At 49.5% G+C, this 142,626-nt stretch overlaps 2 protein-coding genes and 1 long non-coding RNA gene across 8 annotated transcripts in view; 2 read left to right on the top strand and 1 right to left on the bottom strand.

The window, feature by feature from the left end:
* The window catches only part of LOC132353530 (uncharacterized), a 6,419-nt gene extending 3,640 nt beyond the window's left edge, over positions 1-2,779 (top strand). The window contains exons 2-3 of the long non-coding RNA XR_009499044.1: positions 2,023-2,116; positions 2,228-2,779. This is a non-coding gene — a long non-coding RNA (uncharacterized LOC132353530). The remainder of the gene's footprint in view (positions 1-2,022; positions 2,117-2,227) is intronic.
* ZNF541 (zinc finger protein 541) lies at positions 1,278-25,579 on the bottom strand. The gene is made up of 15 exons (XM_059904778.1): positions 25,273-25,579; positions 21,873-22,116; positions 18,325-20,194; positions 16,511-16,569; positions 16,145-16,304; positions 15,844-15,987; positions 14,586-14,946; positions 8,518-8,581; positions 7,769-7,911; positions 7,261-7,364; positions 5,961-6,036; positions 5,316-5,404; positions 1,926-2,066; positions 1,564-1,745; positions 1,278-1,446 (listed from the first exon to the last, which is right to left on the bottom strand). Exons 1-15 carry the CDS (start codon positions 25,577-25,579, stop codon positions 1,278-1,280), a joined length of 4,113 nt encoding a protein of 1,370 aa, XP_059760761.1.
* A 35,097-nt stretch (positions 25,580-60,676) lies between these two features.
* Positions 60,677-138,264, top strand: BICRA (BRD4 interacting chromatin remodeling complex associated protein). Of its 6 annotated transcripts, none has more exons than XM_059906062.1 (15): positions 60,677-62,109; positions 113,755-113,855; positions 115,962-116,007; positions 116,109-116,151; positions 118,152-118,217; positions 120,892-122,859; positions 123,417-123,593; positions 131,340-131,957; positions 132,117-132,297; positions 132,617-132,726; positions 133,695-133,756; positions 134,925-135,073; positions 135,281-135,375; positions 135,570-135,672; positions 136,244-138,264. In XM_059906062.1, the coding sequence occupies exons 3-15, from the start codon at positions 115,967-115,969 to the stop codon at positions 137,335-137,337; spliced, it is 4,707 nt and encodes a 1,568-aa protein (XP_059762045.1). In that variant the 5' UTR covers positions 60,677-62,109; positions 113,755-113,855; positions 115,962-115,966; the 3' UTR covers positions 137,338-138,264. The 6 variants fall into 6 exon arrangements, with proteins under 6 accessions (XP_059762045.1, XP_059762044.1, XP_059762050.1 ...); XM_059906061.1 differs by lacking the exon at positions 60,677-62,109 and adding an exon at positions 62,859-62,975; XM_059906066.1 differs by lacking the exon at positions 60,677-62,109 and adding an exon at positions 79,197-79,215.
* Positions 138,265-142,626: the final 4,362 nt, after the last annotated feature.

Here is a 142,626-nt window from a genome sequence, read left to right as displayed (position 1 = left end):
AGTGGCCATCTCTGCTTCCTCTTCTTTTCCTGGCAAATGGGATTCCAGTGTTGATCGGGTGACAACAAATCTGAGGGAACACACTGGTTCTCCCCAGTCCTGGAGACAAATCTTGAGGGTCCGGGATAACGGTGGCCACTTCCCTTGCCACTGTCAGGGATCAGTTTAGAAAGAGCACGGGCTGCAGTTCTGGCCGAGGAGACGTGAGGAGCGTTCTGTTGGGCGCTGCTACAAGCTTTCCTCACTCTTAAAAAGGGGAACAAGGAAGGGAGGGAGCTGCTCTCTGCCCTGCACCCTCCGAAGGTTTGGGTGCTCGCGTAGAAGAGGGGATTCTTGCTGCTGCTGACCTGCTGACGCTGGCCACCGCTGGCAGGTCTTGACTTCACCGTGGAGCCACTGGCACCACCACATGTCCTGAGAGCTTAAACCTACGCTGACTCCTCTGTTATTACGGCCAAAAGCATACGCACTATCGATATCTAAACTCGCCTTTTTGCTGATTTATCACTGCTACCTTCCCACTCCTAAAATGTAAGCTCTGTGAGGGGAGGGGCCTTGCCCCTCCACATCACTATGTCCCCATCACGTGTCCGGCACAACTACAGTAGGTGCTTGATAAATGTGGGCTGCATGAATGTGTGAGGCTCCTCCAGGGCAGGGACTCAGTTTACTCGTCACTGTGGCTTTTGGGAGGGGCAGGGGCTCAGAAGCCTTCGCTGGATCAACAGGCAGGGAAGCCAGAAGATAGCTGCTTAAGAACCCAATTTAATAAGATTTACAAGTCGACACGTACAAAAAAAACCTAACAACATACAAGTCATGGCAAGACTAGGGACAGAATCTGAAGGCAGAGAGACCCCCGGTAAGGGGCCCCAACACGGTGGAGATCTGAAGGTATTTTCCAATGATTCTCTACATCTTGGCCTTATCTAACGAATGTAACCAAGCCCGAAACTGAGGCTAAGATTGAAGAGCTACCCAGATGTAACCTTTCCCTCCCCAAGCCTCTCTGCTCTGGAAGGAGCGGAACTGAAAGAAGGCAAGAGACTATTAACCTAAAGAGAACAGAGCCTCTGGCACAGCTGGCAGGGCCTTCGCAGTGATCAGATGACTGTGCGTCCCCTGCCTGCTCGTGGCCTAATGCCTTTCGTGTCTGCAAGCTGGGCTGCCCGGTGGGGACACTGACGGGGCCAGGGAGGCAGAGGGGTACCTTGGAGTGGCTAAAGGAGACGTGACAGGGCTGGAGGTGCCCGTCCCAACTTGCTGCCCGCCCAGAATCACCACTGCAGAGGGCCGATGTCAGCCCCTAGCTCCTCCTCCTCCTCCTCCTCCTCCTTCAGCTGGAAGGGCTTCACGGGCCACCTTGCCCTGACAATGGGCTCCACGTGGTCCTGAAGCCGGTGCCGCTTCATGTGGGCATTTCGACTCTTGACCTTGTCAAACACCCTGAGGAGGCACCAGAGGACACAGGGGTCAGAACAGGGGGAGGCGGGTAGCCCTGAGGGGGGGACCCCAGGGGGCTGAGGGCAGGCGGTGTGGGAGCATCCAGGGAAAGGGCGGTACCTCTCACACTCCCTGCAGGGAAAGAAGCCCTGGCCCTCCCTGCTCCCCGGCAGCTCAGGGGTCCGCTTCAAGCTGGCGTTTGGGCTGGAGTTGAGGATGGACTCCCTCCTGTAACTCTTAGTCTTTATCTTTAATTCGGGGGTTGGACGGTGGCTGGGTCTCTCCCGAGGGCTACAAGTGATCTGCAGAGGGGGCAGAGATGATGAAAGGGTGCTGACCACCCCGCCGCCCTTCTAAGGGAGAAGCAGGGGTCCAGAGCACAAACGTCGCGGGGTGCACCCCCCACCCCCGCCCAGCTTGGATGGGCACCGGGCATCCAGATCGGCGCTGAACTCCAGAAGCCCTACCCCGAGACCCTCTGCCTTCGCTTCTGTCCTGTCTGCTTCATCCGGCTCTCTCTTGACCCTCTTTTCCAGCACTGGGGCTCGGCCGCAGTCAAACTTGATCATTTTTTTCCAGATGTAGTAATACTCAACACACTGGGCTACAGTTTTTGTCTGGATCTAGTGGAGGAAGACAGAAGCCGGCTAAGGACAGTGCCTCAGGAGCAGCAGTGAGTATGGCCTTGACGCCCTAAATCCCCTCCCCATGGGGCCAGCCGCCACTTTTTGAAAGCCCTCCTGAAACGTCTCTCCCTACGGCTTGGTATGCTCCTCTGCCACAGGGGACAGAGAATCCCAAAGTCCTCCTGGGGATGAAGGGGTTCAGAGAGAAGCCACCAGAGTCAACCCACCTAAGCTCTGCACGCTCTGAGCAACAAGGCTGGCCCAGGAACGCTTCTCTCCAGGAAAATGCACACAAAGGTACACACAAGGATGCTCACTGTGACATCCTGTGGAGCCACATGTCTACCGACTGGGACTAATTAAAGCAGAGTGTCCTTACGTGGCGGATACCTCATGGACTTATGCGACAGCTGGGCAGAGCCCTCCAAAAAACTGAAGAGGAAGGAACACTTCCCACCTCATTCTGTAAGTTCAACATTTCTCTGATACCAAAGCCAGACAAAGATATTACAAGGAAAGAAAGTTACAGACCAATGTCCCTCATGAACATAGATGAAAAATTTTAAACAAAACTTTTAACGAATAGAATCCAACAATATATATATATATTTATAAAGGACAATATACCATGACTAAGTGGAGCCCATCCCAGAAACGTGAGATGGGTTGAACAATCTAAAATCAATGTAGTTCATCATATTAAACTTAAAAAAGAGAAATCATATGAGCATCTTGATAGGTGCAGAAAAAGCATTTGATACAATCTGATGTCCATTGCTGATGTAAACTCTCAGCAAAATAGGAATAGAAGGAACTTCTCTTCAACCTGATAAATGATACCTACAAAATCCCTACAGCTAACGGTGGAGTGGTTTCCCCTCAAATATCATGAACAAGACAAGGATTTTCACTCTCACCACTTCTACTCAATACTGTACTGGTGATTCTAGAGTGCAACAAGGCAAGAAAAAAGTAAAGGCATCCAGGTTGGAAAGGAAGAAATAAAACTGTCTTTATTTGCAGATGATATGACTGTCTATGTAGAAAATCCAGTGGAATCCACAAAAAAGTTACCAAAACTAATAAGTTAGTTTGGCAACATTTCAGAACACAAAATCAATATAAAAATCAATTTTATTTCTATACATACTAGCAACAAACCATTGGAAACTGAAATAAAAAAGAACTCTTTATAACATCATAAAAAACAGAAGTACTTAGGAATAAATCTGACAAAAAGTATGCAACAACTGTACACTAAAAACTTCAAAACATTGCTGAAAAGTTAAAGATTTAAATAGATATACCCTGTTCACGAGTCAGAAGACTCAATATTGTTAAGAAAACAACTCTCCCCAGTTGACCTATGGAGTCAAAAACAGTACCAATCAAATTCCTAGCAGGAATTTTTATTTTGAAATTGACAAGTTATTTCTAAAATTCATAGGGAAATAAAAAGGATCTAGAATAGAAAAAATAACTTTGAAAAAGAATAACAAAGTTGAAGGACTAACATTTTCTGATTTCAAGACTTAGAATAAAGCTACAGTAATAAAGACAATATGGGAATAGCTTAATAAAAGACAAACAGATCAATGGAACAGAATACAGAGTCCAGAAGTAGATGCATATATATATGGCCAACTGATATTTAACAAAGGTACAAAAGCAACTGAGTGGAGAAAATATGGTCTTTTCAACAAAAGGTATTGGAACAATAAATATCCATATGCAAAAAATGAACTCACCTCGCACCCCATACAAAAATAAACTTAAAATGGGTCATAAATCTAGAAATAAAACCTAAAACTATAAAGCCTCCAGACGAAAACATAGGGGAAAATCTTTGTGACTTTGGGTTAGGCAAAGATTTCTTAGATACAACACGAAAAGCACAGTCTATAAAAGAGAAACTAATAAGTTATGCTTAATCAAAATTAAAAACTTTTCTTCAAAAGACACTGTTAGGAGACTGACAAATTGCATACTGGGAGAAAATATTTCCAAAGCATATATCTGGATAAAGGACTGGTGTTCAGCACAAAATAAGAACTCCTACAACTCAATAAAAACACAGACACCCCAATAAAAAGATAGGCAAAAGATATGAACAGACAGCCCACCAAAGAAGGTGCACATATAGCAAAAAAAGACAAAGATGCTCAGCATCATTAGTCATTAGGAAAATGGAGTCAGATGCTACTGTACACTCATTAGAATGGCTAAAATTAAACAGACTGAGCATACCAAGTGTTGACGAGGGTGTAGAACAACTGGACCTTTCATAACCTGCTGGTGGGAATGGGAAATGGTATAGCCACTTTGGAAAACAGTTCGGCAGTTTCTTAAAAAGTTAAACATACATCTGCTATAAGTTACCCTCATTCCCCTCCTAGGTATTTATAATCCCACCCCCATCCCCGCAAAAAAAAAAGAACCCAGTACATGTCCATACAAAGACTTGTATGTGAATGTTCAGAGCAACTTTATCTGTAGTCATCAGTAACTGGAAACGGCCAACAGGTGGATGATTAAATGAACGGTGGTCTGTCCACACAATGGTACACTCCTCAGCAATAAAGGGATGAACTATTGGTACACACGACAACATGGATGAATCTCAAAATCATTATGTTGAGTGTAAGAAGCCAGAGAAAGCAGATCACATGCTGTACGATTATTCCATTTATATAAACCTCTAGAAAATGCAAACTAATTTATAGTGACAGAAAGTAGACAAGAGTTGACTAGGGACCTGGGTGGCAGGAAGGAAGGGTTGCAAAGGGGCAGGAGGGAACTTTTGGAGGTGACATATTTTCATTATCTTGATCATGGTGATGGTCTTACAAGTGTATAAATATGTCAAAAACATTAAATCTTACACTTTGATTATGTGCAATTTTGTGTACATCAAGTTGAAAAAAAGAGCAAAATAATCAGCAGGATATTAAATATATGATCTCATCCTTTTTTGAGAAAGTGCATATAGGTGTGTAAAATCCGTATGGGCAGTAAATGCCTGTCAGGTTATCAATCAGAAGTAGGATTGTGGGGAGGGGCCTGGAGGGCTTTATTTTGAACGTGGGATTCATTTCTGTAGTGTTTGGGGTTGTTCAAAGCAATGGCTTTTTAGTTGTCAACTGTTCACAGCATGAGCAGAGTATCGCCCCTGACAGGCCCTGCAGTTCTAGTGCCTCGGCCGTGTGAGGGAGCCTTGTCTACACCAGCCTGCCACGTTCGCCTTACCGTCTTGTGTATCAAGTAGAAGTCCTTCTTGTGGGCACAGAACGCCTTCTTAAAGAGCCTCTTCTCCATGGGGTTCCAGATGTCCGAACCTATTGGAGAAACAGCCAAGAGGAGGATGTTTCTCCTTCTGGGACCACAGCCACGGCTGAAGTGCAGACTCCCCTCCTTTTTCAGGCCACCGAGCGCCAATTATATGCCAAGATTTCTGCTAAGCCCCTTACTTGCTTTATCTCACACAATCCTCACAAAAACCTTAGCAGGTAGGGGCTATTACCATCCCCACTTGACAGATGCAGCAACTTGAGGCTTCCGCTGGTTAAGAGACTTGCCAAGGGCAGGCGGGGGCCCCAGGTTGCCTGACTCCAGGGCTGGAGTGCTCAGCTGCGGAACCTGAGCCCCCCCGAACCTGGCACCCCCTTTCTGGCCAGGCAGAGCCCATGAGGGAACCAGTGGAAAGGGGAAGGTTGGATCCAACTCGAGAACAGCACCCACTGAGTCCCCCAGAGAGGACGGGCCCTTCTGGGAGGGCAGGTGCAGGCCCCAAGAGAACTCCGAGAGGCACATGCAGAGCTCGCCACGGAAACTGACTGGCTCACAGGGGCCTCAGCCAGGCCCAAACCACGCGGGCAGCCACGCTCTAGTTACCCGTGTAGCGATAGTTGGCGAGAGGGTGAGTCCATGGCTTCTGGGGTCCTCTCAGTAAGAGGGTCTCCAGGGCAACCTGGAACGAGAGGAGTGGCGGGCAACTCTCTGAGGGAGGGAAGGTGAGGCAGAGGCCCGCCTTCATTCTTTCATTCATTCAAAAAATATGTGCAGCCCTCCCTAAAGCCACCCCTACCCCAGGGCGACTCAAAGTGTGGTCGGTCTGTGGACTGGCCACCAGCTGTGAACCACTTGGGACACATTGCCTACAGCACGAAGCGTACTGTTGAGTGCAGCTGACGTTACCTTTTTCATAGCAAGATTTACTTGATGAAGGAAACAGTGTGTGGACTTATTCTGGCACAAGCTCCTTATTTCTTCCAGGAGCAGCATTTGGAGTGGCACTGCCCTTGCCCTACCCCATTTTATGGTCCTCATAGCACTAATCATTATCTATCACTTTTAAAAAATGTATTTCATGTGTTCACTCTCCTAAAATGTAAGCCCTGCAAAGAGAGAGCATTTGTCTTGCTCAACAGCATAACCCCGGTCGGCACTAGTTATGTAATTTGCAGGACCCAGCGCAAAATGGAAACACGGGGCCCTGTGTTCAAAAACTATTAAGAGTTTCAAGATGGTGGCAGCAGAGCATTAAGCCAAGAATGGGCCCCTGAGCTGGCCCCAGCCTGACACCGTGACATCACCAGGTATCAGGAGGACCCAGGAAATATGTGCTGATTACTCTGCTGAGCACCCGCCACGTGCCAGCCACTGCCTCTCAGCTTGAGAAAAAGCACCACGTAGCCCTGACTCTTGGGTCTCTAACTCGGGTGACGTGACTTCCTCTCCCACTACACAGAGTTGGACTTTATTTTCTAAATTTTAGGATTGTGAGGAGGGTCCTTGGAGGAGGCAGAGGCATTTCTGTTGCATCAGAGGTTTTCACACACCATTTTTAATCAAAAAGTTAAAGTTCAGTAAGTAAACCAGATTAATGCAGGCCCTGAGTTGGTTCCCCCTCCCCAGTGCCGCTGAGATGAGGTAATGCTGGAGGAACCCTGGTGCTCTGCTGTCACCCCAGATAAATAACTGATTGAGCCCGTATGTGTGCATTTCCCCTATGTTCACAAGGACACCACCAGTCCCAAAGCGACCAGGGAGAAGGGTGGGTGGCCAGCCTTCGGTTCTCGTGAGCTGCAAAGCCCCAAGTAGAAGGCACGTGGCATGCGCCTAGAGCCCCTGGCCCTAAGAGAGCAGGGAGCTTCCCACAGCTCCTCTGAGCCCACCCTCGCCTGCACCTCACCTGGATGTTGCCCTGGGCTTCATGCAGGCAGTGCAGAGAGAGCTCCAGGTTGGTGCCCCCGCCCGGCATCGCGCTGGAGCAGGCCACGTTGCAGAGCTTGGTCACTGTTTCCAGCAGGCAGCCCGGCAGCGGGAAGGAGAGGAGACACAGAGGGTCAGCAAGGGCCAGAGAGGAAACCTCCCCGACAGCACAGATGGGGCGGGGGGCTCCTGTCACCATCTCCCTCACCTCTCTGTTAAAAGCAGGCTGAGGGGAGGGAGGGACAAGGAGGACGGCAGAAACCCTGCTCCTGGCACCTGCTCTGGGTGGCCTGGCCAGCTACTGGGTGAGAGGAGAGGTGGGGCAAGGGGCTGCAGCACAGCAAAGCAATACTGCGCTGAAGGCCAGCTCTACCCACCCCACCCCCGCCCGGGGATCACTGCTTCTTGGTCAAGGTGAGAACTAGGAGGAGAAACTCCTTGGAGATGGAGGAGGGCCCTTGGGAACCTGGCCCCAAAGTCTCAGCCACCTCTATCCTGCGTTTCCGGGTTGGTCATCACATCTCCCCATGGCTTCCAGACCAGAGAAGCTACATGCTCGTCAGTTCCAGCCAGTGATCTGTCCTGGAGCTCAGGGATCTCAGCCTGAAACCGGCTTCCTATGTTGATGTGTCTGAAATGAGGCCACACACACGGACATACAAGACATGTGTGTGTGGCCAAGATGGGAAATAAAAGAGAGATGTGCGGTGAGCCCTGCTCTCAGGCCACAGCCCCGCTCTGTGGAACCCTTCAGCCATCTCTCAGACACAGGGAGTGCTCGTCACCCCAACAGACACGCACAGGTATTCCAGAGACCTCTTGAGGGATACTCCCTTCCTTCCTCCGATTTGCTTTATCGCCAGATTTCTGGCCTCAGGCGTTTGGGGTCTAGGACAGGGGAGGTGTGTGCTGATACCTGGCATGCTTCTACATCCAAGGTAACATCCATCGAGCCACAGTCCGTGGCCACACAAGAGTCTCTCACCAATTCTACCTAGAGCCCCAGGGTGCTGGGCGTTCTGTCCCCAGAGATCCAACTATGGTATGTCTGGACAGAAGGAATACTGGGGAAACACCTGGAAAAATCCACCACGTCTCTCCTAGAGAGGCTCTGGATCTAGACCTGATTTTCCCGTGATGAAGGCTCCCTTGGGAAAAACCAACACTGGAATGCAAGGAGGGTAAAAGCATCCCCACTTTGGAAGGACCCTCAGGTTCTAAGTCTGTTCCAACTCACGGTTCAGTGCTGATCTTGGTGTCGTCCTTCACCACACAGATGCCAAAAGAGCCATCCATGTGATCTGGAAAACACACAAAGAAGAGCCTCAAGAAGACTAGCTAGAACTGACCCACGAGGCCCTTTCTGCCTGCCTTTCCAGAGCAGCTAAAAGCAGGCTCTTTAAGATTGCATGGTATACACACACTACTATATATAAAATAGATAATCAACAAGGACCTACTGTATAGCACAGGGAACTATACTCAATGCTCTGTAATAACCTATATGGGAAAGGAATCTAAAAAAGAATAGATATGTGAATATGTATAACAAAATCACTTTGCTGTACACCTGAAACTAACACAACATTAAAAATCAACTACACTCCAATATAAAATTAAAAATTAGGAAAAAAAAGATTGCATGGTATGGAGTTTCCTCAAAAATTAAAAGTAGAACTACCATATCATGCAGCAAACCCACTTCTGGGTATTCATCCAAAAGAACTGCAGTCAAGACCTCAAAAAGATATCTGAACTCCCATGTTCACTCCAGCACTATTCACAATAGCCAAGATGTGGAAACAACCTAAATGTCCATTGACAGATGAGCACATAAAGGAAATGTGATATAAACATACAATGGAATACCATTTAGCCTTAAAAAAAGGAAATTCTGCAATATGCAACAACATGGATGAACACTGAGGACATTATGCTAAGTGAAATAAGCCAGTCACAGAAAGAGAAATACTGCATGACTCCACTTATATAAAGTATCTAAAGTAGCTGAATTCATATTGATATAATCAAAGAGTGGAATAGGGGTTATCAGGGGTTGGGGGAGTGGGAAATGGGAGGTTACTAATCAATGGGCATAAAGTTTCAGTTAAGCAAGCTCTAGAAATCTGCTGTATAACACTGTACCTATAGTCAACAATACTGTATTGCACACTTAAATATTTGTTAAAAGGGTAGATCACAGATTAACTGTTCACATCACAATAAAATAAAATAAAAAGATTGCATAGAAGGGGGATAAGACTTCTGAAAAAGTAGAGTAAGGAACTCAGCAAAACAACCAATTTACTGATAAAAAATCATTAAAAAAAAAAAAAAGAACAGTAAGCTAAAGTCTCTGCAAGTTGTCCTAAAGGCATACAGCATTTTAAGAAATACTCATTCAAGAAAATCTACTAAATCTTGGTAAGAACAGTGAGAGTCTGTGGCACTGGAGCCATGGCCCACTCCCTTACCCACCTAGCCCCCGGCTCTTTGTAACGGAAGCTCTACCCAGGTAGGTGCAGCCAAGGAGATGGGGGCTTCTTCTTCCCCCGGCTCCCATGCTTAAAGAATTAAAGTAAGATAAAATAAAAATTTCTCATCAAAGAGAAAATGCCATTAAGAGCTGGAAATTATTTTTTAAAAAGAACCAAATGTGGACTTCCCTGGTGGTCCAGTGGTTAAGACTCCACTCTTCCACTGCAGGGGGCTCGGGTTCAATCCCTAGTCGAGGAACTAAGATCCTGTATGCTGTGTGATGCAGCCAAAAAAAAAGAAAAAAGAACCAAATGGAAATAATTCTGGGGTTAAAAAAGTACAATAAGCAAAATAAGGCTCAACAGTAGATCTGAGCTGGCAGAAGAAACGATCAGCAAACCTGAAGACAGAACAATGGAGACTATGAAATCTGAAGAACAGAGAGAAAAAAATGTAGGAGAGTGAAGAGCGCCTCAGAGAAATGTGAGATGTCATTAAGTGCAACATTATACATGTAGTGGGAGTACCAGAAAGAGGGGAGCAGGGGACAGAATATTTAAAGTATTAATGGCTGAAAATTTCCCAAATTTGATGAAAAACAATATGTATATCCAACAAACTCTATAAACTCCAAGAAAGATTAAACACAAAGAGCTCTACATCCAGACATAACATAGGCAAAATGTTGAAAGCAAAAATAAAGATAAGATCTTGAAAGCAAAAAGGGAAAAACAATTTGTTACATACAAGGGCACTACAGTAAGATTAACAGCTAACTTCTTAACAGAAACGATGTAGGTCAGAAGGCAATGGGATAATATATTCAAATTACTGAAAGTAAAGTGTCAACCAAGTATCTTATATTCAGCAAATTATCTTTCAAAAATGAAGGTAAAATAAAGAAACTCCCAGATAAGTAAAAACTGAGAAAATCTGTTGCTGGCAGACCTGTCTTACAAGAAATATTAAAGGTGAAATATTATTCAGCCACAAAAAGGAACAAAGTACTGATACATACTGCAACGTGGATGAAACCTAAAAACATCATGCTAACTAAAAGAAGGCACTCATAAAGGACCACATACTGTATGATTCCACTCATATGAAATATACAGAATAGTCAAATCGATAGAGACAAAGTAGATTAGTCGTTACCCATGGCTGGGGGTGGGGAGGATGGAAAGGAGGGACTGCTAATAAGTACAGGGCTTCTTTTGGGGATGATGAAAATTTCTGAAAACTGATGGTAGTGATGGTTGCACAGCTCTGTGAATATACTAAAAACCATTGAATTATATACTTTAAAGGGATGAATTGTATGGTATGTGAATTATATATCCCTAATAAAAATAAATACTAAAGAAAGTTCTTCAGATTGAAAGCAAATGACATCAGATGGCAACTTGAATCCAAACCAAAAAAAAAAAAAAAAGCGAAGCACTAGTAAATATGGGTAACTATAAAAATCAGTATGATTACATATTTCTTTTCTTAAGTGCCTTAAAAAACAACTGCATAAAACAGTATGTATTGTGGGCCTATAACATAGAAATATATTTGAAGAGATCAGAAATGGTAAATAAGAAGGTTAATATAACAATCTCTATACATCATGCTTGCTTTCCTTTATTCTCTGTTTTTTTACACGAAATAAAATTATATAAAGCAATAAACATGACCAGTAAGGTATTACTGGGTCTCTCACATATAATAGCAAAAGAGTTAGAAGGAATAGAGCTAGGTAGGAGCAGTATTTCTATATTTCATTGTTAATGAGTTATTACACATCCGAACAGATTCTGATAAGACATATATTTTAAGTCCTAGAGCAACCACTAAGAAATGACTAAGAAAAAGTGAAAAATTAAAAGAATTAAAATGTTACACTAGAAAATACTTAATACAAAAGAAAGGAGGAACAGAGGGAGAAAAAGACATGTAACATATAGAAAATAAAAAGCAAAATGGCAGATGTAAATCCAACCATATCAATATAACATTAAACAAGAATGGATTAAACAAACCAATCAAAAGGCAGAGTTTGTAAGACTGGATAAAAAAACACATGATCCAACTAATGCTGTCTATAGGTAACATGCTTTATTTTCAAAGACACAAATAGGCTGAAAGTAAAAGAAGAGAAAAATATATACCAAGCAAACAACAACCATAAAAGAGATGGAATGGCTATACTAATGTCAGGCACATTAGACTTTAAAACAAAAAATATTACTAGAGATAATGATAAAATTATTGTAATAATGACAAATGATATCACAATCACATCATAATGATAAAAGGTCAAGCCATGAGGAAGATATGACAATTACAAACATATACACACCTAAAAACAGAGCCCCAAAATACACGAAGCAACAAATGACAGAACTGAAGGATGAAATAAACCATTAAAAAATAATAGTTGGAGATTTCAATACTTTCAACAGTAGATAGGGCAACTAGGCAGAAGATCAACAAGGAAATTGAAACTAACTAGACAAAACAGACAAAATACAGCATTCCACCAAACATCAGTAGAATACATTCTTCTCAAATTCACATGGAACATTCTTCAAGACAGACCATATTCTAGCCCATATAACATGCCTCAATAAATTTTAAATGTTAAAATAAATTTAAGGGAATTCCCTGGCGGTCCAGTTGTTAGGATTCCACGCTTCCACTGCAGGGGGCATGGGTTCGATCCCTGGTCAGGGAACTAAGATCCTGCAAACTGCACAGCACGGCCAAAAAAATAAAAATAAATAAATTAAATTTAAAAAGAAACAAAGTATGTTCTCTGACCACAAGAGAATTAGATTACAAATCAATAAAAGGCGGCAATTTGGAAAATTCACAAATATGTGAAAATTAAGCAACACACTCCTTAATAATCAGTGTATTAAACAAGAAGTGGAATGATAAATTAGAAAATACTTTAGCTGAATGAATATAAAAACACAACATACTAAAACTTACAAAATGTAGCTAAAGCAATGCTCAGGAGGAAATCTATAGCTGTAAAATGTCTGTATTAAAAAAGAAGAAAAATCTCAAATCATTTATGGTCAACTGATTTTCCACAAAGGTACCAAGACAATTCAATGAGAAAAGAACAGTATTTTCAAGTGCTGGAAGAACTGATACGTACATGCAAAAGAATGAATTTGGACTCCTACCTCATACAATATATAAAAGTTAACTAAAGATTGATCGAAGACCTAAAAATAAGTTGGACTTCATCAAAATTAAAAACTTGTGTACTGCAAACCATACCATAAATAAAATGAAAAGACAACCCACAAAATGGGAGAGAATTTGCAAATCATATATCTGATAAGGGGCTTGCGTCCAGAATATATAAGGAACTGATACAACTCAATAATAAAAAGATAAGAATTCAATTTAAAAAATGGGCAAAGGATCTGAATAGACATTTCTCCCGAGAAGATATACAAACGGATAATAAGCACATGGAAAGATGCTCAACATCATTAGCCATCAGGGAAATATAAATCAAAACCACAATGAGCTACCACTTTACACTCACTAGGATGGTTATAATAAAAAAGACAGATAAGAAGTGTTAGCAAGGATGTGGAGAAACTGGAACTTTCATACAATGCTGGTGGAAATTTAAAATGACTCGGCCATTTTGGAAAACAGTCTGGCAGCTCCTTAAACGGTTAAACATAGTTACCCTTTGACCCAGCAATTCCACTCTGAGGTATATACCCAAGAGAAATGAGGACTTATGTCCAACAAAAACTTATACATAAATGTTCTTAACAGCACATTTGCAATAACAGCACATTTTCGTCCCTTGCAATAGCCAAGGGACGAAAACAACCCAAATGCTCATCAGCTGATGAATGGATAAATAAAACGTCGTCTATCCAGAGAATGGAATATCACTCATCCATAAGAAGAAATGAAGCACTGATGCATACTACAACATGGATGAACCTTGGAAACATTGTTCTAAGTGAACAAACTAGACACAGAACGTCACATATTGTATGATTCCAATTATATGAAATGTCCAGAATAGGGAGATCCAGAGAAAAAGTAGGTTGGTAGACTGGTGGTTGCCCAGGGCTGAGGAGTTGGGGGCTACAGGGCCTGTGTGTAACCGCTCATGGAAATAATCTTCTGAGGTGATGAAAATGCTCTAGAATTAGATTGTGTGATGGGTGTACAATTCTAAGGATACACTGAAAAAACACTGTACACTTTAAATGGGTGATTCATATGGCATGTGAATTATATCTCAATAAAGCTGTTTAAAAAATTACTCGAGGGCTTCTCTGGTGGCGCAGTGGTTGAGAATCTGCCTGCTAATGCAGGGGACACGGGTTCGAGCCCTGGTCTGGGAAGATCCCACATGCCGCGGAGCAACTGGGCCCGTGAGCCACAACTACTGAGCCTGCGCGTCTGGAGCCTGTGCTCCCAACAAGAGAGGCCACGATGGTGAGAGGCCCGCGCACCGCGATGAAGAGTGGCCCCTGCTTGCCACAACTAGAGAAAGCCCTCGCACAGAAACGAAGACCCAACATAGCCAAAAATAAAAAAATTAAAAAAAAAAATTACTCGAAAGGGCAGGCAGAAGGGTGGTTAGGCTAAATGGCGTCTATTTTCTTTCTGGCTACAAAATTATAAGCACCTAGAAGGCTGCTGGTCCCAGATGGTCCTGGGATAGTTCTGAACAGCAACGGGACCCCCAGACCAGACCCAGGCGTAGGCCAGAGAGAATGGCTGGACCAGATTCTACAGGGGGTGGGGTCTGGCCCCCCGCAGGCCCGTCGTGGGGTGATCAACCTCACTCACCAAGCATGGCGCTGACGAGCCTGTCGGGACGGGCCTGAGCAGACGTGGGACAGAGGGTGTTGAAATACAGCCCAGAGCCTTCCCGGATGGGGCTGAGCATCGGGGGCGGCGTGTAGGGAGGGCACCAGGACAGTCCCTTCAGGAGGCGGTCCACCAGGAGCATGGGCGAGCGCAGCCAGCTCTGGCGGCATCCCCCTGGGCCCGGCTCCCCGGACGTGGAGGGCGGAGGAGGGACGAGCGGTGCCTTGGGCCGGGTCAGCTTCCTCCGCTTCCTGTGTTGGCTGCTCTCCTTGCTGTCTCTCTCTTCCCCGTCCTTCCCCTGTCCCTGGAGAAGAAGAGATTTCAGAACCATGGGGGTCACCTGAGGCCACCGGCCCCACAGCTCAGTCCTCAAGATGGCATGAGAGTGGGAAAGGGTACTGACCAGCCAGACGCACACCCAGCATGGCTGTGCCCAGAGTCCTCCGCGCGGGAAGCCGAGCAGGGCCACCACGCCTGAGCCAGACTCCAGACCCTAAGCCGGGCGACACTTGACACTGGAGCCTTCTCAGGCACCCACACCCCCCAAGGAGAGGCCCTCACTCAGACCATTTTGGAAACTCATGTCCGTTGTTAAAATGACTGGCACTTAAAGTGTGGGGGCCAGATGGATGCAACAGCATGGCAAAAGGAAAAACTGTTCCCCTCAAAGTGACAGCAGCTCCTGCGAGACAAACAGTGGGCTCCGTGCACCCCGTCCCCGAGTCCGGCACGAACTTCTCCAGGTGGGGTCTTCCAGCACAGGCTGAAGAGACGATGGCTTGGACTTGCTACACTCTCCCTTACCTCCATGCAATCTCCCCTCCTCTCTGCCCGTCTCACGCCTCCTCCTCCTCCAGATCTCAGCTCCGATACCCCCTCCTCAGGCAGGGTCTCTGGTGCCCCCTCGGGGCTCCCACAGCTCCCTCTCCCAGCCCGGCCCATTCTGGGTCGTCAGTGTCCGGGGATGGGTCTATCTACTCCGCTGGGCTGGGAGCCCCAGGGGACAGGGGCAGGCCTGCTGTGGTCGCTGCAGTGTCCCCAGCCCTGCCCAGCACAGGGCCAGACACAAAGGAAGTTCACTGGAGGTTGAACGGATGAATGAACACGCAAACCAAGCTCTTCTGGAGCCAGGATTTGGGGGCTTTTCTCACAGCTCCCACTGGCAGGGGGAAAGCAGCTGGAAGGAAGTGTACCTACTTCCTTCAGCACCCACCTTGCTCCTCGGGGGATGGTTCGCTGGAGCCACAGGCACCGACACAGGGACCACCAAAGGGGCTGCGGTCATGTTGTCCAAGGGCTTCCTGGCTCCCGGGGGACTCTGCCCGTCCCCCTCCGGCCTCAGCACCTGTCTTGGTGGCTTGCAAAACTCCATGCCAAACACCTACACCCAGAGAAGAGCCAGCCCTTTAAGAGACACAGTAGGTAGGGAGCAAGGGGCCCCTCCAGAGCAGCACAGCCCTGACTCCCGGCCCCCAGCCAGGCTCCCCGCAGGAGGACGGCTCCATCCTGAGATGAATGGCAGCTTCGCGCCCCTTCACCTGCGGCTCCTGCTTCCCTCGAGGTGACGGCCACTGGTCGCTGTGAAAACACATGTGGCTGCTCAGCCCTTTCTCTGTATAAAACATCTGGCTGCAATTCTTGCAGACGTAAGTGCTCCTTGGCTCTGCCCAGTCTGTGGGACCACCACTGTGCTGGTGACTGTGGGGAAGAAAGGGAGAATGGGACTCTGTCCCCAAACACTGATCCCCTGACAGCTCTGGACGAACCCTAAGAAATGGAGACGATGCCCCCGATTCTCCGTGGCCTGGTGCTCGCCCCTTCAGGAGTGAAGCATCCAGAGCTCGCTCACCCAGGGCCAGCACATCAAAGCCACCAGAGGATTCCCGAGGGGCTTCTGAACTTACCAGCCACCTGCCATGTTCTCCTCCTTCATCGGGTGGGGGAGCCGGTAGATACTTCCACCCTGAAGATGAAAATACATCTGAGCCAACATATCAGAAATGAGATGCAAGAGTGAAAACTATAAGACTTGGAAGAAAACACAGGTGTAATTCTTGGTGACCCTGGAGTAGGCAGTGGTTTCTTGGATGACTCCAAAACCAAACAAAAGACAGAACGTATTGGACTTCATCAAAACTTACAACTTCTGTGCTTCAAAGGACATCATCAAGAAGTGAAAAGACAGAATAAGAGAAAAGAGTTGCAAATCATGTATCTGATAAGGGACTACGTATCTTTATGTATCTATAATACATAATGAACTCTCACAGCTCAATAATAAAAACACAACCCAATTTAAAAATGGGCAAAGACTCTGAAAAGACACTTATCCAAAGAGGATATACAAATGGCCAATAAACACATTAAAAGATGCTCAAGAGTATTAGCCATCGGGGAAATGCAAATTAAACCATAATAAGATTATCATTTCCCACCCACTAAGGTGGCCGTAATGAAAAGAAACCACTGGACGATAAGTGTTGGCGAGGGTGCAGAGCAACTGGAGGCCTCGTGCACTCTGGGTAGGAATATAAAGCAGCACAGCTTTTGGAAAAGTCTGGCACTTCCTCAAATAGAATTACCCTATAGCCCAGCAATTCCCCTCCTAGGTATTTCCCAAGAGAAATGAAAACATATGTCTAAACAATAATCTGTACACAAATGTTCATAGCAGCGTTATCACAATGGCCAAGAAGTGAAAACAACCCAAATATCTATCAACTGATGAATGGATAAATAAAATATGGTGTATCCATACAATGGACAGATTACTCAGCAATAAAAAGGAATGAAGTTCTGATCCATGCTACGACACAGATGAACTTTGAGAACATCATGTTAAGTGAAAGAAGCAAAAGACACAAAAGGCCATGTAGCGTATGATTCCAATCACATGAAGTGTCCAGAAAAGGCAAATCCACGGAGACAGAAGGTAGATTCATGGTTGCCAGGGGCTAGGAGGGATGGAGAGATTGCGGGTGACAACCAAGGGTGTGGGGTTCCTTTCTGTGGTGATGAAAGTGTTTTGGCAAAGAATGGCGATGGGTGCATGACCTTGTAAACATACTAAAAACCACTGGATGGTACACTTCAAAACGGTGAATTAGATGGTACGTGCATATTAAAGCTGTTAAAAAAAAAAAGAGGAGGAGGCAGCTGTGGTGTGACAGGAAGGACGCTGGCCCTCAGAGCATCACGAAGACACGGGGCCGAGCTCTCTGCGCCCAGGACCTCATGGGCACGACGTGGGAGGACCCAAGCTGCTCCACAAGGGCGGACCGGCACCAGGCTGCAGCAGGGGCCAAGTCGGACTTGTGGACCTGTGATTCACAACCAGAAAAGACAGCATTTCACATACGAATATCAAAGGCAAAGGAGCTCTGCCTTTACATTCTCTGAAGAAGTGAAGGAGGCAAATCCAAAAGGAAGCGAAAGGCAGAAAGAAAGCAAATAGAAAAAGTTTAGTGAAGAAACATGACACAAAGTGTCTCTAACAACTCTAAAGCCCTGTTTTGTTTTGTGTGTGTGTGTTGCGAGGCAGAGGGTGTTGGGAGGAACCGTCACTTCTCTGGACCTTCATTCCCCCCTCTGTAAACAAGCTGCATCTGAGGATTTGCTGAGGTTAAATACGGTGCCTGGACAAGTTAGAAACACGGAAACAGGTAAGGACAAGACTCTGCCTCCCGCATGGTCAGGTCCCGTGAGAGGGCCCTGGTACCTGGATCCTGTTGAATATCGTCAGCTTGGACTTGGAGTCCCAGGGGGGATCCGCTGGAGGCCCGGCCGACGACGAGAAGGAGGCCATGGCTACCTGGCTTGGAGAAGCCACACAGCGCATATCCATTTTCACCTTCTCCTTCCGGAAGCCTGAAAAGCGCTGGGCCCTGGAGTTGCCAGAGAAGAGCCTGTAGCCTCCGCCCCGGGAGCAGGCCGGGCCCTTTTCACCTTTTGTGGCCCCAGAAGCCGTGCCATTCTCAGCCTGGGCCTGCTTCCCTGGGAGGTGGGCTCTGGATGGCTCCTCCCCTCCTAACTGGGTCTGACGCAGGCCCCCAGGGGAGAAGATGTCCCCCAGGTCCAAGGTCCCTTTCGAGGATCTCAACTGCTTGGGCAGAGAGGAGATGTCTGGGTTCCTGGGAGGGTCCAGGGACGACGCTGTGAGGGCAGGTGGAGTGGCAGCCACTTTTGCTCTTCCCTTTGTGTCCTGGCTCACGCTGCTGGGGGAGGCCTCTGTGGGGAAAGCGGGTGTGGATTTTCTCCTGTGGGCTAGGGATCCCTCTGGCTCAGGGTTCACAGGGCCAGCATGGAGAGAGTCAACAGTGGGCGCCATAGGCGGGGGCTGCTGCGGCCACAGCCCCTGCAGTGACTTCAGGGCAACTTGCTTGCTGTCGGGCGTGGGAAGCTGGGAGGAGGCGGCGGCCACCTGGGTGTGGGAGAAGATCCGCTGGGACTTGGTGATCATCTGGAACACCTGCATCTGCTCGTGGCTCACCAGAGACTCCTGAGACTTCAGGAACAGCTGCCGCAAGAGCGGCGTGGCATCCGACGGGAGGCCGCTGGACTTCGGGCCGTCCTGGGGGCCAGGCTCACCAGGGTTCTGCCACGAGAAGGAGTCGCAGTCAAACTTGCTCTTCTTGGAAGCCCAGGAGTCATCTTCCCCGCTGGTACTGGCATAGCTGGGGTCACCCGAGTCCTCCCCCGGTGCCTTCAGGAGCGTGGGAGGGAAGGGCGGCGTGTCCTCCAGACCGGTGCCCCGGCTGGGTGAGGGCTCCCCCGCAGGGGGGTCGCTGCTGAGCCCGGGGCCAGGCTCGGAGCCCTCCCGGGACGGCACCGCAGAGGGCTTGTGGACGACAAACATACTGTTTCCTTTGCTCTTAGGGCAGCCCGACAGGTTCCGGAGCCACTGGAAACTGTGGCTTGATGGCTGCGAACTGGCGGGGACAGTCTGGCCACGGAACAGAGGCAGGCAGGGGGGCAGGGGAGCGCCCTCGGGCCAGCCCTCCAGGGATGACGGGGGCTGGAGCAGCGGCGGCTCCGGCTCGGCTGGGTCGGGGCCGCTGTCCTCCGCTGCCCGCGAGTGGACGGCTGTGGACACGTCAGTGGCAGGCTCCTTCTGTGGGGGCCGGGGCTCCTCGGGAACCTCAGTGCCCAGGGCTCCTGGGGCCGCCGGGGTGCTGGCTGGGCCGCAGGAGGACCCCGATGCGGGCAGGCAGGAGCAGGCCGTGTTCCTCCCTTCGCGGCTGTCTGAAGGCCCTCCCGGGGCTGGCCCGGGAGAAGGGACCTTCTGGTGCACGATGCTGCTCACGATACAGCGCAGGAGGTCTCGGCTGGGCAAGAGGGAGCTGGGGGACGGGGCTTCCGGGGGCGCCAGGGGCCACAGGCTCGCAGGCGCGGGCTGGCTGGCCACCTCGTGCGCGTGGGGTGAGCTCCCGCAGGCCTCCTCCTCCGGCGGGGCCTCCTTGAGGATGCACAGGCCGTGCTGGACCTCGTAGTGCCGGCGCAGGGAGCGGTAGTCGCAGTAGCTCTTGCTGCAGCCCTGCTCGATGCACACAAACGGCTTGGTCTTCTGGTGGGTGAGCATGTGCCCGGTCCTGGAATCACATGAGGAGGAGGTTAGCGGGTGTCTCGGCGTGGGTCACGCACTGCAGGACCTCAGGCGTGTCCCCAGGGGGCAGCAGCATCGCAACTCAGAAACTGTGCTCAGACCCTATGAGGAAAGACCCCTGCTACGGTCAAAGCCGTCTGGAAGGGGGAGCTCTTTCCCTCACCCTTAAGCAAACCCCTAATCTGAGATTAAAAAAAATCAGTGGGAGCCAAGTCAGAGTTCCCCAAAGTGGGTTCCTAAGGAACACCAGTCTCCGGAGTTGCTCCCTGAGGACTTTGGCTCAGCTGGCAAATAAGTTTTGAAAAAACAGTTTACTTCTTGGAGGTTCATAGTAGCAAACTGAAAAGCCACAGAATAGATAAAGAAATATCTGTTTAACTTTCCATGTCTCTCAAACTTGTTTGCCCACAAAACCATTTTTTTAAATAGCCCCTTTTAGCATCCCCGAGAACCAGAGTTCTGAGAATGCACTTGAGAAAATGCTAACTTGGGGATGATCCTTCCTTGAACAAAGGAGTCTTCACCTTCCCATAGGATTCCTCTAGACAGCTACCTGGGAGCCCCACAGCAAAAAAAAAAAAAAAGCCAGATTTGCCTATAATTTCTGCAAATATAAAAGAATGCAAGTATGTATTATATTTACATCATTCTTATATCTACATTAATATATTACAAATATAAACAAATGGGTAAATCACCCTTTGGGTTCCCAACAATCCTACTCTGGATGGTTCTAATCAATGTGGCCCAATAAATAATAAAACCCTTTTCCAAATGTGGACCCTTGGCCTCCATCTGAGGGAAGCAGCAGAGAGGGGGTCCGGAGACCCACTTTCCAGCCCTAACTGTTACCAGCTTGTGACAGGAGTAAATCATTTCCCATCCTTCACGGGGAGAGGGGAGAGGATAAAATGAAAGCGGGATTCATCGAAGCCCTCAGTAAAGGCTGGGCGAGCTGTAAAAATGCAAGGGATCGTCCTCGCCCACTTACAAGTCTCTCGGTTTGAAAGTCTGTCTCTCCTCCCTCAGCAGCAAGAAAAGCTTATCATTTCTAAGACATGAAGAACAAACGGAATTCTGCTCCTCACTCTTATACTGAGCTTGCTTTTTTTTTGTTTTTGTTTTTGTTTTTTTGTTTTTTTTGCTTTTTAAAGTCAAGTTAAAAAAAATGAATTAAAGAAAGGGGGAATTAAAAAAGGAAAAAAAAAGAGTGAACACTCCATTGCCATGTTCTAGAAACAGGCATTTCAGAACCCCTCACGCCCTGGTGTTATCCCAACACATATTCATCATGAAGTGCATATCTGTTTTGCTCAGACACCTACCAGGGACTCTGAAAATTTCTCTACAGAGTTAGCCCAACTCCCTCCATGACAAAATTGCCTCCGGAGTGTGTTTTTAAAGCACAAGGGTCCTGTCTGCAAATCGCAGCGGCGCTCTCCTCACCGGAGTGAATTTGGAGGCTGGGGAGGGCGGCCTGTCCTGGGCAGTGTAAGCCCTGCCCCCCAAAACACTGGCCATGGGAGGAGCACAGGTCGCACACACCTGGGACACCCGGCGGTGGGGGGCGGTGCAGGTGGATGGGAGGGGATGCAAAAGAACCAGGAACACGCCCAGCCCCCAGCAGCCCCCTGAACAGACGTCCTGACCAGACTCCTACATACAGGTGGTCCTGGCGCTTAAAGGCCTTGCTGCAGGTTTTGCACACGTGTCTCCTCTCCTGGCTGTGCGTCAGGTAGTGCTTGCTGAGAGAACTGGCGCTGCTGAACACCTTCCCACACAGGCTGCAGTCCAGGAGTGGGTTCTGAGGGGAGTTGTGCTGCCGCTTCCCTTTCCTTGTGCTCCTGGACGTGGCCCTGCCTCCTTCGTCAGCCTCTTTGGGCACCTTGAGCACGCCTAGCCCCAGGTCTAGACAGAGGGAGAAAGCACAGGTTATGACATCCGGGGACATCGGAGCCCGGGCGGAAGCACTCTAGCACCCTCGGACCACAGCGGACTCAGGGAGTTGGCCAAGAACCCTTACCCCAACTTCAGCAGCTTCACTCGCAGAGAAGGCCAGGTTTAGCACCAGGTGAAGGGGAGAAGGGACCCTGGTCAGGCCACCCCTCCAGGGCAGCACCCAATCTTGAGGCCTCACTTGGGGGGTAAGGGAGGGGACAGCAACAGTCTGAGCGCTTCCAGGACAGAGTGACACGACGGGCGGGGCTTCATGACCGTAACATCAACAGCACACTTGCAAGTGCAAGCCAGAAATGCACAATGCAAAATCTTAAAAAGTTTAAGTCCTTTCTCCCAGCCAATTCCACTCTGGGTTTTTTAATTAAGGAAATTAACGTAGATCTGTACAAATTAACGGAGATCTTGCAGTTAACTGCAAGCGAGTTAACTGCAGCATTGTTTTTCCTGGTGAAATGTGAGAAACCACCTAATAACTGACACGAGGGCAGGTGGGTGACTGCATTCTGGTCTCAATGGTCTATGGCGCAGGCATTTAAGATAAAACTGCAGGAAAATATCTGATGATGTGAAAGGATGTTCATGCTGTACCACTAAGTGCTGTGCCACTAACAAGCAGACTGCTGAAAAACAGAATGATCTAGTCTTTAAAAGGGAAAAATAAATTTGAATAGAAAACAAACAGAATGGGATTGATTGGTAGGATCATGGATCAACTTAATTTTCCTCTTCCTGTATATCTGAATTTTCCATGTTTCTGTACTCCTTGGGTAAATGATAAAAGGTATTTCCATGAATCACGTCATCAGAGGAACAGGTGAAGGGGCTGGGAATGTCCATGTGGGAGAGGGAGATGTCTTCAAGTAGCTGAAGGGCCAGGATGTGGAGGAGGGAGCAGATTGCTTCTGTCTTGCTACAAGGGGCAGAGCTAGATTTGATGAATAAAAGGTAAAGGGAGAGACTTCCCTGGTGGCGCAGTGATTAAGAATCCGCCTGCCAATGCAAGGGACACGGGTTTGAGCCCTGGTCCAGGAAGATCCCAACGTGTCGTGGAGCAACTAAGCCCGTGAGCCACAACTACTGAGCCCGCGTGCCGCAACTACTGAAGCCCACGTGCCCAGAGCCCGTGCTCCGCAACAAGAGAAGCCACCGCAATGAGAAGCCCGTGCACCGCAACGAAGAGTAGCCCCCGCTCGCCACAAATAGAGAAAGCCCGCGTGCAGCAACGAAGACCCAACGCAGCCTAAATAAACAGAAGTTTTTCTCTAAAAATAAATAAATAAAATGCTCATTAAAGCAACTGTTAAACTAGAAAACAAAATGTGGTTTCAAAAAAATTGGCAGGGACACTGAAAAACAGGCACACTGAGTCACTGGCCCGGGAAGCCACTTGCTCTTCCCAGAAAGCGTGTGCACGAGCTCTACAACTGTGTGTGTTCTCCGACCAGCAAGCCTACAGGGAGGAATATGTGCGAAGAACTCATCCACGAGAAAACTCAATGTCAAAGTTATTCACAGATCCACTGTAACAGTCTATCAGGCAAGAATAGGGTCTGACAATACAATGGGATAACCATTACAGTGACAATCGAATAGTCTACCTTCATATAAGAAAGCAGACACACTAAGTTTTAGAAACGTCAAATGAATTAGACACTTAATACATCTCTGCAAAACCACGTGTATCCTAGTGGCTTCACCTATGTTTTTTAAAAATCCACATGTGGGAGCCATGGTGGGGATTTTTCTTGTTATTACTTTTATTTTCTAAGTTTTCTATATAAATATGTATTACTTTTCTAATTGAAACATATAAGCATATCCATTTGTATGAATCTGAATTTAAGTTAGAGAAGTGTAAAGAGTTAAAATTTAACGTTCAGTGGATTTTTTTTAATAAGGTAACCAAAAAAAAAAAAATCCTCAAGTTTAAAACAAATTAGGAAAAACTGAACTAGATTAATGTTTTGTAACATTCGCTGGGGGGCACAGACCCATATGAAAATCTGGTGAAAATCAGTTTCTCTGCCCAGCAAAACGCACACGTACTCACCGTAGCAGCATTTCTAGGTAATTTCTGTGGTCCAGGTTGAGAACCTTAATTACTGTAGCCAGGCCTGGCCCAGCACCTGCAATACCAAGGATGTCCTTGGTTTCTAGGATTTCACATTTAGCCATGGTTCCAACATGGGGACAAGGCTAATGGCTTGTCTACATCGTGTGGAGGGCGGGCCTCAGTAGTTTTTCATTCTAGCGAGTATGCAGGACATTTCTTGAGTGGCTGATCCCAATTAACATTGACATTTGTTCTGCAGGGCTGTTCCGGATGTGGCCTTCCATGCGTGTGGTATGATTATAAATATCAAAGAGCTCTTAGTCAACTCGCCTAAGCAACTTACCCAAGAACCCATGAAGTGGGTTAAAAACAAAAATCAAATTTATCCTATGGCGGAAGTCTGAAGGTAAACCAAAAGGTGATTTAACCAAGGTCTCTGACTATTCCATTAGTTCTCCCTTTGCTCCTCCGCTGCGGAAGAGAAAGACTTAGAACTGCATCAATGGGCTGTCGGAAGGTATTCTAACAGTATTGGTAAAAATCACTACCATCTGTCCAGTGCTTCACAGCCTGCAAAGTGCTCTTACTTTCATTTCTTCTTTTGCTTCTTACTGCTGTCACTCTGGGGGGGAAGCAGAGTGGGTATTACTGTCCCCCACTTTACAGATGGAGACAATGAGGCTTAGGAAGGTTAGACAACCAAGGAGCAGGTGGACAGGATACTGGGTCATTCTGGACACGCGGAAGGAGCCTCTGAGCTGTGGTGATGGATGGGAAAGTGTCCCATCAACTCAAAGGTCTGCCCACACCACACACAAGATTAGGATACCCCCAAACATCCAAGTTTCTCAACGTTATTCCCCAGGATCAGTGTTCAGTTTCCTTGACTAGGAAGTTGGGAACAATTTCCAAGTAGGAAGAAAGTGACTGTTCCCTATTCGCCCGTGGAAGAGAAAAATGTTCTTAACCGTTCCGGGTACACTCAACCCCTCACCAGCCACAGGAGCGCCGAAACAGCCCGCCAGGCGGGGGACCCGGCTGGACAGCCTCACCTCGTAAGGAAGTCTGGGATTCTGGATCTGCGCGCTCCTCCAGCAGCTTCACGGAGTCGCCGTCCTTCCCTGAATACAGGGACAGGGCATCCAAGTTGTCCTCCAGCATCTCGCTGGGCGCGTCGGGCATCGGGAGGCTGGGGTCCAGGTCCAAGCGGCTCAGGCCGTCGTACAGCAGGTCTCGTGAGCCGGGCCCCAGATCCCGGTTGAGGGTGTCGCTGCACTTGAGCGCCTGGCTCTCGGGAAACGAAGGGAGGTGCATCTCGGATGGAAGGGTGCCCTTGTCCCCCAGGCTGCACTGGTCCATGGCTCTCCACTACCAGGTCTCGGCCAAGAGCTACTCTCTAGACAAGCAAGGCTGTGTAAGGAGTCAGGGAGGAGAGAGCTCTTGGTGGTGTCTAATTCCTGAGAATGAACGAGGAGGAATCACAATTATGAGATGGCAACACGCATGGTGGATAGAGCGTGGACTTGGAATTCAAACAGACCTGTATGGGGGTTTGTTCTCGGCCACTTAACAGCCACATGACCTTGGGCAAGTCACTTAAGCTCCATGAGCCCTAGCTTCCTCATCTGTAAATTGAGCGTAAGAGTACCTCCATCATAAGATTGTTGTAAGGAAAAAGCAACCTAAATGTCCATCAACAGAGGAATGGATAAAGAAGATGTGGTACATATATACAATGGAATATTACTCAGCAATAAAAAAGAACAAAATAATGCCATTTGTAGCAACATGGATGGACCTAGAGATTGTCAAAATGAGTGAAGTAAGTCAGACACAGAAAGACAAATATCATATGATATCACTTATATATGGAATCTAAAAAAAAGGGGGGGTACAAATGAACTTATTTATAAAATGGAAGTAGAGTCATGGATATAGAAAACAAATTTATGGTTACCAGGGGATGGTGGGGGAGGGAGGGATAAATTGTGAGATTGGGATTGACATACACACTGCTATATATAAAATAGATAACTAATAAGAACCTACTGTATAGCACAGGGAACTCTCCTATATGGGAAAAGAATCTCAAAAAAGAGTTGATATATGTATATGTATAACTGATTCACTTTGCTGTACACCTGAAACTAACACAACATTGTAAATCAACTATACTCCAATAAAAATTTTTTAAAAAAAAGAAGAAAAAAAAAGATTGTTGTAAGGAATAAATGAAAGGATTTTGGCAACATGGTGGACTAAACTGACCTCTTTCTCCAACTCTAAACACATAGAGATATGAGAAAAGACCATTTTTAATACAGAGTCAAGCTCAAGAGACAGGTAAGACCCCAAGTGCCAGCAACAATGAGGAAACTCAAAGCCACAGGTGCGAGCACAAGTTGGCCCAAGGGGAAAGTCAGACTCCAATACAGGGCCTGGAACTGTCATCCAATATGGCGGCCACCAGTCACATGTGGTGATGACACACTTGAAATGTGGCCCCGAACTGAGACCTGCTGTGAGTGTCAAATACACTGGATTTGGAAGACTTAGTACCAAAAATAGTTCATTTTCATACTGATTACATGTTGCAATGATAATATTTTGGATCTACTGGCTTAAATGTAATATGTTATTAAAATTAATTTCATCTACCTCTTTATTTTTTAATGTGGCTATTTGCAAATTTTAAATTATATACATGGGTCATATTATATTTCTCTTAAAGAGCACTGCCCTGGAGGCTGGGACCTGAGGTTGTAACAGACACATGGAAAAGGAAACAGGGACTTGAGTTCACAGGAAAGGGAGACCTGGGACCCTGGAAGAACCAAGCCATCCACAGGAAAACTAAATAAATGAAAGAAAAACACTGCACACAAGCCTTGAAAAGCATCATAAGAACTAGTTAAAAATAGGATGAGAGACAACAAAACCTAGCAGAGAAAAGAAGAGGACACAAGGAGCAAGGACATTTTTTAAAAGAAACAAATGAGGGCTTCGCTGGTGGTGCAGTGGTTGAGAGTCTGCCTGACAGTGTGGGGGACATGGGTTCGAGCCCTGGTCTGGGGGGATCCCACATGCCGCGGAGCGGCTGAGCCCGTGAGCCACGATTGCTGAGCCTGTGCTTCTGGAGCCTGTGCTCCGCAATAAGAGAGGCCATGATGGTGAGAGGCCTGCGCACCGCGATGAGGAGTGGCCCCTGCTTGCCACAACTAGAGAAAGCCCTCGCACAGAAACGAAGACCCAACACAGCCATAAAAAAACAAACAAACAAAAAACAAAAAGAAAATTGTATTTAAAAAAAAAAAAAAGAAACAAATGAAACTTCTAGAAATGAAAGACTTTTAAATTAAAAACTCACTGGGAGGATTAAACAGCAGATTAAACAGTGCTGAAGAGACAAATAATGAACGGGCAGAGCAATCTGAAGATAATCCCCCCCCCAGAATTCAGTGCACAGAGAGAAACAAATGGAAAATACAAATGAAGAAGCAAATGCAAAAGTCCAACATATGCCTAAAAGGGGTCCTGAAAGGGAAGAGGAGAGGATGGAGGAGACATGGTATCTTAGAGAGAATGGTGGAGGGATTTCCAGAACTGCGGAAACACAGGACTCCAGACTTAAAGATATGATTCTTGAAGGTATATGGTTACTCATGACCAAGCACTGCAAGGCCAGAGCAGGACAAACAAAAATGAATTCACTCCTCGACACACAAGCAGAACTGCAGAACCCTAAAGACCAAGAGAAAACCCTAAAAACTACCAGGAAGACGAGGCAGATCATTTACAACTTCTCAACAGACACGAGGCTAAAAGACAAGGACTACCCCCACCTGCAGACTGAGGAAAGGCAGGAGTCAGCGCAGAACTCAACGCACAGGAAAACCAGCATTCAAGAGTCTACACAGACTTTCCCAGACAAGGCATAAGACTGTACCTTGTAGACTTTGGCTCAAAGACTACAACAGGTTTTGAATCATTTAGTAAAAAAAAAAAAAAAGAAAGACGAAGATTAACTTCATACTTAAAGTATTCACACTAAAAGAATCTAAGCGTAACCGCAAGAGAAAAGGAATAAACTATGTAACATGTAAACTAGTAGAATTTATCCTAAAAAGAAAAAGAGAGAGAAAAGATTCAAAATATTAAAATCAGAAATTAAAGAAGGGACATCGCTCATGATCTTACAAAATTAAAAGGATTGTAAAGGAATACTATAAACAACTGCATGCCAACAAATTAGGCAACTCAGAGAACAACGGACAGATTTCTAGAAAGATATAAATTACCAAAACTGACTCAAGAGGAAACAGACTATCTGAAAAGACCTATAAGGGTAAAAAGATTGAATTAATAATTTAAAAACTTCCCACCCATGCCAGCATAGAAACAGTGAAAAAAAATCTACCTTGTCTGAACTGTGGAAAATAGTCAAGGTTTACAGCAACCAAGTAAACACTTATCAAGAGAAAGGTGAATGAACCCCCCCCCCGCCCCGCTTCCCCACTCTCCAGCTCAGCAGTGATTCTGAAGACAGCACCCACCTTCTCTTGTGGGTTCCCGGTGTGGGAGGGAGCAGACAGGACCTTGTTCTCAGAGAACTGAGGCTGTCTGTCCTGACCTGTCAAATAGCTCCTGAAGGTCTAATGAAAAGGTGTTGCCTTTGTGAGTTGCCTTCTGAGTTGTGTGTAACTCAGAACTTGCTCAGAGCAGAGAGTGGCCATGGGGAGGGCATTTGTCAAAAACATTCAAGGCAGTTAACCAGTCACTGCAGCCTGGGGCAAAGGATATTAATTGAGGCCGACAACGGACAGCACTGAAAGCCAGGGAGGAAAGCTGGAGAGTGAGATGCTTTGGGGAACAAGGGCTCTGAAAGGGTTCCACACTGGCAGTTTCTTACAAAGCTAAACATAAACAGGGCCTTACCATACCATCCAGCCATCGCACTTCTAGGTTTCCACCCCAATGAGCTGAAAACTTATGTCCACACAAATGTTTATAGCAGCTTTATTCATAACTGCCAAAAACTGGAAGCAACCAAGATGTCTCTCAACAGAAGAATGGATAAACAAACTGCGGTACATCATACAATGGGATATTATCCAGCAATAAGAAGCAAAGAGCTATTGGACTTCCCTGGTGGCGCAGTGGTTAGTAGTCCGCCTGCCAATGCAGGGGACACGGGTTCCATCCCTGGTCCGGGAAGATCTCACATGTTGCAGAGCAACTAAGCCCGTGCGCCACAACTACCGAGCCCGCATGCCACAACTACTGAAGCCCGCGTGCCTAGAGCCCACGCTCCGCAACAAGAGAAGCCACCGCAATGAGAAGCCCGCGCACTGCAACGAAGAGTAACCCCCGCTCGCCGCAACTAGAGAAAACCCACGCACAGCAACGAAGACCCAACGTAAGCTGTAAGCTGCCTGCTGAATGCTGAAGGCCTGTCCCAACACTCACCCAGATCTCAACGGCAGAGACTGTGAGTTGTTTGATGTGGGGTTTGTTTGTTTTGCTTTGGACTTTTAAGGAAATCTCTGTCAAATGTCTCTTTGGACACTTAAGGAAATCTCGGTCAAATCTCAGAAGAGAGTCTTCACTGACCACGCATAACAAAAAATACAGTCTTTATAAAAATAGCCTAGAGAAGTCACTAAACGAACAAACAATTACAACCCACAGTGGACAACAGCAAAGCCTGGGGTGGAGGTGCGGGGGAGAATCTGATTCCCAGAGTCACCATATTATAATATTCAAAATGTCCAGTTTTTCAACAAAAAATTATGACGTATGCAAAGTAAGGAGAGGGCCATCCATTTCATATAAATGGCATCAAACAATATGCAGCCTTTTCTGTCTGGCTGCTTTCACTAAGCATAGCATTTTCGAGTTTGAGCCCCCCCTTGGGGCACATATCATCACTTTATTCCCTTTTATGGATGAACACTATTCCACCGTGTGGAAAGAACACATTTTCTTCATCCATTCATCTGTTGATGAGTATTTGGGTTGTTTCCATTCGGGGCTATCACGCGTAATTCTGTCCATAGCTAGACATTTAATAAACGCTTGACGACCCACTGATAAATCGAGTGGATCCTAGAATAACTGGAGTTTGGGCTAGTTTCCTAGGCCATAGGTTTCGATTGTTTTTAAACCTTTCATGTTGCAATGTAATAGAATAGCTGCAAGCGCAACGTCTGAGTGTCACATTATGTGTCCACCCGTGTGTCTGTGTAAGTAGCCTACCGAGGGCGCTCAAATTAAAGTTCAGTGCACGTCTGAAATCCTGTACCAGAACTCCGGGACCCAAGTGAGTTTCAGAATTCAGAATCTGAGGGATTCAGAAAGGTAAATCAATGCATACGCCACACTGTAAGTAACCCCCAGTGGGTCCAGGGCAGCACCTGGTGACCAAATCATTCTTTCTGCCTCGAAACCCTGACAACTCAGAGTAAACAGAATAAATAAAGACAGTAGAGAGCAGTATGTGAGTTCAGGTGTGGCCACAAAGAGGTCTGAGCCACCTCAGCATGCTCAGAGCTTCTGGGGATTCTAAATTGCAGACACGGGAATGTGGACGACAGAAGTTTATATTTTAAGGCAAAGTGAATTTCTCTGCCAATTCCAAAGTTTCTTCTACAGTGCTGCTATAAAGTGCTCCCAGCACTCCAAGGGGAAAAGAACCCATCTCCTTCACCTCCCAACTATAAAAACAAGCAAATAATATAAAACATAAAGCATTATTTAAAAGTAACATAAAGCAACATCTTATAAAGTAAAACTGTAAGCATTTTCTCCTTGTCAGGTATCACACCAAGTGCTCTTCGTGCCTTAATTCACTCACCCCTCACAACGACCCCAAGGTCGGTTCTATCATTACTCTCACTTTGCAGAGAAGAAAAGGGACTCTGAGAGGGTAAGTCATTTGTCCACAGTCACACACCTAACAGGTAGTTGAACCAGATCTTAAACCCAGGTATTTTGACTTTAGAGCTTGTGTTCTCACCCGCTGCACAATACTGATTCCCTATAAATTAATCTGTAGACTGCACTGCACCAATTATACTAGAAAACACAAAAGGTGCCGATGGGGGCGGGGTGGGAGACAGGATTATGTCTCGGGATTTCCCCAATGCCGAATCGCCTTCCTTACAGCATATTCCTACAGTCCAGAGAACAAACTGGTCCGGTTACAACCTCAGGCAGGCACGCCAAAAGTCCAAAGGCTGGGCTTTGATATTTACATCCTTTTCCAGATAGTAAAGCAACCCCCCGCTCAACCAATATTGAACTTGCTCTTGTTCTGTCAACAGATAAATTCAATTTGACAAGTTTTAGCACCTTCTATGCACAGAGCTCCCCGCCAGTCCCTGTAGGGCAGGGTTTCTGGTCCCCTGGAGACATTCCCAAGCTTCCAACTACTCTTTCCAAGAATTTTATAATGTTGTGCTTTTGTTTTGAGAACAATCTAAAACAAGAAAATCTGTATATCTGGATTATTGGATTACCACTTTATAACCCAGTAATACTACCATTTGGTTTCAATGCCCGGGGTATGTTTATAATTGCACTAATGCCACTAACGCTGACTAGGACTGCTTTAATTGCTGCAGGCTAATGAGAAGAGGACAGAGGTGGATTTAGCTCATGATAATGCTTTTGGGCTCAACTAAAGCCAGCAGACATCATGGTACAAGTGGAGGTTTTGCTGCAGTTCAAACTGAAAAAAGGGACGGGAGATCTGAGATACCACAGGGCCTGCTAAACTCAAAAGGGCCCGGTGTGGCAGTCTGCAAAGTATTTGTTTCAAGGAAGCAGTTAAATTCCAGCAAAATAGCATCCCACTCATTAAATTAATGCTTGTAATTTGAGTTACATTAGTTTGGTTACTTTGTTTCTATTTGATTTGCAAATTGACTTTGGCTTTATGGTGGCACGAGAGCTGTAAGCTTTAGGAACTTGTGCCTCATTTTATCATCATTTAGGCCTTGTTTAATAGTTTAAAAAACAATTTAAGTCAACACTGGGGATCCAAAGCAATTTTAAATTTTTTCTTTTAAAAAAGGCCTATCATTCCACTACTGGTGGGGTAGGAGGAGAAACAGATTCTCCTGTGAAATGCTACAACCTCTTGGGAAAGTAACCCACCATACGATTCTAGACCGCAGCCATAAATCCACAATTAGGTAAATAATATTTACTGAGGCCTTGTTTGGAGGGAAGTGAGAGAACAATTTCAATATCTACCTGTTCTATAAAAATGTTTTACTCAGCCTGCAGTAAATTTCAATATTTTTCAATTAGTTATCAAGTTGAAAAATCTGTCAGAGTTTTTTTGGACAGAGTATCACTGTCCAAAAGAACTTTCTGCCCTGCTGGAAATGTTCTAAATCTGCATTGTCCAATGATAGCCACTCAGCACATGCAGCTAATGAGAAGCTAGAATTGCAGCTGGTGCAACTGACAGACTAAGTTCTTTATTTTATTTAGTTTAAATTAAGTTAGCTACAAGTGGCTTGTGGCTACCACCTGGGACACTGCATTGAAAATAAGGTTGTCCAACTTCTATTTAAAAACCTGGGGGAAAATATCTGATGCTCTGTCAACACTGAGTCCACAAACCAACAACTGGCTGGAGCTGAGAAGCCACAGCTGCCTTTAGACACAGCATGCACTCTCCAGTTTGCCACAGTCCTCACCACTCCCTAACCTCTCACACCTGCCCATCCCACTCATCTATATGCCCTGCCCAGCCCCTCGAGACATCTGAATTTATGACGCTGATTTGTGCCGTTTCCCTTGACCACCTTCTCTTTACTCGGCTTTAGCAAATGAAACGCTTCCAAATCAGACCGAAACGCCCCCTCTACTGCAGAGAATACTTCCAACATAACTAAGTCTGAGATTATTTCTCCCTCCTCTGAACTCTGATAAGCACTTGTCTGACAATCCACATAACACTCATCCTGAATGGCTTCAAAATTTAATTATCTTTCAGGTTCTTCTATTTTCCCCCGGACTGTAAGCTCTAGGATGACTTTGACTCTGCCTTATGTGTCTATACTTCTTATAGCATCTTGCTGGTCACAGAACTCTGATCAAAGAAGGCTCTCAGCATCCCTTTCCTTATAAGTGACAGGATTCCATTGGGCCACCTCTCTTCCTCTTTGAGAAGCCCTAACCTGTTGGTGTGTCAGCTTTGCCACCTCCCCCTCCCCACCAAGAGCCACCTTCTCTTCCTCTCTCTGCATCAGTGTTACCAGGGAGACAGTGATCATGTCTCAGTAACATCAGGTTGTTGGGAGCTGGGAGGTAGGAGAGACTTGCAGCTTTTACCCCACCGACGCCAATTCTTTCCTTATTTTCCCACTCCAAACGTTGTAAACTACAGGCTTGTTTTGTTTAACCTACACAGTGTTTTTAAAAATTGGATCAAAAAAAAAAAGAAAAGAAAAAAAAATGGGATCAGATTGTCTGAATACCCAAAAAATAAATAAAAATTGGATCAGTCACCAACATTTTTTTTAATGGGGAGATTACACCTAGAGGTATGAATTTCTGGCTTTTCTTGAAAATGATTAGATTTGATATTCCCAGATAGGTAATAATAGGATAGAGTGAGGGACAACGGCCATCTCTGGATGGGGCAATGGCCTCCAGGTCCCACAGTCCCCACTTACCTTCCGGCCTGGCCCCCATAATAACCACCATCATAATACTAAGAATAGCAGCAAACATTTACCAAAGCTTTATCATGTTCCAAGCATTACTGCAATCACTTATATATCACTTCATTTAATTCCCACAACATCCCTTTGAGGCATAAACTATATTATTAACCCTATTTTATGGATGAGATGAATCAAGTCCACAGAAGTTAAGTAACTTGTCCCAAATCAAGGTTAGCATTCAACCCTGGGAAGTGTGACTTCAAAGCCCTCACCCTTAACCATTCACTGTGCAGTGATTCCACGCTTGACGCTGGGATTCCTGCCCTATACTCTGCACTTACATTCTTCAGTTGAACAACCAAGGAAAACTCCTCCTCTAGCCATGTAACCAATATATAATTTTAACCATAAGTTTAACTCATTTCCTCTGATCGCTCATTTAAAAAGCAGGTGTAAAGATTATGCTGGAAAACAGAATGACATAGAGGAATCAGAAGGCTATGATTGCACTTGCCAGAGAGACTTCTTACACAGAATTAACTAAACGAGGAAAAGAGACATCAAAGTTTCTCACTCCACAAGCTCTTCCTACCAGAAAATGCAGATAATCGTTAAAAATCTAGAATAGACATTTTCATAATGAGGACAATGAGAGGACCCCTGGGGTCCTCGAGAGTCTTTCAGGGAGTCTGTGAGGTCAAAACTATTTTCATAACAATATTTAGATGTTATCTGCCCTTCCTATTCAGTGAAACTTTCCAGGGGCTACAGGACTTATCTCAAAAGGCTGAATGCAGAAGCAGATATAAGACTCCAGATGACTCTAAAAATGTAAAACGGGGACTTCCCTGGTGGCACAGTGGTTAAGAATCCGCCTGCCAATGCAGGGAACACGGGTTCGAGCCCTGGTCTGGGAAGATCCCACATGCCGCAGAGCAACTAAACCCGTGCGCCACAACTACAGAAGCCCATGCGCCTAGAGCCCGTGCTCTGCAACAAGAGAAGCCACCACAATGAGAAGCCTGTTCACTGCAATGAAGAGTAGCCCCCGCTCGCCGTAACTACAGAAAGCCCGCGTGCAGCAACAAAGACCCAACGCAGCCCCCCCCAAAAAGTAAAACGATGCCACTATTCTCGCTAAATTTATCTTCTGAAATATAGTTTTTTAATAAAAATGTCAATTGTTAATATATAATGGGTTTACTATTGCTATTTTTAAATGAATTAATTTAAAAAAATTTATGTTTAAACTTTTAATACAGCAAATATCAGCAGATAAAGTTCACATGCACAAAAATACCCTGAGGTCTTCAATAATTTTTAAGCGTAAAGAGGTCCTAAGATAAAAAAGTCTGAGAACTGCTGCTCTGAAGAGAAAAAGTCCAGCATGTACGCATGGGCCCAAATAGGTGTGTGTATGTGTCTAACCTAAACCCAAAATTCCAAACTGATGGCCAGTAACATGTTTTGCAAGGTCCCACACCTTGGTGTGGTCTTTAATAAGGGCTTTAAATACTTATATTTAAATACTTTTAATAATTTAAATAATTTGATTTAATAATTTAATATTTAATAATTTAAAAATCAAATATTTAAATATTTAATTAAATATTTAAAAATTTAATAATTTAAATAAATATATTAAATACTTATATTTAAATAAAGGTCTTTAAATACTTATTAAATTGGTTGTCAACATTTAAAGATCAAAAAGCTTCACATAAAGACAGTGTTCTGGTTTCTTCTGGAAAAAAAAAAAAAGAAAGTAAAAGTTCTGGCAACACTGCCCTGACATTTCCACTTGGCCATTTCCACTGGCTGGCATCGCTTAGATGGGGAACACAATCTTAGGTTCGCCACAGTCTGGGCCTTTACCTGCCCATCCCCTGTAGGTATCTAAGTTGCTGAGCTAGAGAAAAAAAAAAAAGGGTTTCTTTGCAATAAATGATAAAACATACACCAATCTAATAAATGTCTGCATTCCTACAGAGCAGTCAACGTGTACAATAAATAACCCTTTTCCTCATCTGACCTCCCAAAGCAGCAACTTCTAATGGTTTCACCATTGGTACAGAGACCCTTGGATTGACGGGAAACCCTTCTGAGAAAGAAAGGAATCCAGCTGACAAAGTGGATGTCCTCGGACAAGCGCAAAGGGAGGAAACTCACCAGGAGAAGTGCGAGTGAGTGAAAGAATCTCGAGGGAACAGGAGGGCCCAGTTTAGGTCCCGCAGGGAAGGGGGTTCAGGTGACATTAGATATTTCCTCCTGGAATGCTGGATAATAAATTCGGGACACTCATCCAACTTCTTTTGCCCTGAAAGCAGGTGGTGGAAAGGCAGGGGCAGTCAGAACTTGGGTCCCCAAAGAAGCAAGGGCACAGGTGTGAAATTGGGGGAGACTGGCAATTTTTGGAAGAAAGAAGAAAGCAATACAGAACTGGGGAGATCTAGGTAGGAAAAGGGATTTTGTTGTTAAAGGAGTTATTTTTTTCTTTCTTTCCTTATTTTTCCTCCCTTGGGAAGGAACCTGGAGAGCTTTGCTGGGAGAAGCCTAATTGGGATGGAACTGGTGATGAAAAGGGGTTTTCGATGGAGAGTTGGGGAAGAGGGTTGGAAAAATAAATATTAGACGAGAGAGAAAACGGAAGGACTGAGTTGGTTTGTTATCAGTGGAAAGATTTTCCAAACAGGGGGACTCTTGGTGGGAAGAAAGAATTTTTGCTGGAAAGTGATCCTTAATGGAGGAGAAATCTGGGAAAGAAAAAATAATTTTTTTGCTAGAGGAAGCTCCTAAAAGGAGGGGGAGGGGCGTAATCAAGGAGTCGGGGAGGGCTTTTTGGTTTTGCTGGAAGATCCTAAAAGGAAACAAATCTGGGTCCCCTAAAGGGGGGGGGGGTTCTTCAGGAGGAAAGGAGATTTTAGCACCAGGGGCCTAGCAAGCGGAGGGCGAATGCAAGGCCGAGATGCAGAAAGTGCGGAGGTCGGGTAGGGCCCGCGGCGCGAGCTGGGGAGCTGCGAGGGGGCAGTTGGGGCCCGGGGAGAGCGGGGTAGGAAAGAAAAGTGGGCCAGGGGCCTCTGAGGAGAGTCTTCTCCAAGGGGGAAGGGGCTGTGGGGATGCAGAAGGTGCGTGCGTGACGCGGTGCGAGGGGCACCCGCCGCGCCTGCTGCGCCCCTCGAAAGGGAGATTGGGCCCCCCCTAAAGAAGAAATATAAACTAATTAGATTTTAAAAGGGGGGAGGGGTTGAAGAATGAGGAAGGGGCGGGAAAGGGCGGGATAGGGAGGAAGGGGAGGGGGGCAGGGGCATCAGCAACCGGGTTTTACCCGACCCCGGGGGCTCGCACGCCGGGCCTCGCGCCTTGCGGGCCTCCCAGCGGCCCCCGCCTCCCCGGCGCTGCCCGCCGGCCAGCCAGGCGCGCACGCGCAGCCGGGCCCGCTCCCGGGGCGCCCCGCTCACCCGCAGCGCGGGCGCGCGGGCGTGGCCACGGGTCGCTCGCACCGCCCAGAGAGTCCTCGCGCGCGCGCCTCGCGCCGCCCGGGCTCCCGGCGCGTGCCGCCCGGCCGCGCATTCTCTGAGGCTATTCGGCCGCCGCTGAGGGGCGGGGGCCACGCGAGGGGCGTGGCTTGGCGTGGTCAGGTGACCAGTGGCGGGCGGGAAAGGAGGCGGTTGGTCGCCATTTTGGGAGGAGGGCGGTTGAAGGCGGGAGAGTGTGAAGGCGCAGCGGGAAAGGAGCTGCGGGGGGGGAGGGGCAGGCCCCGGAGGGGCCGGCCCCCCCCACGACCCACACACCGAGGCCAAGAGTCGGGCAGCTCCGGCCATTGTTCCTGGAGAGCGTCGTTCGGACGCAGCATGGGGAACTCCGGCTCCGCGCGGGCCACGCTGAGCTGCAGCCTCCCGCGATGGAGGGGGGGCGGTGAGAGCAGGGACCGCCCTCGCAGCGTCGTGGGGCCCAGCGAGGCAGTCCCCCGTGCTCCCGAGGGGCCACCGAGACCTGCCTGGCAGTGGGTTGGGAAGATGTGGGGCTGCAGAAGCACAAAGCGGGACGCGATCTGCTCCGCCTTTCTTTAAGCAAACCCTGAACCATCTGTGGATCGGGCTATGTCCTGAGCTGTGCTGCCGGACAGAAGGAAACCGGGAGGAGCAATGGCCCGGGGTGAGAGGTGGGGGCGTGCTGATCGGCCAAGAAGTCTGAACCGTGGAACGACTTAGACGGGGAATTCATTCCTTAGAAATTGCGCACTGAAAACCTACGGAGACAGCAGATTCGTGGTTGCCTGGGGGCGGGAATGGGTATCGACTAGTAAACAAACTCGAGGGGATCTGATTGGGGTGATGGAAATATTCTGAAAGTGAGTTGTAGCAATGGCTGCACAACGTGGTGACTTTACTAAAAATCCTTGTATTTTACGCTTAAAAATGGGTGACTTTCATGTAAATTATATCCCAATAAAGTTTTGGTGTTTTAAAAAATTGATCCCTGGGGTTGGTAGAGCAGAGAGGAGAGGAAAAGGACTGGCATTCCACTTTTGGATTCCTTCATTCAACAAATATTGTTTATTGAGTTTCCATTCTGTTCTGAAATACCACAGTATATGAGTCAAACACCCCTGCTCTGGTTTATGTTCTAGAGAAACACTGTCTGGTAGAAATATAATACAAGCCCCAAGTGCCAGTCACATAATTTTACATTTCCTAGTAGCCAGATTTTTTTAAAGGTTAAAAAAAAAAAAGGTGAAATTAACTTTAATAATACAATTTAACCCTAAATGTTATTTCAACAGGTAACCAATACAAAATTTTTTAATAAGATAATTTACTTTGGGGGAGACTTTAAAATCTGGTGTATATTTTACATTTACAGGACATCTCAGTTCAGACCAGCCACATTTCAAGGGCTCCATAGCCCAGTGTAGCTAACGGCTTTGGTACTGAACAGCGAGCATACCTTTAGTGGGGGACAGGCAAATACATTTAGAATGCAATGTGGTTATCCTTTTTGAAAAATGTAAGGAAAGAAGGTAGAGAGTGTCAGAGGATGCTATTTTATATAGGTCAGTAAAAGCCTCTCTGGCAAAGTTACTCTGAGCAGAGACTGGAAGGCCATGAGGAAGGGAGCTATAAAAATATCTGGGGGAGGAGCAAGTGCAAAGGCCCTGAGGCAGGAAGATGTGGGGTCCATTTGAACAGCAGTGACCAGTGTGGTTAGAATGACATGAGTAAAGGAAAGCGTAAACTAGGGGCAGATTATGTAGGGCCTTGTAGGTTATGCAAAGACAGGGATTAAAAACCTGCCTTCGTTTTAAGAGGGATTCTTGATTTATATAGCAAACACTAAAAAATACTGAGTTTCAGCAGTGTGTTCTCCTGGTGGAAGAAATGAGGACCCTGGCCAATGGGTAGATGAGAGTTTAAAGAACAGGACTTAAGCTCCTGAAGGAAAGTGACATTTTCCTGTCCTTTGACAAACATTGATCACTTTATGGACAGAGACAATATCCTTGCAACACATAACACAAAGAAGTAGCATTCAGAAATTATTTTAGAAGACTACAAGTCAATGCAACAGCCCAATAAACAAACAAATAAAAAATATGAAGAGGCACTTCATACAAGAGGAAACATAGGAAAAGGGGCCTAATTATAGCAAGATTTTAATGCAAATTAAAACCACAGATATTAGGTCACGCCCACCAGTTTTGGCAAATTTTTACATTTTTTCTATCACGCAGAGCAAGGGGAACTCACAGTACTGGTCATGGGTAAACTTGGTACAATCACAGTGGGGTACAAATTGAAGATATTGAATAAAATTAAAGATGTGATGTGTCCCATGCCCCAGCAATCCAGGGATTGACGGTAGAGAAACTTGCTCATATGCACTAGGAGATGTGCACAAGAATAGTCATAAGCAGCAATGTTTGTAATAAACAAATAAAAACAAACAAAAAACCAACTTGGATTGGATGATTCTGGAACAGAAAAAGGACATTAGTGGAAAAACTAGTGAAATCTTAAAGACTGAAATTCAATGCAGGGGACACGGGTTTGAGCCCTGGTCCGGGAGGATCCCACATGCTGCGGAGCAACTAAGCCTGTGCGCCACAACTACTGAGCCTGCGCGCTAGAGCCCGCGAGCCACAACTACTGAGCCCGTGCGCCACAACTACTGAAGCCCACTCACCTAGAGACTGTGCTCCGCAACAAGAGAAGCCACCGCAATGAGAAGCCTGTGTGCCGCAACCAAGAGTAGCCCCTGCTTGCTACAACTAGAGAAAAGTCCACATGCAACAACGAAGACTCAACGCAGCCAAAAAAAAAAAATTAAATTATTGATGAAAGTTAAATTAAAATTCGGTAGTCACATTAAACTTAAATGTTAGTGATTAGATTATACTTTTTTACTAAATTTTGATTAAAATGTAGTAAATAAAAGTAAGCAGTGAATTAAAATTAAATTTTAAATTATTAAATTACATTTTCTACAGATGATGTTCTACAATTTTAATTCTACAATGAAAGGAATTCATGCAACATATGTGTGAAGGTACCAAACGCAGGGCCTGGTGCATGGGAGATGCTCCGATGGGAGAGTTTCGAGGTAGGACGTGAGCTCAGGCTTAGAAGCTGGGGACGCTAACCTCTTGCCAGAGACCACATGCCGTGGTGGAAGGAGCATGAGCTCTGGAATCAAATATTTATCAGCAGCAGCAGCACCCCTGCCATGTGCCAGGCACTGTTTGAAGCCCTTTACATATATTAACTCACTTGAATCCTTATAAGCACCCTATGAGGTAGATACTATTCTTATCCCCATTTTCCAGATGAGTAAACTGAGGCACAGAGACACTCACCGAATCAAGGAGGAGTCAGGATCCAAAGACCTGGATATGAACCCAGCCTAACCCACAAGCTATATGGCCTCAGTCGAACCTCAGTTTCTGCCCCACAGATTAAGGACAGCGACCCACTGCATGGGAGGTCACAAAGAGTAAATGGGAATACTTGGAAGAAAGCCCTCATTGAATCATAACATATGCTGAACATATGTGAATGATTAAACAGCCAGGAGGGAGGCCGGCAGTCCTGGCAGGGAAAAAGGCAGGAGCAAAGGTAATGAGGCCTCACCTTGGAGGCTGGGCCAGTATGGCTGTGCTGGAAGTTGCTATAGGAGATGGGGAGTGAGGTGTGTTTGTACCTGAATCCTGGATGCCTCCTGGAGCAGACTTTTTCCTTCTGGTGCTTAGTGAATGTGCCACTTGGTGGCCACAGGGCAAGGCACTCTTCTGGTAATGCTGGTTCCCATGGGTGGGGGCAGTGTGACTCTGAGGAGGTCAGCTCCTTGGGTCAGGGCCTCCCACCCTGAAGACATGTCCCATTATCTCCGGTGGAGTCTCAGAATTCCCCCCAAACCCCCAGAGAAAACTCACCTCAATTTAGGAAAGTGAAATAGGTTGTAGAACTGGAAAGGACCAGAGATGTCATCTGGTCCAACCCTTTCAATATACACAGATCAGGAGATTGAGACCCAGAGAGGGCAAGGGACTTGCCTAAAGTTACACAGCAAGTCAGTGGCAGAAACAGGGCCAGATGCAGCTATCTTGACTCCTGGACCTGTGCTTTTTCCTCTCCCCCAGGTTTGTGTATGGGAGTATCTGGGTATTCACATGAATTGAACAGATGGGAGCAGAGGAGGGGAGCTGCCAGCCATATTGCACTAAAGGAGAATTGGGTGGTGCTTGCCTTGACAATGAACAACCACCACCATGCTATTAAATTTTTTTTAAGTTTGACATTCAGCCATTTTACTGAATAAATGATTCAACCAAGTATTTCCTAAGTCTCTACTATATCTCCAGTAAGCTAAGCACCAAAGGAGATTATAGACAAAGACCCAAGAAATTGTCCCACCTTGTTAGGCCTTAATGTTTGTGTCCCCCCTAAATTCATATGCTGAAACCTAACCCCCAATGTGATGGTATTAGGAGGTGGGCCTTTGAGATGTGATTAGATCATGGGGGTAGAGCCCTCATGAATGGGATTAGTGCCCTTTTAATTTATTTTTTATTAAAAAATTTTTTTATTGAAGTATAGTTGATTTACAATGTTGTGTTAGTTTCAGGTGTACAACAAGATGATTCAGATATATATACAGATATATATATGTTCTTCTTCAGATTCTTTTCCCTTGTAGGTTATTACAAAATATTGAGTATAGCTCCCTGTGCTATACAGTAGGTCCTTGTTCATTATCTATTTTATATATGGTAGTGTGTATATGTTAATCCCAAACTCCTGATTTACCCCTCCCTCTCCTTTCCCCTTTGGTAACCATAAGTTTGTTTCCTATGTCTGTGGGTCTCTTTCTGTTTTGTATATAAGTTCATTTGTATCTTTTTTTTTTTTGATTCCACATATAAGCAGTATCGTATGATATTTGTCTTTCTCTGTCTAGCTTACTTCACTTAGTATGATAATCTCTAGGCTCATCCATTTTTGGACATGATTACATCATGGGAGTGGAGCCCTCATGAATGGGATTAGTGCCCTTTTAAAAGAGACCCTAGAGAGCTCCCTCACCCCTTCCACCATGTGATGTTATAGCAAAAAAAAAAACCCAGCTGTCTATGAGGAAGCAATATCACCAGGCATTGAATCTGCCAGCACCATGATCTTGGACTTTCCAGCCTCTAGAACTATGAGAAATACATGTTTATTGATTATAAGCCACCAGTTTATAGTATATTTGCTATAGCAGCCTGAATGGACTAAGACACACCCTTACCAACTTCACAATTGTCATCAGATTAGGTTGGAGAAGTAAAAAGAGACACATAAAATAATAAAGAACAATTATCAAGGTTAGGATTGGCCATGATTAAAAATAACACTAGGCAAGGCTTTGCTGTACTCTGCCACACCTCCATCATCTTATAAGTGCATTTGCCCTTCAGTATCTTCTAGATGGACACCATCTCTTTTTATCTTTGAGTCTCCTGCAGTCAAACATTTAACAAATATTGAACACCTGCTCTGTGCCAGAACACTTCAGTAAACAAGCAGACAATCTCCCTGGTCTCATGGAATTTACGTTCTTGTGCAGAAGACAAGCAATAAACAAGGAAAGAGATAACAAGTTAACTCCAAAATGAGATGAGAGCTATGAAAGAATTGAACATGACAGTGTGATAGAGAGGGTCTGGGTGCTTTAGAACCTGGCTATTCAAAGCACGGTACCCAGACCAGCAGCATCAACAGCTTGTTAGAAATGCAGAAGCTCAGGCCCTATCCCAGACCTCCTAAGGCAGGAGGTCTTGCAGTTTAGCAAAATTCCCGTGGGATTCATGTGTACCCTGAATTTTGAGAAGAACTGTCTTAGACAGCACGATCCACGAAGACTTTTCGGAGGAGGTGGCATTTGAATTGAGACCTGAAGGTTAAGAGTCAGGCTGTCAAGCAGAGGTCTGGAGCAAGAATTCCAGGCAAAGGGAACTTCAAGTACAAAGGTCATGATACCAATTAGAGGTCTGAGGAGCTCAAAGAGGACCCGTGTGGCTATGGCAAGCAAGTTGGGGATACTGATGAGGTTAAAGAAGTGGATGAAGGCCAACCAGAGCCTGGTGGGCCCTGGGAAGGAGTTCGGATAGCATGTGAAATCAACAGAATCCACTGAAGAGCTATATGCGAAGAGAGACACAATCTGATGGGCATTTACAAAAATGTCCCTCCGGGCCTGAGGGACTTCATACTGTGACAACTTAGCTAAGCTGGAACCACATTTCTCAGAATTCCCTTCCATATATGGTTCTGGGTTAGGCTTGGCCAGAGGAGAAATCCACACAACATTAAGATTCATTCAGTGATTTTTATCTAATGTTAATCCATATTCAGATTTCCCAATCTTCGTCCAAATATCTCACCTTAATAATATTAATATGAATAATATTCCAGGTGACGATTAGAGCTGTCCTAAGGTTGATCATACATAGTTGCAAAAAAAAAAAATCTGTTAGGGGTGGCAAACAGCATCTTCCAATAGTTTCTCCCCTTGGAGTGACCAAATTTTACACAACCAGCCCTAAACGGAATGGTGTGATGGAAAATGCACGTCTCATGCCTGGAGATTGTGAATGAATTGACAAGCCCGTGACCAGGGCACTGCTTGGTTTTAAAGCTTCCCCAGGTGATCACAGCGTGCAGCCTGCTTTGGGAATCACTGCTGTGGCCGCAGGAAAACCTGCCTGTCTCAGAAGTCAAATCCTCACCATGCTCTCCCTGGGCTGTTGGTGGATAAAGCTGCCCCTGTGGTCCTCTCCGCCTCCCACCACTGCCTGACCTGCATGCAGACCACCTGCTCTTTTCAACAGGTCATGACAGTGCTTCTGATACTGGGATCAGGAAGGTTATCTGGTCACCGAAACTTTGGAAGGCGTGAGAATGCTTAGGAAGCCCAGGCAGAAAAGGAGAGTCAAGGGGTGGGGGGGTGAGGGTGGGGTGCCCGGATTTGCACTCGGAAAAGTGCAGGCGTTTGAGGAGAAGTCAATCAGTGAGGACACTGAAAAAGAAGAACCAGAGAAGTGGAAGGAAAACCATGAAAAATTAAGCCCCGGTGAAGTGAAGGGAAAAGATGCTCTCCAGAAGGAGAGAGGGGTCCACCCTGGCCACCGGTTTCTCCTCTCCACCCCGCTTTCCTGTCCCCACAGTCATCCCTTGAATCACTTCCTTCAAGCATCCTCAAAGCCCTTGCCCCTCCCAATCTGCAGTAGGCACCTGGCCAAACTCTGCCATCTGCCTCTCCAAGCCAGCTGAACGCAGTGGGAGGAAACCACCCAGCCAGCCTGGCATGTTTTACCTGAATCACAGAAATCACAGACCTCAAGGGGGCACAGGGCACTCTCTCTGCATCTCTGGGGAGCTTGCTTTTGCTCCATCACAATAGGACTGTTTCCTTCCAGGCCTCATGCCCACCCACCCCTGCCATCCAGCTGATGGCCATGTCCCATGCTTCTCTGTGCAAACTGAAGCCGTCAGTCGGGAACCCCCTCATTGCCCAGCCCGAGAGCACAAGCCCCCTCATTTTCCCATTGGTTACCAGTCCCCCAACCCTTGGGGTCCATCCTGTTTCTCAAGGACTGTGGTTATTTCCTTTCTTCTTTCTTTTTTACCTTCTTTCCTTCCTTCCCCATTTCCTCTTCTGCTGATGCTTCTACTTTTCCTCCTTCTAATTCTCCTCCTCCTCCTCCTTCTTCTCCCCGCTTCCAGGTACAATCTGGCGCCATGCCAGCTGCTGCAATCCTTTCTAAAAGGCAGATGGGGACCCTCCGCCTCTTGGTGGGAAGAAGAGTCATAACACTGCGGACAGATTTAGCTACTACTGTCTTGTCTAAAGGTGTTTAGGTGGTGACTGTTAGCTCCCTCCGCAGTAAAGGAAACTCTTCTCCTTTGCGAACAGCAATCTGAGTTGTGATGCTTTGAGACCGTGTGAGCATCCTGCACCCCACCAACCTTTCCCCAGGGATGTTGGCATCTGATTCTGCCCTTCGCCTGGAACAACGTTTCCCAGCAGTTGACCACGTCAGAGATGATAGCAGCCTGAACTCAAGTAGTCGGGATGGAGATGGTCAAAGATGATGACTCTGGGTTTAATTGTAATGAAATCAATCCCTCACTGTGTAACTAATGACTAAGTACGCATCTCCTTTGCTCGTTCCGTGAGGATGGGGGCCATGCAGGTCTTGGTCACTGTGTCTCCAGTACCTAAGAGGACCTTCCAGTAACAATAATATAAAAGCACCAGGTAGTGTTCTAGCACTTCACATCCACTCCCTCATTGAGCAAGGAGGGTTGCTGCTATGCCCATTGTACAGATGAGGAAACTGAGGCACAGAGAGGAGACTAACTTGCTCAAGGCACAGAGCCAGTAGGTGGCAGAGCTGGGATATGAACTTGGAGGCCTCATTCCAGAGCCTGCACTCTTCAATATCATACTCTCTGGCTTCAGAATGAAGCTGCAGGGCTTCCCTGGTGGCGCAGTGGTTAAGAATCTGCCTGCCAATGCAGAGGACATGGGTTCAAGTCCTGGTCTGGGAAGATCCCACATGCCGCGGAGCAACTAAGCCCGTGCGCCACAACTGCGGGGCCTGCGCTCTAGAGCCCACGAGCCACAACTACTGAAGACCACGTGCTTAGAGCCCGTGCTCCGCAACAAGAGAAGCCACCACAGTGAGAAGCCCGTGCACCGCAACGAGAAGTAGCCCCTGCTCGCTGCAACTAGAGAAAGCCCGCGCACAGCAACAAAGACCCAACACAGCCAAAAAAATATAAATAAAATAAATAAATTAAAAAAGAAGGAAAGAAAGAAGCTTCAGTGCCACTATGGAAAACAGTATGGAGGTTTCTCAAAAAACTAAAAATAGAATTGCCATATGTTCCTGCAATCTCTTTCCTGGGCATATATTTGGAGAAAACCATAATCGAAAAGATACATGCACCCCAATGTTCATAGCAACACTATTTACAATAGCCAAGACATGGAAGCAACCTAAATGTCCATCGACAGATGAATGGATAAAGAAGAGGTGGTATCAATACATATACACGATGGAATACTACTCAGCCATAGAAAGAATGAAATAATGCCATTTGCAGCAACATGGATGGAACTAAAGATTATCATACCAAATGAAGTCAGACAGAGAAAGGCAAATACCATAAGATATCACTTATATGTGGAATCTAAAATATGACACAAATGAACCCATCAACAAAACAGAAACAGACGCACAGACATAGAGAACAGACTTGTGGTCACCAAGGGGGAGGAGGAGTGGGGGACGGGATTGGGAGTTTGGAATTAACAGATGCAAACTATTATATATGGGATGGATAAACAACAAGGCCCTACTGTAGATCACAGGGAGCTATAGTCAATATCCTGTGATAAACCATAATAGTTTATCACAAAAGAATGTGAAAAAGAATGTATATATGACTGAATCACTTTGCTGTACAGCAGAAATTAACACAACATTGTAAATCAACTATACTTCAATTAAAAAAAAGAAATCCTTTGAGACTATAATAATAAAGATATTCTCCTTAAACAAAACAAAGCAAAAAACAGAAGAAGCTGCAGTAAAAATTTACTGAATGAGTTAACACTGCAGGGTGTGGAGAGGATGGGGGGTGGGGAGTTTGGGAAATGTGTTCCAGGTCATTTCAGCTCCCTCTACTTCAAATCCTTTTAAGGCGGATTTTTGTCTTGTTTGCTGGGTTTTTTTCAATGATGGGGAAATGTCCAGCCTTCACAGAATGGGTTTTCTGAGAACGAGTAGCACTGGGCCAGCCTGGCAGATGGGTCCCTGCTCTGCCATGCCAGGTCCTTTAGGGCACAAGGCTCCAAGATTCCAAAGTGCAGCTCCTTCCATGAAGAAAAAAATTCAAGTGTGTCCTATGTCTGAAGCCACCCAGGATATTCATTTTCCTAAAAGAAAAATCCAGATTCACAGATACTGTCCCTTCCTTACCAAAGTCGTTGAAGTTTCCCTGTGTGGGGTCCAGAAAAGAAGAAAGGGTGTAACAAAGGCAATTTGGCCAAAGCCATCTTTGCGCAGGTGATGTGGGTGGCTGAGGAACCGTGCTTCTCTCCCTTCCACTAGTACCTCTCACATTATTTCCTGAGATTCAGCAAGATCATCAACTGCTCTGAAATTAAGACCATTGTTCCTTGATTTCAATGATAATAATAGCTCTCAGCTAACACATGGTCTAAGTTTCAAAGCTGTTATTCTTTGGCCGTGCCATTCTCTCTTTCTTGAAATGTTAATTCAGCATCCCTGGAAGGGACCTATTTTGTATTATTAGCAGCAAGCTACGAGCTGAATATGGGAATAAGAGTTTCAAGAGGAAGTTGTTGAGGGAAAGGTGAGAGATAATTTTGGATTTCTTTTGTCATTCAATAAATACTAAAATACTGGGTGTTGGGGATGCCCACACTTTTATCCTAGCGCTTAGCCTCTCCTTTGTATCAGTTAGCTACAGCTGTGTAAGAAACCATCTTGAAATTTAGTGGCTTAAAACAACAACTTTTTCTTTTTTTCTCACGTGTATTTGGGTTGTCTAGACAGTTCTGCTAATCTGGGCCAGGCTTGGCTGACCTTGGCTGGTTTCACTCGTGAATCTGCCATCATCCTCTGGCAGGTTAACTAGAGGCTGGCTGGTTTGGAATTACTTCAGCTGGGATGACTCAATTCTTCTTTACCTCTCCCTCACATCCCTCCAGCAAGCTAGCCCAGGCATGTTCTCATGGCAAAGGTGGAGAAGAAGAGATAGAAGAGAAATACTCTGAGCCTCTTAAGGCTTAGCCTTGGAATTTGTACACTCCTGCTGTATTCTACCGGCTAAACCAAGTTGTAAATTTCAGTTCAGGGGATGGGAAAAGAGACTCCATCTCTCTTTTTTTTAATTTTTAAAAAATATTTATTTATTTATTTTGGCCCTGCTGGGTCTTAATTGCGGCACGCAGGATCTTCACTGCAGCATGCGGGATCTTTAGTTGCGGCATGCATTTGGGTTCTAGTTCCCCCATCAGGGATCGGACCCGGACCCCCTGCATTGGGAACGAGAAGTCCTACCCACTGGACCACCAGGGAAGTCCCAAGAGACTCCATGTCTTGGTGGGAGGAGCTGCGAAAGCACACCGCAAAGCGCCCGGATAAGGGGAGGGGTGGAGAAGGGCAGCCTCAAGGCAGGGAAGAGTGGTCTTTCTTATTTCTGCTTCTCCCATGAGCCAACGAAAGTCTGATTCCCATTGTCCACAGTTGCCTCATCTGCCCCACAGTCCTGTTTTCTGACTTTAACCTTCACTTCTTTCTGTGAGTCCCTTAGGTCTCTTTTGGGGCAGCTCTATCCCATTCCTTACTCTCCAAGCCCCCAACCCCACCTCCACCCATCATTGGAGGCTGATGAATCCCCCTCCTACTTCAGGATAAGGCCGATTCCAGCTTCCTTGCCTTTTGTTTATTTCTTCCATCTCCTGTGAGGAAGTGTTTGTTCTCGAGTGCTCATGAGGGAGGGGTTCAACCTGGACTCGTCCCACTTTCTCAGACTCCCCCCACCCCCCGAGTTAGTCACCCTTCTACCTCCCTGTGGGTCAGTCCTCTTGTTTCCATCCCCACGTTTCCACCCCGGTCCAGGCCCCACCATTATCTCTTGCCCTAGACTAACAACAACCCTACACACAGGCATGGTGGGGGATGGTGTCTGGGTTTTAATCCTGGTTCGGCTGTTGATCAGCTGGGTGACCTCAGGGAACTGACTTTGCCTCTCTGTGCTTCAGTTTCCTCCTGCTGTAGACTGAATGTTTATTTCCCCCCAGCCCTCAAACTCTATATGTTGAAACCTAATCCCCAATGTGATGGTATTTGGAGATGGGGCCTTTAGGAGGTGATTAGGTCATGAGGGTGGCGTTCTCATGTATGAGATTAGTTCCCTTAGAAAAGAGACCCCAGAGAGCTCCCTCACCCTTTCTGCCATGCGAGGACGTGCAAGAAGATGGCTGTCTGTGAACCAGGAAGCACCTTGATCTTGGACTTCCCAGCCTCTAGAACAGTAAGAAATAAATTTCTGTTGTTGATAAGCCACCCAGTCTATGGTATTCTGTTCCAGCAGCCTGAACAGACTAAAATACCTCTTCTATAAGACACCTCACTTCTATAGATTAGTGATGATAATAGTATAGTGATGATAACAGTATCTGCTTATAAGGTTGTTTGCTATACGGATCCGAAAAGCAACCTCATCTGAAGATCTGAAGCACTTGGGACTGTTCTGGTCCTGGAAACTGACAGGGATAAATGGCGATGATTGGATGGGGGTGGGGGGATTGATTCCATCCGGCGTGCTAGGTCTGTGCTCAGTATGTCACTGGTCCTCCCAGTGAGCCTAGGGGTTAGTGCCATTTTCCCAATGAGACAACTGAGGCTCAGAGAGCCTCAAGGTCACGGTTGCTCAGGGTCACGGTTACTGAATAATTGGGCCACGATTTGAACTGAGATCCATCTGATTCCTAAGTTTCTCTTTCTGACTGTGAGCACCGGCTTCTCCCTTGTCTCCCCGCTTCCCCTCTGACCCCCCAGTCTCTGCTCCCCAGTCAGCCAAAGGGAGGCAAGGAAGGGGTAAAGCTAATCAAGTCTCCCCCTTCCTAAGATTTTTCAGCAACATGACTCAGTCTAATGCATGATCCAAGATTGGATCCTATACTGGCGAAAACATGGCTATAAAGGACATTATTGAAAGGAAGCGAGAGATTTGAATTTGTGGATTAAACGACAGTATTATTGTATCAGTGTTACATTTCCTGATTTTGATAACTGTCCTGGGGTTTTTGAAGAGAATGTCTTTGTTCTGTAGCTCCATGCTGAAGTATTTATAGGGATCAAGGGACAGGATGTCTGCTGCTGTCTCTCCAATGTTCAGAAAAGAGTGAGATAAAACACATGTGCTGGGCTTCCCTGGTGGCGCAGTGGTTGAGAATCTGCCTGCCAGTGCACAGGACACGGGTTCGAGCCCTGGTCTGGGAGGATCCCACATGCCGCGGAGCGACTAGGCCCGTGCGCCACAACTACTGAGCCTGCGCGTCTGGAGCCTGTGCTCCGCAACAAGAGAGGCCGCGATAGTGAGAGGCCCGCGCACCGCGATGAAGAGTGGCCCCCGCTTGCCACAACTAGAGAAAGCCCTCGCACAGAAACGAAGACCCAACACAGCCATAAATTAATTAATTAATTAATTAAAAAAAAAAAAACACATGTGGTTAAATATTATTGACTGATGAACCTAGGAGAATGGAATTCTTTTTACTGTTCTTGTTTGAGAAGAGTAAACTGTAAAAGAGTTTTCTGTAGTTTGATCTTATTTCAGGTGAAAAACAAATCGGCAAAACCACACTCTTCATTCTGCTCCTCAGTAGGTACCCGTGAGAAAGGAAAATCTATGTCCACACAGACACTTGTACACGAAGGTTCAAAGCAGCATTATTCACAGCAGCCAAAAAGCAGAAACAACCCAAATGTCTATCAACTGATGAATGGATAAACCAAATGTGGTGTATCCCAACAGTAGAAATATTTTTTTATTGAAGTATAGTTGATTTACAATGTTGTGTCAGTTCCAGGTGTACAGCAAAGTGATTCAATTATACATATATATATATATATATGTCCTTTTCCATCATAGGTTATTACAAGATATTGAATATCGTTCCCTGTGCTATACAGTAGGACCTTGTTGTTTATCTATTTTATGTTTAAAAATTTTTATTGCAGTATAGTTGATTTACAATGTTATGTTACTTTCTGCTGTACAGCAAAGTGAATCAGTTATACATATACATATATCCACTCTTTTTAAGATTCTTTTCCCATATAGGTCATTACAGAGTACTGAGTAGAGTTCCCTGTGCTATACTGTAGGTCTTTATTAGTTATCTATTTTACATATAGTAGTGTGTATATATCAATCCCAATTTCCCGATTTATCCCTCCCCCCGGTAACCATAAGATTGTTTTCTACATCTGCGACTCTATTTGTGTTTTGTGAATAAGTTCATTTGTACCATTTTTTTAGATTCCACATATAAGCAATATCATACGATATTTGTCCTTCTCTGTCTCACTTACTTCACTCAGTATGACAATCTCTAGGTCCATCCATGTTGCTGCAAATGGCATTATTTCATTCTTTTTTATGGCTGAGTAATATTCCATTGTATATATGTACCACATCTTCTTTATTCATTCCTCTGTCAATGGACATTTAGGTTGCTTCCATGTCCTAGCTATTGTAAACAGTGCTGCAATGAACATTGGGGTGTATGTATCTTTTCGAATTACAGTTTTCTCTGGATATATGCCCAGGAGTGGGATTGCTGGATCATATGGTAGCTCTATTTTTAGTTTTTTACGGAACCGCCATACTGTTCTCCATAGTGGTTGTACCAATTTACATTTCCACCAACAGTGTAGAAGGATTCCCTTTTCTCCACACCCTCTCCAACATTTATTATTTGTAGACTTTTTAATGTCGGCCATTCTGACCAGTGTGAAGTGATACCTCATTGTAGTTGTTTTTTTTTTTTTTTTTGGCTGCACCATGCGGCATGTGGGATCTTAGTTCCCCAACCAGGGATCGAACCTACGCCCCCTGCATTGGAAGTGTGGAGTCTTAACCACTGGACTGCCAGGAAAGTCCCCTACCTCATTGTAGTTTTGATTTGTATTTCACTAATAATGAGCAATGTTGAGCATTATTTCATGTGCCTATTGGCCATATGTATGTCGTATGTCTTCTTTGGAGAAATGTCTATTTAGGTCTTCTGTCCATTTTTTGATTGGGTTGTTTGTTTTTTCTGTTATCAAGTTGTATGAGCTATTTGTATATTTTGGAAATTAAGCCCTTGTCAGTTGCATCATTTACAAATATTTTCTCCCAATCCATAGGTTGTCTTTTTGTTTTGTTTATGGTTTCCTTTGCTGTGCAAAAGCTCATAAGTTTGATTAGGTTCCATTTGTTTAGTTTTGTTTTTATTTCTATTGCCTTGGGAGACCCAACAGTGGAATATTATTCAGCCTTAAAAAGGAATGAAGTTCTGATTCATGCTACAGCATGGGTGAACTTTGAAAACATTATGCTGGGAATTCCCTGGCAGTCCAATGGTTAGGACTCTGTGCTCTCACTGCCAAGGGCCTGGGATCAATCCCTGGTTGGGGAACTAAGATCCCACAAGTCATGAGGGGTGGCCAAAAAGAAAAAAAGAAAACATCATGCTAAGTGAAAGAAGCCAGACACAGAGGCCATATATTGTAGGATTCCATTTATATGAAACGTCCAGAATAGACAAATCCATAGAGATAGCAGATTTGTGGTTGCCTAGGGTTGGTGGGTAGGGGGGAAATAGGAAGGACAGCTAATGGTACAGGGTTTCTTGTTGGGGTGATGAAAATGTACTGGAACTAGATAGTGGTGATGGTTGCACAGCCTTGTGACTATACAATAAACCATGGAATGGTCCACTATACATGAATAAGTTTTATGGTATGTAGATTGCATAGCAATTAAAAGTAATAACGACAGTGACAAGAAAACCTTCAATGACGGTGTATGGCCTTTGGGATCAAACCCCAAATCCCTGGTGTAAGGTCACTCAGTCCCTAAGCCTCTCTCAGCCAAGCTCTCAAGACTCCAGCAGCCCAACCTGCCTTCTTTCCCTGCCGCTGCCACCTCTGGGGCTTTGCACCTGCCCTTCCCCTCCACCCTTGTCTGACTAACTCTATTTATCTTGCAAGTCTTATCTTACAATTGACTTCCTTCAGGAAGGTGTCCCTTAATCCCCAGAGTCTAAGTCACCGGGTTCCCAAAGTAGCATTTGGGATGATTTCCAGGTGACATTTTAATTGTTATGCATTTATTTTAAAGCACGTTGGGGAAAAAAGGAACTGGCCCTTCACACCTGTGACTTCATGACTTTTGTTCCTTGGGATGAGCCTAAGGTAGCCCCAGGGGAACCCATCAAAGGAAGAAAAAAGTTGGTTGAAAGAACAAATTTTATTTTATTTTATTGAAGTATAGTTGATTTACAATGTTGTGTTAATTTCTACTGTACAGCAAAGTGATTTGGTGATACATATATATTTTTTCATATTCTTTTCCATTATGGTTTATCACAGGATACTGAATATAGTTCCCTGTGCTATACAGGGGGACTTTGCTGTTTATGAGAGAACACATTTTTAAGGTACAGACAATAGAGGCAGTACTCGGCAAAAGTTGTGAAATAGACCTTTAGGAATAATAGAAGTGGGGAAACCCCGGGGGGCTGAGTTAACTCCACCTGACCTCCCATAGCAGCCGTCAGGCTAATATCTGTCACACTGCGAAATGATTTGTTTTATGTCTGTCTCCCGCACTGGGGTGTGAGTCCCATGAAGGCAGGGCTGGGCCTGGCTCTTCCCCGCTGTGTCCCCAGCACTGCCCGCGCAGGGCGGGGCACGGAGCAGGTGCTCAGAGAGGGTGTGCTGAATAAACTGAGGCCAAGCTGTTCCGGAGTGTGGACTACCCCCAAGGGCACTAGGGAGCCTTAGGAGGGTTTCAATCAGGGGAGTGTCAAGGTTGATCAGTGCTTTAGAAATTCCAGGCTCCCTTTCTACTTTGGACCCGGAAAATCCACATTCCTCCCCATCTGACCTTTCCTATCAGACTCCTCTTTACCCTTCTCCTCCTCCAGGAAGCCTTCCTGAACTGCAGGCTGGGTCAGGTGCCTGCTCTGGGCTTCCACAACCCACCACCTTCCCCCATCCCAGCCCTGTCTACCTTGGGGGTGGGTCTGTATCCTCCAGAGACTTGTGAGATCTCCACAAGTTCTGCCCTAGGCTCTCAGGAACCACTCCAGAGCAGGTGCGTTGACTGGACCTCTCTCCACTGCCATTTCCCCAGATCTCCCTCCATTCTTTCCCTCCACCAGCCCCTCCCTAGCTGTTTTTGGATCCTCTCCTCGTATACACTGCCATGTGTATTATTTTTTAAATCGTGTGCTTAACACCACTGCTTTCTCACCATTTAAAATTTAAAAAAAATTTTTGTATCATGAAATTGACTACTGTCACCATTTAAAATGTACAATTCAGTGGCATTAAGCACATTCACAGTGTTGTACCACCATCACCACTATCTAATTCTCGAAATTTCCCATCACCCCAAAAAGAAACCCTGTGCCCATGTAGCAGTCGCTCGCCACTCCCCCCTCCCCCCAGGCCCTGGCCACCTCTGCTTTCTGTCTCTATGGATTTGCCTCTTCTGGACGGTTCATATAATGGACTCACCCAATATGTGGCCTTTTGGATCTAGCTTCTTACACTTAGCATCCTGTTTTCAAGGTTCCATGTCGTAGCATGGATCAGTTCCTTTTTGTGGCTGAATAATATTCCATTGTGTGGATAGACCACATTTTGTTGATTCATTCATCTGCTGGTGGACATTTGGGTTGTTTCCACCTTCTGGCTATTGTGAATAATGCTGCTGGGAACATTCATGTACAAGTTATTGTTTGAACACCTGTTTTCAACTATTCTGGGTATACACAGGGTGTGGCCATGTAGTAATTCCAGGTGCAACTTATGGAGGAAACAGCAAACTGTTGTCCATATTGGTGGCCCCTTTACCCACCAGCAGTGTGTGAGGATTCTGATTTCCCCACATCCTTCCTAACACTTGATATTGTTCCTTTTTTGGATTATGGCCATTCTAGTGAGGGCGAAGTGGCCTCTCATGGTTTTGACTTGCATTTCCCTAATGACTAATAACCTTGAGCATCTTTTTATGTGCTTCTTGGTCATTTTCTCACTACCTTTTGCAAACTGACCTCAGCTCCTACCACCTTGCTAAAGCCATTTCCCCCATATTCACCAGTCCACTGGTTTCCCTTTTTAAAAATTTTTTTTAAAAATTTATTTTATTGAAGAATAGTTGATTTACAATGTTGTATTAATTTCTGCTTACAGCAAAGTGATTCAGTTTTATATATATATATATATATATACTCTTTTTCATATTTGTTTCCATTATGGTTTATTACAGACTATTGAATATAGTTCTTTCGGCTATACAGTAGGACCTTGTTGTTTATCCACTGGCTTATCTTAATTCCCATTTTTTTCCTGTCTCTCAGCAACTCTGGATGCCTTCCTCTCTCTCCCACCATGACCTACCCATTCTTGGTCTTCCTCTTCTTTTTCTGGAGAGAGATGTGGGACCTTGGGTCAGTTATTTAACTTCTCTGTGCCTCGGTTTTTTCATCTGTGAAATGAGACCACTAACTATTTCGACTTCTTGGTTGTTGTAACAATTCAATGAGCTTAGAAGTGTGCCTGATGATTACACAGTAATGATCAGGGAAGTATTTAATGGTGAGAGGAGTAGGAGGGCTGAGGGCAGAACATTTCCTCGTGAAAGGTACTTAAAAAAATTAAAAAGCTGGAGGGTGAAAAAATAAAATAAAATTTAAAAGCTTGCTCTGATACAGAATTTTAGGAAAAACCATCAGAAATTCTTTTATTAAAAAAAAAACCCCACAAGAATATTACTCAGCCATAAAAAAGAATGAAATAATGCCATTTGCAGCAACATGGATGGACCTGGAGATTATCATACTAAGTGAAGTAAGTCAGACAAAGACAAATATCATATGATATTGCTTATATGTGGAATCTAAAAAGAAGAAAAGAAATACAAATGAACTTATTTACAAAACAGAAAGAGATTCACGGACATAGAAAACAAACTTATGGTTACCAAAGGGGAAAGGGAAGGGGGGTAGGGATAAATTAGGAGTCTGGGATTAACATATACACACTACTATATATAAAATAGATAACCAACAAGGACCTACTGTATAGCACAGGGAACTATACTCAATATTTTGTAATAACCTACAAGGGAAAAGAATCTGAAAAAGAATATATATATATATTATATATATATATGGACTGAATCACTTTGCTGTACACCTGAAACTAACATGACATTGCAAATCAACTATACTTCAATTTAAAAAAGTAAAAAAAAAACAAACCACAAAACTCCTCTACGACAGAAAGCATACAAAATAGTTCACCTTCATTAAGAATCTGCATTAAGAAATAGAGACACAGATGTAGAGAACAAACGTATGGACACCAAGGGGGGAAAGAGATGCGGGGTGGGGGCGGTGATGAATTGGGAGATTGGGATTGACATATATACACTAATATGTATAAAATAGATAACTAATAAGAACCTGCTGTATAAAAAAATAAATAAAATTCAAAGATTAAAAAAAATAATCTGCATTAAGCTTCTTATAGCTTTTAAAACAATGCATCAAAAGACAAAAAGTTTTTAGAGGCAAGTGTAATACGGTGGTTAAAAGTATGAACTTTGGAGAAGGGCTGCCTGGGTCCGAATCCCTGTGACGCCTGATGTGGGCAATTCTATAACCTCTCTGTGACTCAGTTTCCACATGCGTAAAACGGGATGCTGTTAGAACCTGCTAGGATCTTTAGGGACATTCACCGAGTTTATCTATGTACCTGGGCCGGCAGCGCCAGCTCTGGTAGGCGTTAACTTAGAACTACATCATCTCGTAGCCGGTCAAGTTTTCACTCCAGGGCTTCGTGACTTTCCCAGCCATCTAAACAATGTTTCACAAACCCTGTAGCGAACTTATACAGAGGAAGTCTTGACAAGCAAGATCCATAACAGGTCAAAACTCAGCTGCAGGAAGTCGTTCTCATTCTCTGCTCCAGATCTCCCGGAACAGAGAGTAATAATAAAAGTCAAAATCCGGACAACTCTCCCTTCTGCAGGTCAGTTCCGCCAGCGTCGTTTTCCGGAGGAGGCAGGCTTCCCTTCTTAAAGGGGCCTCTCCTAGTTTTGACTTTCTCTTCTCTCTCCTAAGAGGGCCTGGCTGGTTTCTCCTCCTCATCCCCCACTTAGCATCTCTCAGGAAGTGGGCCCTCCCTCTCCGTTGGGATGTTAAATCCTGCAGTGATTACTAATAAATAAAGCCACTCTTCATTGAATCTGGATTTCTGTTGGTCCTGAGTACGTGAAGCAGCTCAATTCCCCACACACCATTGTGGGTTGTAGGGGGCGCAGGTCGGGGGTCCATGGCCTCTATAGCCAAGTCAAGAATTTTCCTAGGGGCCGTTGCTTTGAGGTACGTGGATGAAAAGGGAGAGTTCTCAGAACTTAATATTTTTGTTTACAAGTTTCTAACTTTACAAAGGTCCAAACAGATCTACCCTCCACGCACCCCGGTCTCCCTCCCCACAGACGCTGCAGTTACCAGTTTGTTTCTGCTTTCGAAGATACTCTGTGCATTTAACAAGCAGAAGCTTATTATATTTTCTCACCTCCCCCTTAAATTATTATACACTCTTCCTCCTTCATTGCCTTTTCCCCTTAATTGAATTCATAGCTTATTCCGCGTCGGTTCATGTATTACTTCCTCATTTTACGGTTATTTCATGTCCCCCTGTGGGCCGGACCACAGCTTATTTAATGAGTCCCCTATCCATGGACAGCTAGGTTGTTTTCGGGTTTGTTTATCCTTACTACTGTTTATGAAAACAAAAACAATATTCCCTACCCCCTTGGTTAGCATTTATCAAGAAACCTGCGGAAGCCTCAACCTGCCCGCCCCCGCTGCCAGCCTCCACTTAGAGTATCCCCATCTCCAGGGATCCAGTGCTTTGGCGGCGCGTCTTATGTGGGTTGCCTGGCTGAAGCTGTCAGGCGCAGGCCGGGACCCTCTGGCGCCCCGCCCCGCGGCCGGCCCGCAGTCGGGCCGATTCAAATCCAGCCAATGGCAGCGTGTAAACAAACCCAGGCCCCGCCCCACGATGAATAATTCTCCGGGCCGGCGCGAAGCCTATTTAACTAGGCGGGGGATGGGGGCGGGACGGAGATGTGGCCCCGCCCCCAGCATGGGCCAATGGGCGGCTAGACCCCGCCCCCCGCACTTGCCGCTCTGAGGACCCAAGGTCGGGGTGGGCTTGTAGCTGCCTGATTTGCCGCCGCTCGCTGTCTTGGCGCTCCAGGCGAGCCAGCGTAGCTGCGTGCTGGGGTAGCACTGTCCCGCTGTACTAGCCATATTTAAAGGGCGCGGTCAGAGGGCGCAGGTCGCTCCGGAGTCAGTGCCCTCCTAGTCCTCCTATTTTTCCCCTCCTGGCGGCTAGAATTCGGATCCTGGAGAGGTCTTTGATGAAAACTTGCCCCTGAAGTCGGATTGAACGAGAAGTGGAGGGACCGCAGGGGTGTTTTGGGCAAGGTTTTTTCTTGCTTTGTTCCTTTTTGTTATTGAAGTGTTACATGCCTCCAGAAAAGTGCACGGATCCTAAGCGTGCTGCTCAACTGAAAACGAAAAACACCCGTGGAAACATCTTGCCAGATCAAGAAACAGAACTTGGGTTGGCCAAGTTTTAGACTTTGCAGTTGCGGGTGCGAGGGAGGAGCCGCGATGGCCGTTGTTTTGACTTTCAGAGGCACAAACAACTTGTTAAAAAAAAAAAAAAAGAAAGAAAGAAAGAAAGAAAAAGGAAAACCACGCCTCTGTACAGAAACGGGAATCAGGCCAGGCTCTGGTCAGGCTCCCTCAGGGTAGGAGCTGGGCTGTTGGACGGGTAGGAGGTGTAGGACTCAGAGATAAAGGGTATTAGGATCTGGTTGGGAGAGCCGAGGGTGGGGTGGGGAAGGACTAGAAATTTGAGGGGACTAGAAATTTGAGGGGATAGAAAATGCGCTTGTACTGGGGGTGGGGGAGGGGAGGTTTCTGGGCTGGAGGGTTGGGAAGACCAGGGGGACTTGGAGCCGGTGGGCTAAAAGTGGAACAAGGCATCACAGCCCCTGGGAGAGGGCAGGTTAATTCTCCAGTGTCCTGGACTTTCTACAGCAAATGGGTTTCCTGCTGTTCCTTTTCAGCTGCACGGTTATAATTAAAACAGTCCATTAAACGTTGAGATGAGGGGCCCAGAAATCCAAGCTCATTCAGCAAATATTTGTGAGGTGTCTGTCTTCTGCCCAGACCTATGTTAGGAGAGAGGAAATATCGTGACCTATATGGGATTAAGTTCCATATTGGCAGGCAAGTACCCTGTGTCCAGAGCCCAGCTGAGCACAGGGGTGTAGCGTATTTGGTAGATGAGAAAAGGTGGGTGCATCTTCTCCCGTCCTAATTTCTCACATCTGGATGCTGCTCTGTCCCTGTCCCATAAGAGCTTCTATGTGCCTCGTCCCATTTCATCCTTTCCATAGCCTTCAAAACGTCTGGACTCTGGGGACAAACAGAGCTGGGTTTGACTCCCCGGCTGTGTGAGATTGATCCGGTTTCTTACCCTCTCCACACAAAAATGTTAGAATTGAGGTTTAAATGAGAGTCAGCGCCTGGCCCAGGGGGTTGGTATTAACAGTTGTCAGAGTGTTTATCAAAGCGAGGAGTTAGTTAGGATTACCAGCTTAATGATGTGTTCAGGGGAGATAAACAGATGTCTGCAATGCATCAAAAACTGAGATGGATATGATGGATGGATAGATGCACAGATGTGTGATTAAGCTAGTAGAGTAGGATGCTGATGGTTGAATCTAGGTGGTGGGTATTTATCCTATTTCTTCCACCTTTCCATATTTGAAAATGTTCAGAATAAAATGTTGGGGGGGGGCGATGGATTTTGGTGTCTGACTATACGGTCCCATTTTACAGATGAGAAAACGGAGGAGCTGGAGAAATGACTTGCCCCAGGTTCATCAGGTGACTCGGTAACAGAACATCTGGGATTAGTTCCTCCCCTGGCTGGGTATCCCTGGGGCAAGTTGCTGAACCTATCTGGGTCTCACTGCCAACCCGATTCTGAACCTGGAACTTACAACTTGCATCTGATTTTCAAAGGGAAGGGGTGTGTCGCCCCCTAAAGAATAGCAGGTCTCTTCCTATTTGGGCCCATATAGACCCCTCCTCTGGCCTTGGACATCTGACCTCCCAGGGCTTTGCCAGCCATGGCTAGATTGGGGGCTTCTTTCACACCCATGCCCATTCCAGCCCGCCTGGCCTCAAGACCATCTTCCTAAGAGGTCAGGTATGCCTGTGGAAGGGTGGGTATTATCTCATTGTTCAGCAGATCTTTCTTGAGCACTTATTAAGTGCCAGGCACTGTTCTGGGGTGTGTGTTGGGGGGGTGGGGGGGTAGATACCATAATGCACCTAAGAAGCCTGGAACCTGCTACAGAGGGCAGGGGAAACTGAGGCTAAGTGACTTATTTGCTTACTTGCTCATTGTCTGTGGTCCCTAATAGACTGTGAGCTGCGGAATGGGGGTGGGAGGTAGCGATGGGGCAGGAACCAGGGTGTTCTTGGTCACTGCTATATTCCTGGCACACACTAGATACCCATAAACAATACTTCCTGTATGAATGAATAAACTTGGACAGTCACCCCTCGCAATGCCTCAGGTCTGCTACCTTTGAACCCCAGTCAGTTCCCTAGTTCCGAGTCCCCCAGTGTTGGCAGCTATGACAAGAGACACCAGTGCCACCCAGCTCAGATCAGGTCCCACTACCCGGTTGTGTGACCTTGGGCAAAACGCTTCCCCTCTCTGAGCCAATTTAGTTTTCTACACTTCAAGGTGGGAATAACTAAAGGTCTCTAGGGGGGAGTTCCTGGAGGTCTCTTCTTGGTGAAGACTGGAAAAATGGCACCCAGATAAATGAATACCCAAGGTGTAGCCCAGTGGCTCAATCTTAGCAAATAGAAGGGCAAGCTGCACAAAAATAATGTCCTTGTATGTTGCTGTTCCTGGAAGGATCACATACCTCAGTGGGCCATGGATGACTACTATATGAGTTATAGATTGACCACTGTCTTATGTTTGGGGCAACACGTGTTCACTTCTGGAATTAATAAGGTTTCCTTTTTCTATAATAGTCAATAATAACAGCACTTATCTGGCACTTCCTGTCAGATGCTGCTCTCCATGAGAACATTTTCTCCTAATGACCTTATGAAATGAGGCCTATTAATTATTTCCTCTTGGAAATGGACGGAGAGGTGAAGTAATTTGTCCAAGGTCACACAGCAAAGGAAGTGGCAGGATGTGAAGCACGGGCTCACTGGTTTGAGTCAGGGCGCTTAACCTCCGTGGTCTCTTAAATAATATGCGTAGTGCCACCAAGATGCCAGGATCAATACTAAAGCTTAAAACACATAGGTCTCAATCACTCATTTATTCAACACGCATTTATTGAGCTGCTTCGGTATACACATGGCTTTTCCAGGACACCGGGGAAATAGAAGGTAAGGAGAAACCAGAATATAAGTTCCCTTGGCTTGTGCGCCCCGGCAGGGTAGCTCCGAGCTGTCTAGGTGCTCGATGGGCCCCGAGCAAGGCGCAGGGCACACAGCAGGCGCTCAGCAAGCGTTCCCTGAACGAACGCGCGAATCGAAGTGTCACGCCCGCAAGGCGTACACGGCCCCGCGGGGCGGAAACAGACCCAACACCACCGAGGCGTCCCGGGGCTTCTGGGAGTCCCATCTGCGCGGCCCGAGAGGCCTCGAGGAGGCTCTAAGACAGGTCGGACCCACGTCCCCGGCGCCCTCCCCGGGGCGTAGCAGCTTAAGAGACCGATTGAGGTGAGTGAGCGAGCCGCGTTCGGGGTCCCGGCCAGTAGCCCCAAAGCACCGCCCGCCCCCGCGCCTTCCACCCTTTTGGCTCCGACTCCCGGCTCCTTCGCGATTCCACCTGCGGGGCCTCCCCTCTCCTCCAGCCGCGACTCCCGCTACCTTTTCGAACCTTCGGCGCTCCCCCTGGTCGCGTCCTCCCGCCCGGCGACCATCCCCCGCGTCGGGGCGCGCCCAGGGCGCACCGCGCCCGCTCCCCAGCCGGGCTGGGCGCCCGGGATACGGGAGGGCGAATCCCTTTAGCCTTTCCCCCTAATCCGGAGCATCGCTCGATGCAGTCGGCAGACTCCACCGTAGCCTGGGAAGGCGCGCCCCTGAACCCCCGGGACTAGGGCTGGGGAGGGGGCGGCGCCGGTGCGGAGGTCACCCTCCCGGGGCGTTCGCAGCCTCCCATTCGTTCGCGGGCCCGCAGCTCGGCGCCCAGAGCCGAAGCTGGTTTGCGGAGTCGCGGGGCGGGGCCTCCTCCAAGCCCGTCCCTCAGCGAGGGCGGAGGGAGGAGGAGGAGGAGGAGGAAAGGGGGGGTGGAACACAAAACCTGCAAGGTTTTTTTTTTCTTTTGCATGTAATTAAAAAATAAATTTTTTTTTTTTTTTTTTTTGCAAACCCGAGGGGTCCCGCCCGGAGCGGGCGCGGGTCCGGGGCGCCCGGGCCGCGGCGCGGGGCGGCGGCAGGGGCCTGGCGGAGGCTGCCGGGCGGCCGCCATGCGATCAGGCAGTGCGCTGACCGGCCCGGCCGGTCGGCCCCTTCTGGGTCCTCCCTTTGCAGCCCGTGCGGGGCCGTCTCGGAGACCCCGCGCCGACGGCTGCTCAAACATCAGGGTGAGTTTCTCACAATGTAGCAATTTCTCTTTAAATCTCTTAACTCTCTCTACCTGCGAGTCGGGGCTGTGACAGGGCGCAAAAGCGAGGGGGGAGTGGGGGTTGGCGGCGAGGGTGTGTGTGGGGGGAGCCGGAGCCGGGGCCGAACCCACCCCCCCGACACTCACACACTTAGCCCCCCAACCGGGGCGCATCGCCCGCTGCCTCTTTTTCTGTTCGGCGCCCACCACCCCCGGCAGCCCCCCCTCACCCCCCGCGTGTCTCCATCACCGCCGCCCCGATCCTGCGGGGACCCCCCCACCCACCCCGGGCTCCCCTGCCCAAACCCGGCGCCCGGTGCCTCCCCGGCCCTCCCGCCGGCTGCCGGGGATACAATGGAGCGGCGGAAAAACGAGACCTAACGTTCCACGGGGGGAGGGGTGGGGAGACCCCCTCCCCCGGGCCGGGGGGGCCCCCCTCCCCTCGCCCTGCTCCCTGCCTTTTGGGGAAGAAGAGGGCAGTGGGGCAGCGGATGGTGGTTTCCCGGCCGGAGCTGGCGAGCCTTCATCTCCCCCTCTCGCCCGTCCCCTGCGCTCCCTCCTCAGATCCCTCCGGAGGTGCCGGGGAGAAACGGGGCCTCCGGCATGCTGGGGAGGGATGGATGCGGAAGGAAGCCACTGGGTCTCCTCCTCCCCACCGCCCCGAAACAATGAAAGGAGTTGACTTGGTCCCCCACCCCCCAGCAACGAAAGGAGTTGACCCCCGCCCCCGCTAGCTGGTTGTTCCCGGAGGGGGCCGTTACGGGGGGTGGGGAGGAGGGAGGTGAGCCTTACCCCTGTCACCTCCGAGATTTGGGGCGGCCCCCCATCTCCACCCCCTCGGCCTAGCAATGGGAGGCACCAGGCCCAGCCCGGGCACCGCGCTCGGGTGGTGACCTTTAGACAAAGGCAGCCCTTTCCCTGTGGTGAGCCCGGACGAGCCGGGCCCGAGGCCTCCCCGGGCCCCTGCGGAGGGCGGCCGGGCCGCGGGCACCCGGAGGGAGGGATGGAGGAGGAGGGAGGAGGGATGGAGCCATCTGGTTTTCCCATCCCTCGCTGCCCCTCGGCTGCTTCTCCGGCTCCTGTCACGGGCGGCCGCGGGGAGACCAGGGACCGCGGGCTGCCCAGGCCTTGGTCCGCGGCCAGCGGCGAGCGGGGCGAGCAGCCGCGGGCGGGCTCGGGAGGCAGCGGTGATTGGAAGGCACGGCGGCTCCTTCCTCTCCGCACCCCTTTGTTTTGCTTTGTGGTTCTGAGCAGCTGAACTTCCCGGGAGGTGGGGTCAGAGGCCGCTGTGTCAGCTCTCCCCGGAGGCCGGGGTGACAGGTCCCAGCCGTCTGGTGTACCCGGACCGGGGGCTCCTGCCCGTGCTCGGCCTTCTGTCCGGACAGGCAGCCCCTTTTGTTACATAGTCCTCCGATAGTATAGATCTGGGGATGTATTGAGGGTTTGCTTTTCCCTCACACCTCCTTTCCCAGGGCTCTTGTCAGGGAAACAGTTTTTAGAAACACCCCCAGACTTTAAGGCCTGAGATTTCTGAGAAGTGCTCTGTGCTTTCAACCTCTCCTCTCACTTGGGGTGGGGATGGGGGCCTCAGTCAACGCCGACCTGCTAGGGTGGTGGGAGAACAGGGGAGCTCAGGAACCACCCCCTTCCCATGTGCCAGCGTCCAGTGAGACTTAAGGGGTGTGCTTAGCTACACCCCCCTTCCCCAGAGCTCCCCCACTCCTGGAAGGCGGAAATAACATCTCCTACCCAGAGAGCATTAGGGATTGGCTACTGTTAGGTGCACTACCCACTGGCCACCACCCGAGGAGGAAGTTGGGTCAGTTATGTGATTCCCATTTTGCAGACAGGCTAATGGAGGCTCAGAGAAGCTAAGTGATTTGCCCGGGGTCACACAGCCCCAATCTGTAACCGTCTCAAGTTTTTCCAACTCAGCTCAAAACTCTTAGGTTCTCCTGTACCCCTCTTTGGCAATTTGTCCATTTGACTTCAGTTGAGTCTCAAATGTAGATAATACCAGGAAGGAGCGGCTGAATTCCGCCCCCCCCCCCCCCCCCCCCGCCAGTGCTCGTTTGGGGAAGGGGTAAGGAGCATCTGGAAACTGGGCTGAGGGCAGGATGCTTTCACCTGTGGCTGGAGCAGAGCGTTTGCCTGCAGGAGCTGAGGATTGGAGGTGTGGAGTCAGGAGAAGGGGGGGCCCCAGGCCTCGCTGGCTGGGGTTTGGGGGGCACTTGGTCGGTGGCCCCTCTGTCATCCTCTTCCTGCTCCACCTGACCTGGGACTCGGCCCCGCTGGGAGGGAATCTGAGCTGCCGGGGACCTTCGTCGTCGCTCTGCCCCGTGACCCTCCATGGCGCCGTGATGTAGCTGGCAGAGAACTCCCCTGCCTGCTCTCCCCTCGGCCTGGGCGGCAGACTCCCTGCCCCACCCTGTAACCTCAGGCGCTAGATTCAACTCACTAGTCCTCAGTTTCCTCATCTGCGGGTGGGGATCAGTAGAGCTTCCTTAACTGACCTTGCGGTGACTGAAAGTTTTATCCAAACGTGTTATTTTTATTTCTCCTTCAGCATACGGGGATATGGCAGGCCTGCAGGGGTGGGGAGGAAAGTTGGGTGCTGGGTATTTTAGGGTGAATGGCAAAAGGCATCTACCCTGGAGGAATTCCCTGTGGTGGTGGATGAGGCCCCACTGTAAGGAGTTCCACTTTGGTGACACTCCGCCTCCAGCTCTCTGGGACCCCACCCCTTCAGCACTTGCCGGTGTCGAATACACATTTGGCCAGTGGGGGGGGGGAGATGAGGGGGAAGGGCTGGGGAGGGCCCAGCTTCCCCAGTGAGGGGGGCAATACGGGCGATCTTGCCATTTTACAGATGAGGAAACTGAGTCCAGCGGATACCTGTTCTATGGCTGAGAGGGGACTCCAGTCCAGACTTCAGGGAGGGGGTGGGGTGTGATTGGAGAGGGGCTAACACTTGGAGGGACACCCTACAAATACCTTCCTGAGGTGACAGGCATCATAGGTAATCATAATTCCTGTGGGGCGGGGGCAGGAGGGGAGGGGCTGTAGGTCTCTCTAGGGTGAGTGCTTCCTGAAAGTTGGAACTGATTTTTGGGGGGCAGGGTGGGGGTGGAAAAGGGGGGAAGCGTGAGGCCCAAGAGTGACAGGCCTATGCCCTGCCCCCCTTTTCTGCCCGCTTCCTTCCCAGAGGCCTCAGGGGCCTTCCCCAACCTTCCCTGGGGATGTGGGGTCTTCCCCCTCTCCCCTCTGAGAGGTTGTGAAAGGGTCCAGGGGTCAGCGCCAAGCCCAGGGGGCCTGGCAGGAGGGTCCTGGGGGGTGTGTGGGTACCCCGGGGTCCTGGGGGGGTCACCTTTGAGCCCCAGGCCCAGCCACCATCAGAGTTCCCGCCCGCCCTCCCAGCTCTCCCCCGTGGCTGTCTTGACTCCTGGTCTCAAGAATGCAGAGGGCTGCTGGTGGGGGGAAGTTAATTGGAAACAGGAAAACATGGCATTCCTTTCTAGCCGGCCTGGGCCTGGAAAGCAGTGAGGGGCTGCCTTTCTCCCTCTCCCGCCCTGCAGGGGAGAAGGGTGGGGGGCATGGTTCTCTTGCCTCTGTCTCTCCGGGGTCTTTCCCCCACCAGGCTCCCTGACTCTTAGTGGAAACAGCAAGTTGCCTGTTTTACATCCATGATGTGAAACGCTCTCCCCCCAATCAGAATGACTTGCCCCCCTTTTTCACCGGGTCATATCCAAGTTTGTCCCCGCTCTCTGAGGGCAGAGGGCCTGTCTTAGTTGGCTCCCCAGCGTAGGATGTGTCACACTAGAGACACATGGGAAATGTTTGGTTGACTGGTCCCCAAGGATTCCCTCCTCCTTCCTTCCCTAGACTTCTCCGCTGCCTGGGGTACCACCATTAGAGTTTTATCCCCATTGACTGAAGCCTTTGTGTCTCAGTGGCATGCAAGATCCCCCAGTGGGAAAAGAGAAGGTTTTCTAAGACATTTCTAGTTTGGCGACAATTAGTTTTGTGTCCTGAGTTTGCAGGTATTCATGGTGGCGGGGGATCTGTTGGCAGGAGAAGCTGGAGAGAGGGCCTGTCTGTCTTTAATTGTTCCCGATTAAGCTTCCTGAGGGCCTACTGTGTGCCACGGCCCTGGGGCCCAGTTATGATATTGGGACCCAATCCGGGAGGAGGCTAGAGAGAAGTGTTGTCTTCAAGGCTGCTGGGGGACTTTGATGCCTTCTGTCTGGGTGGTTTGCAAAGGCTCCAAGGGGGAAGCAACTTCTTTCTCTCTTTCTCTTTTTTTCTAAGTGATACATCCACATGGGACAAATTCAAAATCCCAAACATAGTAAGTCTACCCCTTTACCCTCCGGGGCATCCCTGGTCCCCCAACTCGCCTCCCCAGAGCACCGCCTCAATCCTGATGTTCTGTGCGCACACATTTATATACATGTGTATGTCTTAAAAAATATTTATTTTGCACAGATGGTAGCACCCTCTTCCCATCGTTCTGCACGTTGCTTTTTGCACTTCATCTCCCTGGGAGATGTGCACAGTACATGGAGAGGTTTCTTTGGCTTTTTCTCAGCTGCATTGTATTCCTCAGTGTGGGCAAATCCTCCTTGACTCAGCACGGATATGGAGGTGTTTCCTAAAGTTTCAGCGTGCAGAGCCAGGGGGCATGCATCCATCTGTCTTACTGGGAAGTGGGTATGCCAGCGGGATAAACTCCTGGAGGCGGGATTGCTGGGTCAAGAGCCTGCGATTTGTCATTCGGTCACTCTTAGGAGGCACCTGTGGAGCTGTATCTTGAAGGAAATCGTTTCCCCTCCTGTTCAAGTCATCCCACCCATCCATCCATTGTCTTTGCCTCTTGTGACCTCCTTGCCCCTTCCTTCCTGCCCGTGGCCTGCACCATGTGCTTGCCACTTGGTGTGGAGGTCAAGGGTGTGGGCGCCGTTGATTGGAATCCCGTCTCTGCCGCTTGCTGGCTGAATGGATGCAGGCAGGGGGCTTGCTGGCTCTGGGCCTCAGTTGCCCCCTCTGTTAAATGGGTTCACCTCAGTACCTACTTTTGGAAAGGCTGTTGTGAGGATTAAATAATACCCATCAAGGTGCATGGGTAGCCTAGCTGAGTCATTCAGTGGAGGTGTCATCTGCCATTCTATGGCAGTTCTGTCTCCTGGGGTCAGGAACCCCTTAATTCTGGGCTGTGAGCCCCCTTACTGGCAGGCAGGGGAGGGAATGCTGGCTTTTCCACTTACCTGCAGCGTGACCTTGGGCAAGCAATCTTTTTCTGGGTCTCGATTTCCTTGTCTGTAAAATGGGCCCACGATGGCTCCCTGGCAGGTGGGCTGTGAGGGCCGAAGGAGGCACTGCCCTCCCCGGCCGGGCGTGCAGTAGCCGTTCAGGAAGCAGCATCTGATGTTGCTGTTATTTTCACTATGATTACTGTTCTCCTATGGGCCCCACGCTGACTTCGCCACTCTGAAAGCTCTCCATTGTCTTCCTGAAAGGCACATAGGGAACATTGTTGGCATTCTAAACCGCACAGCAGCGGAGGGCACAGGGCAGGCTGCTGCGGCGGCATGGCCCTGGGGACAGACAGGGCTGTCCTGCTCTGGGTCTCGCTTTCCTCATCTGGAAGAACGGCTGTGATGGGAGACCTACCTGTGTGCTCACGGATGTTCAGTGCTTAACACAGTGCCTGATATACCACAAGTGCTCAGAAAATGTCAGTGGCTGTGATGGTGGTGGTGGTGGTGATGATGGTGATGATGATGATGGTGATGATGGAGAGAAATCTCCCGTGGAATTAGATACCCGCGTCCTTGCCTCCTTCCCCTAAAACCCCGGGCAGTCAATGTTGGCATTTTAATCAGAGGGAAGGTTCCAAGGCAATCAGATACCCTTTGGGCCTCAGTTTCCTCATCTGTAACAGAGCTCATGGGGTCTTTGTGAAGCTTAAATGAGTGAAGATGTAGAAAGCTTTTAAGACAGGCCCTGGCTTGCAGGAGTGCGGTGAAAATTCACTTTGCTTGTTATTATTTTATCTTTTTATCATGGAAATTTTGAAGTACCCACCAAGAGTTGAGAGAATAAAATAATCAACCCCTGTGTACCCATCGCCAGCTTCGCCAATTTTCCGCTGATCCCTCCTCCCGCCCCCCCCCCCAATCCCCTGCGCCACCCTGCACTTTCTTTTCCCTTTTCTGCTGGAGTACGTTTAAGCAAATTCCAGATATCATGTCAGTTAAACTGTATCATTCTCGTTACTAATGGTGTTATTATTTTTGGTATCCAGAATCTGTTTCATCACCTCCGGGTTCTATCCTGTTCTGTGATGGAAGAGACATTAGGCCCATTTCATAGATTGGGGAAATCGAGGCTGCAGGCAGTAAACTTTGGTCAGGTTGTCCTTGATCTGTGTTGCCATCGTGTCTTGGCCACCCCAGGCTTTGCACCTTGGTGGGTGGCTGTTTCTGATCACACGGGCTTGGGGATTTATGCCTGGATGTGGGTTCTGATATTCTGTGCAGAAATCACAGTCAGAGAAGGTGGGCCAGTGGCAGGGGGATGGACAGATGACCCCGGCAGTGAGGGGTTACTGGGTCAGCCGCCCCGGTTCGAGTACTCTTTCTGCCCCTTCTAACCTTGTGACTTGGGGGCAAGTTACTTCCTTTCTCTAATTCCAGATTAGAGAACCAGAAGTACAGGAATCATAAATCGATGCTTCTTTCAAGAGCTTTTTCATCAGTTAAATCAGGTCCTGAGTGGAAAAGTGTTTTGCAAGTGCCTGGCTCAGAGTAAGCGCTCTGCAGAAGGTAGCAGTCACCATTGTCACTGTAGTTAGTTATCACTTCCGTGGAGGCTGTAACCAAACGCTCCTTCCAGGGGTAGGAAGGTCAGAGGAAGGGTTATATCCCTGGAGCCCCTGACCAGGCCTGGCTGCCTTAATCTCCTCCTTTTGCTCACTCCATCCTCTATAATTTTCCTTCAAAGTGTTTCTTGTCCTTCGAGGGGCTGGAGGGGGCTGTTGACTTCTAGGTAACTCCCCCCGCCCAGTCTCCTGTGTCCCCTGTGTCCCATCCTGGCAGCCTTGGGTGCGGAGTGAGGGAGGAACATCTCTATGGCTGTGGGACCCTCGTTAATGACCCCTGGGGCCCTGGAGGGAGCCCCGGTGGCCTCCGCAGCTTGGAGGTGAAGGGCGGTCCATTCCTCCAGGACACCTCCAGATCAAAGGTCCCTGGAGCCCCCTTTCCAGAGGATGGATGCCGCCCGGCCTCTCGTCCACTATGTGGTACTGGGCAGGCCGATGCTCACAGATGCTCACGGGGTGCTTGTGACAGTTGGCTAGACTGTAACCTCCCTCCTGACCTTCAAGGCACCTCACCCATCCTCGAACACCAAGCCCTCCAGGTTAGATGACGGGGGCCCCCGGAAGAGCTCTCAGCTCTTTACCCTCTCAGGCCAGGCTCCCCTCGGCCTAGCAGGCTCTGGCCACGGTGGCCTCACTTCTCTCCCCAGAACGTGCCCCGTGCCCTCCCGCTTTTGTGGACGTGTATCCCCTTTCACAGAAAGTTTTGTGTGTGTGTGTGTGTGTGTGTGTGTGTGTGTGTATGTATTTCTCCCCCATCCTCTCACTGAGTGTAATTGGCATACAGTGAAATACACAGAGATTAAGGGTGCTTCTCCATGAGTCTTGCCAAACCGTAGCAGCCTGTGCAATCCACACCCCATCGAGATCCAGAGCGTTCACATCGCAGCCAAAAAGTTCCTTTGTGCCCCTTTACAGTCAACACCCCCTCCCAGAGCAGCGGGTCACTGGTCCGCTGCTCATTTATCCTGTTGTGGACCTGCCTTGCCTCTTCTTGAATCTCGCGGACTTGTGTGGTCCTTTGGGTTGAGCACCTCAGCTCAACATCACTGTCTGGAGATTTAGCCTTTTTATCACGGAGCAGGAGTCCTTGGGAAGGCTTCACCTCCTTTCTCTCGGGAGAGAGAAATCTGCCCCCCCACCCCGTCCCCTCTTGAAGTCTCATCGTCCCATTCGCCCCTCCCCTGGGTGCTCTTCCCAGCCTCGGCCTCTGGCCTAGGGATGCTCTCCCACTTCACTGCTCCACCCCTCGTAGCCCCATTGGGATGTAGGTATCCCGTGAGCTTTTCTTCAGGCCTGGCTTTCTCACTAGATTCTATAAACTACAGAAGGAGGGAAATGATGTGCCCCGTGTTCTCAGCTCCTGGTGTGCAGTAGGAATCCTGTAGATGTTTGTTGACTGACTCACTGACTGACTGAAGGATGGACGTGTCACAGGCATGGAGAAAGGGAGCAGAGAGCCTGTGCTTGGAGTCGCTCTTCTGTTTCTTAAAAAGTGTGACCCACCTGCTTCCAAAGCACTAAAAATGCCAATCTCGGGGTGCCACGCATCTCCTGGGAGTCCTGGTGGGTGGGGCCCGAGAGGCCCCCAGCCAGCCTCAGCTGCCTTCATTGCCCCCCCCACCACTTTTATCAAGCCCGACCCCTGAGTGGTTCCTTGGCTCAGGAAGCCCAGCCCTCAAAGCTGCAGGGCTCTGCCTGCAGCAGCAAAGCTCCACCGGCAGGCCCCTCACCCAGGACAGGCAGCCATGGGTCTCCCAACTGCACTTGACACTTGGTGCATGGACATTGCCTATCCTGCCCTAGCCACCTCCCCACTGCCCAGTACTCCCTCCCTAAGTGTCTTCAGAGAGGGAGTGAATCAGGGCCCACGGGGCAGGTCAGGACTGGGGCCTGCCCGCTGCCCAGCAGGGGACTGAGGCTTGCGGGGGGGCGCTCAGGTGCTGCCCTCCTCAGTTCAGCCACGACCGGAAGCCACACGTGCTGTGTTCACACAAGCCATTGGCTGTAAGTTACGCCTCCTTTTACCGAGATGCTAAAATGGGGAAAGACTCAGGTCTCGAAGTTGATAAAAATGTCTGGGAAACTTCTGCTCCGTCTTTGCCTTCTGGTTTCTGCGGCCCTTCCGGGCTGCCCGTGCTTTGCCACCTAAAGTCTCAAAGCTGTTTCGTGAGGAGTTGTTTTTCTTTGTCGGATTTCTGTCTCCTTAGCTGGCCCAGCAGAATTCCCTGACATCTGCCCGGCCCTTACCCCTCCCCGAGCCCGTCCCCCTTCCGCAGTCCTATTTTTTCTTTGCGACCTTTAAGGGGCAGGGAGCCGTGTCTGCATTGGTCACAGGGGACGCTGAGCCAACTTCTGGGCCTGAAGAGCCCCCGGCCAGACTCTGTAGCAGAACAGGGAGATTTACTTAAGGGAGTTCCTAACAGAAGTCTGCTTTAAGCAAATGAACAGTAAAATATATATACCCACACACATACATTAATATATGTTATATATTATTATACTTTATGTAATAAGTTAGTGGTAAATTTAAACTTAGCAGTATAATAGGCATATAGTAAATGTATATATTATATACACATATATGCAAGTGCATATATATATATATATATCTGTATAAAATTCCCTTGTATTCCCATTCCCTTCCCTGGCCCAGTGCCCTGGCAAATTGTTCTGTGCCCTGGCAAATTGTTTGCTTGGTGTGGTGGATTTTGGCTTTCTACAGAGGATCCTGCTGTATTTCTCCTTCTGAGTCTTTTTCACCCAGCACCCGCTTTCAGGCCTCCTGTGTTGTTACTTGGCCATTTGTCTGTTGCTTCTCCTGGCTGTGGGACTCCGTGCGGTGCAGTTATCATGGTTTGCTTAGAAGTTTCCCCAGGGCCAGACCCCCGGGTTGCCTTCCTCTCCCTGTTACAGCAAGAGGTGAAGTGCCTTGTCCAAGGTTACACAGCTAGCTGCTGGCAGAGCAGGGATTTGAATCCAGGCGCATCGTACTGGTTAATTCAGACCCACATAGCAGGCCTCCCTTGTGCCGGGCCTCAGAGCTCTGCACTCGGGACAGGGGAGGGGGGTAAGCCCAAAACACACCCATTCTCCCTGCAAGGTGAGATCAGTTGTCTCAGGAGTGTCAGCTGGGCTGGTGGAGGCCAGGAGGAGGCATTGCTTCTGGGGTATGTTGGTGCATCAGGGCAGGCTTCCTGGAGGAGAGGGCTTCTGGGGGCAGGCTTTGGGCTCCACGCCATTTCCAGCAGAGAGAAACCTGGGATGCTTTGCACAAAGGCCAGTTGAAGCTTCACGGGGAAAGAGGGCCCAGGACACTGGGGCTGAGATCTGGGGTGCTTTGGTTTTGTTGATGGGAGGTAAGAGAAGGAGGGAGGCCAGGATGATCCAAAGTCACTGGCCTGAGCGACTGAGTGGATGCAGGTGCCCTTTCTTGAGATGCTGTAGTGGTGTCTGTAGTTTGGGGAACACAAACCCCAGAGAGTAAAGCTCCAGCACCCTCTCGGCTGGTGGTGAGGTGCAGACGGAATGAATGAATGAACTGGAGGCATCACGAGTGAGAGACGGTGACACGGAGTGATCGCTGAAGTCCCAGGGATGGGGATGATTCCCCAGGGAGAGGACAGGAGAGGGTGGAGAATCAACTTAGGCGGCCACCCACGTGTAGGGAGGGGTAGGAGCTTCTTTGGCCAAAACAGAGAAAGAGGGAGGAGGGGCAGGATTAGGCACAATGAGCATCTCAGGAACAAAGTGGGAGAGTTTTTAGAAAGGCTTAACTTCCACGGACTTGAGGACAGGCTTCCGGGGTTGGATGCGGCTGTTCTGGAAGCAAAGATTTCCTGGGTTTGATGGGTTTGTATGGGCGGAAGCCAGACTGGAATATGGTGAGGAGTCATGAGAGAAGGATGGCTTCATGGATGGATGGATGGACGGAAGGCGGGCAGGCAGATGGAGCTCTTGCAGCCAGAGATGGAAAAAAAAATCTTGCTACCCTTTATGGCTCCCTGGTGCCCTCAGGTGAAAGTCTAACCCTCACCTCCCCCCACAGAGCCCCATGAGTCTGGCCTGGGCTTATCTCCCTGACCTCATCTCCTGCCCTTTCACCTTGCTTTCTTCCCGCACCCAGCTTGTTCCTGCCTCCCCACCTTTGCCCTTGCCTCTGCTTGCCGTGATCTTCTCCCACTCCTTCCTGTCTCTGGGCTCCTCGTCCTGTCCTGCAGGCCTCTGCTTAAGTACCGCCTCCTCTGGGAAGCCTTCCTTGACGACCCTGTCCAACTTCCTCCATGTCACGCAGTTTATTTCTGTGTGAGGATTCATCCCCCGGACCTGACTGGGAATGCGTCCAGGCTCAGTATTCACTGCATGAATGAGGGACCAGGCTTAGAGATTTTTAGGATCTGAGCAGGCTTAGAGAAAAGGAAAGGAGCGAAGGAAGATTCTAGAAGAAGAGGGAGGAGGGGGTGTGCTGGGTTGGGCTCAAGAGTGAAGTTTCCTTACAGGTCAGGAGGTGAGGAAGAGAGGGGTGTGAAGGCAGAAGAAAGATGTTTGTGCAGTTGGGAAAGAGTTCAGGAGGCCAGTGCAAACCTGCTTGGAGACAGGAGGGGGTGTCAAGAGGCGGGGGGCAGGAGAGGGGGAGGCCGGTGGTATTGCCAGCTGTTGGGAGGGCGAGAGCTTTGGCCGTCCTGCCCCAGCTGGGAGAGGCAGCCGCCTTTTATCTCTTCCAGGGCAAGGTCTTAAGAGCACGAGGTGGTCCTTAGTGTGGGGGAAGGAGGGCTCAGGTCCTTTGGGGAACCTGCTCGGAGGCCTCTGACCTTTCCCCCAGAGAAACACACGCTTGACTCTACATCCCAACCTTTGGCGGAGGATTTCAGGGGTGTTGTGGATCCAGTTAGGAGCTTTCCACAGCTCATGACCATAGCAACAATAATAATAACAGCCCATGCGGCCATGGGCACCAGTCTGGGGCCCTCACAAGTCCTGACTCAGTTACTCACGTTAGGACCTTAGGAGGTAGGTGCAGTGAGCATCCCCATTTTACAGATGAGGAAACTGAGGCACTGGGCAGTTAAGTGACTTGCCCAGAGTCACACATCTGCTAAAGGGTAAACTGGGGATCCCCCACCCCACCCCGGGGGGTGCAGTCTGGCCCCAAAGCCCAGGCTTTTCGCCATAAAGCCTCACTGTTTGCTTGTTACAGGGACCAGGACTGAAAGCCCACAGTCAGGAAGCTGCCTTTGCCCCGCCCCCCTCCACTCTGCTTTTTGCCCTGGGATCCAGCTTGGGTCTCAGCTTAGCCAGTGGAGGCCCCGCCTCAGCAGGGTGCCGTCCCGTCCCACCCTCCTCTTTCCCTTTTTACCCTCTGTGGTGTCTTCATTAACATAACCGTGGTGCCCTCCGGCTTCCTCGGATGTGTTTGTGAGTTTGTGAGCGAGCCCGGGTGGGTGACTGACGGGGAGACCTGCAAGGAAGGGGTCAGGACCCCGGAGGCCGATCTGGCCTGGAGGCAGCTGCGGGACTTGGAGCAGGGGCCCACCACCTCTCGCAGCCTCAGTTTCCCCATCAGCGAGGGGGGGCCTGGTGCCTTCCTCTCGGAGGTTTCATAGATGATGTCACATGTCAACAGATGTGCTGCAAATTTACGGCAGTAACTGGCTTCCAAGGTGTGTCAACATTCAGAATATTTCAGACCGCAGCGCAGGCTGGATGAGGTGGAACAGCCCTCAGCCAGGCAGGGCAGCTCCCCTTCCCCAAATAGGCTAAAGATTTCTGCAGCAAATACTATTCCTGCTGCTAATATATCTGTGGCTGTTTTACACTAAGGAGGATACATAAGGATGGTCATTGCAGGTTAGCTTTTGCCCCACAATGAGTAAAGGGGAAAAAAAGGGGATGGTTTTTAGAGATTTTTGGAGGTTGGAATTGCAGATATGGGGTTGTAGATCGAGATGATCTGCGACATGGTGGGATGTCTGTGGAGTTTCATTGAGATAAGGTACCGCCTGGCACTTAATAAGCCCGTTGTAAGTGCTGGTTGCTGTTACTGTCACGGTGGTTGCTATTATTATCACTGACCGGCCTTTAGTCTGTACCTACTAAATCTGTGCAGACAGATTGGGCTGTGTTGCAGGTCAACAGTTTCTCAAACTTGAACGTGCACACGAATCCCTTGGGGAGCCTGTTCAAATGCGAGGTCTGATTCAGCGGGTCTGTGGCGGGCCTGAGACTCTGCATTTCTAGCAGGCTCCCAGGGGACCCTGAGGCCCCTCCTTTGAGTAGCAAGGGGTAGAGTGGTTTCCGGATGATTTCCGAGTTGCTTCAAGGGCCCTGCGCTGGATGCCAGAGGCTAAGATCAGATTCCTTAACTCTTTGAGGTTTGCCAATTTGAGGGCAGATCTGTATGAATTAATTAGACACGGAAAAAAGTCATATATAACACTATGAAACTGTCCCCTTGTCCTGCCCTCTCCAGAGGAGCCCTCTGTGAGGAGTTTGGATGCGTTCTTTCTACCCCTCTCTTCTGTGCATACATTTTTTTCTTCTTGATCACACGTACCACATGAATTATTCTACACCTTGCTTTTTAACTTGAACAAATGTCTTAGAATTATTTCCATGGCAGCAATCTAGAACTCCACTCTTTTTTTTTTTTAATTGAAGTATAGTTGATTTACAATGTTGTGTTAATTTCTGCTGTACAGCAAAGTGATTCAGTTATACGGATATATTTACATTATTTTTCATAGTCTTTTCCATTATGGTTTATTACAGAACATTGAGTACAGTTTCCTGTGCTATACAGTAGGACCTTGTTTTTTAAAAATATTTATTTAATTAATTGATTTATTTATTTTTGGCTGTGTCGGGTCTTAGTTGTGGCACACGGGATCTTCACTGCGGTGCATGGGCTTCTCTCCAGTTGTGGCACGCGTGGGCCCCAGAGCACGTGGGCTCAGTAGTTGCGGCGCGCGGGCTTAGGTGTGGTGTGCGGGCTTAGTTGCCCCAAGGCATGTGGGATCCTAGCTCCCTGACCAGGGATCGAACCCACGTCCTCTGCACTGGAAGGCAGATTCTTAACCACTGGACCACTAAGGAAGTCCCCAGGACCTTGTTTTTGTTGTTGTTGTTGTTTTTGTTTGTTTGTTTTTTAAGTTTTTTTTTTTTTTTTTGGCTGCACTGTGCAGCATGTGGGATATTAGTTCCCCGACCAGGGATCAAACCCACATCCCCTGCACTGGAAGTGCAGAGTCTTAACCACTGGACCGCCGGGGAAGTCCCAGGACCTTGTTGTTTATCCATTCTGTATATAATAGTTTGCATCTGCTAATCCCAAACTCCCAATTCGTCCGTCCCTCACCCCTCCCCCCAGAACCCATTCTTTTAGCAAACTAAAGGAGAAGTAGTATTCCATAATTTATTTAACCTCTACTCTATGGATTTTTTTTTTTTTGGTTCCAATTTTTACTGTGAGCCTATATATGTCTTTACATTTAAAGTGTGCTTACATTTAAAGTGTGTCTCTTGCAGACAGCAAATAGTCTATATCCTTTTGATGACTGGAATGTTGAGACCAGTGCCGTCCAGTAAGAAAATCCTAGCCACTTATACGTTACTTATAATTTTCTAGTAGCCACAGGAGAAAGAAATAGGGAAAATTAATGTGAATATATTTTATGCAACCTGTTCTATACAGAATACTATTATTTCAACATGTAATCAATCTAGAAGTCACTAATGAGATATTTTACAGTCTTTTTTATTGTGGTAAAATGCACGTGACATAAAAATCTCCCATTTTTACCATTTTTAAGTGCACAATTCAGTGGCATTGAGTATATTTGCAATGTTGTGTAACCATCACCGCTATCCATTTCCAGAACTTGTTCATCCTTCCAAACAGAAACTCTGTGCCCCTTAAACAATCATTCCCCATCCCCCTCTCCCACCACCTACTGATAACCTCCATTCTACTTTCTTTCTCTGTGAATTTGACCACTTCTTCCTCATATAAGTGGAATCATACAGTATTTATCCTTCTGTGTCTCTGGCTTATTTCACTTACCATAATGTCTTCAAGGATAGTCATCACATCGTAGCATCTATCAGAATTTCCTTCCTTTTTAAGGCCGAATACTATTCCATTGTCTGAATAGACCACACTGTGTTTATCCATCCAATAATAGACAGACACTTGGGTTATTTCCACCTTTTGGATATTGCGAATAGCGCTGCCATAAACATCGGCATACAAGCATCTGAGTCTGCCTTCAGTGCTTTCGGATATATACCTAGGAGTGGAGTCGCTCGGTCATCTGGTAATTCTCTTTTTAACTTTTTGAGGAATCACTGTTGTCCACGGTGGCTGCACCATTTCACATTCCCACCAGTAACGCACAAGCGTTCCGATTTCTCCACATCCTCGCCAACACGTGTTGTAGAGTGTTTCCCCCCCTTCCGCCCCTCACTGACTTTTTGAAATCCAGTGTGTATTTTCCACTCAGAACATCTTGTTGGACTAACTCTGTTCCCAGGGCTGGGCAGTCACATGAGGCCTCTCTGAGTGGACGGTGCAGGGTTAGACCGTTCGTATTTGCCCTCATTACTGATGTGGCTGCGTTGAAATCCTCTATCTTACTGTTCATTTTTGGTTTATCTCTGGTGTTCTTTGTTCCTTATTCTCTCGTTTCCTGCCTCCTTTAGATTAATTGAGTAATTTGGCCTTCCATCTTATCTCCATTAAGAGCTGATTCATGCTACCTCTTTATTACCCTAGAGTTTCCATTCTGCGTCTTTGACCGGGACCTGGGCTCTGATCCTGAGTGAGATGGGAGCCATGGCAGGCTTTTGAGCAGGGGAGTGACCTGACCTGACATTTTTGTATCCACACCTGCAGTTGCTTGTGCAAGAGCGTTTCTGCTGGCCAGATTCCTGGAAGAGGACTTGCTAAGGCAAAGGGAAGCGTGTGCTAAGGTTTGAGGAGGCCCTGGCAAATGGCATTCCAGAAAGGCCTCACTGTTCTCATCCCTTGCAAACAGCAGCCAGAATTTACTGAGTGGCTGCTTGGTGCCAGGCCAGGCCCTAGAGATGCTGGCGAGAATCAGCCCAAGTCCTGCTACTTAAATAACTCTTGGTCCTGGAAACACAGGGCAGTCTCTGGAGCGGCCTCTGAGCTCAAAGGAAGATGAAGCTTTCAGAGGAACCAAAAAAGGAGAGGCCAGAGGCTATTCTAGGTGGCAGAAGGAGGCCTGGCACAGCCCTGGTGTGAGCTCTGGCTGGACCAAGACGTGGACTGTATTGGCCTGGAGACTGCACGTGTGGGCTGCCCATCCACGTGGGACGTGCCGAGGTACAGCTAAGGAGTCAAAGAATAGTACCTCCCCCTTGGGGCTTGTTTGGGAGCGTTCAGCAGGAAGCAGACAGCACACGGGTTGTTGTTTGACTGACTTATCCCTGTTGGGAGGGGATCAGCATCCGGAACGGGTCGGCCTGACCTAGGGACAGGCGTGATCCATTCTTTGGACACGTTTAGGCCCTGTGGCAGATAGACTTGGACTCGGAGCCCCAGCTGTCTCCTTCTTCAGGCCAGCTGCGCCAGGCCTCTGTTAGAAGAGGATAAATAAGAGTAGAAGCTGCTTCTCAGGAGAGCGATGAGGGTCAGGCAGTGAGATGGTGGCCACACGGAGCTCAGGGCCCTCCTGGACCAGAGGAGGGTTCCATCAAGGTTAGCCACTATTATTATTATTGCTGCTGCTGTTGTTGTCATTGTTGTTGATTTAAGGCTTATAGGCAACAGCCAGATCCTTCCAGACCCACCCCCCCCCCCCCCAGGACTGAGACCCCCTGGAGAAATGAGGTCGGTTGCTCGGGGTCAGGAAATTGCAGAGCAGGGATTTGAAGCCAGGTTTGTCTGACCTGAGCTCAGGGGCTCCCTGCTTCCAGGCCTTGGGGGAGCCTTGGGCTTAGCACAAAGACTCTTCCCTTCTTAGATCAACCAGCGAGCAAGGCGCGCTATCACAGTAACACCACCTCCATCAGTAATGATAACGGCAGCTCGCCCGCAGTGACTCAACAGGCAGCAGGACCTGACCCGAAGCCAAGCTATTTGTAGTCTGTCTTTGCTCGTCATGGGAATATTCATACATTTGGCTGCAGAAATATTAGTGTTTGATTACTGGGTGGCGTCTCCGAGCTGGTCATGGGTGTTCCGTCGTAGACAGGTGCGTGTCCCAGCACCTGGCAGAGTCTGAAAAAGAATCTGCTTTTCGGAAAGCATCTCCCCTCAAAGGTTTTGAATAAAGGCTCTTGGACCTCTTAGAATATGTATTGTGTCTCGAGCTTGCCCACCCCGCAGGGTGCATGTTGCCTGTACTGTTTGGCGACGCTGGATGGTGTTTACTCTTCAGATTCTGCGCTCCAGACGATGCAGAATGAGCAGACACATCGAGCCCTGATGGGCTCCAAAGGGGAGGAAGCCGGGTGGGTGGTAGGAGTGGGCAGGGAGGCTTCTGGAAGCCTGTTCCCCGAAAGCTGGGAGCCTGGAGGCTGTGCTGGGCCGCGACTGGTGATGAGGGAGGAAGGGGGAACGTGATGATGGGCCAGACTGGGGCCTGCCCTGTGATAGCATGCTCCTTGCACGGCTGGACACGGTGTCAAGGGAACCAGGAGAGAAGCCAGGCCCTGGAAACGGGCAGCAGAGGAATTAAGGGCAGATTTTATTCACTTTTGTCTCCAGCCCGTCCCGCTCTGCCGAGCCCTCCACTGGGTTGTCTCAGAGGCACCTCAAACTTAACACGTCGGACCCCTCACCCCCACCCCGCAAACAAACAAACAAAAGTAAAGCCTGCCCCCTCCATTTCGTCACCATCTCGGTCCATCCTCCCAGTGGCCTGGGTCAGGTACTTTGGCATCATCCTTGACTCTTTTTAAATTTTATTTATTTATTTATTTATTTATTTATTTATTTATGGCTGCTGCTCGGCTTGCGGGATCTTAGTTCCCCAACCTGGGATCAGACCCAGGCTGCAGCAGTGAAAACGCCGAGTCCTAACCACTGGACCACCAGGGAACTCCCCATTTTAATTTTTCTTATTGTGATAAACAACGCGTGACATAAAACTTACCATCTTAGGCCCTTTTTAGTCACATTGTTGTGCGGATGCCCCTTTTCCTCCTGTCTTCTGCACCCCGTCAGTCCAGCAGCGTAGCCTGTGAGCTCTGCCTGTGGAAGATCTCCACCGTCTGGCCTGTCTCCCCACCCCCGCTGCGCCCACCCCTGTCCAGCCACCATCACCTCCCGCCTGGACCATCTCAGTCTCCTCCTCCCGGGGCTCCCTCCATCCCCTGCCCCGCACCGGCTATTTCCCTCACTCAGCCAACCGGACCCTGTTGTAACCTGAGTCAGCTCACGGCCCTTCTCCGCCCTCCCGCGCTCCCGTAGCTCAGAGTAAAAGCCCAAGAGCTCCGCTCACCAGTGCACTAACCACTGGGTAGCTGTGAGTGTCAAAAAAAAAAAAAAACCACGCTGGATTTCAAAGACTTTGAAGGAAGGGGGAAAACAGTCAGCTCCCCATTAATACTATTTTTATATTGATGACACGTTGAAATGATCATGGTTGTATATATCATATTACATAAAATGTATTCTTGAAATTAGCATATGTTAAATTCACCTCTTCTTTCCACTCGAAAATTTAGAATGACATATGTGGCTTGCATCGCCTTTCTGGGGGGCAGCACTGGTTTAGAAGGCACCTCCCCTATTGGGTTGTCGGAGGGGTGAATGAATGAACATACGCAAAGCTTTGAGGACAGTGCCTGATACATCTAATGCAACACGTTAGCTGTTATTGCTTTTTAATTGTGGAAAATGTGCATACCATAAAATTTACCATTTTCACCATTTTTAAGTGTCCAGTTCAGTGGCACTAAGTACCTCTTTGGTGTTGTGCAGCCATCACCTGTATCCATTTCCAGAACTTTTTCGTCATTCCAAACAGAAACTCAGTACCCATTAAACAATAACTCCCCATTCTCCCCTCCCACCAGCCCCTCGTAACCTCTCATCTACTTTCTGTTTCCATGAATTTGCCTATTTTATGCACCTCATTTAAAAAAATTTTATTTTATTTTATTTTTTTATCTTTTGGCTGCACCCTGCGGCATGTGGGATCTTAGCTCCCCGACCAGGGATGGAACCCGTGCCCCCTGCAGTGGAAGCGCAGAGAGTCTTATCCACTGGACCGCCAGGGAGGTCCCGTATGGTCTCATTGAAATGGAATCATACCATATTTGTCCTTTTGAGTCTGAGTTATTTCACTTAGCATAATGTTGCCAAGGTTCATCGATAATGTAGCATGTATCAGAATTTCATTCCTTTCCAAGACTGAATAATACTCCAGTGAGTGGCTCTACCGCATTTTGTTTCTACATCCCTCAGGTGATGGGCACGTGGGTTGTTTCTGCCTTTTAGCTGATATTATTTTTAGTTCATGATCTGACCCCTGGCTTTCTATCTATCTATCTAACCTCATGTCCCACTAACTACTCTCCCCCTTACTCACTCCGCTTCAGCCTCTCTGGCCTCCTTCCTTGACTCAGACACACATCCACCTCAGGGCCTTTGCGGTTGCTACTCCTTTGCTCCGTGATTCCCTCCCTCCCCCTCCTCAATCAAGCCTGCCTTTATTTCTCTAGTTAAAATTACAAATACCTTGTCCGTCTTTTTCATTGCTTTTCCTCCACAGCACTTAGCAACTTCTGACATAATATTTATTTTACATTTATATTGATTTTACATGTCATAATCTTTTATAACATTTGTATTTTAAATATTGATAAATAATTCTATACATGACATATATATTCTAATATCTATTAAATATTTATTCAATAAATAAAAGCTAAATACATGTAAATTAAATATTTGTAAATACTTAGTATAATCTGTTATATTGTTCTTTCTTTATTTCCCTCCTGACCCTCCTCAAAAATCTAAGCTCCACGTGAACAGGGATCTCTTGTTTTGTTCACAGCCATCCCTCCAGCTTCTAGAACAGAGCCTGGCACGCAGCACATATCCCAAGCCTTAATTGCTGAATGGATGAATATTTCGTGAATGAGGAACCCGGGAGGATGCGAATGAGCCAAAAGAAAGTGTGTTATTCGGGGAGAGGAGAGGAAGTTGGGAAGAGCAGAAAAAGGGCCCTGAGGCTTAAAAGCTGGTGTGATCAGGCCCTGGGTTAGTGTGAGGGACACTAGGGAACAGGCTGGCAGAAGAGACACAGTGAGTGCTTTGTGGGGGGTGGGAGTCTGAACTTTACCTGAAATGTGGTTCCCTCATTTGCTGGGTAACCTTGAGTCAGTGACTTGCCCTCTCTGGGCCTCATTGCCTCATCTGTAAAAAGGGAGAAGAGCAGCTGTTTGTTCATGAATGCAACATGAACATACACATTTCCTGCATTCCTGCCATGTGCCGGGCACTGTGGTAGATGAGGCAGGCAGCGTCCTCACCCTCATTGATCTATTCCAGGCCCCCACCTCCAGGGTCATGTAGAATTAAGCACTGTGGTGGCCTGTGGTGAACCGCAGTTCCTGTCGTCCGGTTAGCTGTAGGCTTCAGCTTTCCTCATCGGTAAGGTAAGGATAGAGGTACCCACCGTGCATGGTTGTCATGGAAGCCCGGTACCCCATTTATGGTAATGGCGATTTCTAAATGAGGGCTTTGTTATTGGTGTGGTCTTGGGCTCGAGATGCAACTTGGACCCTTCATCATGGAGCTTATGTTTCTTTTCTTTTCTTTTTTTTTTTTTTTTTTGACCACGCCACGCAGCTTGCGGGATTTTAGTTCCCCGACCAGGGATTGAACCTGGGCCCCCCAGGCAGTGAAAGTGCTGAGTCCTAACCACTGGACCGCCAGGGAATTCCCATGGAGCTTATGTTTCTTTTCAAAATATGAACTTGACGCGGCTTAGAACGCATTTTGTGGATGCGTAAATCTCTGGCCTTGAACGTGGCCCTGATGCTTCACTAGGCTTTTCTGAGTTGGGCACACCTGTTGTACTGTGAGGCGTCCAGAGACTCAGTTTCCTCTCCTCTCCTCTCTGGAACTTCAGCAAAAGATTCTTCGTTCAACAGGCTGCTGAGTTAACCAACCTTCATTTGGAGGGTGTGTAAGTTAGCACACAGGTCATGCTAGCTGCTGTAACAAATAAGCCCTTTATTCTCAGTGGCTTCAGTGTACTAAGTGGCTTCAAAGCATTTTTCTCACACATGTTATAGACCAGTGGGGGTGCTTCTGGTGGGGCAGCCTCATGTGAACTCATTGAGAGAACCAGACTCCTTCCCTAGAGTGGCTTTGCCCTCCCCTAAGTCTGTGGAGTCCACTGTAGGTGAAGAAGTGTGGAGGGATGTCTTTTGTGCCAGGCCTGGAAAGTACGAATGTCACTTCCTTCCACCTACGTTCTGTTGGCCAGAATTCAGTCGTGTGACCACACCCAGCTACAAGGGATGCTGGGAAATGTAGTCCAGGGAAAGAAAATGGTTGGGGGAAACATACAGCAGTCTTCACCATAGTGGGTGTGTATTTGTAGATGCCCGGGTGGCCAGTGGAATGAGTGGGAAGGTCTCAGATCTATGGGAGGGGGCATCTGGATTAGCTGTTTTCCTGACCTTTGGACCTGCAGTCTCTGATAAGACATATATTTCACACCATGATCCAGGAGGGATACACACACACACACACACCTGAAACAAAGTTTTGTGGAACACTTAGCTGAACCACCTTTGAGTCATTCAATATGTTTTTTCAATTTTACTCTGTTCTTTTTCCTTCATTTGTTCAGTGATGGTTGAGACTCACTATACTGATTTCATCACTGCTCAAATATTCCAACTCACAATTTGAAAAGCGCTGAAAATGAAAGTAGAAATGTGAGGAACCGTATGGGCAACTTCTACACTCCTGAGAGAGTACCACCTCAATTCCCCATGTGTCCCAAGCCCAGTTCCAGAAGCGCGTTGGAGGCATTGGGGCAATTCTGGAAGGTTAGAACACTTAGAACAAAATCTACTCGCTTCCCATGCTTACTGCCCCACCCCCCCAGCTACTTCTCTGACATCCTTTCCAGTGCCCTCCACCCACCTCACAATGATCTAGTTGTTCTTGGTGCCTATCAGGCACATTCCTGCCTTAGGGCCTTTGCACTCACTGTTCCCTCAGCCTGGGATGCTTTTCCCCCCTCTATTTGCATGGCTCCCTTCATTTCAGTCTCTGCTTCAGTGTCACATGTATTGACCACCCTGTTTTAAAACTAAAGCCTCCCCTTCCCCATCATTCCCTTATCCTGCCTTTTGAGCTCCTCCTGGCCACTTGCCACTAGCCAATATCACGTCGTAGATGACTTTGTTTACCAATTGATGGTTTGCTTCTTCCACGAGAATTTAGCTCTATGAGGGGTCTCCCAGGGCCTGGGGCATAGTAGGTGTTCACTGAATATTTGTTGAGTGAATGAATGCAAATGTTTTGGTTTTGTGTTTTTTTTCTCCCTGCCCAGTGGGAAAGCAGCTTCCTCTCATCAGCATTTTGGGAAGGTGAATTGTCCGCAGGGTGTTGTAAGAGAGGGTCTGGGTGGGGGTCGGGTGGGAGGGAGAGAACCGAGCTGGGAAAGCTGTTCCCAGGAATTCTGTGGAATCAATAGCTTGGTTGCTTGACGTGAGAACACATGTCTATAGATTATTATTTCATAAAAGAATCGCTTAGGAACTGTGGGTTTTTCTGTCCCCCCTGCTGAAATAACAGTCCTAAATCTCACCTCTTATAACCAACTTAACCTCCCAAGGCACTGCAGAGCGTGGCGGGGCAGAGGGGGGTTCCCTCAGGTCCCTCTGGCCTGATTTGCTCTGTGTGTATGTGTTTTCACTTTTTGTTGAAGTCTAAAGGTTTCTTTGTTTGCTTGGTTTTGTGTTTTGAAGTATAAAGGTATTTCTGCCTCCGAAATTAGCACTTTACACACTTAGAAAATTCTACAAACCCAGCACATTTCACATGCCTTTGTGGTTTCTGTGTTTTCTTGCCCATTTTTGGCTTTGGTGGGTTTGGGGGGCGGGGTGTGGTGGATGGAATGAGAGGCTAAAGCTTCATCTCACCTCTCACACGTGGCGCCCCCATCCCAGGGCCAGTAGTGGGTACAGAGGGAAGTGACCCAGGGACGCGCTGGGGGTGTTCCACCTGGGTCATGTAGGCCACCCAGGAAATTCAGCCAGGACTGGAGGCGGGGGTCCGGGCGCTGCCCCGTGCGTTTGGCGGGGTGGGGGGCGCCGTGCTGAGGGAACATGTTCTGGGAGGATGTGCAGCCTGGTAAGTGCAGGTTGGGAGTCACGGTCCGGGTGGGGGTGGGGGTGGGGATGGGCCATGTGACCAGTTCGTTCCTCCCTCCCTCCCGCTCTCCCTCCCTCCCTCCCTCCCTCTCTCCCTCTCTCCCTCCCTCCCTCCCTCCCTTCCTCCCTTCCTCCCTTCCTTCCCTTTTTCCTTGCTTAAAATTTTGAGCAGCTTTATTGAGATATAATTCACATACCATAAAATTCCCCCATTTAAAGCATACAGTTCAATGGTTTTCTGGTACATTCCCAGAGTTGTGCAGCCATCCCCACAATCTAGTTCTGGAACATTTTCATCCCCCCCAAATGGAAACCCCATATCTTTAACAGTTGCTCCCCATTCCCCCTTCCATCCAGCCCCTGGCAACCCCTAACCTGCTTTCTGTCTCATGAATTTGCCTATTCTGGACATTTTCTATAAATAGAACCCTACACTCTGTGGCCTTTTGGGTCTGGCTTTCATGCAGTGTGTTTTCAAGGTTCATCCATGTTGTAGCGTGTGCCAGAGCTTCATTCCTTTTTTTTTTTTTTCTTTTTAAACATTGAGATATTTGCATACCATTAATTTTTCCCCTTTAAGCGTACAATTCAGTGGGTTTTAGTACATTTACAGAGTTGTGCAACCATCCTCACAATCTAGTTCTAGAACAATTTCATCACCCAAAAGGAAACCCTGTATATTTTTCCCTAATCCCTGGCAACCATTAATCTACTTTGTCTTTGGGGATTTGCCTTTTCTGAACATTCGTACAAATGGAATCGTGCAAGATGTGGTCTTTTGTGTCTGGCTGCTTTCATTTCATGTATTGTTTCCAAGGTTCATCCACGTTGTAGCATGGGTCAGTGCTTCATTCCTTTTTTATGGCTGAATAATATTCCGTTGTACAAATGTACCACGTCTGGTTTATCCACTTGTCAGTTGGTGGACATTTGGGTTGTTTCCACTTTTTGTCAACTATGAATAAAGCTACTTGGTGGCTGTTTTTTCAGTCGAGGTGGAAGATGGCATTTCCAGCCACCCCCTGCCCAGGCCTGTTCTTCCTTTGTGTGCTTACAGGTACACAGGTTTCCCCGTCCCTCTCTCCCTCCCCCTCCTCCCCTTCCTCTTTTCCTTTCTCTTCCTAGTCTTCCTGTTCTTCCTGTGTTGTTATCTCCCCCTCCCCCAGCCTCAGCCAAGGGCTCAGGAGTCTGGAAATCATTTCCAGGGAGCCCTGGGCAGTCCCACAGGGCGGTTCTGCTCTCCCAGCAGGGAAGCCTCAGCCCTGCCTGGCCTCCCATCCCTGCGAGGGAACAGAGGAGGAACCTGATCCTTCTAATCTGGCCCCAGGGGACGTGTGTGGGGACAGGGCCACATGTAGGAAACAGCTTTCCTTTGGGGCTTAAAAAAATTTTTTTTTTCTTTTTTTAAATAGGAACAACGTGCGCAAGTAGAAAACTCAGTAGAAAACTCGAATAATATCAGAGATTTCTAGTGAAAAGTCTCCCTCCCTCTCCCAACACCCAGCTATCTGTACCCACATCCTCTTCCCAGAGGTAAATGGTTATAGTTTGGGGGCCTCTTTTCAAACAGACATTCTGTGCATGTGTAAGCATCTCTCCCTCTCTCTCTCTCTCTCTCTCTCCTTCTCCCTCCTTCCCTCCCTCCCTCTCTCGTCACGCCCCACTCCCCCATTTTTTAAGGCACTAATGACAAGTTATTCTAACACTGTTCTGCCCTTTGCCTTTAGCTTTTAATGATATATCCTGGAGGTTCTAACTTGTCAAGTTCTGTGTCTTTCTCAGCTGCACGGTATTTATTCCATTGGAGGGCCCTAACTTGCTGAACCAGTCCCCATCTGCTGGACACTTAGGTTAGTTCTAGTACCACAAACAAGACTACAGTGAGGTACCGTGTGTACAACTGTTGATTTGCACGAATGTGAGTAATGTGAGTACAGGGTAAGTTAAAAGCCCAGAGGTGGAATTGCTGGGACAAAGGGTGTGCAGAAGAAAAACAAAATTTATTAATGAAAATTTCCAACTGTATACAAAATTAGAGAGAACTGCATAATGAACCCTCCTTACTTATCCCCAGGTTCCATAGATCAAGATCTGGCCACACTTGCTTGTATCGATGTCTTTTTTGTTGCTGTTGAAGTATCAATATTTTAAAGCAAATCCCAGATCTCTTGCCATTTTAATTCTACAAACTCAAGTGTGTATTTAAAAAGCAAAACTAAGCACTTCCTTACATAGCCACAATGACATTGTCAAACCTAGTAAAAAATTACAGTCATTTGGTATCATCAAGGGATGTGCTTTTTTTAATTACTTTTTCTTTATGGAGATGTGATTCACATACCATAAAATTCACTCTTTGAAAGTATACAGTTCAGTGGTTTTTAGTATATTTACAAGGTTGTACAACCATCACCGTTACCTGATTCTGGAATGTTTTCATCACCCTCAAAAGAAATCCCATTTCCATGAGAAGTCTCCTCATTTCCCCCAGCCCTCCTTCCCCGCTACAAGCCCCTGATCACCATTAATCTACTTTCTGTTTCTATAGATTGCCTGTTCTGGACATTTCACATGAATGGAATCATACAGTACGTGTGTGGTCTTTTGTACTTGGCATCTTTCACTGAGTGTAATGTTTTCAAGGTTCGTCCATGTCGTAGCGTGGATCAGTGCTTCATTCTCTTTTCTGGCTGATTAATATTCTATTATATGAATATACCAGGTTTATTTATCCATTGATAGACATTTGGGTTGTTGCCACTTTTTTGTCTCTTGTGAATATGCTGGTATGGGCATTTGTGCACAAGTCTTTGTGTGGATGTATGTTAATTCTCTTGGGTCTATACCTAGGAGTGGAATTCCTGGGTTAAATGATAACTCTGTGTTCAGTTATTGAGGTACTGCCAGACTTTCTCCCCCAGCAGCTGCACCAGTTTACTTTCCCACCAGTAATGCATGAGGATTCCAATTTCTCTTTTCTAACATAACCATCCTACTGGGTGTGAGGTGGTATCCCATTATGTTTTGTTTTTTAAAAATTTTTTTATTTATTTTTGGCTGCATTGGGTCTTTGTCGCTGTGCATGGGCTTTCTCTAGTTGCAGTGAGCAGGGGCTACTCTTCGTTGTGGTGCACAGGCTTCTCATTGCCGTGGCTTCTCTTGTTGCAGAGCACGGGCTCTAGGTGCGTGGGCATCAGTAGTTGTGGCATGTGGGCTCTAGAGCGCAGACTCAGTAGTTGTGGCACACGGGCTCAGTAGCTCCGCGGCATGTGGGATCTTCCCGAACCAGGGCTCGAACCCGTGTCCCCTGCATTGGCAGGCAGATTCTTAACCACCGCACCGCCAGGGAAGTCCCCCATTATGGTTTTGACTTGCATTTCTCTAATGGCTAATGATGTTGAGCATCTTTAAATGAGGTGGGGGTGTGCATCTAAATTCTCATCTCTGTTTCCACTTGGCGGATGGGACCACTGTTTTTCACTGCCTTGTCTTTAATTTTCCCCCAGACACTCTCCTTCCCTCTTCCCTGCCTGTTTTCTCTGCCCCTGCTTTCTCTGTCTTGACTGAGTAGTCTTTGTGTACAGAGACCGCCAATCCTTCTTGCTGCCTCTCATTCAGGGGATAAAATCTGGGCTTCATGGTGGTCTGGGCTCATGCCCTTCCCTGGGGCAGCATGCAGCGTGCAGTGTAGGTGGTTGGTGGTGTCAGCCTGCCCAGTGGGGACCCACGCTCCACCCCTTACTTGCTGTGTGACTTGGGGCCAGTGCCTTCGCCTCTCTGAGCTTCAGATCCTTGAGGTTAGTGGTGAAGCCCATTTCTTTCCATCTTCCCTTGTGCTTTCTCCTTCTTTCCTTTACTAGATACTTATTGAGCATTTTGCAATTCACATCCCAAAATGGGAGTAACATGTATCCCTTAGCTCACTTATTCAGCAGTTATTTACTAAGTGCCTATTGTGTGCCAGGCACTATTCTAGGAGGGGGGGATATAGCATGAACAAGACAAAAATCCCCGCCGTCTGGGGACTGACTGGCTGGTGGGGGAGACCCATGATAGGACTCATCAGAAGGTACTGAATGCAGTGGAGAAAAAGGGAAAGTGAGTGGAGAGGGCTGGTGGTGCGAGCGGTCATTTTAACCTGCCCTCGCTGAAAATGTGATTTTTTTTTGTTTGTTTTTTAAAGATCCTAGGGATCTAACACTTTTTTTTTTTTAAGGAATTCCTTTATTTTTATTATTTATTTATTTATTTATTTTATTTTTGTCTGTGTTGGGTCTTCGTTTCTGTGCAAGGGTCTTCTCTAGTTGCGGCAAGCGGGGGCCACTCTTCATCGCGGTGCGCGGGGCCTCTCACTATCGCGGCCTCTCCTGCTGCGGAGCACAAGCTCCAGATGCGCAGGCTCAGTAGTTGTGGCTCACGGGCCTAGTTGCTCCGCGGCATGTGGGATCCTCCCAGACCAGGGCTCGAACCCGTGTCCCCTGCATTGGCAAGAAGATTCTCAACCACTGCGCCACCAGGGAAGCCCGGGAAAATGTGATATTTGAGCAAAGACCTAAAGAAGGTGAGGGGGAAGCCCCGTAGCTATCTGCAGGAAGGGTGTTCCTGACTGAGAACAGCAAGTGCAAAGGTCCTGAGGCAGGGAAGTGAATATACTTGCCCCACTTCACAGCTGGTAACTTGTGGAGCCACAGTTTGAACCAGGCAGTCTGGAGTTAGAGTCTGTTTTTGTTTTTGTTTTGTAATGAACTTCATTAAGGTGTAATTTATATTTAACGCGATACACCCGTTTAAAATTTTTTTTAATTTAATTTTTTAAATTGAAATGTAGTTGATTTACCATGTTTCAGGTGTACAGCAAAGTGATTCAGTTATACATATATATATTCTTTTATTTATTCATTTATTTATTTATTTATTTATTTTTGGCTGCATCGGGTCTTTGTTGCTGCGTGCGGGCTTCTCATTTTGGTGACTTCTCTTGTTGCGGAGCACAGGCTCTAGGAGCACGGGCTTCAGTAGTTGTGGCTCACTGGCTTCAGTAGTTGTGCCTCGCGGGCTCTAGACCACAGGCTCAGAAGTTGTGCCACACAGGCTTAGTTGCTCCGCGGCCTGTGGGATCTTCCCAGACCAGGTCTCGACCTGTGTGTGTCCCCTGCATTGGCAGGCGGATTCTTAACCACTGCGCCACCAGGGAAGCCCCATATATATATTCTTTTTCAGGTTCTTTTCCATTATAGATTATTACAAGATATTGAGTGTAGTTCCCTGTGCTATACAGTAGGTCCTTCTTGTGCATCTGTTTTATATATAGTAGTGTGTATCTGTTAATCCCAAATTCCTAATTTATCCCTCCCCCCAAGTGATACATCCATTTTAATGGTACTTATTGGATGCATTTTGACAAATCCGTACCATTGTGTAACCGCCTTCCCAGTCAAGGCACAGAACATTTTCTAGCGTTTGATGTAAATAGAACCACACAGCCTGTGCTCTTTGGTGTCTGGCTTCTGCCACTCAGCACAGTGATTTTGAGGTTCATCTATGTTGCGCCTCTTAGTGGTTTGTTTCTTTTTGTTGCTGTGCAGTAATTCCATTGTGCAGATACAATACATTGCGATCTGTTTATCCCTTCGGCTGTGGGTGTACCTTTGGGCTGTTTCCAGTGTTTGGCCATTACACATGAAGCTGCTGTGAACATTCGGGTACTAATCATTGTGTGACATGTGCCATCCTTTCTCTTGGGTAAATACCTAGGCGTGGAATGGCTGGGTTGGATAAGGATGTGTTTAACTTTATTAGAAACTGTCAAGCCATTTTCCAAAGTGGCCGGAACATTTAACATTACCCCCAGCCGTGCATAAGAGTTCCAGTTGCTCCACATCCGCACCACCACTTGCTGTTATCAGTCTTTTAAATTTTCAAATGGGTATGTAGTGGTGTCTCATTATGGTCTTAATTGAAATTTCCCTCATGACTAAAGATGTCGAATATCTCATTGGCTTCTGCGCCATTGTAGGTCTCCTTTCACTCGTTTTTAAATTGGGTTGTTGGTCTTCTTATTGTAGGATTTCTTTATATATTCTGAATATATGTCCTGGTCTGATATATGTGTTGTGAACATTTTCTCGCAACATGTGAGTCCATTCTCGTTATTTGCAGTAGGTGTGTTCTGTAAAGTTGACACAGTCACCACACTGGGGTCTTTTCAGAGATCCCGCTGGCTTTCCAAGTGGCGGGCAGCTAACTGAGGCCCCAGCTGATGTGCCACTGTGGTGGTTCCCCCCACCAGCCTACGTCCCAATCCAGATACCTCTCAAGAGCACCCTGTCTCTTCTGCAAGCACCCTGGCATCCCACCTTATGCCTGTTCCCACCCTACGCCTGTTTCCACCTTATGCCTCCTCTGGTACTTCTCTTTAAATGGCTTTATGGGATGTAATTCGCATACCCTCCAATTCACCAGTGGCTCTTCGTATATTCACAGAATTGTACAACCATCACCACAATCAATTTTTGAACATTTTCATTCCCCCCCCAAAAGAAACTGGGAACAGTCCCCTGCCAGGTGGCCCTGGACAGACAGGCAAGGGAGAGGAAGGTTGAGGGAGGCCCATGTCGCTGGAGCTGAGTGGAAAAAGGAGGGAGGGCAGGGAATGAGGGCAGTGGGAACAGGGCCAGTTCCTATGCGGCCTGGTGGACCTCAGTGAGGACTTTGCTTTGACTCCGAGTGAGATAAGAACCCTGCTCAGATTCAGGGCAGAGGAGGGACAGGAGGTGACTCAGGGTCAAACCAGATCCCTAGACTGGGAGTAAGGGTGGGGAGACTGTTGAGGAGGCTGCTGAAGAAATTCAGGCATAATGTGGGTTCGGGAAATATTTATTGATTTTTGAATTGAATGAAGGAATGATTTCAGCAAAGCAGTAGGAGGCATTTGCTGAAGCAAATGTGCAGGGGAGAGGGCTGGAAGGTCTGTCCCAGCCACCCTCCAAAACCAGTCTCTCCTGCTTCTGCCCCCTAGAACAAGCAGGGTATCGGGAGGACCCAGCCACTGAACAACCAAAAGCCCGGCTTCCAGGCAGACCTACTTTGTGACCTGGGGCATGCTCAGGGGGGTGTTGCCTCAATTTTCATTCTGTAAAATGGGAATAATCAAGTGCCTGGGTGTGGTCAGTACATGTTTGCTAGTTTTCTTTTTTTTAAATTTTGAAATAGAGTGTTCATACAGAAGAGTAGAAAACGTGTCTTCCGCCTAGCAATGATCAACTAACACTCTCACAGTTACTTTTGTTTAAACAGCTTTATTGAGCTTCAATTCACGTATCATACAGTTCACCCATTTAAAATGTACGACTCTGGTTTATGGTACATTCGCAGAGATGTGTAACCATCACCATTTCAATTTAAAACATTTTCATCACCCCCAAAATAAACGCTGTGCCCCTGAGCCATCACCCTCCCCCGCCACTCCCATCCATCCCAGACCTGGCAACCACTGATCTACTTTCTGTCTCTGTGGATTTGTCTGTTCTGGACATTTCATAGAAACAGAATCATATAATATGTGGTCTTCTGTGCCTGGCTTCTTTCACTTGGCCTGTTGGCTTGTCTGTTCATCCATGCTGTAGCACGCGTCAGTGCTTCATTGCTTTTCGTGGCTGAGGAATATTCCATTGTGTGGATGGACCACATTTTGTTTCTCCATCAGTTAATGGGCATTTGGATTGCTTTTACCTTTTGGCTATTATGAATAATGCTGCTGTGAACATTTGTGTACATGTTTTTCAGTGCATACATATTTTCATGTTTCCTGGGTAATGTACCCAGGAGTGGGATTGCTGGGTCATAGGGTAACTCTGTTTAACCCTTCGAGGAGCTGCCAGACTGTTTCCCACGTGATCACACCATGTTACTTTCTACCAGTAATAGATGAGGGTGACAGTTATTCTTTTGTATTCTTCTGTCTTCTCCCCCTTTGGGGGAACTTTTTGTTGAATTACAACATGGAGAAAAGAGCACACATCATAAATGTCCAGTTGGATGAATTTTTTTGCACATTGGACACACCCATGTAACTGGCTCCCAGATTTAAAAACAAAAAATAAAAAAACCCCCAGAACATGACCCCCTCCCAAAAGATGCCCCAACCCTTTCTGGCCCCTCCATCTGCCCCCCACCCCTCCGACCCCCAGGGAACCACCATCCTGATTCTAACTCCATAGTTAAAAGTGGGTGTGTACTTTTACATGAAACCGTGCAGTGGTGTTTTCTTTCACTCAACATGGTGTTTGTGAGATGATTCCATGTTGTATATACCAGTAGTTTGTTCCTTTTTCATTGCTGTGTAGTATTCTGTTATGTGCTGGACCGCAGCGTATTCATGCATTCTTCTGTTGATGGGCATCTGGGTTGTTTCCAGTTCAAGGGTGCTGTGAACATTCTAGAATGTGCTACATCTGCCCCATTATTCATAAGGACGGAACTAGAGTAGCCCCAGGCTCTGTGTGATGCCAGGTAGAAATTATCTGTAGGCTCCCCTCCCTTCTTGACGGAGGTGTACCCCCCATCGCATGTTCTAGAACGCTCCTTTCTGAGTGAGGGTTGAAAGCCATCATGGCAGTCCCTGCTGCTGGTGTTGGCTCTGTAACTCTTGCTCTGTGGACTTGAGAGATGTTCTCTTCCACAGCGCCTGTGAACGAGGTCAGTGGGGATGCGGGCGTTGTCTGGGGGTCCTGCCCCTGTGGAGGGTCCCTAACCAGCCTGACGGGGTTCATCGGGGTGGTGTCTGTACACATTCTGCACACTTGCCTGGAGTTTTTATTGTCTTCCATATTGGGGTGGCTCCTGGCGTTTTGGGCAGGAGCCACTGGTGTAGACTGATTGGATTAATTTGCCTCCTGGGTTGGTGTGCAGGGTGGGGCGGGTGGATAAGTCCTGTGGAGCATTCCCCCACTGTCCTGGGAAGATGCGCCCACCTCCTCTCTCTCTCCGTGTCTGACTGTCTCTGAGACGTTCTCTGTGGCATCGGCCCCATCAGCACCTCTGCTCAGTTCCCCCTTCTCTGAGCAGCTTTCTGTGCTGAGGCCCAATTTCACCCCTCCCCCACCTGTGACCTTTCACCTCCTCTCCCATCTGCCCCTGACAGGTTCCCTCTGGGCCCCTGGGCCTTGCTCTCATCCCAGTGGCCGGTCCCCCATTATGAGTCCTGCCCGATGGGTCCCTGGTCAGCCTGTGATGTGTCCGCCCCTGCCCACCACACCCTCCCCCAAACCTGGTCACACACCTACTCTGTTCAGCATCAGCTGTGACCACTGAGAATGGTCCCCCTCTGTCATTCAGTCCATGTTTACACAGAGGGAACAAAACAGACCGAAACCTGGGCTCACCCCCTCCTCCGCAGAGTCAGGCAATAGATAAGATAAATCAGAGTCACACGTGAGATGGTAATCAGAGCTTTGAAGTAAAGCAAAGCAGGAGAGGGAGGTGGAAGTGCTGCGTGAGGGGGTGGGGAATCTGAGGGGGTGGGGAATCGGGTTGAGCCTCACTGATCTGGTGCAAAGGTCCTGAGGCAGGTGTGTGCCTGGTGCATTGGAGGAATATGGAGCAGGCTGGTGTGGGTGGAGGGGAGCGAAGGAGGGAGAGGGTGAGAGGTGAGGACAGAGGTGGGATGGGGGCAGATGGTCACAGTAAGAACTTGGACTTTGATTCTGAGTGAGGCAGGAGCCGTGGGAGAGCGCCGAGCAGAGGAGGGACATGAGCGGACTTGCGTTCTAACATGATCCCTTTGGTCACCATGTGGGGATGAGATTGTAGGAGAACCAGGGCAGAATCAGGGGGACAGAGGGGACAGAACCTGGTTGTTATTTGTCACAGCCAAAAACCAACATCGCTATCCACCCAACTCCAGAATTGATTCAGATTTCCTTAGTTTCCCCCTAATGTCCTTTTTCTGTTCCAGTACTCCACCCAGCACACCACATTACATTGCGTCGTCATGTCTCCTTAGACCTCTCTTGGCTGTGACAGTTTCTCAGACTTTCCTTACTTTTGATGACCTCGACATTTTGGGGGCCTACTGGCCGGGGATTTTGGAGAATGTGCCTCTCTCGGGATTTGTCTGATGTCTTTCTCGTGATTAGACAAGGGGTTAGGGGTTTGGGAGGAAGACCACAAAGATAAAGTGCCCTTCCCGTCTTATCACATCAAAGGTACATAGTATCCACTTGACTTATTATGGCTGATGTTGACTTGATCGCCTGGCGGAGGCCACAATACTTTTGATTCTACACTCCTGGCAGTAAAAATGGTAAGCATGTGCCTAATGCATATCTATGTACGTGCATCCGTTCATTTTAATCCTCACAGCCCTCTGAGGTGGGCACTACTTTTAATCCCATTTTATAGAGAAAGAAACTGTAGGGAAAGGGAGGCTGAAGTGACTCGCCTGAGGTCACACATCAATTAAGTGGCATTTGAACCCAGAAGGTCTGGTTCCAAAGTCCAGGCCTTAACCGTCACCTGTTTTTTATAAACTGTATACGTACATGACTCCACTTTGGTACATTATTAAAAAAATACATCAAAATGTACATTAAAAACAGGTGAGGAAGATTTTAAAAAATCAAACATTTTAAATAGCATTATATTTATCAATAGTCATTACTAAGGATAAAACCTAAAGTCTCTCTTTTGAATGATGTTCTTGATAATTAAAGTTTCAGTCAACTTTTTGCGAGTTCTGCTGAAAACATCACTGATGTTTTTACTTTTTAATGTGGCTTAAAAAGAGCTTACAATAGGAACAGCTTACAATAGGAATAGGACCATCGTCTTTATTTTCTGCTTACATTAACTGTGTTTTCTTTTTTTGAGATAACATTCACATAGCATAAAAATTAACCATTTTGAGGGGGAATGGATAAATTAGGAGTTTGTGATTAACAGATACACACTACTATATATAAAAGAGATAAACAACAAGGACCTACTGTGTAGCACAGGGAACTATACTCAATATTTTGTAATAACCTGTAAGGGAAAAAGCAATTGAAAAATTATATATATATATATATATATCTCTGAATCACTTTGCTGTACACCTGAAACTAACACAACATTGTAAATCAACTATACTTCAATTAAAAAAAGTTAACCATTTTAAAGTGCACAGTTCAGTGGCTTTTAGTACACTAATAATGTTATGCAACCATCACCTCTATCTAGTTTCCTGCCAACCCACCTATCTAGGATAATTTCGTTTGCCCAAAAGGAAACCCTATACCCATTAAGCAGTTTCTCTTCGTTTCTCCTCCCCCCAGCCCCTGGCAACCACTAATTTGCTTTCTGTCTCTATGGATTTACCTTTTCTGGACATTTCTTAGAAATGGAATCATACAATATGTGACCTTTTGTGTCTGTAGATTATTATTTGTAATCTTTTGGTTTCTTTGTGAGTACTTTCTTATGCCCTCTGTCTCTTTTTGTGAGGATAGTTTCCTTAAAAGTTGATAACGTGATATGTAAGTCAAGTTACTCGAGAATGTATTGTCAAGCAAAGGGACATCACGGTCTCTGCTTTGGGACCTTGTACCCTTCTGAGGCACCTTGCTGCCTGGACCATCCATCACCTTCTGTCCAGCATCAGTCCGTATATTGATTACCTGTCCAGCTGAATATGTTTTATCTCCGAGATTAGGGAATAAATAGAAATTGACATTTTACCAATGGAAAAGAACAGAGAGCCCAGGATGAGAGCCAGGCAAGGTATGGACATCTGGTCTGAGGCCGAAGGGGCCAGTGGTCACATTGATGGGGAAGGGAGAGACTTAATAAACCAAGCTGGGGACCAAAAACTAGTCATTCATTTGGAAAGAGATGAAATGGGATCCCTACCTTACACCATATACCCCCAGATGGCTTAAGAATTCAAAGTCAGATGTAAACTGTCAATCTCAGTTTAGACTTTGGGGAAAGGCCAGATTCTGAAACAAGACACACAAAGAGCTGCTGGGTGAGGAAGATTTGAAGACCTTGCATATCGCAGCTACTTTTCTCTGTCTCTGAGGCTCTGAGCAGCAGCCCTCCCTGCTTTGTCCTGGGTGGGAGGCCAACCCCTCTCCTAATAAGATAATTAGTAGCTTTGGGACCATCAGAATACCTTAGCAAGAAATGGCCTTAGCTGGAGCAGGTGCTAGATCAACCAAGAGAGCTGGTGTAAGGGTGCGTGTGCACTTCACATCCTGCCTGGCTGCCCACTTTTAGCTGCTCTGCCCTGCTGTCCGTCTCAAATTCCAGCGGGCCCTTGACTCTGCTCTTTCCCCTACACCTCCTGGTCAATCCGTCTGCAGACCCTGTTGCTTTGCCATCAAATCCAGACTCCAACCACTTTTCGCCTCTTCCCCTGCCACCATTGCCTCCTCTCTGAGCTCCCTGCTCCCATCCTCACCTCCTGCAATTCGTTCTCCACTCAGCAGCCGGAGGGATCCTGTGAAAACCCAAGTCAGGTTACGTCCCTGGACTCACCCAGAATAAAAGCCCAAGTCCTCACCACGGCCCACCAGGCCCTCTGTGGCTGACCCTCATCGTGTCCTCAACCCCGCTTCACCTCCTTGCTGTTGCTCAAGCATCCCCAGCATGTTTCTGCCACAGGACCTTTGCATCTGCTGTTCCTTCTTCCTGGACCACCCTTCCCTGGGTGACTGAATCACTCCTTCCCTTACCTCCTGCACATCAGCTCAGACTCCCCTTTCTCTGTGAGGTCGCCCGAACCACTTTCGCTAAAAATGCACCCGCAGCCCTCCCCGCCTCCTCCCCACAGCACCTTTCTCCCACCTCCTTGCTTTCCTCCTCTCGGCACCATGTCTTTGTTCGTGGTCTGACTCCTGCCCTAGAACGTGACCAGGAGAGTAGGGATGTCTGTTGTCCTTGCTGCTGTCTCCCCAGCACTGTTTTGTTGAGTGGGGCAGTGGAGAGTCCTGGGAAGGGGAAACCACGTGACCTCAAATCAAATGGATCTCTTTGGCCCGAGTGGGGAGCTGAGTTTAGAAGGGACCCGAGAGGAAGCCGGAGGCCGGTTAGCGACTCCCCTGGAGCCCTCCAGGCGGTGAGCACAGACAGGGTTAGACGGACGATGCTGCTTGTAAGTAAGCCCTGGTGGAGGGTGGGGGGCATTTGTTAAGAAACAGGACGAAGTGTGGCATCTTGAAACCAGGACCACAAACCCATGGCTGGCTCAGGACCTGCCCACCCAACTCCCTGGCCCTGGTGGGGTAGACCTTAGGCTCCCACTTCTCAGGACTCCCCAGTGGTTCTGCCTCAAGCATCATGTGAGAGAAATCGGGCCATGATTAGGGAAGGCTCCTGACAAGTTCAGGAAGAAAAGAGTTTCCGCCGGGGAAGGGTAGAGGGAAGGGAGGTTGTGCCAGCAGATGCCCAGTTTTGCAGCATTTTCACGGACACTGGAAATGAGGCAGTGGGGTGTCCTGGAAGGCAGTCCAAGGATTTGGTGTCCCGAAGTCTGGGTTCAAATCCCAGTGCTTCCTTTTACCACTGAATAGCTTTTTAGTTTGTGTGCATTTGGCTGCAAGTAACAGTTTACGCTGATGAGTGATGGCGGAAACTGTCCTCTTATTTTTTTTAACACATTTTTAAAAATTTACTTTTTGGGGAATTCCCTGGTGGTCCAGTGGTTAGGACTTGGAGCCTTCACTGCTGTGGCCCGTGTTCAATCCCTGGTCAGGGAACGAAGATCCCTCAAGCCTCGGGGCATGGCCAAAAAAATTTTTTAAAAACTTTTGCTTTTTGGAATGGTTAGGACATAGGCTGAAAAACCAAAAACTATTTTTGAAAAATTTGCAGCAGAGTGTCTCCGTCCCATCTTTGTCCCATCTGCTGGGTCCCCCTTCTAGTTCATCAGTGGGTTTAGTGCTGTAGAGATCCTTCTGGAAGTTCTTTAGACCTAGAAAGGCATTTAGGATATATAGCCGTTTTTTTTTTTTAATGGATGTATAGTTGATTTACTAGAATATATATTCTTGTATCTCCTCCCCACTGTCTTTAAGCAGACGGTAACGATTTATACACACGGTTCTGCATTTTACTTTCGCACAGAGCAATAGTCGTGGCGAACTTTCTCTGTCAGTAAATGGAGAACATCCTTGTTCCTTTTTTAAAAATAACATCTTTATTAACGTATAATTCACATACCATGAAATTCACCCATCTAAAGTGTACAATTCAGCGCTTTCTAGTATATTCACAGGTTATATATTCAAGATTATATAATGTGCAACCATCAGCACTATCTAGTTTCAGAACATTTTTATCACCCCCCCCCCCCAAAAAAATTTTGTGCCCAAGAACAGCCACTTCAAATTCCTCCCTCTTCACAGCCTCTGGCAACCACTAATCTTTCTGTCTCTGTGCATTTGTCTATTCTGGACAGTTCATAAAATGGGATCATACAATATATGGTCCTTTGTGTCTGGCTTCTTTCACTCAGCATGATGCTTTCAAGGATCATCCATGTTGTACTGTGGTATATCAGTACCTCATTCCTTTTGATGTCTGAGTAATATCCCACCATACTGAGAGACCACGTTTTGTGGATCTATGCATCCATTGGTGGACATTTGGGTTATTTCAACCTTTTGGCCATTATGAATAATGCTGCTATGGACATTTGTATACAAGTTTTTGTGTGAATGCATGTATTCGTTTCTCTTGGGTATATATGTAGGAGTGAAATTGCTGGGTCACATGGTAACAGTGTTTAACTGTTTGGGGAGTTTCCCAGACTACCTTCCACTGAGGCTCTGCCATTTTCCATTCCCGCCAGCAGTGTACGAGGGTTCTGATTTCTACACATCCTCACCAGCACTCATTATTGTCTGTCTTTTTGATTGTAGCCATCCTACTGGGTGAAGCAGTCTCCACTTGTGGTTTTGATTTGCATTTCCCTGGTGGCTAATGATGTTGAGCATCTCTTCATGGGCTTGTTGGCCATTTGTATTCTTTCTAAAAAAATTTTTTTTAAATTTTACGTTGGAGTATAGTTGATTTACAATGTTGTGTTAATTTCAGGTATATAGCAAAGTGATTCAGTTATATATATATACATATATCTATTCTTTTTCAGATTCTTTTCCCATATAGGTGGCCATTTGTATTCTTCATTCTTTTTTACAGCTGCATAGTATTCCCATTTAGATGGACCCAGTTTATTTAACCTGTTTTCCACTGATGGCCAGTGGATTACTTCCAATATCTCGCTGGTAGACACACACCTTGCCCTAAAAACCTCCTAATTGTATAATTTTGGATATGTCAGGTTGTACCTGTAGGATCAGGCCCATGGGTAAAATCTCCGGGTAAAGGGTAAATAAATGTGCTATAATCTTGACCAATATTTCCCTGTACAGTTGATTCTCGTTCCCACATGCCATATTTGTGTATTCATCTACCTGCTAAAATTTCTTTGTAACCCCCAGATCAGCACACCGGGTGCTTTCCCAGTCATTTACAGACATGTGCAGAGCAAGTGCAAAATTTGAGTTGTCCTGTGTGCCTGTTCCCAGCTGAGATCGACCAGGGTGACCCTCTGTCTTCTTGTTTCAACTCTTACACTGTAGCCAAGTGGCTTTTTCTTGGTCTGTTTAGTGCCACGTTTTTCACATTTTGGGGGCTTTTGTTGCTGATTTAGCTGTTTAAAATGCCCCCCAAACATTGTGCTGAAGTGTTGGCTAGTGTTCCTAAGTTCCAGAAGGCTGTGATGTGTCTCAGATGAGCTTCGTTCAGGTGTGAGTTACAGCGCCGTTGGTTATGGGTTCACTGCGAATGAATCAGCAGTATATATTAAATCAGGTGTCTTTAAACAGAAACACACGTGAAAACAAGGTTATGTATTGATCGGTTGATGAAAATGTTGGGACCAGAGGCTCATAAGAACCTGCATTTCCCCCAGGAGCAATAGTTCCTTATTCTGTAATTCAGTGTTTGTGGCAACTTTGTAGAACATAACTACCACGAATAACAAGAATCGATTGTGTAGGTTTTTTTGTTTTTTGTTTTTTTAAGCTATGCTTTACTGGGATACAAATTAAGTGTAATAAAAGGCACAAACCTTAGGTGCACTGCTTGATGAATTTTGGCAAATATTACCTATGTAACCATCACCTGGATCTAGCTACAGACCATTTCCATCATCCCAGAAGATTTCCTCGTGGACCTTCCTGGTCAGTACTTAGCCCTCTCCCCCTCCTGCTGCCCCCTTAAGGCAATCACACCTCTGATTTTTTTCCCCATCAGTTTCACTAGAACTTTACTTCAAGGGGATCACACAGTGAATGGTCTTTTGTGTCTGGCTTCCTTTCCTCAGCATGGTGGATTTGAGATTCATCCATGACCTTGCCTGTATCAGTAGTTTATTCCCTTTCATTATTAAGCTGTATTCAAGTGCATGGATATAACATAGTTTGTTTCTCCATCTACCAGTCGATGGACACTCTGCTGTTTCCAATTTGGGGCTTTTGTGAATAATGCTGCTATGAAAATTTCTGTACAAATGTTTTTGTAGACATACTTTTCACATCCGTTAAGTCAATACCTTGGAGTGGAATTTCTGGGTCATAGAGTAGGTATATGTTTAACCTTAGTTAATTCAGGCTTTTAGTTCTCTTCTGGAACAAAACATCTAGTTGAAGGCCATTCCAGGGATATTTGGCAGCTCAATATTGCCAGGCTGCTGGGTCTGTCTCTGATTCACTGGGCCTTCCCCCCTCAGGAGTGCAAAATGGCTGCTGTAGCACTGGCCGTTGTCACCATGCTTCATATCATTCTCTCAAGCACGAGAGAGTAGGGGCAAATAATCTTCCCAATGTAAGGCTCTGTCTTTTTTATCCAAATGTAAAAATCTTCCCAGGTCCACACTTGGCTGCAAAGGAGGCTGAGAAAGGAAGTTTCTGGCAAAGGGGCAAAAGGCCTATACTCACTGTGAGTCATCCTCTTAGGAGGGTACACTGCTGAATGGAACCAAATCCAAGTTCTGTTTAAAAGGATATCAGACTGAGACTGGCTGTTGGACCCTCCTGAGCCTCGGAGAGGACCCTGCGAGGCCACATTGTCAGGGGCCTGGACACTGGCTAGGAACTGGTGGCTTGTGTTCTATATAAGAGCAAGAGCCCCAAAAGGAAAACTAAAGAGACAAAAGCTTCTAGAGCAGTGGTCCTTGGACCAGCAGCAGCAGTATCACCTGGGAACTTGTTAGAAATGCAAATTTTCAGCACCCCTCCCCCTCCCCCCCCCCCGCCCCGCCCCTGCCCCCAACCTGCTGATTCTGAAATCCATTCTTTCATTCTTTATTTTAAAAGCCTTCCAGGTGACTCTGGTGCCTGCCCACGTTTAGGAACAAGTGGTCTAAAGCATGTGTGGAATGTTGTAGGGGCTTTTCTTTCCCCTTCGCTTCTCTTAACTCCATTTTTTCCTGAACTTGAAGTGTTCTCTTTTGCTTGATGCCCTGGGCAGCCCTGTGTGTCTGGTCAGTGTAATCGCTGCTTTTGTTCCCTTCACCCGACCCCGTTACCTGTTTCACTCCTCAGAGTTTCCCCCTGTTTTTTATACACTAGTATTAAGAAAAAATTCAAAAACCTTTTCAGATGCCTGATTTTCTTGGCAAGTCTGTGGCTTTATAGCTTCATTTAGAACAGCGGTGAATGGCAAAAAGGGAAAAGAGAGAACATACCAAACATTTCTAGTGTGTGACTACCTGTGTAAACAAGGCTTTTAGGAGCTAGACACCAGTTGCTTTCTGAGCAATCCAAGTTTTATAGGGCACGCTTTTATGTTGTTAAACTAATTCAGTGATTTTAGAACTCTAAAGGTCACTGAAAATAAAGGTGGTGTCGATTTTAATTGCTCTCCAAATAGCTCTTTCTTTCTCTCTCCCCAAAAGGCTGAGTGGATGGATAGATGAAAAGAGAGATGGCGAGGCCTGGATCTGGGCGGGAATAGTGGTCATGGAGAGGAGGAGATAAAGTGGAGAGATTTGGGAGGTGGAATGGGTAAGACTTGGGTGAGGGACTTCCCTGGTGGCACAGTGGTTAAGAATCCGCCTGCCAATGCAGGGAACATGGGTTCGATCCCTGGTCCGGGAAGATCCCACATGCTGCGGAGCAGCTAAGCCTGTGTGCCACAACTAATGAGCCTGCACTCTAGAGCCCGTGAGCCGCAACTACTGAGCCCGTGTGCCACAACTACTGAAGCCCGTGCACCTAGAGCCCGTGCTCCACAACAAGAGAAGCCACCGCAGTGAGAAGCATGTGCACCACAACGAAGAATAGCCCCTGTCGCTGCAACTAGAGAAAGCCTGCACGCAGCAATGAAGACCCAGTGCAGCCAAAAATAAATAAATAAATAAATTTAAAAAAAAAAAGAAAGAGTTGGGTGAGTCAGAGGTGTGAGGTCAAAGTTGGTACTTAGTCTCTAGAGAGGGCTGTATCAGCTAGCTGCTGCCACATAACAAATAACCCCCAACTTTAGAGGCTATTCTGGTTACTGTTGCTGTTTAACAAATTACCCCAAAATGTAGCAGCTTAATGGAACAATTGTATTATGCTCACAGGTTTTATGGGCCAAGAATTTGACATGGAATTTGACATAGTAGGTCTCTGCTCCATGATGTCTGCGGTCTTGGCTGGGAAGACTTGCAGGCTGGGGGCTGAGGGCTTGTTCATATGCCATGCTTGGCACCTGTGCTGGGATGACTTGAAGATAAGACCATCAACCAGAGCATCTACTCATGGTCTCTCCATGTGTCTAGCTTAGGCTTCCCCATAGCATGGTGGCGTCAGAGCGGTCAGAATTCTATTAAGGTGGCTTAAGCCTTCCAGGGTAAATGTCCTGGTAGACATGGCAGAAGCTGAATTGACTTTTATGACCTAGCTTCAGAAGTCACATAGTGGCACTTCTGTTGCACTGTCCTGGTTGAAGTAGTCACAAAGTTTCCTCAATTCAAGGGGACTGGCAAGATTGCACTTTGGTAGATAATGGGAGGTTGGAGACATTATTTCAGCCATCTTTGGAAAACACGATGGGCCACAGTGGATTAAAACACAACTGTGATTCTAATGGTTGGAATTTGGCCTTGGGTACCTCTGGTTACTTCTCTCTTACCTAAGTGTGGTCAGCTGTAGGTCAGCTAGGCAGCTCTGCTTCTAGGGCTTGGCTGGCTGTGAGCTGGGATGATAGAGGTGATGGGCATGTGTCTCTTGTCCTCCAAAAGGCTAGCCTGGACTTTGTCACATGGCAGCTGGGCAAAGAGTAGGCTCAGAAACGCACACCGTCACTTCCACCACATTCTGTTGGCCAAGGCAAGTCAAAAGGCCAGCCCAAGTTCAAGGGTTGGATAATAAATAGGAGAAGCTGTAAACAGTGGGACTAGGGAGAAGAAGAGTTTTTGGCCCCAGTGGTCTTTTTTTCAGATCCCCTTACCATCAGCCCTCTCCCATTTTGCTGGGCCTCTCTTCTCAATCAGTGGATTCACAGAGTACAGTCCTTGACCCACGGAAGGCTTTGAGAGTCCTTGTGATGGGCTGCAAGGATGTCTAGAAATGCCAACTCGTTTGTGTCAGGTTGTGTTTGACTGCAAATAATGGAAAACCTAACAGTGGCTTAAACTGTAAGGATTAAGAAGTCTGGAGGCAGGCAACCCATGAGGAGTTGTTAAGAACCTAGTCTTTTTCTCTCCTCTCATCAGTTATCCTCTGTAGGTAGGCTTATCAGCCTCAGATTTATTGCCTCATGATTGCAAATTGGCTGCCACAGCTCCAGTCTTCTCAACTGTATTCAAAGCTGGAAGCAGGAAGCAAAAGACTTTCTCCCTAGAGAAGCTCTGTCTTTATATTCTGGAAGAAAAACTTTCCCAAATTCTGTCTTCCCCAAAAGATTCATTGAGCAGAACCCAACTCTGTACACTTTGGCTTTTACTTATTTGCAAAACTGTGGCTGGCCTAGCTGCTAGGAAGCCTGGGAAAGTGAATGGCTGATAAAGGGGATAGCAGTGCCACTGGCCTCGTCCAATTATTTTAAAGCTATTTTGGCCACAACCCACAGTAGGAAATATGTACACACAGAGACACACATAATTGAAACCAGTATCACAAACTGATCCTTTTGCTTACCCTGTGTGATGCCTTTCAATATTTTCTATTCTATCCCATTCCATTTGACCCTATACTCTTTAACTTAAAAAAAATTCCTTGTCGCAACCTGCTAATATGATTTCACAACCCTCAAAGGCGTGACCCATAGTTTGAAAAAGACTGACTGACTCAGAACGGCGTTTGTTTACATCTTGGAATTGGCAGGGGTTACCCCGAGCAGCATCAGGCTTCTGTGAGCAAGGCGAGGAGGGATGGGGAAATGGTGTTTGGAAAAGCAACAGCTAGACTTTGCCACATCCTCTTCTCCACCTATCACTTCCCATCAGCAAATGGTAGAGTTCCGTCGACTTTCATTTTTATGACTTGCAAATAACCTGAGGGTTACTAGCATTAAATTAAATCTAAATTAAAATTAGCCTGTTTCTGGAGCTTTGTGGGGACTTTTAATTCTGTATCCTGCTCAGCAGCCTGGCTTCTGCACAACTCCTGATGACAACGCAAAACTCCAATGGCATTCCAAGTGCCGGAGGAATTCACACGATTTTCTGGAAGGACACTTTGTCATTGTTGCATCATGGCTGTTCTCTTGAGCTGGTTGTGGTTTCGCAAGCCCAGCTTTTCCTGCTTTTTATAGCCCAGCGGTGGAGAATGAGGTTCTTCAGAATCACAGGGTCTGAGTTCAAATTCTGGCCCCACAGTGTGGTTTGGGGCAAGTGTCCTGACCCCTGGGAGCCTCAGTTTCCTGCGCTGTGGGAAGTGTTCCTCCTGCCTCCCCCGGGGACTGGGAGGAATCGATAGGTATGGGGTTAGCACAGGGCCTGATACCAAGGAAGCACTGGGGCAGGGTGGGCTCTTCTGAGATGTATCAGTCAGCTTCGGCTGAGTGATTTGCAGTAACGAGTGAGCCCTAGATCTCAGTGGCTGACAACAGCAAAGGCTCCTCTCTCACTCATGTGTCCGAGCTTCCTGCATTGGCTGTGGCTCTGTCAACGTATCCATGTCATGCCAGGACTTGGGCAGAACCATGCAATGGCTTTTAAAGCTTCTGCTCTGAATGAGCGCAAGACGTCCACTCCACTGTGGGTAATTTGGGGTTGCAGCTTTGCATGCTAATTGTGTGTCCCCCACCTCCCCTGGTCACTTTTTCAAAAGCTTTTTGAGTATGTGTGTGTCGAGGAAGGAGAGGGGCGTCTAATGTCACCCCTGGTTGAGAACCACTAGTCATGATCTTCCCCAAAGTCAAGGACTGGGTCTGCTTTTGTTCATTACGGTATCCTCAGCTCTCCCCCATGCTGGACACAGAGCAGGCGATTGGTAAATGCCTTTCTCACCAGGCTGCTCTTTGAACGAATGATTGGGTTTGCTTAACCCCCTGTGCAAATTCATTTGTTCACCCCACAAATATTTAGTGACCCCCTACTGTGTGCCATGCTCTGTGCAGGCTCTGGGTGTCCCACAGGGAACAAAACAGACAAAAATCCCTGTCCTTGGGGGGGGTTGACATTTTGGTTGGGGAGACAGACAATAAAAAATCAGAGAGACGTATGATTTTTTGATGTTCAAGTATTTTCAAAGTAAAAAATTTTCATTTTGGAAAACCGCAAATGTGCACAAAATAGAATAGTGAAACATGGACCCCATCAACCAACTCTTTGCCAATTTCCAGTTTTCTGCCACTCTGACAGACCAGCGCTGTCCAAGAGAGCTTTCTGCCACCATGGGAATGTTCTAGATCTGCGGTGTCCTGTGTGGTAGCCACCAGCCACGTGTGGCTGTCAAGCCCATGAAATGTGGCCACTGTGACCGCGAACTAAATGTTTAATTTCCTTTACACTTTTAAGGTAAATCTTTTTTATTTAAAACTTTCATATTCCTCATTGTTCCCTTTTTTTCCCATTGGTTTATTGCGGTAAAATATACATAACAAAACTTACCATCTCAGCCCTTTCGAAGTGTACTATTCAGCGACATTAAGTGCGTTTGCATGGTTGTGCAACCTTCACCCCCATCCTTCTCCAGAACTTGTAGCATCTTGCAGAACTGAAACTCTGCACCCACTAAACAATAACTCCCGGTTTCTCCTCCCCTGCCCCCAGTCCCTGGCAACTGCCATTCGACTTCCTGTCTCTCCGTCATAAGTGGAATCAGATGGTTTCTTTGTCTTTTTGTCACTGGCTCACTTCACTTAGCGTAAGGTCATCCATTGCTGTTGCTTGTATCAGAATTTCCTCCCTGAATGATATTCCATTGTAAATAGACACCACATTTGGCTTATCCATTCATCTGTTGATGGACACTTGGGTTGTTTCTACCTTTTGGCTCTTGTGAATAGTGTTGCTGTGAACGTGGGTGTATAAATATGTCTTCAAGACCCTGCTTTCAATTCTTTTGTGTATATATCCAGAAGTGGACTTGCTGGGTCATATGCTAATTCTATTTTTAATTTTTTGAGGAACCACCAAAGTGTTTTTCACAGCAGCTGCAACATTTTACGTTCCCACTAACTAACAGAGCACGAGGGTTCCAGTTTCTCCAGGTCCTCGGCAAGACTTGTTAATTTTGGGGTTTTATTTTTTTTAATTTATTTTTTATTTATTTTTTTGGCTGTGTTGGGTCTTCGTTTCTGTGCTAGGGCTTTCTCTAGTTGCGGCAAGTGGGGGCCACTCTTCATCGCGGTGCGCGGGCCTCTCACTATCGCGGCCTCTCTTGTTGCGGAGCACAGGCTCCAGACGCACAGGCTCAGTAGTTGTGGCTCACGGGCCTAGTTGCTCCGCGGCATGTGGGATCTTCCCGGACCAGGGCTCGAACCCGTGTCCCCTGCATTGGCAGGCAGACTCTCAACCACTGCGCCACCAGGGAAGCCCAATTTTTGGTTTTTTGATAGTCGCCATTCTAATGGGGGTGAGGCAGCATCTGTGGTTTTGATTGCATTTCCCTAATGATTGGTGGTGTTGATCATCTTTTCCTGTGCTTATGGCCATTTGTATATCTTCTTTGGACAACTAACTACTCAAGTCATTTGCCCTAATTTCATTTCATTAGCTTGAACTTAAATGCGCGTAGTCACACACGGCTCGTGGCTTCCATATTGGACAGCGCAGGTCAGTACGCCCCTGAACTCCCAGAACTGGATTATTTTGCAGTAAATCACAGACATTTTATCATTTCACCCCTACGTATTTTAAGATGTATTTCTAAAAGGTAAGGACTCTAAAGGAAAAAAAACTGAAAAACAAAAACACGATGCCATTGTTATACCTAGAATCTTAATCACAATTTCTTAGTATCATCAAATATCCAGACAGCATTCAAATTCTGTCTTTCCATTCTTAGTGGGTTCATTTGTGTCCTTCAAGGCTCCCTCTGTCTGCCGAGTTGAGAGCTGCAGGATCCTGGGTAGCCCTGTGCATGGGTGGGCAGGGGGCCTGTATCACTGGTTGTGTGTGGCCCATGGTTTCCCATTCACCACTCTATTTAGCCTCGTTTATCTCACCTGACAAATAGGGTAACAACAGGGGTTTGGAAGGACCCAAGGAGACTTGGTACCTGGCAGTTTAAGTCGGACCATGTGCATAATCAAATGATATGTAAACCCTTCCATATGGTAACTCCATTTTTAGTTTTTTAAGGAGCCTCCATACTGTTCTCCATATTGGCTGCACCAATTTCCATTCCCACCAACAGTGTAGGAAGGTTCCCTTTTCTCCACACCGTCTCCAGCATTTATTATTTGTAGACTTTTTAATGATGGCCATTCTGACTGGTGTGAGGTGATACCTCATTGTAGTTTTGATTTGCATTTCTCTAATAATTAGCAATGTTGAGCATCTTTTCATGTGCCTGTTGGCCATTTGTATGTCTTCTTTGGAGAAATGACTATTTAGGTGTTCTGCCCACTTTCTGATTGGGTTGTTTGTTTTGTTGTTATTGAGTTGTATGAGCTGTTTGTATATTTTGGAAATTAAGCCCTTGTCAGTCACATCATTTGCAAATATCTTCTCCCAGGCTGTAGGCTGTATTTTCCTTTTGTTTATGGTTTCCTTTGCTGTGCAAAAGCGTATAAGTTTGATTAGGTCCCACTTGTTTATTTTTGCTTTTGTTTCTATTGCCTTGGGTGTAAACCCTTCAAAATGTGCTCAAGAGCCAAATGTGGCAAAAGGCACCAGGTGGAAAAGCTGGGGCCTGGGGACTTTTGTCCAACCTGACTGTGCTGTGGCCAGAAAGCTTTGGGAGTTGCCACACTAGGTAAGGTTCACAATGGCAACTAAAATGATTGTGTAACAGTATCTATCGCTTACAAAATACTTTACTACACCTGAGGATTAAAGGCCTAAGAGCCTCTCCACTGCCCTACGCGAAAATAAGGACTGTGATTGTGCCCATTTTACAGATGAGGACACTGAAGCCTAGAGCGGTGAAGTCACTTGCCCGACTTCAGCCCGTGTGTGGGGAAGTGGGGATTTGAACTGCTGACTCCAACCCCAAACTGTCACCCCATGCTGGGCCTCTTGGCATCAACCTGATAGGCGAATTAGATGCCAACCCTGGCACCTGAACGGGGGACCCACCTCAGAGGAACCCCGGACCTGCTGATCATTGACAAATGGTTTTCTTTTTATTATGGAAACTTTCAAGAAGATGTAAATTAACTAGAATGGTGTACTGAAGCCCCCAGGTAGCCATCATCCAGCTCTAACAGTTACCAACATTTGCCATGTCTGTTAACTCTCCCCACCCGCCCCCGACTACAACTCCATGTTGATTATTTATTTTGTACAGTTTTTTTTTTGTACAGTTTTTTAAAGGTAAAATTAACATGCGTTGAATTGACATGTGTTGACATACACAAGTCTGAGCTGTGAATTTTTAAACCCCCATGTAACGGACACCCCATCACCATGGAGAACCTTGCCCTCTCCCCAGAAAGTCCTCCTCGTCCATTGCTCTGCTGTTACCATCTGAATGAAAACACATGGATCACAGATTCTCACAGGCTGGAGCCTCCCACTGGACATTCACCCGCAGATCCCATTTGGAGAGCCCTGTTCAGGAGACACCCACCTCCTGGCTCTACTTCTGGTCCGAGGTTTACAGAACTTGGGCCACACCCAAAGCTTGGGGCAGGGAGGAGGGGAGAGCCCACGTGGAGCTGGCGGCTCTCACGAAGCCACCTTGGGCGCTTGCGATCACCCTGGTCCAGGGCAGCGCACCTGGAATCTAGATGGGCCAGGATCCCGTGTTCCAGGGTCTTGTGACAGTTGCTTTCTAGATCTCTCCGGGGCCTGGGGCTCTCCATAAAAAGGAGAAGCAGCTCCCGTTCCTCCGCTCTCTTCTGTCTGCTCGCTTTATCGCCTTTTTGGATCTGAGCTATCCCAAGCATTCACAAAATGCTAACAAAGGCTGTCACCCAGCTTTGTCTTATCTTGACACTGTGGCCGTGTTTGCTTCACTTTTAAAAGAGAAACAGTATGATGAGAGGACCGTCTGTGGGATAGTGGTTAAGGGCGGGGACTCTGGAGTCAGCCTACCTTGGCTCAGACCCCAGCCTGACCGCTGACCGCTGGCGGGATCTAGGGCATATGGCTCACCGTCCTGAGCCTCGCCTTCCTCATCTGTGGAATGGGGCTGCGAAAAGCACCTGCTTCATAGGGATTCAAAGATGGTGAACAGGCTAATACGTGCAGAGTACTTAAAACCAGCAGCCATCATCATCATCACAACCACCATCATTATTGTCATCAGGTCAATCCTTGTTATTCGTGGATTCCATATTTGTGAATCCGCTTATTTGCTAACATTGATAACCCCCAAATCAATACTCACGGCGCTTTCCTGGTCACTTGCAGACGTGTGCAGAGCCATGAGTCTATCTGAGTCTCCCGATGCACGTGCTCCCAGCTGAGGTTGAAGGCGGCTACCCTCTCTGCCTCTCCGTTCAGCCCGAGAGCTATAAACAAGCATCCTCTTTAGTGCCCTGTTGTTTTGCACTTTTGTGCTTTCTGTTGGTGGTTTTGCTGTTAAAGACGGCCCCTCCCGTGTAGTGCTGAAGGGCTGCCCCATAAGCACAGGAAGGCTGCGATGTGCCCAGTGGAGAAATCGCGCGTGTGAGATGACCTGCCCTCAGGCATGAGTTACAGCGCTGTTGGCCTTGAGCTCAGTGTGAGCGAATCAACGATTTATATTAAACAAGGTGTCTTTATTGTTTTTATTTATTTTTTTATAAATTTATTTATTTATTTATTTATTTTTGGCTGCGTTGGGTCTTCGTTGCTGCGTGCGGGCTTTCTCTAGTTGCGGCGAGCGGGCTACTCTTCATTGCGGTGCGCGGGCTTCTCATTGTGGTGGCTTCTCTTGTTGCGGAGCACGGGCTCTAGGCGCGTGGGCTCAGTAGTTGTGGCGCACGGGCTTAGTTGCTCCGCGGCATGTGGGATCTTCCCGGACCAGGGCTCGAACCCGTGTCCCCTGCTTTGGCAGGCGGATTCTTAACCACTGTGCCACCAGGGAAGTCCCAAACAAGGTGTCTTTAAACAGAAACGCACATAAACCAAGGGGATATATTGATGGGTTGATGAGAATGGGACCAGAGGCTGGCAGGAAGCTAATCCTGTCTCTCCCCAGGGGCGGCGGCTCAGCGGCCATAATTGCAAATTCGCGGTGACCATATAGGGGACATAAGCACCTCAGATGACGAGGCCTGACTGTATTTATTTATTTATTTATTTATTTATTTATTTATTTATGGCTGCGTTGGGTCTTTGTTTCTGCGTGCGGGCTTTCTCTAATTGCGTTGAGCAGGGGGACTACTCTTCACTGCAATGCACGGGCCTCCCACTGCAGTGGCCCCTCTTGTTGCGGAGCATGGGCTCTAGGTGCGCGGCCTTCAGTAGTTGTGGCACGTGGGCTCAGCAGTTTTGGCTCGCGGGCTCTAGAGCGCGCAGACTCAGTAGCTGTGGTGCACAGGTTCAGTTGCTCTGCGGCATGTGGGATCCTCCCGGACCAGGGCTCGAACCCAGGTCCCCTGCACTGGCAGGCGGACTCCCAACCACCGTGCCACCAGGGAAGTCCCGGCCTGACTGTATTTTGCTAGATTGAAGTGCTGATGGATTATATCATACAACGTTATATGCTGTTGCATGATGTGTGTGTGTGTGTGTGTGTGTGTGTATATATATGTATATATACACACACACACTATATGTAGATATACTGCGGTATGTCTGCATATATATATGTGATAACGTACAGTGTTGTTTCCTGTGGTTTTAAACTTGTATTTGACCTCTCGTCTCTCTGGCTACATCTTTCTCCTTTTCACCGACTGTCGCACTCACAGCCTCTCTCTCATTCTCTCTCCACAGCTGGCCCCCGAAAGGACACTCCCCAAGTCCCCAGCTGGGGGCCCTGCGTAGGCCTGGAGTGGACGCCCCCTCCTTCCCTTCATGATTCGTTTGTAGCGCAGGTAACCAGCCAAGCATCCCGCTCATTCCCGGGGGGGCCGCGGTCCCCCGTCCACCTCCCGGGAAGGGACGTTCCTTCTTGGAAGAGCCTGGCTCAGCCACATCCTTCAGCCCCGCCCTCTCCAGCCTGGGCCCCCTGGGCCATTCGGGCCATTCCCCCAGCCTCCATGCCATCTGCAGGCAGGATCTCCCTCCCCGCTTTCCGTCTTCTCCAGATTCTCTGCAGATCCTGCCTTGTCATTCCCTGGCCAGGCCTTGCCCACCTTAGGCTGGTTGGGAAGGGCAGGGGCTCGTAGGCCACAGAGCTGGTGACACGGGAAGACAGTGGGTGTGGGCGGAGATATGAAGCCGGAGAGAGTGTGTTATCTTTCTGCACCGATGCAGCAAGAGCCTTGGAAGGGCGTCTCTGGGGACAGTCCCCGGGGCCAGCTCTAGAGGCGAGGGTGATTGGTGTGTGAGGCTCCGGGGCCGTGTGTTTCTGTTCTAGACTGGGCTTGTTAACCCAGGGCCCATGAAGTGTGTATGTGTGTGCATACGTGTGTGTGTGTGTCCCATGACACACTTCCCTCTGGGAAAGAACGTGTAACATTTCTGGCCCACATGCACGTTTCTGGCAAGAGGGTCTTTTGCTTTCATCAGACTCTCCAAGGTACTGTTCAGAGAAGACCCTGAACTAACCATGTGGGGTCCCTCCCTGAGATTCCATATGTCACAGAGCCGTCGAGGGTAATAGGGGCTGTAGTGGCGATCAGGAAGTTCAGAGAATGCCGTTGGGGGTTAGGCGTTGTGACCCAGCTGAGAGCACAAGTACGATTTTGTGTGTGTTTGGCGGGGGGGGGGGGGCATGACAGTCACCGTGTCCTCAGTGAGTTCAGGACCATCCCCCTCCCCCTACCAAGAAGGAAAAGAGAGGGTACGAACCCCACGGCCCTGGAGCGGGATTGTGTGTGATTTCTCATCGTGTCCTGTCTGCGTGGTGGGAAAGGAAGGAGGCCTGGGCTGATGGAAGCATAGGCGGGTGGGGACTTCCCTGGCGGTCCAGTGGTTAGGACTCAGTGCTTTCCCTGCCGGGGCCCGGGTTCAATCCCTGATCGGAGAACTGAGATCCCGCAAGCCTCTCAGTGCGGCCCAAAAAAAGTAAAAAAGGAGGAGCGGATGGAAGGATGGGTCAGTTTGTGTATTTGGAAGACGAGAAAGATGGGTGGTTGGGTGGAAGTTTGGAAAGATGGGTGCATGGAAGCTTGGTGGGGTGTCTGGAGCAGTGGTGGTTGGTGTGGGGGTGGGTGGGCAAACACAGAGCGCTTGTTTTCTCACTTGTAAAATGGGGCACACGGCATCCCTTTCCCATGGGGGCTGAACAAGCTAACATTTGTGAAACGCTCGGGACAGTGCCTGGCGCATGGTAAGCACGAGACAAATGTTAGCCGTCCTCATCCTCATCATTCTGACAGGCTCAGCCCGGCTCTGGCGGCTCCTCTGACTCAGAGCGCCCACCCTCCTGGTCCCTCTCCCTCTCTCTTCCCTTCCTTGAGAACCACGCTGCATGCGTCTTCCAGGGGGACCCAGAACCTGGGCCCCTCCATGCCACCTCCCCTCCCTCCCTCCTTCCCCCGGTCACGTGTAGGACAGGAGCACAGGCTTGGGGCCAGACTTCTGGGTTCAGGCCTGGCTCTGCCACCTGCTAGCTGGGAGACAGAGAACCATGGCCTCCGCTCTTCCTTTTACTCATCTGCAAAGCGGGAGTGGCAGGACCCACCTCGAGGGATACTGTGGGGATTAAATGAGTTACATGTGTGTGAAGCACTTAGCACGGGGCCTGCATGTGATCAGGACTCAGTCTGGGTTGATGTCACCACCATCGTCATCAGATGCTGGGGAGAGAGAGGGAGGAGGAAAAGGCAGCTGTCTGTCTCTGATCAGGAGGTTCTGGTACGGAGGGCGCCTGCCCCACCCCTACCCATGCCCCTAGACTTAAGGGGACAGAAACCCTGACCCCTCCAGGGGTCTTGGCCTCAGGGAATGGTCCTTGCAGGGAGGGTCCTGGCACGCTGCCGACATCTAACTTGTCTCCCTTGCCCTCTTCCCGCCCCCCCCCCCGCCCCGTCCAGTGGCGATGGATGATGAGGATGGGAGATGCTTACTAGACGTGATTTGGTGAGTAATGGGCTCCCCACCCCACCCCATCCTCCCCCACCCTCTCCCTCCCCTCCCCTGTCCCTCATCTCCTCAAATGTCTCTCCCTTTCTCTCTTTCAGTGACCCTCAGGCCCTCAATGACTTCTTACATGGATCTGAGAAGGTGAGTGCTGGGGCAGGGAGAAGCATCCCCAGGGCAGGGGCCTGTGGAATTGGGAGCTGAGAGACACTCCCCCCCGATTCAGTAGACATCTGCCCCTTGCCTTCCATGAGCCGGGCCCCAGGGTTATGGCAGAGAGTGAAAGAGATGGCAAATCCCTGCCCTCACTCCATACACATTTCCTTGGTAAACAAAGCAACCGAGAGCTAATAAAGGTGATGGTGGAAAGCACCATGCAGAGCAGCATAAGAAATAATAATGTCACTTGCACAACAAAAGAGGTTTAAAAGAAAATGAATGGGAGGCGGAGGCAGGGGCTTCTTTAGCTGGTGTGAACCTGAAGGATCAAAGGGAGGTACCCTTGGCGCTCTGGGCAGGGGAAGGACAGGTAGGAAGGTTGGAAAGTTTGAGAAAGAAGGCCAGTGGGGCCGGAATGAAGGGGAAACTAAAAGGTGGTAAGACTGGAGTGGACAAAAATCACCAGGTCATGCAGGGCTTGGAGGACCTTGATCGAGGAGTTCAGACTTTATTCTGAACGTGACAGGCAGTTCTGACGGGTTATTAAGCAGGAGAATGCCACATTCTGTTTGCACTCCAGAGAATGGAACAAAGTGGGGGAGAGTGGATGTCTGTTGAGCCATGAGGAGCTGTATCAGTTACCTACAGCTGCATAACAAGTTATCCCAACACTTAGTGACTTAAAACAGCATTTGTTAGAGCTCTCAGTTTCTGAGGGTCAGGAACTGGGGAGTGGCTTAGCTGGGTGTCTAGCTCATTGTCTCCCCTGAGTAGCAGTCAGGATGTTGCCTGGAGCCGCTGTCATCTGAGGGCTTGTCTGGGGCGGGAGGCTGTGCTTCCACAATGACTCACTGCTGTGGCTGTTGGCTGGAGGCCTCAGCTCCTCACCATGTGGACCTCCGCATAGGATTGCTTGAGTGTCCTCACAGCATGGCAGCTGGTTCCCCCAGAGCAAGTGAGCCAAGGGAGAGAGCCAGGAGGAAGCTCAGTGCCTTTTATGACCTAGTCTCCAAAGTCACACACTGTCACTTCCATCATACTGCATTTACTAGAAACGAGTCACTAAGCCCGCCCACACTCACAGGGAGGGAACGGAGCTCTGCTCCTTGAGAGGGGATGTATCAAATAATTTGTGGAGCGGAGGCGAGTGCAATGGGAGGATGGTGGCCTGGGCCCCAGGGCAGGTGCGGGAGGAGGTGCCAGGCACTGGCTCTGGGAACTGACTGGGAGGGAGAATCACTAGACTTGCTGGTGGATTCGATGGTGAGGAAGAAAGAGCGTCCAGAACGCCTCCTGGACTTGACCTGAGCAACTGAGTGGGTGGTGGTACCGTTCTCTGAGACTGGGAGTTCGAGGTGGATTCCAGAAGTCCGAGGGCGGGCTATTGGATACACCAGTCTGGGGTTCTGGAAAAAGATCAGCTGGACAGAGAAACTGGGGAGGCTTGGCTGTGGACAGACATTCATTGGGCGCTCAGGGCCTGTTCTAGGCGTTGCCCATGTCTACGGGAACGAGACAGGTCCCTGTGCTCCCAGACACGGGAACAGCACGCACATTAGGCGCCCAGGTGGCAGGGTGTGCCGGGTGCTTGGGCTGGGCAGTGGAAGGAGTGACTTAGTAGGAAGGGACGGACAGTTGTCGGGAGGAGGTGACAAATGTGACAGGCCCTGCCAGATGTGTTACCAAAGACGCCTGAGCAAAGCCACGGAGGCAGGATTCTAGAGGTCAAGGCAGGCGTGTCGGGAGAGCCTGGGACTCAGTGCTGGGGTTGCCTCACGTTTTAGTCTTGCAGCCAAGCCCCTTTCTTTGGGGCGTCTTTTCTGGAGGCGGAGTTTCCTGTACCCCTCGAATCTGCCCCCCCAACCCCCCCACCTCGTCTTTGTCTTTTTGTCCCATGTAACCCTAAATTGGTTTTTGTTCTAGAGGTGGGCCGGCCCACTGCCCAGCTGACCTTTGACCTTGGGTGGGGGCGGGTCTTGTTGCAGCTTGACAGTGATGACCTCCTGGATAATCCCGGGGAGGCCCAAAGTGCCTTCTATGAAGGTCCTGGGGTAAGTGGCCCGGGGGGCTTGGGGAGGGCCGTGGGCTCCAGGCATCACACAAGTCGCCTGTGGTGGCAGCCAGTGGGGGAGGGGAGACGGGGTCACACTCGTCCCCTGAGGCACTTTGCCGGGAGCGGGGCAGGGGGCAGTCACTGAGGAGCAGTGTGGGGTGGAGGTGAGGCCGGAGCTGCTGGACCCCCAGCTGTGCCCTCAGGCCCCTCAGAGAGGGAGGTGCGGTCCTGAGTCCCTGGCCTTGGAGGTCAGCTGCTACAGAGCTGGTACAGAGGCAGAGGCTGGCTCTGGAGTTCACGGCGGGCAGGACGGGGTGGTTCTCCTGAGGAGCAGTGCGGGAGGCTTGGGGGTCCTGTCCCGGCTCAGCCGTGGGGTGTGTGACCTGGGGGAAGGGGATCGACTGTTGTGGACCTCAGTCCCCACCTGGAAGATGAAGGCAGGGGTGATGAGCAAAGCCCAGAGCAGGGAACACAGTGGACTTTTATTGAGCACCTACTGTGTGCCGGGCCCATTACTCAATGCCAGTCATCCCTCCCTCTTCTTCCTCTTCTGTGGCCTCTCCCCTCCCCGCTTCGCTCCCCATCCCTCCCCCTCCTTTTTCCTCCTCTCCCCTCTTCTCTCTCCCTCCCGCTCCCCCCTCCTCCCTCTTCATCAACATAACTATCAGTTACCGAATACCTATCATATGCCTCATATGCCGGGCCCTTTACAGTAATTTTCATTTAGTCCTCACAACAACCATAGTAACATTCCAAATAATTTATCTGGCATAATATAAATGACTAAATCCAGAACCCAACAAATAAACATTATGTTCATGTTATTACATTTATAGACCAGTAACAATATGCATTATTCTTACCCCTGCCGTCCTCTTTTAATACCCATAACGTCCCTGGTCAGGTTCTCAGCACCTCCTGTATGTGACGTCAGTGAACGTCACGACTGTCCTAGGAGGCGGGTTTGGTTATGGCCATTTAGCGGTTAGGAACTCAGAACTGCCTGGTCCTTGGTTGGGGGCTGAGCCGGAGCCCCATCCTGCCAGGCAGTGCCCTCCACTCAGCAGCAGGGTGACCCCTTTCCCCGGTCTGGGAGGCAAGGAGGGAGCAGTGGCCACCTCACCGGGCTGTTATTAACAACAACAACATGGGCAGTAATAATGACAGTAACAACGATAGATGGTGTTTCTCGCGTGCCAGCTGGGAGCTGGGTGCTGCTCTGAGCCCTCCACTTGGATTAACTCAGAATCTTTCAAACTACAGGTGTTGTTTGTTGTTTTTTTAAATTTTATTTATTTTATTTATTTATTTTTGGCTGCGTAGGGTCTTCGTTGCTGTGCGTGGGCTTTCTCTAGTTGCGGCGAGCGGGGCCTACTCTTCGTTGCGGTGCGCGGGCTTCTCATTGCGGTGGCTTCTCTTGTTGCGGAGCACGGGCTCTAGGCGCGTGGGCTTCAGTAGTTGTGGCTCGCGGGCTCTAGAGCGCAGGCTCAGTAGTTGTGGTGCACAGGCTTAGTTGCTCCGCAGCCTGTGGGATCTTCTGGGATCTTCCCGGACCAGGGCTCGAACCCGTGTCCCCTGCGTTGGCAGGCGGATTCTTAACCACTGCGCCACCAGGGAAGCCCCCGAAGTACAGGTTTTGATCCATTACCTGGTCAAGTATCAGTGGGTTTTCCATGCCATTGGCATAATTATTACTTGTGGAATATTTGCTCAAAAATGCATGCATGTATCGATTACACACTCGTGTCCTGGATTGCCATCCCGGAAAGCATTTAAGAAACATCAGGCTCGGGACTTCCTTGGTGGCGCAGTGGTTGGGAGTCCGCCTGCCGATGCAGAGGACACGGGTTTGGGCCCTGGTCTGGGAAGATCCCACATGCCGCGGAGCGGCTGGGCCCGTGTGCCACAACTGCTGAGCCTGTGTGCCACAGCTGCTGGAGCCCGCCCATCTAGAGCCTGTGCTCCGCAACAGGAGAAGCCACTGCAATGAGAAGCCCACGCACCGCAACGAAAACCCAACGCAGCAAGCAAGCAAACAAACAAATAATCAATCAGTCAATCAATCAGTCTCACATTGCGCTGGGCACCAAGTAAGGCTCCCATCCGGTAGCTGCTGCCGCTGCTGCCTTCAACAGAACCACGCTCTTCTATCTGAAACCTTTGGGGCCAGGCTTGTTTTGGAATTCAGGGTTTTTCAGATACTGGAAAGGTGACGCAGAATATGTGTGTGCTGCATGCAACATAACACACTCACTTTTCTGTGGTCGAACTTAAGGTGAGTCACGTTGCATGGATGAATTACACCTTTCCCTCAGAGCACCACCTGAGTTCCGTTCAGGATTTACAGCCTAAAGTTATCAAAACATTTGTGGTTTTCAGAGCCTTTCGGGTTTTGGAATTGCAGATAAGTATTACGGGCCTGTATGGCTGTTTAGAAAATGGTTTTTATTACATTCTGCGCAGATGGGGAAACAGGCTGGATTAAGCAAGCCCCGGGTTGCCCAGCCCAGCCCTGGCAAAGCTGGGATTTGAACCCGGGTCCAGCCACTTCTAGGTGGAAGGTTCTTCCTATCCCTGCCGCCCTGACACCGAGTGCCCTTTGCTTCCGCGGTGCCCTGAGCCCGGCCCCTTGCTAACCTCGGCTCTCTCCTTCACACCTTACCTGCCTCCAGCTCCACGTGCAAGAAGCTTCAGGCAACCACTTGAACCCAGAGCCCAGCCAGCCGGCCCCTAGCGTGGACCTCGACTTCCTGGAAGATGATATCCTGGGCTCACCGGCGGCGGGGGGCGGCGGCGGGGGCGGCGGGGGCGCCGACCAGCCCTGTGACATCCTCCAGCAGAGCCTGCAGGAGGCGAACATCACCGAGCAGACGCTCGAAGCCGAGGCCGAGCTGGACCTGGGCCCCTTCCAGCTGCCCACCCTGCAGCCTGCGGATGGCGGGGCCGGCCCAGCGGGGGCCGGAGGGGCTGCCGCCGTGGCCGCGGGGCCCCAGGCCCTCTTCCCGGGTGGCGCTGACCTGCTGGGGCTGCAGGCCCCGCCCACCGTGCTGACCCACCAGGCCCTGGTGCCGCCCCAGGACGTGGTCAGCAAAGCCCTCAGTGTCCAGCCCTTCCTGCAGCCCGTGGGCCTGGGCAACGTGACCCTGCAGCCCATCCCAGGCCTTCAGGGCCTGCCCAACGGCAGCCCCGGGGGCGCCGCGGCGGCTACTCTCGGCCTGGCTCCCATCCAGGTGGTGGGCCAGCCCGTCATGGCACTCAACCCGCCCACCTCCCAGCTCCTGGCCAAGCAGGTGCCCGTCAGCGGTTATCTGGCCTCGGCAGCTGGCCCTTCAGAGCCAGTGACCCTGGCATCGGCCGGAGTCTCGCCGCAGGGGGCTGGCCTGGTCATCCAGAAGAACCTCTCTGCCGCCGTGGCCACCACGCTCAACGGGAACTCGGTGTTCGGAGGGGCGGGAGCCGCCACGGCCGCGGCCAGCGGGGCGCCCTCGGGACAGCCGCTGGCGGTGGCCCCGGGCCTCGGCACGTCGCCACTGGTTCCGGCGCCCAACGTGATCCTGCACCGCACGCCCACGCCCATCCAGCCCAAGCCTGCCGGCGTGCTGCCCCCCAAGCTCTACCAGCTGACACCCAAGCCGTTCGGCCCCGCGGGCGCCACGCTCACCATCCAGGGCGAGGCAGGGGGCCTCCCGCAGCAGCCCAAGGCCCCCCAGAACCTGACTTTCATGGCGGCGGGCAAGGCCGGCCAGAACGTGGTGCTGTCGGGCTTCCCGGCGCCCGCCCTGCAGGCGAACGTCTTCAAGCAGCCGCCCGCCACCACCACGGGCGCGGCCCCGCCGCAGCCCCCCGGGGCCCCGAGCAAGCCCGTGAGCGTGCACCTCCTGAACCAAGGCGGCAGCATTGTCATTCCCGCCCAGCACATGCTGCCGGGCCAGAACCAGTTCTTGCTGCCCGGCACGTCGGCAGTCCAGCTCCCCCAGCCGCTCTCGGCCCTGCCGGCCAACGTGGGCGGGCAGATCCTGGCGGCCGCAGCCCCGCATGCGGGCGGACAGCTCATTGCCAACCCCATCCTCACCAACCAGAACCTGGCGGGCCCGCTGAGCCTGGGCCCCGTGCTGGCCCCCCACTCCGGGGCCCACAGCGCAGCCCACATCCTCTCGGCGGCCCCCATCCAGGTGGGCCAGCCAGCGCTCTTCCAGATGCCCGTGTCGCTGGCCGCGGGCAGCCTGCCCACACAGAGCCAGCCGGCACCCACCGGCCCCGCCGCCACCACCGTCCTCCAGGGGGTCACTCTGCCCCCCAGCGCCGTGGCTATGCTCAACGCCCCCGACGGTCTGGTGCAGCCGGCCACCCCTGCCGCCGCCGTCGGGGAGGCCGCGCCTGTCCTCGCGGTGCAGACGGCGCCCCAGGCGTCCCCCGCGGTCAGCACGCCGCTGCCTCTGGGCCTCCAGCAGCCGCAGGCACAGCAACAGCAGCAGCCCGCACAGGGCCCCGCCCCGCAGGCCGCCCCAGCTCAGGCCTCCACCCCCCAGCCCAGCCCAGGCCTGGCGTCCAGCCCGGAGAAGATTGTCCTGGGGCAGCCGCCCTCTGCCGCCGCCACGGCCATCCTCACTCAGGACTCCCTGCAGATGTTCCTGCCCCAGGTAACCAGGGCCACCGGGCAGGGGAGGGGACGGCAAGGGCAAAGGCAGGGGCAGGGGGTCTGTGTGGAGAGGGGCCAAGAGCTGGAACCGGGTGTGGTTGAAGCAGCGAGTGGGAGGGTCCTGTGGGTTAAGGAGAGCGTCTCGGAGATGGCCCCCCGGCTCCAGGTCCCCGAGGAGGAGGCCTGAGGGTGACAGGGCCAACTGACTGACACAGAGACAGACAAGGAGAGTGACTGGCTGACAGACTGCCCACTTGCTGGAGGGTGGGAGAGGGGTCACACAGGGAGAGGGGCTGAGACATGGACGGACAGACGGGGCAGGAGAGATGGGCCTTGGGGTGGAGCTGGAAGACGACTCACGGGACTGAGGGGTCGGAGCTGCCCCGGGTTGCGGCCTCCTGGACCCTGGGGCTCCCTCCCAGCGCCCTGGCCTTGGTGCCCCCCAGCCGGTTCCCACCACCCGCTCCCCTGGTGCATCAGTGGGGGCGGGGTGTCAGGGTGGGGAGGCCGCGGGTCCGTGGGGATGGCCTCTGACCCTGTGCGGGCTGCCTGTTTCAGGAGAGGAGCCAGCAGCCCCTCTCCGCAGAGGGCCCCCACCTCTCCGTGCCCGCCTCGGTCATAGTCAGCGCCCCGCCTCCCGCCCAAGACCCAGCCCTGACCACCCCCGTCACCAAAGGAGCCGGCCTTGGCCCTCAGGCCCCCGACAGCCAGGCCTCCCCGGCGCCGGCCCCCCAGGTAGACGAACCCCAGCAGCCTCTGTCCCAGCGCAGACCAGCCCTGCCCCTCGCCCCCTCCCCGCTCGCTCCCTGGCTGCCTCTCTGTCTCGCTGGCTTGGGAAGCGGTGCTCGCCTCGGCTCCCCAGACGTTTCCCGAGGGTCTCCTGACAGCCGTGGATGCTTGAGACCACACCCTAGTCAGGGACACAAGATCCACACAGCAGGAAATGGATTAGGTCCTAGAATGATCATTTTCCTATCTGGATAACTAATATTCAGGTAGCTCACATTTTAAGGAAGACACCAAGAGGTCTAGATCTAAAGCCCCCTCTCCTGCTTTCCCTCCCAAGGCGGTTTCTTGCACTCCTTTCCCAGGCATAGACAAGCAAAATGACAACCGGATTCCTTCCCTTCCATTTTTACAAAAGTGATAGCGTACTCTGCATGCATTCTGCACCTTTTATCATTTAACAGTTCATCTTGGAGACTGTACTGCATTCTTTTACATGATTGCATAGTATTCCATTGTGTGGAGGTACTATTATTTATTTAACCGGTTGTTGTTGGGAATTTAGGTCACTTTTGGTCTTTAGCTGTGGATGAGCAAGGTTGCAAAGGAGAACTCTGTACGTATGTCTCTTTGTAGGATAAGTGCTTTAAAAGGAAATTGCTAGGTCTAAGAGCAAATGTATTTGTAGTTTTGACAGATATTGCCAAATTGCTCTGGAGTATAAATTGGTTTAACAGATTATCAGCAATATATGATCTGTGCCTTTTTGCCCCCACCCTCAGCAATATTGAACTTGGCCGATCAGATAGGTGAAAATGGTATCTTGTTTTGTTTTAATATGCATTTTGTTTTACGGTAAATGAGGCGGGGCGGGTTTTTATAGATTTAGAGCTATTTGTGTTTTCCTTTCTATGGAATTGTCTGTTCATATCCTTGGCCATTTTCAAATTTGGGGTACTGGTCATTTTCTTGTTGATTTGTAGAAACTCTTTACATATTAGAGAAATTAGCCTTTGTCTCATATGAGTCATTAGCACATCAGCATTTGAGAGGTTAGGGTGGGCCACCTTTTATTCTGGAGGGATGGATGTTGTACTCGTTCGAAAAGGACCAGTGGGTAGGTGGATTAGGGTAGGCAGGAAGAGGAGGGAGTAACATGAGCGAGGTCCAGGAAGGCAGAAATCAGCTGGGCCTTGGCCTTAAACAGCCATGATTTCATTCTCAGGCTCTGCTACTCACCATGTGACTTGAAGCAACTAGTTTCTTCATTCCATCAACAGTTGTTTAGGGAAGGGGGTGCACTACGTATGTGTCAGGCCTTGTGCTAACCCTGGGCGAGTCCCTGTAACTGCCGAGCCTTGATTTCCTCATCTGGAAAATGGGAATAATAGTTTCTTTATAGGTCTATTAGGACAAGTAAACCAGTTAATATGTGCTTTGCACAGAGTAAGCATTCCATAAATATTTGCTATTATTATTATTATTTTAGCTATTGTGTTTATGGGTCAGTCCAGAGGGACATGGGGCCAGGATGTCCTCAGGTCATCTCTACCCAGAGAGGAAAACCAGGCAGGAGTAGGGGAGGGGCAAGGGGCCACCTAGCCCATGAGAGACTCAGGTTGGAAGCACTGTTTCTAGAGTGGTCGGACCGGGCCTGGGTCCCTGGGGCCAAGGGCGGTCCCCTCTCCGAGGCTCGCGAGCTCCCGTCCTCAGCTGGAACGTGGGGCTGGTAGGAGCCCTTTTTCCGAGTGCTGTGGTTGAGAGCCAGGCCAGGGCACATGTGTACTCTGCCACTTTAATGTTGCATACCCTGCAGGTACTTGTCTAGACTCGCTCCTTGGGTGACCAACCAGCCCAGTTTACCCAGTACCGAGGAGGATCTCGGGAGATGGGACTTTCAGTTTTACAACTGAGACGGTCCCAGACAGACCAGGACAAGTTGGTCACCTTCCTGACTCCTCTCGGCCCTCCCTTGCCACCTTCCCTGCTTTGCATTTCTCCATAGCACTGACCACCCTCTGACCAGGCTGCCTGTTTTCCCTGTTTCCTGTCTTCACTATAACGTAAATGCCTCTCTGTAACGTATACTCTTCACTATAACGTAAAGTCCACGAGGCAGAGAGTTGTGTGCGTTCAGGTCCTGCTGTCTCCCCAGCGCCCAGAACAGTGCCTAGCCTGCAGCAGATGCTTGGTGAGCATTTGTAAAATAAATGAATGGAGGAAGGAACCCAGCCACACATACGAGCTCCCGCCCGGTGCTGAGCACTCCACGGCGAGAGCAAAGGGAGAGCCATTACCGATGGGCACTAGGTGTGCCTTGAAAACCACGGTCCCGGAGAATTGTTGTTAGGGGAAGTTAGGACCAGGGACTCCACTCCCGACCCTGCCACTTACAGGCTCTGTGACCTCCGCCAAGTCCCTTACCGCTCTGTGCCTCAATTTCCTGACCTGTCAAATGAGGATGATGATAACGGCATCTACTTCATAGGCTGTTGTGAGGGATAAATAAGTTAATGTATGTAAAGTGCTTGAACAGGGCCGGGCATGTTGAAAGTCCTGCAAGCGTGAAAGAAGCCAGGTGAATTTTCCATGAAGGGCCAATAGGAAACATTTCAGGCTTTGCAAGTCTCTGTCATTATAGCCTAGCAGCAGCTCTAGATCTAGATTCTAGATAAATGAATGAGCATGGGCGTGTTCCAATAAAACCTTATTTATAGACACTGAAATCTGAATCCCCTGTCAACGTCCCAAGTCAGAAAATATTCTTCTTCTTTTGACTTCTTTTCAACCATATAAAAATGTAAAAACTATTCTTAGCTTGCCGGCCATACAAAATGGTTGGCTAAGCGGGTGGCAGGCCAGATCTGGCCTCTGGGCCATAGTTTGCCAACCCTTTTGATGTCTTTATTTCATTACGTAGACACGCAAGGCTTCATTTATTCAGTCCCCTATTCATGAATAGTTAAGGTGGTTTCCCGTGGAATTGGTAACAAACCACACTCCCACACATATTCTTGTGCCAGGCTTTGCACAGGCATGAGAATACCCGTAGGGGTAAATTTCTAGAAATAGAATTGCTGGACCAGAGGGTATACAGCCGGCCCTCCATATCCACAGGTTCTGCATCCCCGGATTCAGCCAACCGCGGATCAGAAATACTCGGGGAAAAATATTCCAGAAAAAGCAAAATTGAATTTGCTGCGCTCAGACAACTATTTACATAGCATTTACATTGTATTAGATATTATAAGTAATCTAGAGATGATTTAAAATATACGAGAGGATGTGCATAGGTTATATGCAAACACTGTGCCATTTATACAAGGGACTTGAGCGTCCTTGGATTTTGGTATCCGAGGGAGTCCTGGAATCAATCCCCGTGGATACAGAGGGTTGACAGTAAGTGCTTCCCAAGCATGTTATGGACCAAACCGTTTGCTCCTCTGTGAGGTCTGTGCCGGTGAAGGCCTTCTCCCACAGCTTCCTCAACCCCAGGTCAGCAGCCGACTCACTGCTGGCCAGGCGGAAAAATGCACTCCTCCTCCTGCACTTCTCTCTAATTCTCTGCGTCAATCGAGCATCTTCCCATCTCCTCACGGGCAGTTGGAATCTCTCCGTAAACAGTCCACTCATGTGGGAGCTTAAAAAAAAAAAAAGATTATAAAAATAATTTCATGCTTCTTCAGAGAATTTAGAAAATACAGAAAAGAACCAAGAAGAAAAACAAATCACCCATAATACCAGCATGCAGAAGCCACTGGTAACATTTTTGGTATGACGTTTCCTTTTCGCCTTGCTTTTTTTTCTTCCCATCCGTTTAAAACATTTGTCGTTTTTGACATTAGGTATTATAGTCACGTGGTTCAATCATGAAAAAGCATTTTTAAAGTACGGGGAGAAGCATCCCACCCCGTGCCTGCATTCCCGGCCCCCGGCCCTTCCCCGTAGCCTCAGCACTTATTTTTTGTATCTCCTTCCAGCTCTGTGCATATACAGCCTCGTGCAAATATGGGTTTACATTTCTCCCTCTCCAGCAGGTAGCACATTATCCACTTACTTGGGCAGCGCGTGGGGAGTTGCCTTGTTCCTTTGTTACAGCGGAGAAGTATTCCTCTGTACAGATAGGGATGGATGAGCATTCATCCCCGGAAGTGCTGTCCTGATGCACGATAGACCACCTCCAGGCTTTGGTCCTCCACGCAGAGCTGCAGTAAACAACTCAGCCACCTGTCATTTCCCACATGTGCAGGCGTATCTCTCTGGTCACTTCCCGGAAGCCTGTTTGCTGGTTCAAAGCACAGGTGCACTTAGAATTTGCACAGCTGCTGCTGAATTGCATTCCTCTGAGGCTGTAGCAAATGGTGCCAGTTTAGACCCCCAAAGGCAATGCACGGGTGTCTTTATGAGACATACGGCTTATTCCTAATGCGATGCCTGAACGTGGTTCCATAGGGTGTTTTGATTTGCGTCTCTCTTATTACAAGTGAGGTTGAACATGTCTTGAAATATTTCAGCCTTTTGTGTTTCTTTTTCTGCGCACTGTCTGATCATCTCCTTTGCCCCTTTTTTCTCACTGCTTGTTATTCTTTGTGATTTCTAGAGGCTCTTTGTATGTGAGAGAGATGAGCTTTGTCTAGGCTATGAGTTGCAACTATTTCCCCCAGTGTGTCATTTGGTTTTTGACTTGGTTTGGGGGGAGTGTGTGAGTATTTATCTTTCATGAGGATGAGATTCTTTTTTAAATTTTTAGACTTTTTTGGTTACTTTTAAACTTTTCTTTTCTTTCTTTCTTTTTTTTTTTTTTTTTTTTTGGCTGCACCATGCGGCTTGCGGGATCTTAGTTCGCCGACCAGGGATTGAACCCATGCCCTTGGCAGTGAAAGCGCGGAGTCTTAACCACTGGACCGCCAGGGAATTCCCTGAACTTTTCATTTTAAAATCATTTCAAACATACAGCAAATTTATAAGACTAGTACATGGGAATAATACTCATGAGAGTTCTTTACTCTCTGACCAGATGTATTAGTTGTCTATTGCTGTGTAACAAATTACCACCCCCCCCCAAATGTAGCAGCTTGAAACAACAGACATTAACTTATCTCACTAGTTTCCAAGGATCAGGAATTGGAAGCAGATTAACTGAAAGGTTCTGGCTCGTGCTCTCTTAGGAGATTATAGTCAAGGTATCAACCAGGACTGCGGTGATATGAAGGCTTGACCCGGCTGGAGAATCTGCTTCCAAGATGGTGCACTCGTGCCACTGCTGGCAGGAGGGAGGACCTATGTAGAGACGAACTGAGGCTGAGGCCTCTCCGAGGGGCAGCTCATAACATGCTCTACAGTTGGCTTCCCCCAAGTACCTCATCCAACAGAAAGAGAGCAAGAGAGCACCCAGGATAGAAGCCACAGTCTTTTTTTATAATATAACCTAATCTTGGAAGTGACGTGTGGTCACTTCTCCTGAGTTCTTTTGGCCACTTTTGACCAGAGACCAACCCTGATACAATGTGGGAGACTGAATCCAAGGAGGCGGGGATCGCTGGGGGCCGTCTCAGAAGCTGCCTGCCCCGCCACATTTACCCACTGTAAATATCTGGCTGCGTTCGCTTTAGCTGTAGCCCTCTTGGCATGTATACATTCTTTTTTTCCTGACTCATTTGAGAGTAAATTGCAGACATCATGCTTCTTTACCCCTTAATATTTTAGCATAGTATTTCAGCCCTTGAGAATAAGAGCATTCTCTTATTCGATCACAGCAGAGCTATCAAATTCCGCAGATCTAGCCGTGAGACAATACTGTTATCAAATCCAGTGTCCATAATGCGGTCTAGCCAGTTGTCCAGTGATCGTGTCATGGGTCATTCTCCTTATCTCACTTAGCATCTGGCACATCTGTGTTGCCACTTCACCAAGCCCTCAGAAGCCTGTGCTTGGGGGGGTGGGGGGGAGGTGTCGAGTGGGCCGGCTCCCTTCACCCTTACTCACTTTAGCTACTCACCTGCTGCTGCCATTGGGTTTCTTCTCCTACTTTCTCTACTGTAAATAGTCCCACAGTGGCCAGCCCTGTGAGCATGCGCCTGAATGCTCCTTATCACAGATTCCTGGAGGGGGGGATTACCAGGTCAACTCGAGGGTCTTTCAAAACCACCAGATCAAACCGCCTTCCAGAGGGTTGTCCAGGTGACAATCTCACCAGCCCCTTGAGAGCCAAGGTCCAAGCTTCTGATACCTCCTTAGAGGTGGCAAGCCTTTGGGGACATATAGAGTGGTTGATAGGTTAGTTGGTTTTTTAACTTTGAATTGCCAGAAGTTATTCAGGGCCAAGCTTGGAGGCTTAAAGCAAGCCATGACTCCGGAATTGTCAGTTGGCCCACTTTGGAGGCTTGAAGCAAAGAGCCCGAGGTTTGGAGCGTGGCAGCCATGGGTGGCCTTGGGCAAAGTCCCCTGAGCCCTCTGAGCATGAGTCCTCCTTGCTCAGCTTGGAAGTCACTCATTGGGTGGTGTAGATAAGCCAGGGAGATGATGAGCACCTGTCTGAGACTCGACCAGTAATTTTGGCTCCCTGGCCTCAATTTCTCATCTGTGAAATGGGTCCAATATCATCACAGCTCTCAGGACCGTGGAGAGACCACACGAGTGGGTACAAGTTCCCAGCCGTACGCGCTGGATCAGTGTGCACCGTCGGTGGGGTACAGTGAGCAGAAAGGCACCACCAGCTCAGTGTCAGGTACCTGGCTGGTGCTCGCTGGTTCAACAGTAGCTGCCGAGGTTATGGTTCTTGGGGAGGTGACCTCAGAGGGAAGAGAGTGCAGAGGGCTAAGGCGCTCTGGCTGAGGTGTGTTGTAGGCGAGGTCACTGTACGTGTTACAGAACTAGTGCCCGGATTGCGTGTGCAAGTCTGACACATGCGTGTGCACATGCATGCACACACACGCACGCGCATACCTGCAGGCTCACATGGCTCCCAGGTAGGCGTGCAGCCACGGCCACACAGGCACACGGAGGCAGCGGCCACGGACACTTAGAAGGGGACCCGTAACTCATGGGCTGGTGCCCAGAGGGGCCTGACCCTGACCCTCAGTTTCAGTCCTTACCCCTGCCTCCCTGGATGCCCTAGTCCCCAGCCGTGCCCTCCTCGGCCATCAGCCCCCCGCCCCGGTACGCAGCCACAGTGTCTGTGCTGGCATCTGTTCTCCTGGGTTAGCTGGACGGTCGGGCCAGGGCCGGCGGCCGGAACGCTGCCCCCGCCTGGCCGCCTCCCTCCCCCTTGCTGCTGTGCTCGTGCTCCCCGGCCCCCCGCCTACCCGCTGGGCAGCTGGTGTGGTGCCCCCGCCGCCGCCACTGCTTCCTACGCTGCTACCCCCAAAGCCTGCAGAGCTCGCCTTCATCTGGGGGGACTTGGGGGGGGGGCACATGGGGAGGGGGGTGAGATCGGAGGGCAGAGGTGTGGGGGGATGGGGGGGACGGATGGAAGGGGGAGCTGGGGACAGACGGTGTGGGGGAAGGTGGGGGACGGGTTGAGGGAATGAGGTAGGTGGACGTGTGCAGGGCTTGGGGGGGACGGGTGGAGCGGTGAGGTGGGCAGTTCAGAAGTGAGAGGCGGGAAGGGCGGTGGGGTCCTTTCGGGACTAGGGGTGGCTAAGAAGGGGGGGGTTTCTGGTGGGAGTGGCCGGGGTCCCCAGTGTCTTGGGGCAACGGGAGCCAAGGCTGGTTCTGACCCCCGCCCCCTCCCCTCTCCCTCCCTCCCCTGCCCAGATCCCAGCAGCGGCTCCGCTGAAGGGCCCAGGCCCCTCCTCATCCCCATCACTACCTCACCAGGCCCCTCTGGGAGACAGCCCTCACCTGCCCTCCCCACACCCTCCACGGCCCCCTTCCCGCCCGCCCTCCCGACCCCACTCTCGCCCACCTTCGCAGCCCCAGAGCTTGTCCCGCCCACCCTCAGAGCCCGCCCTGCACCCTTGCCCTCCGCCCCAGGCCCCCCCCACTCTGCCTAGCATCTTTGTCATCCAGAACCAGCTGGGCGCGCCCCCACCTGCGAGCACGCCGGCCCCCACTGCCCCAGGCCCACCGCAGCCCCCTCTGCGACCCCCGTCCCAGCCCTTGGAGGGGCCGCTGGCCCCAGCCTCCACCACCTCTGTCGTGGCCTCCTCCTCCGAGACGTCCTCCAGGCTGCCAGCCCCCACGCCGCCCGACTTCCAGCTCCAGTTCCCCCCTGGCCAGGGGCCCCACAAGTCCCCCACGCCCCCTCCGACCCTCCACCTGGTCCCCGAGCCCGCAGCGCCCCCCCCACCGCCTCCTCGGACCTTCCAGATGGTGGCCACTCCCTTCCCGGCGCTGCCCCAGCCGAAGGCTCTTCTCGAGAGATTTCACCAGGTAATCGGAGGCAGGGACTGGCCCCCCGCCCGCCCCGCCCTCCCCTTCAGTCCCATCGGAACCCCTGGCACTTCATGGCTTTGTCTTCGCCCCCAGCCCTGGTTCCTGGCCGCCCCCACTCCTAGCGTGTGCCCCCCAGCCACCTGTCGCCCTCCTCAGGTGCCGTCCGGAATCATTCTCCAGAGCAAGGCTGTGGGTGCCCCCGCTGCCCCGCAGACCTCCGCCAGCCTGGGGCCCCTCGGCAGCCCCACCGCCTCCGGGCTGGTCAGCGGGCAGGCCCCATCTGGGACCTCCACCGCCCCCAGCCATGCCCCGGCCCCGGCGCCCGTGGCCACTGCAGGTAGGGGAGAGGTGGCCCATGCATGAGAGCTGGGGGGCCCGAAGGTGGGTGGACGGGGGGCTGAGGGCCAGGGAGGACGGGCTAGGGCAGAGCCTGGGGGCCTGAGCCCAAGGGGTCGCCCAGACCTCCCAGAACAGGGAAGGTGGAGGAGGAAGGGCCGTCTCTCCAGATGTCCCTCCAGGGGGGCACTCCCTCCAGGGCTGACACAGCCACCGAGGCCAAAGAAGCAGAGGAGTGAGGGGTGCAGGGTCGCGTGTTTGGAGGCGTGCGCCTTCGTGCCAGTGACCCCTGAGCCCTGTCTGCCCCACCTCGCCCCCAGGCCTCCCTCCTCTGCTTCCCGCCGAGAGCAAAGCCTTTGCCAGCAACCTCCCGACCCTGACTGTGGCCAAGGCCGCTGCATCTGGGCCAGGGAAGTCCTCCGGGCTGCAGGTAAGGGGCTACCAGAGTGGAGGGCTAGGGCCCGAGTGACATCACCGGGAAACCGGGACGGGGGCCAGAGGGGCAGGGGATGCTGGCCGGCAGACAGAGATGGGCAGATGAGACACAGCCTGGCGATGGGCGAGACACCAGGATGGTCTGGGCGGGGGGGACACACGAGAGACCGAGACAGTTGGACAGAGACCCCTCCCGGACACCAAAATGACAGGGTGATGATAGGAGAGATGGCTTGAGTGAGAACCCAGACGGTCGCTGGGGACTGGAGCAGGTGAGAGGCTGAGACTGTAGGAGGAGGGGCTGCATGGGCTCGGGACAGGTGGGGTGAGGCCCTAGACGGAGGGGCAGGGCGGGGTGGGCAGTGAGACACTGAGTCAAACAGAGACGGCGGAGATGGGGCGGGGGTTGGGGGGAGAACTAGGATAGTGGTACCCAGACTGGAGGGGCGAGACAGGGCGTGTGCGGGGTCGGGGGGAGACCGAGGCGGAGACCAAGATTTGAAAGAGCTTGAGAGGGAAGACCGGGCATGAGCAAGGGAAGTCAAGAGAGAGATTTAGGCAAAATGAGAAGAGTCAGTGCAAACCAGATGCCAGACAAGGACGAGGGATTCAAGGGCCATTTGGTGGGCAGGGAGGGAGACACCAGGCGGAGGCCCAGAGGCCCAGGCCGGATAAGGGGCTGGAGGGGACCCAGGCGGAGGGTGCCGAGGGCTCGAGCCTGCCCTTCACCCTCTCCTCACCGTGTCCCGCCCCTGGATCCAGTCCAGGTCTTCCCCGCAGGTTGAATGTAATGGGCAGAGCATCCCGCAGCTGGGACCAGGACCCCATCTCGGGCAACATCAGCCCCCTCCCATCTTTGTCCCGGGCTGGGGGGTAGAGAGGGTCAGGCTGCCAAGGGAAGGCTCCTCCGTCGCAGTACCTCTCACTGGCCTCTTCCTTCCCCCCCATCGCCCCACCCCGCAGTATGAGAGCAAGTTGAGCAGCCTGAAGAAACCACCTATCCTTCAGCCCAGCAAAGAAGCCTGGTGAGTCCAGTGCCCAGCCCTTGTGCCTTCCCACCCTGTGCTGTCCCTCCACCTCTCATTAGCCCTGTGGTTTGGGCAGTGCCATTTCCCTGAAGACCCTCAGCTTCCCCCTCTAGAAAGTGGGGTGGGAATAGTAGTGATAATAGGGTGATGGGTGAGGATTCGGTGAGGCGGTATTAGGAGTATTCATGAGGCAGCTAGGCTGCTGGCTTCAGGAGGGAGGGATTCGGAGTGGCTTGGTCACCTCGGCACCCCCAGCATCTCAAACAGGCCTGGGGCAGGCAGTGCTTCGTATCAGGGGATGGGTGATGAGCGTTTGGGCGGGTGGAAGATGAATGGGGGCCTGGGTGAATAGATGGATGGATGGTAATCAGACTGGTGCGTGGCTGATCCGATGGCTGTTTGGGTGGATGGGCGGCTTGCCTGCGTTCTGTCCCTCTCTTCTGCCCTCCTTCCACCGAGAGTGTTGGTCGTGTCCTCATACAGTGCCCAGTCCTGTGCTAGATTCTGGAAACACCAGCCAGACCAGGTCCTGCCCCCGTGGTGTGTGGGGGCTGCTGGTCTAGAGCACAGGGTACAGCCAAGCATGTCTGGTGGGACATTATGTCTGGTGTATTATGTACATTCGTACATAATGTTTACGTGCTGGGCTAGAAAACAGCCCATTGAGAGAACAGGATCTTATCAACCAACCAACCAACCAGGGGCCCAACCTCCCTGCCGGCCTCCCCAAGCCTGCTGCTGGGTCAGAGGCAGAGCGGGGACATGCTGACCCCAGGTGGCAGGAGACGGTATTGCATGGAGGCTGAGTAACAAGCTCTGGCCTCTGACTCCCAGCGCTGCCTCTTCCTCAGCTGTAGGTGCTTTGGGTCAGGGACTTCACCTTTGTGGACCCCAGTTTCCTCATCTGTAAAATGGGCATAATGATAGCGCCTACTGCCTTTGGTTGTCCGCAGAGATGCACTGAGGCAGAACAGGCACATTCAGCACCCGTTAACACATACTCCCCCAGCGTTCCTTTCCCTGTCCCGTCGTTTTCTGCCTTGTGGCCTGGGGCTCAGGGTCCAGGATCTGCTGTCTCCTGGCCTCACCACCAGCTCTGTGTGTGTGTGTATGTGTGTGTGTGTGTGTGTGTGTGTGTGTGTGTGGTGTCCTCCCCACCCCCCAGCTTCCTGGAGCATTTGCACAAACATCAGGGCTCCGTCCTGCACCCTGACTACAAGACGGCCTTCCCCTCCTTTGAGGACGCCCTGCATCGCCTCCTGCCCTACCACGTCTACCAGGGTGCCCTCCCCTCCCCCAACGACTACCACAAAGGTGAGGCCTCCCCTGGGACTCTCCCCACCCTGTCCCCGGCGTGTGGAGGCGGGAGGCGAGGACTGCAGAGGGTGCCGAGGAGCAGATGCTAGTGCAACTCTGCACGCGCCCTTGACTGTGGGTCAGGATGTGCCCAGCTCCGTGCACATCTGCGGGTCCCTAGGTCCCCAACCTCTGGGCCTCCGGACCCCTTCTCTTTCTCCACAGTGGATGAGGAGTTTGAGACGGTCTCCACGCAGCTGCTGAAACGCACCCAGGCCATGCTCAATAAATACCGCCTCCTGCTCTTGGAGGAGTCCCGGGTAGGGTGGCCGTCACCTTCCTCCCCGGGGGACCCTGCCCTTTCCCCTCACCCCCTCTGGGCAAGAAGGAGGGAGGGGGGCTGGGTGGGATCACAAGGACAGTTTGGAATGTGTTCCCATCCATGCCGGTTGCTCGCGTCCCCTCCCCCACCTCACCTCTTCACTTGCCCATCTTCTCTCCTCTCCCCCCTCAGAGGGTGAGCCCCTCAGCGGAGATGGTAATGATCGACCGAATGTTCATTCAGGAGGAAAAGACCACGCTGGCCTTGGACAAGCAGCTGGCCAAGGAGAAGCCTGGTGAGAGGGGAGAGAGGCGGAGTCCCCGACTCCTACCCGCGTAGTGCCCAGTGCCAGAGCCGCCGAATTAGACTTGGGGCGGGAGCAGGGTGCGTGGCCTTACCTCACCCCACCACTGGGCGGCGCCCGAGCCCCGCCTTCCTGCCGGGTGCTCCCGGCTCTGAAACCACAGAAAGCTGAGCTCATCTTCCTCCTCCTCCATCACCGTGTGTCCATTTCATCTCCTCGATCCTGGCCTGGATGGAGGGAACATCCTGCCACCCCCGGGGGATAGAAAAGCAGGGGAGCAGAGCCAGGACTGGGGTGAAGCAAGCAAGGTGCCTGGGTTGCAGAAGTTAAGGTGGCGTCCACTCTCCGGTGCTGACCTGTGCTTGCACACTGGGGGGACTTGGGAATTGAGGAAAGGGTCCTACCTAGCAGTATGTCCTCAGGACTTGATGAGTCAAGGGCTTAGCCCCGGTCCTGGCAGGTAGTAGGCGCTCAGTGTACGCTGGCTTCTCTCAGCTCTGCTCTGCAGGCGCCTCGTGCTTTCCCTAACCCCCTGGGTTTTCTTGGCCCCCTTCTCCTGCAGATGAGTATGTGTCTTCCTCGCGTTCCCTCGGGCTCCCCATCGCCGCCTCTTCCGAGGGACACCGGCTCCCCAGCCACGGCCCATCACCGTCCTCGGCGTCTGGGGCCCCGACCCAACCCCCTCTGCACCTGCCCACCAAACTGGTGATCCGGCACGGTGGGGCGGGCGGCTCCCCTTCCGTGAGCTGGGCCCGGGCGTCCTCCTCCTCCCTGTCCTCCGCTGCCTCCTCTCTGGACGCCGACGAGGACGGCCCGATGCCCTCCCGTAACCGCCCGCCCATCAAGACCTATGAGGCCCGGAGCCGCATCGGCCTCAAGCTCAAGATCAAACAGGAAGCCGGACTCAGCAAGGTCGTGCACAACACAGCCCTGGACCCGGTGCACCAGACCCCGCCGCCACCCCCCGCCGCCCTCAAGGCGGCCGAGCCCCCGCCCCGGCCCCCGCCGCCGCCCCCCGCCACCGGCCAGATGAACGGCACAGTGGACCACCCGCCGCCGCCGGCCGCCGCCGACCGCAAGCCGCTGGCGCCGGCCCCCCACTGCCCCCGCCTGCCCCTCCGCAAGACCTACCGCGAGAACGTGGAGGCCCCGGGCGGCGGGGCGGCCGAGGGGGCGGCGGCGGGCAGAGCCCGGGGTGGCAGCCCGGCCCCGCTGCCCACCAAAGTGGACGAGGCCACCAGCGGGCTCATCCGCGAGCTGGCGGCGGTGGAGGACGAGCTGTACCAGCGCATGCTGAAGGGCGCCCCGGCCGACCCCGCGGCCGGCGCCGGGCAGGGCAGCGGCAGCCGGGAGCCCGGCTGGGAGGCGCCCCCGCTGCCCCCGGCCAAGCGGCGCAAGTCTGAGTCGCCCGACGTGGACCAGGCCAGCTTCTCCAGCGACAGCCCGCAGGACGACACGCTCACGGAACACCTCCAGAGCGCCATCGACAGCATCCTGAACCTCCAACAGGCCCCCGGCCGGACGCCCGCACCCCCGTACCCACACGCCGCCCCGGCGGCGGTCACGTCTGCCTCCCCGACGCCCCTGCACAGGCCGGAGGCCTACCCGCCCTCCAGTCACAACGGTGGCCTCGGCGCCAGGACGTTGAACAGATAACACCGGGCTGGTCTTCCCTCCCCTGTCCCCTCGCTCCGCAGGGACGCCGCGGGGAGGGGGGAGGGGGGCAGCCGGGCGTCCGACCTCAGCCTCCTGGGGGACACGAGCCGGGGACCCCTTGAGTTTTTCTTGCCTAAGTTATTTGAGTCACAAAGGCCTCGTCCCCCACCTCCTGCTTCAGCCGGGTTGTTGGGTGGGGGTCGTGGATTTCGGGGAGGGGCTGTAATGTAAACTGTCCCCCTGCCAAAGGAGGGGGTAATCCTGGTGTGTCGTTTCCTATTTCTTCCCATTTCCTGCACACTCCGCCCCCCCCCCCCCCCACCGGGGGACACGTGCGCTTTTGCCAGGGATGAGGGCTTCCTGCCTGTCCCCACTGCTCACGCGTCTCCGGGTACCGGGCCTGTCCGTGTGGCTTCACGGATCCCTGCGTGGAGGGCGCTCAGAGCCGGCAGGGTCCTTGCGAGCTGCGCTCAGCCTCTCCCCACCGCCCCCCACAGGCCGAGAAAGGAAACGCACGGGAGGGGCGGCGTGAGCCTGCATCCTGGGACCCCCAACTGGGAGCGCTGTGCCCGCGGGCAGCTGTGTCCCATCCATGTGTGTGCGTCCCGCTCCGTGTCCTATGTCCCTCTGTGTGCGCTCGAATGAGAACGAGAGATTGCGAAGCCTCCAGTCCCTCGACTGAAATCCGAGCACCTCCAAAACAGGAAACCGGGGTCTTCCTCCCACCCCCTCCCCAGCCAGTCTTCCCTCTGTTCTTCCTGCCGCCAGCCACCCACGCCAGATTTCGAAATCTTGGAGACAAAACTAGTACTGTAAGATAAATTTTTTTGTACTGTATTTATTGTGTATAACGATTTTTTTAAAGGAGAATTCTGTACATTTAGAACTCTTGTAAATTAAAAAACGATCCTTTTTTTTAAAACTGTACTGACGCCCCCCCGGCCCCCTTTGCTTTCGGGTCTCCGGGGACTTGTTTGGAGTCCGGGGGTAGGGGCGACAGGTGGGTGGAGAGGGGGATTGCGAGGACTTAGTCCACATACATATGTGAGCCCCTACTGGGTGCCAGGTCCTGTTCCAGGCACAGGGGTGCAGCTGAACAAGACAAGTGCTTGTCCTGGGAGGGCCAACTTGGTGGTGGAGAAGGCAGGCAGTGAAAAAGTTCAACCAAACACAGGCGATGCGTGTCTTTCCTGGTAAGGTTCTGTGGTCTCTGGGAACACGGAATTAGCAAATACTGAACCATCGCTCCTGGGGGGAAATATAGGGTTAGCTTCCTGCCAGCCTCTGGTCACGTTTTTGTCAAGCCGTCAAGACATCGCCTTGTTTTATGTGTTTCTGTTTAAAGACACCTCACTTAATGTATAGTGCTGATTCGTTAACATTGACCTCACGGCCAAGGGCACTATAACTCGTGCCTGAGTGAAACTTCTCTAACCCGTATTTTCTCCGTGAGGCACATCCCAGCCTTCTTGTGCTTAAGCACTTGAGACAGCACAAAGCACTACACCTGGGGGCCATTTAAAACAGAGAAATCAGGACTTCCCTGGTGGCGCAGTGGTTAAGAATCCACCTGCCAATGCAGGGCACACGGGTTCGGTAAGATCCCACATGCCGCGGAGCGACTAAGCCCGTGCGCCGCAACTACTGAGCCTGCGCTCTAGAGCCCGTGCTCCGCAACAAGAGAAGCCATGCCAATAAGCCCGCGCACAGCAAGGAAGACCCAACACAGCCAAAAATTAAATTAAAAAAAAAAAAACTATGAAAAATAAAACAGTGAAATCAACAAAAGCACAAAAATGTGAGACACGTGGCACTAAACAGACCCCCAAAAGGATACTTCATTTCCAGTACAAGGGCGCCGCCTTAGCGACTCAACGTTTTTGCCACTCTGTGCATGTCTGTGGAAGTGCTGTGAGCTTGTGGCATCACAGATACATTTTAACAAGTGGACTAATTCACAAATAGGGCACCTGCTCACAGTGAGGATTGACTGTAAACGTGTACAGTGTCAGAGATGTGGGGAAAATCAAGCAGGGTGTGTTAGTTTCCCATGGCTGGCATAACAAAGTACCACCAATTGGGTGGGTGGCTTAAAAGAAAGAAATTTATTCTCTCGGTTCCGGAGGCTAGAAGTCTCAAATCTAAGTGTGAGCAGGGCCACAGTCCCTCTAGAGACTCTAGGGGAGGATCGATCCTTCCTTACCTTTTCCAGTCTCTGGCCCTCCCAGGTGTTCCTTGGTTTGTGTCTGCATCACTCCAGTCTCTCCTTCCAAGCCATCTTCCCTGTACATCAGTGTATCTTGTAAGGACACCAGCCATATTGGATTAGAGCCTATCCTACTCCAGTATGAGCTCATCTTAACTTGATTCCATCTGCAAAGACCCTATTTCCAAATAAGATCACATTCACACTTGATTCACTAGGAGTTAGGACATCTTTTGGGGAGCCACAACTCAATCCATGACACAGAGTGAAGGAGTGGACAAAGCAGCTGCTAGTCCCTAGAACCCCTTTGTGTGAACTAGAAAACAGCACCCGTTTCTCCTAGAGTTTGGAGAGCAGCATGTGACCTGGAGTCCAGCCCCCTTCATACAAGTGAGTGCTTTGTGCAGTGAACAACCTGCCCAACTGCACATGACGGCCCTCATGATCAGGTGGGAGCGGAAGACTTCTTTGAGGAGGTGACATTTGAGCAGAGAGCTGCATGAAATAAGGGAGGGAACCACGGGGAGATCTAGGGATAGAGCACCCAAGGCAGTGAGAACAGGCAGTGCAAAGGCCCTGAGGCAGGAGTGTGGGTGGAATGTTAAACAGTGAGGAGGCCCTGTGACTGGAACCTAGGGAAGAAGGGGGTGCAGACAAGAGGTAAGGTCAGAGAGAACAAACGGGGCCTATCCTGTAGGATCTTGAGCCCCACGGTGATGATTGCTTTGACCGTGAGTGAGGCGGGAGCCCCAGGAGGGTTCCGAGCAGAGAGCTGAGCTGTTTTAGGTTTCTCAGGCGCCCTCTGGCGGCCGTGTGGGGAACCGACATGGCGAGGAGGCGACTGCCATAGTCAGTGGGAGCGACGGCGGCTGAACTACGGTGATGCTCCCCGTTCTTCTTCAGGCTCCTGCGGGTGTTTGAGGGGGAGGAGCATATACATGGGATCTCCAGGAGAGGGACCGCCCCCCTTGCTAGCTCTAGACCTACTCCCCCACGTCCGTAATAAAGCACTGAAGGAGAATGGCAGTTCTTAACATCCTCTAATCCCCTGCAAGCTCCCGGAGGACCTCACGTGGCCTGGCCGCGTAAAGAAGTTTGCCAGTGATTTCCACCTGCTCACGGCCTCAGTTCTGGAAGGCTGGCTGCATGCAGCCCGAGCAGAGGAACACGATGAGTAACGTTTTCAGAACACTTACCAAGGCACTGCTCCGAGCCCTTCAGCTGGGGTATCTTACTTGATGCTCACAGAAGCCCCCGTGTGGGAACTGATAGCCACACCTCGCAGGTGAGGAAACCGAGGCCCCGAGGGATGCAGTGTCAGCCTGGGCTGCAAGCCCGGCGGTCTGGCTGGGAGCCTGCGACCTTCCCCTCTGCACACCCAGCTTGGGGGGAGGGGGGTATATAACAGCAAAGCCTTGGCCGGCTGTGCAGGAGCCAGAGACGCTCCCCCTCCCGGGCCCCTGGGCAGGAGACCAAAACTGATCTCAGCTCCTACGGTTAGTCCTTGGGACCAAACTTCTTTTTTTTTTTTTTTTCCATGTGGACCGTTTTTAAAGTCTTTATTGAATTTGTTACAATATTCCTTCTGTTTTATGTTTTGGTTTTTTGACTGCAAGGCAATGTGGGACTTAGCTCCCCCATCAGCGATCCGGCCCGCACCCTTTACACTGGAAGGCGAAGTCTTAACCCCTGGACTGCCAGGGAAGTCCTGGGACCAAACTTCTTAGATGTTCTTAGACACTAGAAGCAGCAGAGTGGGCATCTGGGGGGGTCCCTTTTCTACAGCTGAGCCATCTGGAAAAAGAGGCCAGGAATGGCTACCTCAGGGCCCAGATCACCTGGACACAGAGCAGGATTGGAACCCAAGATTGACAGTGTCCGAACTACAAGCTCACTGGCTGCCTTCTCCATCTTCTTTTTATTTTTTAGTTTATTTATTTTTATTTATTTATTTATTTTGGGCTGCGTTGGGTCTTCGTTGCTGCTCGCGGGCTTTTCTCTAGTTGCAGTGAGCAGGGGACTACTCTTCGTTAAGGAGCACGGGCTCTAGGCACGCGGGCTTCAGTAGTTGTGGCACGCGGGCTCAGTAGTTGTGGCTCACGGGCGCTAGACTGCAGGCTCAGCAGTTGTGGCGCAGGGGCTTAGTTGCTCTGCGGCATGTGGGATCTTCCCGGACCAGGGCTCGAACCCATGTCCCCTGCATTGGCAGGTGGATTCTTAACTACCGCTCCACCAGGGAAGTCCCTGAAGGCGTATTCTTAACCACTGCGCCACCAGGGAAGTCCCATCAGTATATTTTTAAAAATCCACAAGTCTGGTACTTTCCTGGTGGTCCAGTGGTTAAGACTCCACGCTTCCACTGCAGGGGGCCCTGGTTCGATCCCTGGTTGGGGGACTAAGATCCAGCATGCCGCATGGCCAAATAAAAAAAAAAAATTTTTTTTTTTTTTTAAATCCACAAGTTTGTGACATGGTAATAGGGGCTGGTGTATCAGTGCACGATTAGCTGTGGGTCTAATCAGCGATGAGTAAACAATCCCTAGAAATTCCAAAACAACCGAAGTGTGAGAACATCAGCGATTCCTCTTGGTGACAGTCTAAAATCCCTGCTCTCATGGAGCTCATGTTCTCGTGAGGGAGACCGTCGCTGAAGCACAGAAATGTAAAATATGTAGAGTGGTGATAAAGACGGCAGAGAAGAATAAAGCAGCGATAATGGATAAATCGTGGGAGATCAGGGAGGGCTTCTCATAAGAGGTGACATTTGGGTGGAGCCCTGAAGGAGGGGAGGGAGGGAGCCACTTGGATCCCTGGGGGAGACAGCATTCCAGATGGAGGAACAAGAAGTGCAAAGGCCCTGAAGTTGGAAGGTTGTATGAGGAACAGCGAAGAGGCCAGTGTGGCTGGAGCTGAGTGAGAGAGGAGGAGAGAGAAGGAGGTGAGAGCAAAGGGAGCCCGCAGATCGTTCAGGGTCTTGTGGGTCACTCTGAGGGCTTTGGCTTCTACTTGGAGTGAGAGAAGAACCAAGGAGTGTTTTGAGCAGAGGAGTTTCATGAACTCGTTTAAGTTTTAAAATTATTATT

This window comes from Balaenoptera ricei, chromosome 19, assembly GCF_028023285.1.
Source record: "Balaenoptera ricei isolate mBalRic1 chromosome 19, mBalRic1.hap2, whole genome shotgun sequence".
In the NCBI taxonomy this organism is placed as follows: Eukaryota; Metazoa; Chordata; class Mammalia; order Artiodactyla; family Balaenopteridae; genus Balaenoptera; species Balaenoptera ricei.
This window is presented reverse-complemented; position numbering and strand designations above follow the sequence as displayed.

Coding starts and splice junctions, on each gene's coding strand:
- BICRA (XM_059906062.1), top strand. CDS start 115,967: ATGGATGATGAGGATGGGAGATGCTTACTAGACGTGATTTG. Junction 132,298..132,616: donor GGCGCCCGTGGCCACTGCAG/GTAGGGGAGAGG, acceptor CCTCGCCCCCAG/GCCTCCCTCCTCTGCTTCCC. Junction 133,757..134,924: donor CAGCCCAGCAAAGAAGCCTG/GTGAGTCCAGTG, acceptor CCCACCCCCCAG/CTTCCTGGAGCATTTGCACA.
- ZNF541 (XM_059904778.1), bottom strand. CDS start 25,579: ATGGACCAGTGCAGCCTGGGGGACAAGGGCACCCTTCCATCCGAGATG. Junction 16,570..18,324: donor CGATATTCAACAGGATCCAG/GTACCAGGGCCC, acceptor TTTCATCTTCAG/GGTGGAAGTATCTACCGGCT. Junction 14,947..15,843: donor TGTCGGTGCCTGTGGCTCCA/GCGAACCATCCC, acceptor CGGTGGCCTCAG/GTGACCCCCATGGTTCTGAA.